The sequence below is a fragment of the Callithrix jacchus genome, chromosome 3 (genome assembly GCF_049354715.1).
Source record: "Callithrix jacchus isolate 240 chromosome 3, calJac240_pri, whole genome shotgun sequence".
In the NCBI taxonomy this organism is placed as follows: Eukaryota; Metazoa; Chordata; class Mammalia; order Primates; family Cebidae; genus Callithrix; species Callithrix jacchus.
The window spans coordinates 26281095-26402990 of record NC_133504.1 but is presented as its reverse complement, the minus strand read 5'-3'; the positions used below and the strand labels follow the sequence as shown (position 1 = coordinate 26402990).

The 121896-nt window shown below is 47.4% G+C and overlaps 2 pseudogenes; one reads left to right on the top strand and one right to left on the bottom strand.

The window, feature by feature from the left end:
* The first annotated feature begins 4619 nt into the window (after positions 1-4619).
* On the top strand, positions 4620-4905 carry LOC118152051 (U6 snRNA-associated Sm-like protein LSm1 pseudogene; annotated as a pseudogene).
* Positions 4906-17035: 12130 nt separating this feature from the next.
* LOC100410221 (protein dispatched homolog 3-like) lies at positions 17036-66882 on the bottom strand (annotated as a pseudogene).
* Positions 66883-121896: the final 55014 nt, after the last annotated feature.

Below are 121896 nucleotides of genomic sequence, written 5' to 3'. Positions count from 1 at the left end.
CCCATCAGTGTGAGCCCAGACTTCCCTGGCTGTGGTGAGGTTTTTTCTTAGATAATAAGGGTAGATCAAGCACTCTGCAAGCCCTCCCTCCCCAACTGGTAGCCCATGAATTAAAAGGGTTTGAGAAGAGCAAGCATAGAAGTGATAATAGATTCTATTTCTAGATGAGCCAGGAGGTTCCAAACCTACTATTCATTCATTCTTTCAAAATAAATACATACACTATCTATGTGACCCTGCTCACCTTCTCTCACCACATCTCACATACTATTATATCTTGTGTCACGAGAGACACCAGAGGAAAGGAGCATGGTTGACTTGGGAAAGTGCATTTTTAATTTTGGAGATAAAATCCCTGCTGGTGGGAGACAAGCAGAGGTTATCATTACCATAATCTCAGCGGAGCACTGTAAGAGCCTAAACTGGTCTCCCAGGCTCCCCTCTCACCTCCCAGTCTCTTCTCCACAGAGAAGTTGTATTAGTCAGGGTTCTCCAGAGAAATGGAACAAATAGGATATGTACACACCTATCTTTGATTTCTGTGTGTGTGTGTATTTTTTTATTTATTATAAGGAATTCATCCATGTGATTATGGAGGCTGACTAGTTCCAAGATTTACAGTTAGCAAGCTGGAGATCCAGGAAAGCTGATGGTGTAGTTCCAGTTAAAGTCCAAAGACCTGAGAACCAGGAGAGCCAATGGTATAGTTCCGACCTGAGGGCTGGTAGGCTCTACACCTAGAAGGAGCCATTTCAGTTCAAATCCAAAGGTAAGAAAGAACTTAGGTTCCAGCTGGTAGGCAGTCAGGCAGGAGAAACTTCCTCCTATTTGTGGGAAGGGCAGCCTTTTCGTTCTATTTAGATCTTTTTTTTTTTTTTTTTTTTTTGCCAACCCAGTCTATTTCCATATTTATTTAATGTTTGAGTCTCTGTCCCTGGTGCTGAACACAATAGATTCAGCCAGGCACCTGGGCTTTGGGAGGGGGACACCTCTGGGTTCATCAGCATTAAGGAGGGCCATCTGTTGTACCCAGTCTACTGATTCAAATATTAATCTCATTCAGAAGCACCAAGACTAATGTTTGACCAAATTCCTCAGCATCCCATGGCCCAATCAAAGCTTTTTATAATTTCCAGGATGGTTTATTTTCATTTTAAACATAAATCAGGTCATATCGCCCCCCATACTTAAGATCCAAACACCTTATATGACCTACAAGGTCCCCTCCCACATCTCCAACTTTATTCCCCCATCTTCCTTTCACTCACTATATTTCATCCATACTGCCCTCCTTCCCATCTTTTTTTAAAATTTTTTTTGACAAGGTCTTGCTCTGTTGCCCAGGCTGGAGTGCAGTGTCACAATCAGAGCTCACTGGAGCCTCAACCTTCCAGGCTCAAGCAACCCTCCCACCTCAGCCTTCAGAGTAGCTAAAACTGCACTTGTGCACCACCACACCCAGATAATTTTGTTTGTTTTTGGTGGAGATGTGGCCTCCCTGTATTGCTCAGGCTGATCTCAATCTCCTGGGCTCAAACGATTCTCTCACCGTGGCTTCCTAAAGTGCTGAGATTACAGGTTTGAGCCACTATGCCTGACCCTTCCTATCTTCTGACGCCACATTTCTTTCCATCTCAGCACCTCTGCAGTTCTGTGCCTTTTGAAAGATGCATTCATGCTAGATCTTCACAAGTCCAACTTCTTCTTCTTGTTCAAGTCAAGGCAAATATCATCTCCTCAGAGACGTCTTCCCCTATCATCCTAGCTAAAGTAATTCTCACTCAATCACTATAGAGCCCATCACTCTGCTTATTTTTTTCATAGCACGTAGAACAAACTGAAACTTCTCTAGTCATGGATATGTTCATTGTTCATTGTCTTCCCCTCTCACTAGAATGTAAACTCTCTTAGAGCAGAGGATTTATTGGGTTCATTTTTATAATTCCAGATTTTACTGCACAGTAGGCTTTAAGCAAATAGTAGTTGAATGAATTAATTAATTGATGGTGGCACCTATTTTAAAGGAAAGATTTTAAAGTAGGTTTTCTTCACCCCCTTAGGAAAGACTTTTCATGTCTATGTTTCAGAAAACAAGGTGGGTCACAGTGGTTCTGTTCTTTTATGCATGTGATGCACTGGCAACTCTAGCTGTGAGAAACCCCATTTACCTGGGCATTCAGTTAAGTGCAGGTCCCTTGGGAAGCACCTGGATTGGAAGAAGGTGGCAGTAGAAGGGAGGTAAATGCTGGGTGTTTTCTAAACCAATCTTCTCATCACACATACATTTTTAATGCTGTCAGAATTTAATTTGTTATACAAAGCTGGAAGCAGTAGCGTTGTGTGTGAATAGCAAACCGTGGGAAGACTGCTCTCCTCAAATACGTTTTTTTTCCGTCTCCCCCACCCAGTCTATTTCCACCTCAATTTAATGTGTGGGTCTCTGTCCCTGGGGCTGAAACAATAGAATCAGCCGGGTACCTGCGCTTTGGGAGGGGGTCACCTCTGTCCGAGGTGCTGGAACTCCCTCCCCTCTACCTCTCATGGAGCTGTCCAGCAGTGTGTTGTCACGGTGCCCTGCCATTTCTGAATCACGCTGCAATGATAGCTGTGGGAAATCACAAGGCTCGTCTGCAATCTCTTGAAGCTCCTCCAGGTGCTGCTGCTGCAGCCATCCTCTTCTGCTTTAGGGAGAGGGACTATGGGATTCTAAGCCCTTTTGGCAGCTCCACAGGGTGTGTCCAGCCTCAGGTGTTGTGAACCCATCAATAATGCCATGAGAAAAGGCAGAGGGGCCACAGATCTAGGTTCACCACATCCACTTAGCATGACACCTGCCAGTCCAGCCTTAGGTTGCCTAGTCTGTGGTGGCACCTCGGCAGAAATCCATGTGTCCAATGGGCAGATATGTTTCCATTTGCCTCAAGATGGAAAATAAGGAATAATCTCTGTAAATCTTCTGTCCCACAAGAAGTAAATGACAGATAATAACTTTGATTTTAGAATGACAGGGTGACCATTTAAAAATATTTATTGACCAGTCATGGTGGGTGGCTCACGCCTGTAATCCCAGCACTTTGGAAGGCTGAGATGGGTTGGACCACCTGAAACCAGGATTTCAAGACCAGCCTGGTCAACATGGTGAAACCCTGTATTCACTAAGAGTACAAATGTATCTGGGCCTGGTGGTGCACACCTGTAGTCCAAGCTACTCGGGAGGGAGGCTGAGGTAGGAGAATCCCTTGAAATTGAGAGGTGGAGGTTGCAGTGAGCTGAGATTGTGCCACTGCACTCCAGCCTGGGTTGCAGAGTGAGACTCCCCTTAAGAAACATTGCTAAACTTTTGAGATATAACATATAAAGGACACAAACCTTAAGTGCACAACTTAAAGAATGTGTGTATGTGTGTGTGTGTAACCACCACCCAGATTCAAACACATAACATTTCCAGCCTGCTCCTGCCCTGTGCCACCTAACAGGCAGCAGTTTCCACCAAAGGCAACTACTTTTCTCTTATCTGTCACCATAGATCAGTTTTTCTGTTCTCAAACTTCATGTAAATGGGATTATTCCATAGGCAGTCTTCTATGTTTGACTTCTTTCACTCAACATCATGTATTCAGATTCATCCATGTTGCTATGTATAAAGCAGCTCATTCTTTCATTCTTTTTCATTACTGTTTAATACTCTTTTGTGTGAATAAACCACATTTTTATCTATCCATTCTACTGTTGATAAATATTTGGGTTGTTCCCAGTTTGAGTCTATTATGAATAAAGCTTTGAATACTTTTGTGCATGTCTTTTGATGAACAAAGCACTCAGTATTGTTGAATACATACCCAGGAGTGAAATTGCTGGGTCGTGGCATATACCTATGTTTTCAAAGTGGTTGTATTAGTTTACAACCATTGCTTGAAAAAAAAATCAATTTCTCCTTCCTGATTTTACCTCTTCTGTGTTCTCTTGATCAATGGAGATATTCTAGCGAGAGGCTCTGTTTAAATAGTTGTGGCTTTAGAATTTTCTAGGGCACTCTATTGATCAATATTGATTAGATGACCATTCCGTACTAATCTCTCCCTAGAAACCATTCTTTTCACACATATTTCTTCTCTTTGGCCATCACCATGAGTGACTCCTGTAATGGAATCTGAATAAGATGGTGCAGAGTTAAGAAAAAAATCACCTTTTTTTCTTCCCTCACACATCAGGCTATGAGCCTGAGAGAAGACTCCAGCCAAGGAGAATCAGGAGTGTGGTCTTCACCACAAGTACCCTGGATGAGTCCTAGAGTTCCAGATAGGCAAAGGCCAATTAAAAATATGCAAGGAGCCTAGGTGCAATGGCTCATGCCTGTAATTCCAGAACTTTCACAGGCTGGAGGATTGCTTGAGCCCAGGAGTTCAAGACCAGCCTAAGCAACATAGGGAGACTTCCATCTCTACAATAGATAAAAAAAAAATTGTGGGGAAGCCCTGGTGGCTGAAAGCCAGGGCAGAAGTGCTGGTCCCACTCGGAATTCTGGGCTTGGTCCCACCAAGGCAGTGACTTCAGTAGGAGGAGGTTTGGGACACGCTGGTCCCCCACTGCTGTGTATTGCAGCGTTATTTCAGTTCCAAATGAACTATATGCCTGGCACTGCCAACCTCATCGAGGACATTGACAAGAAACATTTGGTCCTGCTTTGAGATGGAAGGACACTTACAGGCTTTTAAAGCAGCATTGATTAATTTAGACTTGGAAAAGAAGAGTGACACACACTTCCAGCAAGTATCCATAGAAGAAATTCCAGAAAAGCAAAGGATGGAACAGCACACCAAGCTGGAAGCAGAGAAGCTGAAAGTGCAGGCCCTGATGGACCGAGGTCTTTCTATTCCTCGAGCAGATACTCTGGATGATTATTAAGTCTTTTGCCCAGGGCCTGGTGCTCTTGAAGAGTAGGGGCTGTCACTTAGTGAAAGTCACATCCTGGCCACCCCACACAGTTGATCACAGACTGTAGAGTTTTGAAAAGTCACTTTTATTTCTAATTCTTTTACACATGCAGCATGAAGAAATAATGTAGGTGGGGTTTTTTAAATAATAAAATCATTGTTTAAAGAAACAGTGACATAGACTCCTTCACATGTCACTGTGGTGCCAGCAATTACTTCTTTATATTGTTCTTCATATCCTAAAATAGAGTTTATAGGGACAGTCTTCATTTACTTGTAAATAAAATATGAATCTTAAAAATAAAAGACTAGTGGAATGTGGTCCTAGCTACAAAGGAGACTGAGGTGGGAGAATCACTTGAGCTGGGGAGGGCAAGACTGTAGTGAGCCAGGATCATGCCACTGCACTCCAGCCTGGACAACAGAGTGAGACCCTGTCTCAGAAATAAATTTTGAAAGGAGCTCTCTGCTTCAAGAACAGGAGTGGGCAATTAGAGAAAAAGAGCAAGCTCCTCCTTTGTTCTTGCTCCTCAACTTTTCCTTTAATTCTATGAGATTTGGGGGCAACATATCTACTGCCAGTGTATGTATAGTGTTTATATAACTTTAGGATCAAACTGTGACTCTTTCATAGACAGCTCAACAATCTCAGGAGCATACATGGAGTACTTTATGGACTGACCTAAACATTGATTCATTCGTTAGAGCACCCAGTGCTGAGTTCAACTTATCCTGCTGCTGTCCTCTCTGATGCTGGGGTCATGAGATTTCTAATCACACCCTGACTCCTCTGTAAAATCAACTTCTCTGTGTGTGTTTCTGTTTCTCTGTCTGTATCTTTGCCTGTCTGTTTCTTCCTTTCTGTCTCTCTGTCTTTGTCTCTCTCTCTCTCTGCTATTTCTGTCTCTATTTCTTTGTCTCTTTCTCTGCATGTCTCTGTCTCTGTCCTGTTTTTTTTTAATGTCTGTTTGTTCTTTAGATGGAATCTTTCTCTGTTACCCAGGCTAGAGTGCAGGTATGCAATGGTATCTCACTGCAGCCTTCACCTCCTGGGCACAAATCGTCCTCCTGCTTCAGCTTCTTAAAGTGCCGGGATTACAGGTATGAGCCATCCTGCCCAGCCACTCTCTGTCCTTTTAAACAATAAGTCTCTGTCATTTTTTTGCTTCTTATCTCTGGACCGCTCTTTCTGTCTTCTTCTCCTTCCACTTCCTCTTCTCTGCTATACTCTTTGGATAAAAGAGCTCTTCATTCAGAACAGCCCAAGTGGCTGATGCAGAATAAAATGGACCTCCTGTGTCCTCCTCAGATGGAGCCAAAGATTTTTGTAGCCCGCCTGTAGAGGCAGCAGTAGAGATGGGTCATGTTTTATGTTTTGAGAGATGGGAGCAATCAGGGCTACGCCAACAGGACCATAGAACATTCACCTTGCCTTTCTGAGTTGGAGTCAGGAGAGCTTTTGGCTGGGCTGAGGGTTAAAGGACTCCAAACTTAGGATGAGGAAGGTACGTAGTACACATTCCTGGTGGACTTTTGCTTGGATTTTCTTGTCTTAGAGACTTAAAGACCAGGCAGGCATGGTGAGCAAAGGGAAGGTACAGAGCGTTCTTTCTAGGGCCCTGGGAATATTAGAGGATCACGTAGATCTTTGACATGCTTTTAGGGCAGTTCTGAGTACAATCTGCAGGACAGGAATCAGAGCTCTGCCTGTCTCAAAGTTATTTATTTGCCTGTTAGCTATCCAGGCCACCTGCAGGTCACACAGGAAATGAGCTCAAAATGCAGCACAGCTTCTGGGGCCTCCCTGGGCCCACCAGCCCCTCTGGCCTAGTGATGGTCACTGTCAGCACTTTCCCTCTCTATGCAGATCAATAGAACCCTTGGCTATTACCTCGGGTTCAATTATGGCTTCAATTATGAAATAAAGAGGCTGCTACAGTACAACTACCTCTTATTAAAAACACTGTACTGGGGGCTGTGGAGACTGGACCTGGGGGGAATCTTTAGCCCACTAATTTGAAATAAATTTAAGTGCATTTGCTTAATGGTATGAGCATTGTGAATTATCTACAGATTGTTAATTTAGTTGAACGTGACACCAGATTTTTTTCTTAAATTGCATTTTGGGGTTGGCAAATGTGAGCATGTGTGTCCTTCCTCTCCCCTAAACCCCTGCCTTCTTTCTTTTTGTTAAAAAAAAAGGTTTGATAATCTGTCTTGTAGTCTGAGCTTGGGATCTTTCACTACTCAAAAGTCTTTGGTATTTGGAGTAATTAGGGCAAGAAGGATGCTGCCGAGAGCTTGCACACCTGTGACCGGCCCATGCATCAGTGACAGCTCAGGGAGGAGGGAAGAGCAGAGGAGGGAGCCTGGAGGAGTCGACCTGTCTCCCAGCTGGCTCTGCCTGGCTCAGAGTGGGAGGTGGCCATGCTCTCTTCTCTGTGGATCACTGCCTCTGTCTGAACCAGGAGACAGGAACACGTGCCCAAGAGGCATCCTTCCAGGATGAGTGAGCTCAGAGTGGTTAACAGGACTGTATGTTCTTTGCAGTCACTGCCATGGAACAAGTTTGTTGCCTTCAGTGGCAGCTTTTACAGGGTGAAGTGGGCACCTTCAGATATGAGGTGGCCCTGGGTGGGCCCTTGCATGCAGGCAGGGACTCTTAGTACCAAACTGGCTGGAATTCATAAGACTCTTCCTAAGCCACTGTTCCACAGCAGGCACTGTGCCAACACTGGAAGTCAAATGTGAACAAGGACCCTGACCTCGAAAATAGCTATGCTGCCAAATCATCACTTGCTTTCATGAAACCTTTGCTTTGAGCCAACCGCTTTCTGCACTGCTGTATTGAATCCTCACTGTGACACTGAGTTACGTGCATCCATGGTCCCTTCTGATGGATGAAGTAATGTTGAATGGTTTATTGTTTGCACAAATTCCCCTGCCTGTCTCCCCATGCCTTTGCACCATCATTTAAAATTTCCTCCCATTAAAAGGTAGGGTCTATTCCTCCACCATCTGAACCTGGAGTGATCCAGGACTTACCTTGACAGCCGAAGGTGGCTGAAGTGATGTTGTGGCAGTGCTGATGCCAGGCCTGGGGAGGGTGCTAGTTTCCGAAGGCTGCCATAACTATAGAGCATAACCAGGTGGCTTAAACAACAGAAATGTCTTGTCTCATAGTCCTGGATGCCAGACTCTGGAATCAAGGAATAGGTAAGTTCCAGGTCCCTCTGAAACCTGGCCAGGCAGGATTCCCTCCATGCTTCTTTGTATCTCCTGACCCTCTGCTGGCCCTCCCTGGTTTGTGGGCACACTGACCTATTCTCCATCCTCACATGGCATTTTTGTCCCAGTGTCATCACCTCATCTCCCCTTGGCCACGTCTGTGTCTAAATTCCCTATTTTTATCAGGATACCAGCTGTGTTAGTTTGCTGGGGCTGCCAAAACACGTGCCACAAACTGGGGTCTTAACCAAGAAAAGTTTTCTCCCAGAGTTACGGGGTCTGTTAATTTAGATCAAGGTGTGGGCAGTCTTGGTATCTCCTGGGCTTCTCTCCTGGGCTTGCACACAGCCGCCCTCTTGCCACCTCTGCACGTGGCTTTCAGTTCATTCTTTCATGTCCCTAGTGTCTCTCTGGGTGTCCTAATCCTCTCTTCTTAGAAGGCCAGCAGTTGATTGGATTGTGGCCCATCTGAAGGGTTTAATTTTAACTTCATCACCGCTTTAAGGATCTTATTCTAAATATAGTCATATTCTGATGTTCTGGGGATACAAATTTTGCAGTGCTGTGACATGATACAGTGGATAACTCTAGTCTTGTTGGGATTAAGGCCCACCCTAATGGGCTCATCTTAACTTGGTTCAACTTTTAAACACCCTGTTTCCAAATAAGGTCACATTCTGAGATACTGGGTCTTAGGACTTCAACATGTTTTTTTTTTTGAGATGTAGTCTCACTCTGTGGTCCAGGCCAGAGTGCAACAGCATTATCTCCGCTCACTGCAACCTCCACCTCTTGGGTTCAAGAAATTCTCCTGCCTCAGCCTCCCAAGAAGCTGGGATTACAGGCATGTGCCACCACATCTGGCTAATTTTTAAAAATTATTTTTAGTAGAGACAGGGTTTCACCATGTTGGTCAGACTGGTCTTGAACTCCTGATCTCAAGCAATCCACCCACTTTGGCCTCCCAAAATGCTGAGATTACAGGTATGAGCCACTGCGCCCAGCACAACATGCTTTTTTGGGAAAATAAAATTCAGCCCATAACAGAAGGCCATGGGCGCTTCTCCTCACCCTCCAGGAACCCTGCTATTGCCCTGTGAACAAGCCCAAGCTAATTTGCTGGGTGGTGAGTGGCATATGACCCTGAGACCCCTGCCCCCCTCCCCGACAGCCAGCTAAGCCCCCAAAGCAAAACCACCCAGTGAACCTACAGCTGACAGTGGAAACATGAGGAAGCCCTGCCAGGGCCAGAACCCCCCAGTGAGCCCTGCTTATTTAGTGGCAGAATCATGAGCTAAATACATGGCTCTCTTAAGCCACTAGATGTTGACGTGGTTTGTTAGGCAGCAAGAGATAATTGATACCTGGGGGCACAGAGAGATCAGGAGGTTTGCACAGGTCACACAGCTACAGATGGAACCTAGTTGTGTCTCATCGCCACACCAAGGGGGGCAGAATATGTCCCAAGGTAACAGGTCCTGCCAAAGTGTCCCTGGGACAAGGGCTACCCTGGGTAGGAACTCTGGAATTCAGTGATCTAGGGACAAGATGGGAAGAGTCTTACCTTAGCCTCATCATTTGTTGTGAGCCCCTGGGAGAAGTCACTCCACCTTGCTAAGCCTCAGTTTTCTCATCTGTAAGATGGGGTGGTAACATGCCTGCCTTGCAAAGTCGTGAGGAGCTGGTGAGATTCTGAATGAGACAGCCTCCTGTGAGGTGCACAGCCTCTCTTCTTATTGTAGCAGTGCAACATATGCCCTCTGTCTCCTCTGATGCTGACCACATAACTGAGACCCTCTGAGCCATTGCTCCCTGGGAAGCATTCACACATGGTGCAAACTGTCCTTAGAGTCAGCTGGCCTGGGTTTTGATCCCACCACTCGGTGAATGTGGGTGAGTGATTTTTCTGTCTGAGAAATGGGGTGTGCCTTCTTCGGGGGTGGGTGTTTGGGAGGAATTGAGCTTTTGGAGAGGAGGCCTGTGGAAGGGACTAGGTTACAGCTCAGTTTTCCTCCCTCACTCCCTCTTGCTCTGGATTCTGCCTGCTTTCACTGAGGAAAGGCAAATCAGCCCTGAAGGATTCCCAGCACGCAGAGTGGAGTGGCCAGGGACGGCCCTGTAGGAAGCTCTTCTCATCTCCCCGTGCAAACCAGGTAAGTACAAGCAGCATACCGTCAGGTAGACATGGGCATTCATCTTCTGCTGACAAACTGCATTTTCACCTGGGGTTCCTTGAAGAAGAGGCAGGAGGAGGATGAGAAGCAGGGAAGGGCAGGAAGAGGTGGCTGGAGAGTGACAGGTGTGGTGCCAGCTCCTCCTGCTGCAGCCAGGCCACGCCAGTTCTGATGAGATTGTTCCCGTGGTACAGAAAGGCAGATGGAGGCTTGAAGGGATAGAAAATGTATACAATCAATAGATTTTTATGATGAATAGACTATATGTGGGGAGAGAGCCAAGTAACAGGTCATTAACAACACAAGGCAGGGAAAGTGAAGTGCTGTGTGGTCATATCCCAACATGACTAACCCAGACTTGGGACCAATGAAGGCTTCCTGAAAGTAGCTGCATCCTGAAGGAGAAGGAGAGGCTATGAAGGTGTAGCAGGTGCGGGAGGAGTGTTTAGGCAGTGCGGGAGCCACAGCTTGGCATGACTAAGGAACTGAAAAGTGGGTTCCCCTGAGGCCTGAGGTGCAACATGGAGGCAGTGGCATGAGATAAAAATGCAGAAGTCAGTGAGACCCTAAAGGACCTGGAAAGCTGGATGAAATAACCTCAACTTAATTCTGGAGGCAACAGGCAATGCTTCAGGCAGCTATTGCTGCAGTAAGGCTGTGTAACAAATCCCTCAAACTCCACGGCTTTGCATGACAGTTACTTATAGGCATCAGCTGGGAGTCAGTTGACCTACACAAGGACCAGCACAACTTAGCTCCAGGCCACACGTTGGGTCAAGCCAGTTTCATGTGTCTTTCAACCTGCTGGATCCAGTGGGCTCTCTGGGGCCTGCTCTTCCCAGGGAGGCATAGACAAACAGGGAAGTCCCATTGGACAGAAATTACAAGCCTGCCCTGGCCTGGCTCTTGACAACATCCCCAGAGATGACAAAAATCACATGGTTGGGCCTGACATCATTAGGACAAGAAAACCTATCCCACCAGCAGCTGGACAGGGACCAGCCAGGGACAGATTAGTGCCTGTTTATTGAAGTGCTGTGCAATTCCAAGTGTATAAATGCTGTCTTGAGTTGGGGCAAATAACAACAATGGTGGGGTGATGGCGTTAGAGGTATTGTTGTGGCCAAGCCCTTAGCAAACATCATCTTATTGAAACACTAACATGCACGATAGGTATTATTGTACTGAATGGATGGGCGAACAGGTTAAGATGGGGCATGTGACTTGCCCACATCCACAGTTAATGGAGGTGCAGTATAGGATATAATGAATTCCTCTTAAAAGGTTTTAGCCTGTAAATTGTTAAGTACAGTGAGTTCTAAGATCCTCTCCAAAGAACCAATGTATCAGCATGTGCAGATCCCCTGTTCTTTGTTCTCAATTTCAAAGTTTAACTTCCTGGTTTTCTTTGCCCCATTACCCATAGTTTTAGTAAACAACTTTCCCGCCAGTTCTAATCAGTAGTTCATATCTGTTCCCCTGGTAACCTGCTTTGATCTGAGTCAACTTTAGTTACCTTTTCTGTAACTGTCCTTCCCAATAAACTGCTCATCCCACCACTCTGGCTCATACACTTGCTCCATTTAAAATAGCCAGTCAGAATTAGCTTAGACTGTGCAGTCCAACCCTAGCCACTAGGGGAACGACATAGCAGTAGGGGCTACCTGCGTCAGGGATAAAAACCCCTCCCCTCCCTTGTTTGGGTGTGTGCTCGCCATTGCTCCATCTGTGAGATATAGCTTTCTGTAGAAGTAAACTGCCTTGCTGAAAAAATTTTTATTTGAGTGTTACCTCTTTTGCAGCACCAAAAATTTACATATTACACAGGGTAAGGAAGGGTTCTGTGACTGCACCCCAGGATGGCTGCATCCAAACTCTGACCTCTTTCTGTTACCCTGTGTGGCCCCCTCTCAAGCACCTGCTCTGCTCAACTACAATGGTGGGCAAGGAAGCAGCATCAGACAATGTCATGCTACTGATTACTCCAAAGCCTCTGACTGGGACTCTGTCTCTGGAGCAGAGCAGGGAGGTCCCACCTCATTCCTGCTCAGGGAAGGCGGGGAGGGTGCCTGGTGCCCATCCCAGCATCTCCTGGAAATGCCTCCAGGGCAGAGCAAGTCAGTTGACATTTGCTGATGACTTCTGAGCAGGGGGTATGCTCCTTTTCTTCTTCCTCACTGCTTTCTCTCTCCTCCATCCTCAGTCCTGCAGCCAGAGAGAGCTTTCTAAGGAGCAAACGACAGCCATGTCTCTCCCCTGCTTACAAAATATCATCTCGATAATACATTTCTGTAGTAAAAAAAAATCCAAGAGTATAGGAAGATTTATAAAACCGTCCTCCCGTCACGTTCTGCCATCTGCCAAACACCACTCTCCCGGCACATGCAGGTAAGCACTGTTTTTGTTTTTCTTGTTTTCTTCAGAATTTCTTTATGCATATGCAAGCAAAAGTGAGTACATGTTTTCTCATCCAGCCATTTTTTTTACACATAAGCTAGCATATTTCACACAGTGTTCTGCAAGATTCCCCCCCCCATTTAATGTATCTTGGCAATTTTTTCATGTTGTTACACAGAGCACTTCCTCGTTCTTAATACAGCAACAGAATGCTCCACTGTTCCTGTGCCAATGGATATGTGGGGGCTCACAGCCCTTTGCTGTACCAGACAAGCCTCTAGTGAGTCACTTTGCACTTGGCCAGTGTAGTAAGTTTAGCTTCAGGATAGATTCTCAGAAGCAGCATTGCTGTATCAAAAGAATGTGAGAATGTAATTTTGATAGTTACTGCCAAATTACTCTCCACTCCGGGCACCACCAATGCGTGACAGACCGTGTCCCCTTAGCCCAGGCAGTAGTGTGTTATCAACCCTGTAGATCTTTACTGAGTAGTTAAACATAAAATGGTCTTCTGTTGTTAAAAGCCTTTCACTGTAATCTTGATTCCCTCCAGGATGAAGTCCAGCTTTCTTGGGTAGACATGGGCGTGAGCACAGCTTTGTCCTTTCTCAAGGCTCCTTGTCAGCTCAGGAGGTGAGGGGGTGGACCTGGGCCCAGCTCTAGTCTCTGGGCTTTAGTTGCTTAGCAGTGAAATAGGGCAAAAGCATTCTCTCTGATGAATGCTCTCAAGAGTCCTGAGAATGCACAGATTCTTGCCTAGGCAAAGCAGGCACGCCACACACATGGGCACCCATTGATACCTCCTGGTCTCCAAGGGGAGGGAGAAAGAAGCAGGGTATCAGGAAACATTGGCAGGGGGTAGAGGTCCCTCTGCCCTATCTCTCCTCATGCCTTCGGCCCCTCCTCTGTGCCACATGCTGCCACCATGTCATGCTAATTGCCTGCACATTCTCACAGACCTCGGGCTACCTGCTGTGCCTGAGCTAGAAAACAGCATCACATTAACACTCAGCAAAGCTCATGAAGACCATGAACTGTGCATCAGTGGCAAAGGAAGATCAAGGTTCTTTACATGGGAATTAGTGAATCTGGGTCCCTGTGGCGCCAGTATTCACAAACAAGATGAAGGGGCATCTATTTGGAGGTAAGTAGGTGACCGGTTGTATGGCCAGAGTTCTGGAAACTCCCACTCATGACCTTCCTCAAGCCTGATTTGGCCCCACTCCTGGAAGAAGAACACACACAGGGCCAGACAGGTCAGCTTTGATGAGGAGATGCAGATCTGAAGTTGAGAATGCCATCCCCAGGGGTGAGCCTGGCCGGAGGCTGGCAGGGAGGGAAGCTGCCAGGCAGCCTGCTGGGTGTGCACTCTCCCCTCTGGACCTCTGAGTGCTCATCTGTGAAACGGGAACTCCACTTGCAGAAGTCATGAGGGAGGCATCAGAGGTGTACAGGTGCCATGGAGCCCTTGCCACCCTGGAGGAGATGACAGTGACACAGGGCCTGCCTCCTCCACCTTGGACCTGCCTGCCCAGCACCCCCACAACACCCTGAAAAGGTAGAGGCCAGGGGAAGGAAGAGGAGCTGTACCACAAAAGGAGAGAGGTGAGGTGAGGGTTTCTTTACAAATGGGCATTATTTGTTTTCGTTTGAGACAGTCTCACTCTGTCTCCTAGGCCAAATCTTGGCTCACTGCAATCTTCACCTCCAAGGTTCAAGTGATTCTTCTGCCTCAACCTCCCAAGTGGCTGGGACTGCAAATGTGCACCAACATACCTGGCTAATTTTTGTATTTTTAGTAGAGACATAGGCCAGGCTGGTCTTGGACTCCTGGCCTTATGTAATCCACCTGCATCGGCCTCCCAGGGTGCTGGGATTATAGGGTCAAGCCTCTGTACCCAGCAAAATGGGCATTATTTGAATGACATGCAAATAATATGCAAATGATTACATCTCCATATTAAAACCAACTTTTGGGGAAGTTCTCAGGACAAGTACTTGGAGATGTAGATCTTTTTCTAAGCACCTCCTGAGGCATCCTATTTGCCAGCCCCCTCCCCTCACCACTGCTACTACCAGGCCTCCTCCCCCAGCCTGTCCCATATTCCCTGCATAGGTGGTCATCTGGAATAGGATCGATTTTGCAGATGTGGCCTCATGCACATCTGGGGACTGCTGCCAGCGCATCCCAGGTCAGAGCCCGGCCTGTGCCCTGATCAGGCCCTTCAGGGCTGTGTGCTTCAGGGCATGGTCCTTCCCCTCAGCCACTGCGTTTTGGGCCTCTCAGCATTCAGATGTTGGATGGGAAGATGCCCAGGTATGAAGCATTGTACAAACACAAGGGTTCTCACTCTGGATTTTCTAAGAACGGGCCTCTTGATCTGACCACCAACCTCAGACAACCCTGTAACCATCATCAGCCTTTGTTAGACTGTACTGAGAGGCTGTGAATCTTAATGGCTGAGGATACACCAGGGGACAGGCTGGTGGGGCTCAATGCCTGGCTCCACCATTGTGTGGCTGCGTGATCCCCACAAGTCAATCTCAGATCCTTGGCTGCCCCATGTGGAAAATGGGTGTGACTGCATCTACTCCTCATGGTTAACAAGTGAGCTCAACAACAAGGTCTAACAACATGAGAACCCTTCTGTGTCCCTGGAGAGAGATCTTGAAGTTCTAACTCCTGGTACCTGTGAATGTGAGATTACTTGAAAATAGGGTCTTTGTAGATGATCATGTTAAGATAAAGTCACTAGGGTGGGGCCTAATCCAATATGCCTGGTGCCCCTCTTAGAAAGAAAGAAGGTGCCATAGATAGAGCAACAGACTAAGAAGGTCACTTGAGGATAGAGGCAGAGGTTAGAGTGACACAGAGACAAGGAACAGCAAGGCTTGTTTGCTACCAACAAGCAGAAGCCAGAAGAGCAGGCAACAGACTGTCCATGAAAGCCTGCAGGAGGAACCAACGCTGCCAATATCTTGCTTTTGGACTTCCAGCCTCCAGAGCAGTGAGAAGAAACTCTTTTTGTGGAAGTCACATAGTGTGTGCAGCTTTTTTATGGCAGCCCTGGGACATGTACACAAACCCTGAGGAGAGCCTCTGGCGTAGTTAATGCCATCTGCTAAGCTCACTCACTGTTTGCTTGATGTCGTTCTTCACCATGCATGGTGGGCCCAAGGTCTAACAGTCCCTCAACAAACACTTGCTAAATGGAGGACGCCACAGTGAATGTCTGCCTTGCATCCTCAGGCCCCCAGTTAGTATTTACAAAAGGCCAGGAGGGCTGGCCTGGAGACCACCTTTGATGTGTTTCCCACCCTCAGGGATTCATTCTAGCTCAGTCCGAGTCCACAGTCATCAAGCCCAGTGGCAATGTTTGTTCCCAGGGAAAAAGCTCAGTACTCAGCACCATACTTGGCATGCCAAAGGCAGCCTCAAAACGCCCCTCTGTGGAGCCAGTTGGACCCTTTAAAGAGAAGTATCTCTTGAACCCCACCTCCCCCAGAGCATCCTGTTACCTTTCCCAAGAGGGTCAGCACCCTCCAGCCCATGCCCCTCTCCCTCCAGCGTGAGCCCCAGCCTTTGTGCCAGATTCAGGATGGGCAGCATGCACAGTCACACTTCAACTTGAGATATGTGGTGGAGCCAGCAGTGCTTAAAGCGCTCATGTTAACAGCAGCATCTACAATCCCATGTCATTTTAATAGGAAACCTCTGCCATGAGCAGGTGGCAGGCATGGAAGCTCCTCCCCACAGCAACCACTCCCCAAAACATCCACTTGGAGTAGGTGGGAAATATAGGGGCTTGGATCTGTGAGGAAAGCTGTGCTGAGCCCCACAGCTCCCAGAGAGGGCCTTTGAAGAGACCCTTGAGACTGGAGCCAGGGGTAGGACATGCAGAAGCCCAAGCCAGGTCCCTCTGTCTTCTCTGGCCAGGACCAAAATGCCCAGGGAGGGCCGCAGGGCCATTCAGCACTGGCTGCCGTAAAGCTGAAGGGAGGGTTGTGAGGGGCAGGGGGTGTGAGGCCCCCCTGAATCCACTATGCTCTTCCTTCAAAACCCCGAGGGCAGCATGGGACTCAGAGGCAGCTCTGGCTCTGCCACTGATCCAGCGACAGGGCAGTCACTGTGTCCTGGTGCTTCAGTTTTCACATCAGTAGAATGGGGACCACCCTGTAACATCGACACCAGAAGGCTGTGAGCACTGAGGCACTGTGAGAGCGAGATCCCCTAAAAAAATTACCTGACCCCCATGGTGACAAGACATGGGAGGAGGAGGGCTTGTTTCTTCTGCCACTGGGCAAAAAGCCTAGTGTAGCTGCCAGCAGCCCGGCCTGTGGGGTGGCGGCCATCTCCAACTCCCAGCTCCAAAAAGGCAGCATGATCCACACCATTTGTATGGATGTCAGCCTCCACGCCAGCCCACAGCGTGCCTCAGGCCCAGGCTTGGGGACACAGCTAGCCGGAGCCCAGCTGGGAAGCAGCTCCTGTCCTCCACCCATGGGACCAAAGGTGCAAGTGTCCAGAGCCTGGCCCAGGCTATAGGGAGGCCCCTGCAGGCAGGGGTATTTTATAGCCTCTCTGCAGGAGCACGAGGCAGGTGCCCAGCCCCAGGGCTCCTGTCAGCAGCACAGCACCCAGGGCCTTGAGGAAGAAAGTCTGGGTCCGGGTGAAGGAGCCAGGCACCATGATGTTCAGCAGGGCGGTGCTGATGGTTAGCGTGTAGAGGATGGACATGCCCATGTTGAGTGCCACGATCTTGCTGAACTTGGCAAATGGGACGATGAGGCAGAAGAAGAGGGGCACTGTGGCAATGACCGTGGTGACGGCACTGGAGACGATGGCCATGTCCACACATTGCACGGCATCCAGCGTACGCCACTGGTGCTGTGATCGGGTGTCCTGGGGGTGAGAAGAGAGCTGGGGGCCCGGCCTGCACATGGGACCCTTCTGGCCAGTGCCTGGGGAATCATGCACCCCCACCCCAGGCTGGGTTCCTGCTCTGTAACTGGGATGAAAACTGCAAGTGGCCTCACAGGGTTGGGAGGGTAGGCACACGGTGGGTATTGCTATGGCAACAGGATGCTAGGGTCTGCACAGTAGGTCCTCATAAATGGGAGCCCTGCTTGGAACTCATTTTGTTCCTTTGACCACAGGCAGTTAAATGTGTAACTGATTTGATTTTTACATATTTGTGAATGTTTTCACACCAGTGCAATTCCTAACTAAGGAAAAAAATTGTCACTAGGCCCAAATCCTTTGGCACCGAGTACGTAAATACGTCCTCACGAAGCCAGCAGGGGCTGGAGCAGAGTTGCAGCTTCTGGGTCATGGCTGGAAGAAGAATGTGCCATGGACTTGGGGCAATTAAAAGAAGGAAGGGCCCTTAGAATCCTGTGTCTGGTCCAATCCTCTCATTGATCACTTGGGGAGACTGAGGCTGGGGGGGAGTGGACCTTAGAACGTGATTCCCTGAGGCTTGGGGATCAGCTTTGGGAAACCTTTGTTCCTAGAACACAGCCAGAGTGAGGGTCCTGGTACTGGGGTGTCCAGCTGCCTTTGAGGGTCCCTCAGATGCACGGACCTGAGAGAAGACCCAATGTGGGTGGTAGGGGGTTAAGGCAGGCAGGAGGCTCAACTTGGCCTGGTGGGGGGGGGCAGGTTCTCTTTGGCCAGCAGGTAGCCTTCAACCAGGTGGATGCAGTAATCCACAGAGGAGCCAACGATGGACAGGGAGTTGGCTTCCACAGTGCCCATCTCCCAGCCACTTCAGTACATGATGATGACCACCAGGCACATGAGGCCTGCCAGGGGACAGCAAGAAAGGCAGCTTGGACTCCTGCCCTGGAGGCCTTAGGGGAACAGGGACGTTTGGAGTCCAGCCCCACCCTGAGGTGACAGGAGAGACAAGGCACACTGAGGGGGCACCCAAGGGAGGGGACAAGTGTAACAACACATCACTGAGCAGAGGGCTACTACCTGGGTACCCTGGCTCTGCTTGGGAGCACAGACTTATAAGCTAGTGTCCCAGATGGCACAAGCAGGTCCTGTGACATGGAGCATGGGAGAAAAAGCCTCCAGCGACAGTGAAGGGTTCAGAGAAACCTGCTACCTGGAGGCCACCAGGGAGACCCTGCCTGTTGCAATCCTCACCAGCTGTATGCCTGCCAGACCTCATACACATACCCAAGATGCTCAGGAGCACAGGCAGCAGGAGAAGGATATGGGTGGTGAACATGGCCACCACAGCTATGCAGATGAGCAGGGACAGCACCAGGCCACACAGGGCACTCTGCAACTCTGCAAGGGAGAACAGGGCCTCAGTGCACTGCTCTGTGGGTGGCTGCAGTCAGCTGTGCTGCTGGGGTGAATTCTTGACCTCTCTGAGACTCCAAATCATCACCTGTAAAATGGGGTCATAATGAGACCTAGCCCACAGGCCTTGTTTGGAGTTGAGGAGAACACAGGTCAGGCCCTCAGTCCAGAGCCTGGAACCTAGGGTGTGCTGGTAACTGGCAGCTGCCATCATGGTCATGATGGTTTTTTCTTTTTTTGAGATGGAGTCTTGCTCTGTTGGAGGCTGGAGTACAGTGGTGTAATCTCGGCTCACTGCAACCTCAGCCTCCCGGGTTCAAGCAATTCTCTTGCCTCAACTGCCTGAGCAGCTGGGACTACAGGCATGTGTCACTGTGCTCAGCTAATTTTTATATTTTTAGTAGAAGGGTGGTTTCACCATGTTGGCCAGGATGGTTTGATCTCTTGACCTTGTGATCCACCTGCCTCAGCCTCCCAAAGTGCTGGGATTACAGGCATGAGCCACCGCACCTGGCCTGTTACTTTTTAGGTGGCCAAAGTCCAGATCAGAGAACATGGTCAGATGCCCCCAATACAAGAGGACCCAAACTCCAGCCTCTAATCAGTGTTCTGGCCATTGTGTCACTTGGTTTCCCCAGGGCTCTTGGTCAGGACAGAGAGTGTGACTCAGAAAGGCCACTTTGCACTCTCCTTGCCCCAGGTCCCTCTGCCTCAGCCCCTGCCTGTTCAGGGTGGAGAGATGGGGCTGCCACTTGCCTACGATTTCCATGAAGATCTGCTTCCAGTGCTCACAGGTTTGGAATCCCCTGTGCAGGGCTGAGCCCTCAGGGAAGGCCCGCAGCTGCTGCTGGAGGAAGCTTTCCTAGCACAGGTAGTCTGAGTACATCTGGAAGGAGGATTTGCCTTTGTACATGGTCTGTGGGGAGAGACAGGAGCTGGCAAGACAGGCAGGAGCTGTGTGGCCCACCCACCCTTCCCAGGACATGGCTGGTCTGTTCTTTGGCCACTAGTGGAGTGTTGTGTGTGTCGGGGAGGGTGTGAATGATGATTCAATTGAAAGCGAGTCCTGACCAGCTTCTGGAGGAATCATGTGATTGTTATAGCAGTGCTGGTTTAGATGCAACCACGGTCCTGGGCCACCAGAACCCCCTTCGGCTCTCAGGGCCCCCCATGCTCTCGTGTCCATGTAGAGCACAGGCTGTTCCTTCTGCCTACTAAGCCAGTTCTTGTTCATCCTTCAAGGTTTTCTGGGGTCCTGTCTCCTCCAGGAAGCCTTACTTGATGCCCCAAGGTGGGCCTTATTTGGGGTCTCCAAACCCTCAGTGCTTCCCCAGCTCTTGTCACTGCCTGGCAACCTGACTGGCCCTGGAGTGTGAGACTGGGAATTACAAGAGCAGGAGAAGTCTGGCTGGCCCACAGTGCCCAGCGCCAAGGGGTGCTCATGGATGATGAATGAGAGAAACAGGCACTTGCCCTGCTCCAGAAGGTTCTTAAGGTATCTGCTTATCAATTCTCTCTTGCTGTGCATAAGCCAGTTCACAGGAGTCCATGTGTTTGTGTGTGCACCTGCATGTGTGTCTGAGGGCTGGTGGGGTCAGCCTGGAAGGGGGTGTCCTGCACTGTGGTAAGCCTGAGTGGGGACTTCTCTCCTCCCTGGAATTGCCTGGGGCTTCAGCCTCCAGAGGGAGGTGAGTTCAGATATATGGTGCAACATGGATGAACCTGATACCAAATAAAATGAACCAGTCACCAGCTGGGAGCATCGGCTCACACCTGCAATCCCAGCACTTTGGGAGGCTGAGGTGGGTGGATCACCAAGGTCAGGAGTTCGAGACCAGCCTGGTCAACATGGTGAAACCTCATGTCTACTAAAAATACAAAAAATTAGCCAGGCATGGTGGTGTGTGCCTGTAATCCCAGCTACCTGGGAAGCTGAGGTATGAGAATCACTTGAACCTGGAAGGTGGAGGTTGCAGTGAGCTGAGATGACTCCATTGTTCTCCAGACTGGGCGACAGAGCGAAGCTCCAGTTCAAGAAAAAAAAAAAAGAAAATGAACTAGTTACCAAAGGACAAATGCCATATGATTCCACTCACATGAGGCTCCCTAGAGTTGTCAAATTCATGGAGAAAGTAGAATGGTGGGTACCAGTGGCTGTGAGAAGGGGAGGGGAGAGTTGGTTTTTAACAGGGACTGAGCTTCACTTTGGAAAGATGAAAAACTTTCTGGAAGTCGATGGTGTTAATTGTTGGATAACAGTGTGAACATACTTAATGTCACTGAATTGTATGCTTAAAATGGTTCAGGCTGGTTTATTTTACATCACGGGTGTAATCCCAGCATTTTGGGAGGCTGAGGTGGGTGAATCACAAGGCCAGGAGTTATAGACCAGCTTGGCCAACATGGTGAAATCCCATCTCTACCAAAAAATAAAAAATAAAAGACAATTAGCCAGGAGTAATGGTATGTGCCTGTAGTCACAGCTACCGGGGAGGCTGAGGTGAAATAATCACTTGAACCCAGGAGGCAGAGGTTGCAGTGAGCCAAGATGGTGCTGCTGCACTCCAGCCTGGGTGAGAGTGAGTGGCTAAAAAAAAAAACGGTTAAGATGGACAATTCTATATTATGTATAGTTTACCACAGTACAATAAAAAAAGCAAACAATCTTTAAAAACCCATCTGGGGCTTTGAACTGGTGTCTGCATTTGCCTGGGGTCTTGCTGAGGGCTCTGAGGCTCTCCTGCAATGAGTCACACAAACAGTAGGAAGGAATTCAGGGTGGGGGCCAGAGAAGTCACCTCCCCCTGTAACCTGTCACATTTGTTCTCACTCCCCAGGCTTTCCCATGTGTTCTTATCTCCACACCTGCCAGAGGGCAGCAGGGACCTTTAACCCTCTTCTCTAGAGGAGGCCAGAGGTGATGCGTAACTTGCTTAAGGACACAGAGCACACCAGGATCCCAGTGAGGACTGAGCCCAGGTCTCTGCATGAAGGCAGCAGGAATGGTCTTGCTAAGCCTGGGAGAGCCACATGCCTGGGCAGAAAGGGTCCACAGTGCCCATGAACCTGGCACTAAGTAAAATAAACCAGCCACCAGTGTGTGTGTGTGTTGTGTGCATGTGTGTGTATGTGCACAGGTGTGTGCCCATGCCTCCTTGGGCAGAGCCCAGGGAGCATCCAGGAGTGACAGAGGCAGCAGGGAGGTAAAAGGGATGGAAGGCCCCCTGGTTACCCTGAGAGAGGCTGCCAGGGCCTGGGGCCCTGACCTGGCCTCCCACAGTGGCAGCAGGGGGCATCCTGGACTTCTACTGGCCCGTACAGACTAGAGACTAAAAAATACCATGGATACCTGGCTAGTGGAGGGACGGGAGGAGAAGAGTGGGTGGAAGGGAACTGGCAGGCTGCCCAAGGGGAAGGAAGGGCAGAGCTCAGTCAGGTGGCCTGGTTTAGTACTTGACACTGACATCCACTAACTGTGTGACCACAGGTAAGTCACTCCACCTCTCTGGGCCTCAGCATCTCCCCCTGATCTGGGATCAGAGGTGGCACACATGGGGCAAGTATGCAGCATGGTGCCCAGAGAGGCTGCCCAGGCTCACCGACTCAAAAGCCATGGAGATCCACTGCATGCGGCCCTCCCTGATGCCCACTGCCCCATGGGACAGCTGCCCTGGGAGCAGGTTGCACTCAGGCAGCTCCTTCCACTGAGAGTGCAGCATCTGCAGGAAGGAGGAGATGCTGTAGCCTATGGGAGAGACAAGAAAAGGAGTGGGTGGTGTCCTTGGAAGAGGCAGTTCACCCCTGTCAAACCTGTGCCCATGCACTCACCTACCTCGGAGGCTTAAAGTGTGTGTAATTAGTGGCAATGCTATTGGGAAACCTACAACATAATTTTGCCATCGAGGTGGAACCTGACATGTGGGGCCCTCCCAGGGATACCCCTCAAGTGGCCTCATCCAGGTTGGCTGTGGACCAGCCCCTGGCCCCAACTCCAATTTTGGAAAAGCTACCCCTGCAGGTGTGCCCCACATTCCACATATGTGCATCTCTGCACTAGTCCCGTTCATACACAAGCCTGCTCCCATCTGAAAACCCTTGACTGCTGGCACCCACCCCACCCTGGTGTGGACACACACAGCACAGATACACACCTGCAAAGACACCTACACACCAGGCACTGTGTCCTTCAGGCTGTCTTCCTTCTCCTATGGCCTCTATGCCTCCCGGGTCAGTCCATCCTCCCTCAGAGGAACCAGCTCCCCCAACCCCCACACACCTGAGGGCAGGCACTGTGCCCCGCCAGGCTTCACCAGCTCAGAGTTGGCTGCCATGGCCTTGTAGAGATGACACAGGTGCCCAATTACCTTGAAGAGGTCAAAGCTGCTGTTGTAGACAATGCTGCCCTTTCCCAAGGAGACACAAGCCGGCCCAAGCTGCTCAGTAGATGGGGACTCAGTCCTGGGTGCTCACCCTCAGCCCCAGAGATGCCACACAGGCCCCTATGGCTCCCCTTCTCCCGTCCCCCCTCCACTTCACCTGGACTTTTTTCTTTTCTCCCCACCCTCCCAGACAGCCACATCCTCACTATCCCACAGCACCTGCCTGGTCTCCTGGCCCTGCTCTGATTGCCTGCAGATACACAGTGTAAACTAAACACACACATTTTCTTCGACTCCACCTTGCTCCTGACTTACTCCATGGCTGCCATTCCTTTATACCCCACTGCACTGTGACTACTAAAGGCAGGGGATACCCAGCTGTCCTTCCTCCCAGGAATCCCCAGCACCCACTATGCCCAGTTCAAAATGGGACAGGAGTGCCTGTGAGGGAGGGGCATCTCAGAGAGGAGAAAGCCACAGCTGAGCTCAGAGCAAGGGGGAGGGTCCGGGGAGAGCAAGGAGGTATCCACACCTGTATCACCCTCTCTCCATTCTAGTCCCTCACAGGCAGGCAGCCCCCTTGGGCCCTAGACCCAGATTCCCAGGTGAGTCTAAGAGGTGGACGCTGCTGAGTCCTCAAGAAGAACAGGGCCCCCAGGAGCCCAAGAAGGTTCTGTCTGGACTGGAGGAGCTATCGAGGAACCAAGAGGGGGTGGGAGGTGCTGGACATGGTTCCCTAGGCAGGTGCTTATTTGCAAGTCTGTTGCAGCTGGGCCCTTGGCATCTGCTCAATACAAGCTCCGTGCCTGGTCTCCAATGACGTGGTTGTCCACCTGCTGGGTGCGGTTGATGACAATAATGCTCAAGACCATGGCCCCGGTGTCCACAAGCGGCCACACCACTGGCTTCTTGCAGCCTGTGTTCACGCAGGAGTTGAAGCCAAAGGTGGCTGAGAGACGGGTCTTGGGCACTGGGAACAGGAAGGCAGAGCTGTAAGGGCAGGTGGGGCCCAGCTCCCTAGGTCCCTACCCATGTGCCCCTGCCATACCTTTCTCGCTAGGCATGAAGAAGAAGCCTTTGGTTTGCCAATCAGGGCTGAAGCTGAGCAGGCAGCCAGGGGGAGTCAAGCACACACACCCATGGAAGGCGGGCTTGTGGGACTGGGCGAAGTACAGCTTCCTGTGGAGGCAACGGAGGCTGGGCTGAGGCCAGAAAAACCAGGAGGAATCAGGGGAGGCGAGGCCAGTGGGCCGGGACTGGGGCTGGTGGGTAGTGGGGTCTGGAATGGGTTTTGCCCTTGTATGGGGATTTGTTTTTGGGCTGGGGGAAGTGCTCTGGGCCAGGGGTCTGAAGGCTTTTTTAGCACCACCTCTGCCAAGGCTGATTGCGGAACCTAGTCAAGGTCTTGCCCCTCTGGGCCTCAGTATCCCCATAGAAGGCATGAAGGGTGGAGAAGACCAAAAGCTTTCAAACTGTCCCCCAGTTGTATGAGGGTTCAGGAAGGACTCCAGGGCCAACCTTACCAGTCCCTGCTCAGAAGCCCGCAGCCTCACCTCAACCCCAACAGTGAGGAAGTCTCTAGATTCTGCAGGGAGGAAGGGCTGTAGGGTCAACAGCTGGCTAAACACTGGACCTACTGCAGCTCAAAGTTCTTTCTAGAATGTTTTCAGCTCATCTAGGCAGGCTGCCTGAACCCTGGTCACTGATGTGTCCGTGCAGACTGAGGCCAGCCTGGGCTCAGGGAAGGACAAGCAGAGGGACCCCTACTCCTGAGTCAGGATGCTAGGCTGGAAAGGACCCCGTGGGTGCTGTCCTGCCATTTTCCAGCCTCCCAGCTGCACCCTCAGCCCCATGCAGAGTTTGGTATTCTGTGGCTGCTTGACAATCCAAAGCCAGCCCTGTCAGAGACCCTGGAAAGGACCCAGCAAGAGATGTCCTACCATTTCCCAGCCTCTAAGCTGCATCCTCAGCTTCATGCAGAGTTCAGCCTCTTGTCAAACAGAATCTGGCGTTTGATACTCTAAAGCCAGCCCCATCAGAGCCCACAGTCACCGCATGTCACCCAGCCCCATCAGAGGCCACAGTCCCCGTGTCACCCAGCCCTATCAGAGCCCACAGTCCCTGAGTGTCACCCAGCCCCCTCAGAGGCTACAGTCCCTGCGTGTCACGCAGCCCCGTCAAAGGCCACAGTCCCTGTGTCACCAAGCATGGCCTCACACCACTGTTCTCTACAACAATGAAAGTGGGGCTATTTCTTTCAGAGCATGTATCATAGTTTATAATGACACTGCTGTTTACTTGTTTGTTGCCTGTCTCCTGATGGATGGCCCGAGGGCAGGAGTCAAATCTGTCTTTGTCACTACCATGTCCCCAGCACAGTGCCGGCACAGTTGAAGCCCATGGTTTGTTAAATCAATGAACAGCAGAGAGAGACCTTCAGCTAAGACCTCCACGGATAAATGGATGCAGGGCCATGTTTACAACACAGGGAATGAAACCCCAGAAAATGTGCCCCTGGCTGGCATGGAGATCCCAAGAGCACAGAATTTGGCCTCTCACTCAGCATGCAGTGGGGGCCGATTTCACACTAACAGGGACTGGGCCAGTGGCAGGTGAATACAACAGAGGCTCTCCCCTCACTCTCCTCCCAGTGTAAGGGGCAGGGGCATTCAATAAATATTTTCTGAATTAATGATGGATTTAGAGTGTGGGTGAGTACCTGGTCAAGGAGGAGTGGTGTGTACTCATTCATTTATTCATTCAGCAAGTACTTATCTGCACCTGCTACGCCAGACACCATGACGGCTGCTGGGAGGCAACACCAAGTTAGATGGTCAAGGTGTCAACATGAGATGCCCATGTGCTCCCGTGGGAAGACAGGTAACACCGCCGGTCAGCATAGTGGCAGGTGGCAGTGGGGCAAGGAGTGCAGTGGGCGATGTATGGAAAGAGGTTGGACATGGTGCTTGGGGAGGCACAGCCTCTCCTGGGAGATATTTGGACAGTGGCTTGAATCTTGAGAAATTGTCTTGCATGTGAGGAGCTGGAGAAAAGCATTCTAGGCAGAGGGTGTGCTAGAGGGACAGCAGGTGGCCACTGTAACCCCCGAGGAGCTATCAAGAGGGGGAGCAGCTCCCGGGCCCACCATCTTTCTAATGTTCTCCACTACCCAGCCTTGAGCAGAGACCCATCTGAGCAGGTGTGTGGAAATGGGTGGCAGTTTCTAAAAGGGGACTGCTGGTTTCCCTCAGGGCTGGGTGCAGTGGCTCATGCCTATAATCCCAGCACTTGGGGAGGCCAAGGCAGGTGAATCACCTGAGTTCAGGAGTTTGAGATCAGCCTGGCCAATATGGCAAAATCGCATCTCTACTAAAAATACAAAAAATTAGGTAGATGTGGTGGTGCATGCCTGTGATCCCAGCTACTCAGGAGGCTGAGGCAGGAGAATCACTTGAACCTGGGAGGCAGAGGTTATACAGTGAGCCAAGATTGCACCACAGCACTCCAGCCAGGGCAACAGAGTCAGACTCCATCTCAGAAAAAAAAAGTTGGGGTGCCTGCTGGCATGCCTCATGTGAAGAGAGAGAAAAATGAGAAAAGGGCAAAGAAGCAGTGGGCTGGTGGGCACCAGCTTGTCTGCCAGGCTCTGTTACTGGGTGTGCTGCTGCTCCTTGGTGGCCATGTAGAAGCTGAAATCAAACTTACAGCCTCGCTTGGCATCAGAGGCCGAGGTCATCAGCATCTACTTGCAGGAGGGACTCGCTGCCTGGAGCAGCCCTACTGTAGACATACAAGCAGTCAGCTTCCTGGTGAAGTTACCAAAAGGTGCTCTATACACCTAAGCAGTGGGTTGACAGAGACAAGACACATGACTCGGTGGGGCTGCCTCGGCCTGGGCCTGGCCTCGGGCTCCATCTCCTCCTATCTCAGCATAGTTCACCCAGTCCCCACCCTCGGAGTCAGGGACAGAGACCTGGGTAAAGGCTTGTGAGGCCTGGGTTTGAATTTGGCACTTGGGCAAATCCCTTCCTTCCTCTCTGAGTCTCATGTCTTCCTTCAACAATTGCTCACTGTCTGTCCCATGCCAGGAAATGTGCCAGGCTCTGATGGGCATGGCCTCTGCCCTCGTGGAGCTGGCAATGATGATGGCTTCCAAGAACAAAGAAGATAAGATGGGACAAATGGCAGGGAGAGGAGGACAAGGTGAGAACAGTGCTGGGGCAGGACTGTGTGGGGCCCGACAGGCATGCTGAGACCTCAGTGAGCACCAAAGAGTCAGCCACATACGAAGCCAAAGGAAAAGCTTTTCAGGCAGTAGGAACAGCATGTGCAAAGGCTCAGAGGCAGAAAATGCCTTAGAGACCTAATCTTTCAAATGAAAATATAAACCCTGAACAAAGGAATTGGCATGTGTGCTTGTCATAATGGAGGGTGTACCATGTTAAAGAAACACAGAGTCGCCTGGGCAACACAGAGAGACCCTGTCTCTACAAAAAATAAAAAACACAATTAGCTGGCATGGTGGTGTGTCCCAGTGGTTGTAGCTACCCAGGAGGCTAAGAGAGGATCCCTTGAGCCCAGGTGGTCGAGCCTGCAGTGAGCTGTGATCATGCCACCGCACTTCAGTCTGGTGATGGAGCAAGCCCCTGTTTTCCCCACTCCAAAAAAAAAAAGGAACATAAATGACCCCCATGAAGAGGAAGACTCAAGTCTGTGCTTGGGGACTCCTTTCTGCCATGCTGGAGCAGCTACCAAGGACAGCAAGATTCCTGGCTGCCACTGCCCAAGCAGGGACTGCACCCAGGCGTTCTGCACTGCACACGTGTCACCTCACACACCTGCAACAATGCTGGCTGGTGCTTGTCACATCCCCATGTCACAGATGAAGAAACTGAGGCTCAGAGAGAGTAAGTAATCTGCTCAAAGACACACAGTTAATAAATGGCAGGGCCAGGATTTGAATCCAGGCCTGGCTGACTCAGAAGTTCACGCTGCTACCACTCAGCAGGTCCCTGTCACAGACATAACTCGTGTGGGGGAGAAGTCCTCATCCTCAAAGCTGTGTCTCCCTCCCTATGTGGCCAGTGCCCACAGTGTGTTTCTCAGGGCCCCTCACCCCCAGTGGTGGTGGCTTGCCTCACAGCAGCCCAGGCTCACCTGGAAGGAGGGCACCTCTCCATCCGCAGGCAAACAGTTTGCCAAGGAGCAGGCAGGCTGGCATTGAGGGAGAGCCTGTAGACAGCAGGATGGCCTTTACTCTTCACTTTAGAGATGTACACAGTGCCCAGGAAATCTACTGACAAACGAGGGATGACAGAGGGGCAGACTTGACCTTGACTGACTTATCCTGACCCTGAAGCAGGACACCCTCAGCTCTATTGACTAAAGAGCTGAGTCCTGGCCTTGGGCTTATCTCCAATGCTGACTGTGCCCCTTTCTACTGGACCAGGTCCATGGCAATGATAGTGGAGGAGGTGATGGGCACATGGATGGGGTGGGAGGGATGGTCAGGAAGGTGATGGGCATACAGATGGGGTGGGAGAAATGGTGGGGGAGGTGAACACTAGAATGGGGTGGGAGGATGGTGGAGGAGGTGGTGGGTGCTGGGATGGGGTGGAAGGGATAGTAGGGGAGGTGGTGGGCACTGGGATCAGGTAAAAGGGACAATGGGGTAGGTGGTGGGCACTGGGATCGGGTGGGAGGGATGGTGGGGGAGGTGGTGGGCACTGGGATGGGGTGGGAGATAGTGAGGGAGGTGGTGGGTACAGGGATCAGGTGGGAGGGATGGTGAGAGAGCTGGTGGGCACTGGGGTGGGAGGGATGATGTGGAAGGTGGTGGGTTCTGGGATTGGGTGGGAGGGACAGTGGGGGAGGTAGTGGGCCCTGGGATGGGGTGGGAGGGATGGTGGGGGAGGTGGTGGGTACAAGGACGGGTGGCCCAGGTGACAGTGATGGAGGGTTCCATGGTGAGGTGTGCCAGTGATGGTACAGGGCTGGCACTGGGAATGACAGTGGTCAGGCAGAGGTGGTGACAGTGCCACAGGGTGATAGGGATAGAGAGAGTTTCCTCCATTCCTCCAGTACCCTTGTCCCAGCACCCACCTCTGAGGGAGACTCCAGTGGGGATAAGCCAGTGTTCAGGGCCCGGGATGCCTTCCACTCCCCCACCCCCCAACACTCAGGAGATGTCTCTCGTGCACAGGGAGGGCTTGGGGAGCACCGCAGACCAGAGTGTCAGGGGAACCTACCATCCTGGCAGGATGGTGGGTGAGGGCCCCAAATTCACCCCCTTTCCCCAGCTCCTCTGCAGTGACCGGGAACACATTCTTCTTACTGGAGAATCCAGAAGGAATTTTACCTGCTCTTCTCACAGGGCCCCCAACCCTAGAACCAGGGAGGATTTCCCCACAGTCCCACCCCTAGTGCTCACACTGCAGGGTAGCCTCAGGCCAGCTGGCCCAGGGGACCCCTGAGCCTTGTCTCTTCTTCTCCATGGATGCCCAGATGTTGTTCTGCAGTATGTGAAGCTTCTCCTGGAACAGACCTGCCCCCCCAATGCCATATCAATGACAGCAGGGCATCCCGGGTTGGGCCCGGTGGGCAGAGAAAAGAAGCTGGTATCTGAGACAGTCTCAGGAACTGGGGCCCAGGGACTGGAGGGGTTGGGGGGGTCAGGGGTCAGAAAAAAACTAGAAAGAACTTTTAAAAAATCAAATACTGAATTTATAAAAATTTTAGGCCCAGAGAAAGGCACCATCAGCCTGCCCAGAGAAAAACATTGAACCGCCCCTGCTCTCCTTCTCTGTGCCACTCTGCCCTCTGTTGGGTAGAGATGATGCCACACTTCTGTCAGGGGTGGGATGTCACATCCTCTGCACCCAATTGACAGGCATGACTGAAAAGCCAAGGTCATCAGCTGGTGGACATGATGGGAGACATATATACCTGTTTTGCCTCAAGTGTTGTACGTTAGCCTTTTGAGTTTTTTAAATTAGAAATGAGAGAAACTCCACCTTCAAAGTTCTAATCTTCACAGCCATTCTGTGGCAGTTCTGTAAACCCCACTTGATGGAGTGGAAAGCAGTGGTGGAGGGACCTGCCCAGGGAGTGACCTCAGCCCTGTTTGGGTCTGGTCTCACCTGCCCTTTGTAAAGCTGAAGCACTCTGCTATACTCTGGAGCGGTCTCTTTAAGAGGCAGTTCCAGAGGAAGAGGTACAGGGGGCAGGGGCTGTGCTTTGGGTGGGATTCTGGCCCCATATGTTGTTGGGGAGTTTGGGGTTTATCCATCTGCAGAAGGGGAGCAGGCCCTTTGAGCAGACAGGAAGCCTTTGGTGGCAGTGATGGAGTGCAAGGCCATGCCCTGGCAGCGGGGAGAGGAGCTGGGCCATGGCTGAGGCTGGCTCTGAGGTTCGAGGGGCTGCCCCAGTGCCTCTTGGAGCTGCAGTGGATGATCATGCATTTGGCTGCCATTACCAACGGGGAAGGCCATGTTAATCTGAACACCACCCTAATTAAACGAAGGCAGTTACAGCAGCCAGCAGACCTGCTTCCGGGAGCTGGAAGGGCTCACCCAGGCATCTTCTCCTTTGGTTTCTAACGGCCCTGGCAAAGCTGGATGACCTTGGGTTGATTTCACCTGTCCCCACTCCACTGCTCCTCTGTAAAATTCGGCCTGGACCAGCTACCTCAGAATCAGGGAGCCATCTCTATCTCCCTTCCTTGCTCATTCCTGGCTCCCACGCCATCACCAAGCCCTGTGGAAACCACCTCCTAAAAACCTCTGGACTCCACCACGTCTGCCATCATCATCCTGGTCCCAGCGCCACTGTTTCTCATCTAGAATTCCCCATTAGCCTCCTACCCAGCCTCCACCCAGTGCCCCAATCCACTCCACACAGCACCTGGGAGACTCCATCACTTCTCTACTTGAACCCCATGACTAGTCTCCAGTGATGATCAGAATAAAATCCAGAACCCTCACTTTTACCCCCCTGCCCTGGCCCAGCCCACCAGCTCACAACCTTAGCTCCTGCCACTGCCTGTCTCAATCATGGTCTTGGTTTTCCCACCTCTGTGGCCCTTCTCTTTTTAGACTCCTCCCTCCTCTCCCCTCCCTGCCTGGCTAACCCCACCCCTTTCACTTCTCCCCCTCACTGCCTGGCTCACCTCACCTCTTTCCTCCTCTCCCCCCACTTCCTGGCTAACCACACCACTTCCCCCCTCTCCCCTCCCTGTCTGACTAACCCTTCCTTTTCCATCCTCCCTCCTCCCAGCCTAGCTAACCCCACCCCTTTCCTCCTCTCCCCTCCTAGCCTGGTTAACCCTTCCTCTTTCCTTCTCTCCCCTCCCAGCCTGGCTAACCCCAACTCTTTCCTTCTCTCCCCACTGGGCCTGGCTAACTCCAACTATTTCCTTCTCTCCCCTCTTGGCCTGGCTAACTCCTTCCTGTTATTGTGAGTTTTGGCTTAGATGTTACTTTCTCCAGGAAGCCTTCCATGATGTGGGCCTCTAAGACTCCCTATTCTTCCTCCACAAAAGCTCAGATCTACTATTACAGTGACCAGTCCCTCGAGCTGGAATGTGGACTTCCTGAGCTTGGGAAGCCTGTGCCTCCCACCCACCACACTCCCCAGAGCCAGCACAGAGCAGGTACCCCACAAGCATCTATGGAATGAACTGTGGGAACATGGGGGCTCAGAGGTGAGTGGGACTTGCCTGAGGTCAGGCATGAATGGGGGGCCCAGATCCTGCATCTCTCAGACCAGCAGCCTTCGAGACCTGGACACCCAAGGGGGCAGGTAATGCCTCACCTGAACAGGTGATGCAGGAGATGCCCTCAGCACTCAGGTTGTACTTGAGGTCCAGCAGCACCTGGATGTTGGTATCGGGACAGAAGAGCAGCGGGGCCTGGCTGATTGGGTGGAGTCGGCTGGCAAACACCAGGGACAGGATGAGGATGGAGACAAACAGCCCTGTGAGGAAAGGGCACTACACCAGACGGGGCTGGGTTCAGATGGTGCATTCCCAGCAGGCTCTCGAGCACTGGGAGACAGCTGCTATGGCTGTGGGGGCCGGGGTGTCCTAAGGGAGTGGGGGAAGGCCCTGCATGCCAGTCTGTGGGCAAAGCTTCCTGGGGATGGTCCTCCAGGGCCAGATACCAGATGTTTTGTGGTGTCCCCTGGGGTTTGACTATAAGCTATATAATCTGACACTCCTGGACAATAAGCAGCCACCACCTCGGAGCACCTCATAGTTTATGAAGAGCTGGTGCACCACTTGATCTCACAACTCTGAAATACTGTTGAAGACGACGGTGATAACAGAACTTCACATTCACTGAGCACTCACTGCATGCACGTGCTGGGCTGAGGTCTCTACATACTCTTAAATCACAGCTGCCTTCCTATCCAGGCTTCTCATCCTCAGTTACAGAACTGAGCACTACACGGACTGGAATAGAAAAAAGTCACACAGCTAGAATGCGGCCAAACTGGGACACAGGCTCAAATGGATCTAACTCCAGGGCTCGAATGCTCTGTGCTGCTGCCCAGTGTGAGGCTGGCACACAGCAGGGGCCAATGAGCAACCGCTGCAGTGGGACCAGCTTCATTCTACACAGGAAGGAGGGGGGTTAGAGAAGGAAAGACCCCAGCCCAGGCCTCTGACCCTGGCAGATCTGTGAGAGGGGGTGGGCTCCCAGTGCCTGTGTTTTGGGGGTGGAACTGCAGGATGGGGGCAGGGGTGGAGGGCCCACTTACACATGATCACCCAGCAGCTCTTCAAGGCTGACCACAATGAGCTGGCTGCGGCTGCTCATGTTGGAGGCTGGCTGCAGACCCTCGGGGGACATGGATACCAGGGACACATCTCCCAGTTCCAGTGACATTGCCAGGGCAGAGCAGAGGCCCACCAAAGCCCACTGTGGTCCACGCTCGCTTCCAGGGAAGCCCAGATGCTTGGTGAGGAACCTCCCAGACCATCCTGTCCAGCACACTGCCTCAGGACCAACTTGTCAAGCGTTACTCCCCTGGCAGAGGCAGCGCTGGGTCTGGCTGGGGTGAGCCAGGCAGGCCCATGCCAGCTCTCACCTGGCTCATCCTCGACTTCCAGCAAGGGGTGTCATCATCCAGGTAGGGCATGGGGCCCTGGGCGGGGCTGCTGCCAGCCTGCTCAGGAGCTACAAACATGGCTCCAGGAAAGTGCAGGGAGCTCTTACCACCACAATTCTGGTGGCAGCTGTGGAGAGAGTAGGGGACAAGTGTGAGCCAGAGGAGGTGAGGCAGGGCCCTGGTGATCAGATGAACCCAAGTATCTGGGTGCTGCTGACATCACACACTGGATGCACAACCCAGACTTTTGGGAGCTGGTCACTTAGTTTCTTTCTAGTACCATCTACCCCAGGGCCCTCAGGTGCCAGTCTTCCTCCAGAGAGACAAATGGTAACAGCAGACATTACCCCGGATGATGACACACAGTGGCCAGGGCACTAAGGTGATCAAATCAGGGCCTCGTTCTTCTGCTGCTGTGTGGCCCAGGGCCTCTGCCACCAACTAAATACTCAGGGGAGCAAGGAGGAGGAGGGCCGAGCTAAGGGTGTAGCTGCGTGGCGGAGGTCTCAGCTAAATTAATGCATGAGAGACAAAGCTCACCCTAGGGACCTAGGACAAGAGTAATCTTCATGGTTGATATGAGCACTGTGTGTGTGGTTAATACCACTGCCACATGCCAGCAGCAAGCCAGGAGCCCTGCGTGGATGATCTCAATTAATTCTCATGGGACTCACACACAGGGATCACAACTGCTTCAAAGAAAAAGAAACGGATGCAGAGAAGTGAAGTCACTTGCCCAGGATTTCACGGTTGTGAGGAAGGCTGGACTTGGAGCCCATGTCTGACTGACTGCAAAGACGACTGTGCCCAGTAGGACTATTGGGGGACAGTCCCAGACTGGGGGGCAGGGGCTGTAGGCTTATCTGGCATCTCTATAAAGATTAGAAGAAGGTGCCCTTTCCCCACAACGCTGGTTCTATGTCATGAAACTGTCATGGAAAACAGTCAAATCTGAACGCCAATGGTACAGAGAACAGAGCTTAGCCAGGGCAACCATGGGCAGTGCCCAACCTCAGGTGCCAGTCTTCCTCCAGAGAGACAAATGGTAACAGCAGGGTCCTAAAGGGTCCCCACCATAGCAGGGTCCTAAAGGGATAGGGTGTGAGTGGGAGAGCTCAGGGGTCCATCTCAGGCCCAAGTCTGAGCTACTTTCTGGGCCCTTCTCTCCCTGCAGACCCTCCAGGGCTCACCATGTGCAAGTGGACATAGTCATGGGTCCCTGAACACCACTGACCAAGGCTTTTCTTTTTTTTTTAATCTAGAAAAACCAAGGCCTTTTTTTTTTTTTTACAGTGAGTGGTCCTTTTCCAATCCCAGAGACTCTCCATCATCTCTCCATTCTCTCAACATCAGGCAGCCACCCAGGCCTGACTCAGCTCCACCACCATCCCCCTCCATTTTTCCCAACCACCAGGCCGACAAGACCTTTCCCCCTAAATCTCCAGCAGCAACTCTGAACTGACCCATTCAGCTCTGCACATGGCATACTACATCTAAAGATGAGAACCAGAGGACATTGAACATGGTACCTAAGAGCATGGGATCTGGAGGCAGATATTCTTGGGTTTAAATCCAGGCTCTACTGCCTACTAAATGGGTGACCCTGAAAAAGGTGTCCAACCTCCCTGAGCCATTCTTTTCTCATCTATAAAATGGGCACAGCAAGAGAACCCAGCTGCCAGAGTACTTTGGGGAGTGAATAGTGATGTCATAAGATCTTGGACAAAAGTGTTTGCTCACTTCCTGGTAACACTGGTGATCACAAATTGCAATTATTGGACAGAATTATCTTCTCCTCCCTGTTCCCTGCCTAGCACAGGACTGGGAACATAGAAGGCTTTTGGAGGAGTGGGTGGTGCACCAAGCAGCTCATAGAGCCCTGTTGTGGATACCCTGCTGTGGAAAGAAGCCCCACCTGACTTACCTGGTATGGCAGGAGCTCTCTAGCAGTGCCAGGAAGAGGCTCCAGAGGCCCAAAGCTGCAGGCATGGTGACAAGCATGGCCAGCCGGCAGCAGGACATGATGAGAGACATGAATAGGCCGAAGTCATGGATGGCTGGGATCTGGTGATGGAAAGGAAAAGTGATGTGGATCTGGTTGAACCTGGAGTAAGGGGGCCTGGGTGCTCCTACAGTGGGAGAGACACACAGGACCACAAATCCCTCCCAGACTGAGGCAGGAGGAGGAGGAAGCCCAGGCTGCTAGAATGCCAGCCACCAGCCTCACAGGATACCAGAAGCCAAGGGCTAATGTCAGCGGATGCAGCAGCACAGGAAGGGCCCCATCTCGAGTGGAGGCTCTTGGCTAGCTGTAGCCCACTGCCTAGAACAGTGCCTGGCACAGAGCAGGGCTCAGTAACTGTCATTACAGGAATGAATGGAGGACAGCAAAAGACACATCCCATGAGACCAGGCCATGTGCTAGTGGGGGAGGGAGGGAGAGAATGTTGCCACATGATGGAAGCAGGGACCCTGGGAACTGGGAGCAATGGGTATGTTCCAGAAGTACCACAGGGACCGCAGGGAGGTGCCAGTTGGAAGGAAGTTCTAACCAACATCACAGCAGCCTGCACTCTGTGAAACACTTTCACAGCCATCCTAACCTATTAGTCTCCAGATAATCCACACAGGAGGAAAGCGAGGCTCAGAGAGGTCACACAGCCTGCTCCAGGACACAGCAGAAGCTGAACCCAGCTCTGCCTACCTTCTGGAAGTGATTCTCTAGAAGGATCCAGATAATTCTAAAGCATCTACTGGTTTCCAGATAGACTGCTCAGCTCAGGTCATAAAGTATCTCAAAGACTTGGGCCAATTCACTCTTTCCAAACCAAGGACCCAGCCTGGGTTCAAGGCCTTCTCCTAAGCCCCACTCAGAGGCAGTGAGAGAAAGTCAGTGTGAGGGAGGAAAATGCAGCTGAAAGCAGGCAGGGGTTGGGGCAGGGGTGGGAATCCTTGTGGACTTGGTCAGGCTTCTCACTTATCTGCTGTGTGACCCCAAAAAATTCACTTTACCTCTCAGGGGCCAAGTTTCTTTTTGGAAAAATGGATGGTTATTTTACCTTTGACAATTAGCAAGGGTGAGAAGGAGCTTTGGAAACCACCAAATGTCCTGAAGGGTGGAGGCTGGGCTAGGGCTACTAAGTATCCCTGATTCACACTGTCCAGGTGATTATAATATTCCTAATTGTTAAGTTTGGGTAATGGGTGATTTGCGACAAAAATGAACTGTAGAGATGGAGCAAATACCTTGAGGTGAAGGCTATGCAGGCACTTATGTGGTGGTGGAAAGGGCAGAGACCAGGGGCTGGGTGTGGGCACAGGGAGCAGGGGGAGGCCAGGACAGGAACGGAGGGCAGGTCCGCACCTGGAAGAAGACATTCGCTGCATAGGTGGCAGCTGTGGTCAGGGAGGTGAAGAAGGTGGCCTTGCCTGCAGTTTGGATGTGTGAATCATGTACAGCTGTGGGTCTTCCAGATGGGTGGCCTGGCGGTAGGTGTTGATGAACACAAACATATCGTCTACACCTGTGGGAGGGAGTCCCTGGCCAGGAGGGCAGAATCAGGATCATTCTGCTGTCTCCAGGATCGGGCCCAACTTGGGCCTGGACCAAGTTTGAGTGGCCTCCTGGGAGGTCAGGCTGCAACCGAGTCCTGCTTCTCAGCTTTGAGTTCGGAGAAACCCCTCCGACGGGCTCCTCCAACCAAGAGTTCAATCCCCATCCCAACACACCACACTTTTTGGCCCCAAGCTCACCCAGGGGTAGGTGCCTTCTGCCACATCATGGCCTTCTTCCCACACTTCCTGGGCTTTTCCCACCATCCTAACCTCCACCCAGAAAATATTCCTGTTCTCTCCACTCACCCTATTCCAAGGATCCTCCCACCACCCATATTCTAACCCCGCACTCCAAGACTCTATGCCTCCGTAGGACTGTGTAGAGCCCCAATGGACACCAGGCTTTGTATCCAGGGAGAAAGGGGGTGGGGCAGCGTTCCCATGTGGGAGGCGTACTGCCATGACAACAGCAGCAACTCAACAATGTCCATGATCACGAAGGCGGCCACCCCATTGAGAATGCCCAAGTACTGAATACCAGAGACAACATGGTACAGGAAGCGGGCCACCAGGCAGCTAAAACCAATGCTGGCAATCCCGAAAAAGGACAGGAACACTGGGCAAGGTAACAGACACAAGGGGGAAGGTAGAGGGACCCTCATGGAACATAAGCCCCATTAGAGTCCCTGATATCGGCTGGGTCCCACCTCTTTCCCACAACTCTGGACACTATTCACCACCCTCTCTGTTCCCAGCACAGGCAGAGGGCCAATTCTCAGTTCTCCATGCCCAAAGCGGGCAGCAGCAGGAGGCCCAAGTGGCAAATGAAGCCATCTTTGAGTAAGTCAGGTCATCCTCCTCTTGCGGACCTTACCTCAAGAGCCTTATGGACCTTATATATTACATGGGGGTAGGACCTGTGTCTGGATCCCTGGTACCTTACAGCATCTGGCATATAGTTTGGTGCCCAGCAAATATTCGTTGCATGGATGAATAAACGTCTTTTCCATTTTTGAAAGTATTACCATTCTCTTGTCTGCTTGGGCAATAGAGTGTGTCTACTATATACAGATAGAAGTAAGCAGCAGCTGGTGTCCATAGGCAGGTGGAGGTGAAAAATTGATCAGTGGGGGGCAGAGGGCAGCTGACTTGGACCCCAAAATAGGCTACAAAGTAATCCACAAAGGAGTGCAATACCCCAGGCTACCAAACACAAGGCTATCAACAGGAGAAAGATGGTCAACAGACAAAAAGTCCAGTCATGCAGGCGCCCAGGGTAGAGGGTGTGACCCGGTCTAGCACAGCTCAACCCGTCTCTAGGCCTCAGTCTGCCTGCCCAAGGTTAGAAGATTTTTGGACACACTCCTGTGTCCTCAGCTCTGAGGTGCTGGGTTCAAGAGTATTCTGGAACTCTTGAGAAGGCAGGCTCTGGGCAGACAGGAGCACCCTGGGAGGGGAGGAGGTGGCAGGCTTGAGAGAAGCCCTACCTGAGCAGAAGGTGAGGACATAGACCAGGGCAGTGATGCAGTGGCTGCTGATGAAGGCCAGGAGCATGTCATTGTTTAACGTCCTGCACTCTTCATAGTCAAACAGGTGTATCAGCCCATAGAGAACCTGGACTTTGCTGGGGGAAGGGAGGACGTCGAGAGAGGAAAGACAGGAAGAGGATTAGAGCCAGCTGTGAACACGGAGGAGGATCTGGAGCTGTCCGTTTTACCTGTAACTTTGTATTTTGGATGGACATCGAAATCACCTGGGGGCTTCCAATCATCCTGATGGAAGGCCAGACTCCAGAAAAATTCTATCAGAACTGCTAGGGTGAGGCTGAATCATCAGGGCTCCCTAACTCTTCCAGGTGATTCAAATGTAGGGTCAAAGTTGAGAACCACTGCTCTATGCAGATCATGATCAATTATAATCAGCTTCTACATTATCTTCCAATTCTCCGTATCTATGGCCAAGTTCTCAATTCAAACTGGCTGCTAGATATTCAGTTTTTCACTGCTATTCAGTGTGTGCTTAACACAGTTATTTTTAATTAAAAAAAACATAACCAGGATGGTCAAAATGTGTCTTAAAATACAAACATGAGTGACATCAGCTTCTGGCCAAGATGGAGTAAGAAGATGGAGTCCATATTTGTCTTCCCCATGGAACCAACAAAAATGTGCGAAAATACAAGAAACAAGGCAACCAAGGATGATGATCCCTGAGAACTGAGAAACAAAATGAGTCCTATGCATATCCTGGCTTATTGCTTTGAGCGAGTTTCCAGTCCTCTGTGCAGTCTAAGATATGGGTTATTAGACTCCCTGAAGGAGGCTGAAAAATTTCCAAACTTGATGAAAGCTATAAACCTACTGATACAAAAAGCTTCAAAAATAATCCCCAAGCACAAAAAAGCTATGGTGCACATCATAACCAAATTGCTCAAAAATAGTGACCAAAAGAAAATCTTAAAAAGCAGCATGAGGAAAAGACACAGAGAAACAAAGACAAGGATGGCAGCAGCATTCTCATCAAAAACAGGGCACACGAGAAGGCAGGGGAGCAACATCCTTTGAAGGTAGTGGAAAAAAAGTCAACCCAGGATTCTATACCCAGCAAAAATACATTTCAAAAAACAAAGACACAACGAAAAACTTTTTTAGATAGACAAAAACTGAAATAATTAATTTCCAGTATGCCTGCACTAAAAGATATAATTTTTTTGCATAAGGGTCTCACTTTGTCACCCAGGATGGAGTGCAATGTCATGATTATAGCTCACTATAGCCTCTAATTCCTGGGCTCAAGCAGTCCTCCCACATCAGCCTCCTGAGTAGCTAGACTATAGGTGTGTGCCCCCATGCCTGGCCAATTTTTTTTTCAGTACAGATAGTGATATGGTTTGGTGGTGTCCCCACCCAAATCTCAACTTGAATTGTATCTCCCAGAATTCCCAGATGTTGTGGGAGAGATGCAGGGGGAAGTGACTGAATTACGAGGCTGGTCTTTCCCATGCTTGTCTCGTGATAGTGAATAAGTCTCATGAGATCTGTTTATCGGGAGTTTCCGCTTTTTCTTTTTCCTCATTTTCTCTTGCCATCACCATGTAAAAAGTGCCTTTTGCTTCCTGCCATGATTCTGAGTCCTCCCCAGTCATGTGTAACTGTAAGTCCAATAAAATCTCTTTTAGTTACCAGTTTCAGGTATGTCTTCATCAGCACTGTTAAACTAGACTAATATAGTAACTGGTACCAGTAGAGTGGGGTGTTGCTGAACAGATACCTGAAAATGTGAAGAAACTTTGGAACTGGGTAACAGGCAGAGATTGAAACAGTTTGAAGGACTCAGAAGAAGAGAGAAAAATGTGGGAATGTTTCAAACTTTCTAGAGACTTGTTGAATGGCTTTGCCCAAAATGCTGATAGAATTATGGACAACAAAATTCAGACTGAGATGGTCTCAGATGGAGATGAGGAATTTGTTGGAAACTAGAGCGAAGGTGACTCTTGTTATATTTTAGCAAACAGACTGATAGCATTTTGCCCCTGCCCTAGAGATTTTTGGAATTTTGAATATGAGAGAGATGATTTAGGGTATCTGGTAGGAGAAATTTCTAAGCAGCAAAGCATTCAACACGTGACTTGGGTGCTGTTAAAGGCATTCAGTTTTATAAGGGAAGCAGAGCATAAAAGTTTTAAAAATTTGCAGTCTGACTATGTAATGAAAAAGAAAAATCCATTTTCTGGGGGAGAAACACAAGCCAGCTATAGAAATGTGCATAAGTAGCAAGGAGCCTGATGTTAACCCTCAAGACCATGAAGATTAACATTCTCTGACGTGGAAAATTTCAGAGAATTTCATGGCAGCCACTCCCATCACAGGCCTGGAAACCCAGGAGGAAAAAATGGTTTTGTGGACCAGGCCCAGGGTCCCCATGCTGTGTGTAGCCTAGGGACTTGGTGCCCTGTGTCTCAACCACTGTGGTTGTGGCTGAAAGGGGCCAATGTACAGCTCAGGCTGTGGCTTCAGAGAGTGGATGCCCCAAGCTTTGACAGCTTCTACATGGTGTTGAGCCTGCGGGTGCAAAAAAGTCAAGAATTGAGATTTGGGAACCTCCACCTACATTTCAGAAGCTATATGTAAACACCTGGATGCCCAGAAAGAAGTTTGCTGTGGGGATGGGGCCCTCATGTAGAACCTCTGCTAGGGCAGTGCAGAAGGGGAATGTGTGTTGAAGTCACCACACAGATTCCCTACTGGGGCGCCACCTAGTGGAGCTGTGAGAAGAGGACCACCATCCTCCAGACCCCAGAATTGTAGATTCACTGACAGCTTGCACTGTGCACCTGGAAAAACCGCAGACACTCAATGCCAGCCCATGAAAGCAGCTGGGAGGGAGGCCATGAAAGCCACAGGGGTGGAGCTGCCCAAGACCATGGAAACCCACCTTGCAACAGTATGACCTGGATTTGAGACCTGGAGTCAAAGGAGATCATTTTGAAGCTATAAAAGTTGACTGCCCCACTGAATTTCAGACTTGCATGGGTTCTGTAACCTCTTTGTTTTGGCTAATTTCTCCCACTTGGAACGGTTGTATTAACCCAATACCTGTACCCCCATTGTATCTAGGAAGTAACTTGCTTGCTTTTCATTTCACAGGCTCATAGGCAGAAGGGACTTGCCTTGTCTCAGATGAGACTTCAGACTGTAGACTTTTGGGTTAATGCTGAAATGAGTTAAGACTTTGGGGAAACTGCTGAGAAGGCATGGATTTTTTTGAAATGTGAAGACATGCCATTTGGAGGGGCCAGGGTCAAATAATATGGCTTGGCTGTGTCCCCACTCAAATCTCAACTTGAATTGTATCTCCCAGAATTCCCATGTGTTATGGGAGGAACCCAGGGGGAAGTAATTGAATCAAAGGGGCCCATCTTTCCCATGCTACTCTTGTGATAGTAAGTCTCATAAGATCTGATAGGTTTATCAGAGGGTTCTGCTTTTGCTTTTTCCTCATTTTCTCTTGCCATCACCATGTAGGCAGCACATTTTGCCTTTTGCCATGATTCTGAGGCCTCCCCAGCCATGTGGAACTGTAAGTTCAATTAAGCCTCTTTTTGTTCCCAGTTTCAGGTATGTCTTTATCAGCAGTATGAAAATGAACTAATACAGATGGGGTCTCATTATGTTGCCCAGGCTGGTCTTGAACCCCTTGCCTCAAGCAATTCTCCTGCTTTGGCTTCTCAAAGTGGGATTACAGGCATTAGCCACTGTGCTCAGCCTATGAGAGATGTTAAAGGAAATCCTCAGGCAAAAGGAAAATGGTAACAGATGGAAATATGGATCTATATAAAGAAACAAAAAGCACTCATAATGGTAATGACATCAATAGATACATACAATTTTCTTGTTTATTTAAATCTCTTTAAAAGATAATTGACCATTTAAACAAAAACAATGTAACATGAGGCTTACAATATACATTAAAATAAAATATATAACCACATAACATAAAGGTCAGGAGGGAAAAAATGGAAGTATATGAGTGTAAAGCTCTTATACTATATATGAAATGATATAATATCACTGTGATAATTTAAAGATGTATACCACAAACTCTAAAGCAACCACTAAAAGAGTTATAGCATAAAAGCCAACAAAGGCGATACAATAGAATTATTAAAAAAATCAATTAGTTCAAAAGAAGGCAAAACAGAGAAAAAGAGAAACAAAGAGCATATGAGACAAACAGAATAAAATATAGTTAAGTCTAACCATATTAATAATTGCATTAACTGTAAATGGCTTAAATACTCCAAGTAAGTCAGAGAGTATCAGAGACCTTTAAAAAAGTCAAGACCTAGCTGACTACCAAAAACCCACTTTAAATATAAAGACACAAATAGGATAAAAGCAAAAGGATAGAAAATGATATACCATGCTAACATGGATCAAAAGGAAGCTGGATTGGTTATATTACTAAAAAGTGAAGAAAATTTCAGAGCAAAGGATATAACTAGAGGCAAAGAAGATAACTTCAAAATGATAAAGGGATCAACTCATCAACCAAACTACAATTTTAAATGTTTTTATAGCTAATAACAGAGGTTTAAAATACACCAAGTAAAAACTAACAGAACTGAAAAAAGAAATAGAGAACTCCCGATTGTAGGTAGATGTTTCAATTTCTCTCTCTCTCAATATTGCTAGAAAAATCAGACAGAAAATCAGTAAGAATATAGAAGACCATGAACAACACAATCAATGAACTTGATCTAATCAACACCCACAGAACATTTCATGTAAAAACAGAACTTTTTTTTTTCATGTATATAGAGAACATTCAGCAAAAAGACCACGTACTGGACCATAAAACAAGACTCAATAAATGTAAAAGAACTTATATCACACAAAGCATGTTCTCTAACCACCATGAAATTAAATTAAAAATCAGCAACAAAAACCCTGAAAAATTCCCAAATATTTGAAAACTAAATAACACACTTTTAAGTTATACATGGGTCAAAGAAGCGATCAAAAGAAAAACAGAAAGTATTTTTAACTGAATGAAAAGAAAAATAACATATTAAAATTTTGAGATATGCTAAAATAGTCATACTTAAGGGGAATTTTATAGCACTAAACACCTCTATTAAGAAAGAAAGGTTTAAATCAATGGCCTTAGCTTCTACTTTAAGAAAGTAGTACAAGAGAAAATGAAATGTAACATGAACCAAAGAAAGAAAATAACAAAGATCAGAGCAAAATCAAAGAAGTAGAAAATAGAAAAGCAATGGAGAAAAATCAATGAAACAGGTAGCATGATAGAGTGACTATAGTCAATAATAAGTTAATTGTACATTTTAAAATAAGAGTGTAATTGGATTGTTTATAACTCAAATGTTTGAGGGGATGGATACCCCATTCCCTATTGATGTGCTTACCTCCCCTTGAATGCCTCTATCAAAACATCTCATGTACCCCATAAATGTATACACCTACTATGTGCTCATAACAATTAAAAATTAAAATAAATAAATCTAGTTCTCAAACAAGTAAATCAATGAAACCAAAAGCTAGTTCTGTGAGATTAATAAAACAGATAAGCTTCTAGCCAGACTAACCATAGAAAAATGAAAGAAGTCACAGGGAAGGAGATATCACCACAACTTCTACAAATATTAAAAAGATAATAGAGAAATATTATAAATCATTTTATATCAACAAATTTGACTTTTTTTAAGAGACAGCATCTCGCTCTGCCACCCATGCTGCAGTGCAGTGGCACAATCATAGATGACTGCAACCTCAAACTCCTTGGCTCAAGGGATCCTCCCACTTCAGCCACCACAGTATTGGGGACTACAGGCATGTGTCACCAAGTCTACTTTTTGTGTGTGTTTTAGAGACAAAATTTTGCTGTTTTCCGGGCTGGTCTTAAACTCCTGGTCTCAAGGATCCTCTTGCCTCAACCTTCCAAGTAGCTGGGAATATAGGCATGAACTATAGTACCCTACCAGTGTTCACTGTGTTGATGATGGTAAGGGCTTCACAGTGTATACACATGTCAAAATCAATTAAATGGTAAAGTATGTGCAGTTGGTTTTATGTCAACTATACCTCAATAAAGCTGTTAAACATATAAACAGGACTTTAAAAAGCCAAGTTGAAAGAATCTCTGGATTATCTACTTTGTTGAATTAAATAGGTTACCTATCATTTTGTTAGACTAGAAATCAATCATTTATTCATTCACACGTTATTTTGGATAGCTTTTATAAAGTAACTTCTAGGTTCTGGGTCCTGTGCTAGATGCTGGTTACAAAAAGTCATACACCCATACTTTTATTCTAAAGTTGAAAGAAATAGTTTATGGAAGACCACTATCTTACCTAAAACTACTAAAATATCTGCTAAAATTCAGAAAATATTTTTGATGACAGCAGAGAGTTGCTGAAGTAATCAGAACTAGAGTAGAGAGCTAAGACTCCAGAAAGAAGAGAACCTAGGGAAGGCAAGCTACCCTTTTACAGCCATTTTGACCCTGGAGGCATTTTCTGATTCTAAACTTGGGCAGAAAAATAAAAAACCTGGCTGGGAGTCAGATAAGCCAGCAGAGCTTTGGGCAGACAGTTGCAGACCAGCAGAGCACATGGCTAGGTTTTTCCTCATTCCTTCTGCTGAAGACGGGGGCTGCGTGGGGCTTGAAGCCAAAACCTAAGAAGAAACCCTCTTAGAAAGCATGGTGGAGTTTTTGTTTTTATTTCTTTAGTAGCTTTAAGAGATAAAATATTAGAGTTTAGAACCTATCAGAGAAAAAAACGCTGCAGAATATACCAAGTTCTCAGTTGAAAATCCTAGAGTATCTAGGGCAAACTAGAGGTAGACTGAGACTTTTCAGGATTGCAAACCATCCTCAACTCTCAGTGCAGTCATTGCCTCTTTAAGGTGATTAGTCACGACTCTATGTGCCTTCTGAGGTGAAGGAGAAAATTTCTCTGGAGGAAATAACATAATTTGGACCTCTGTGTGTTTTTTTTTCCACATAATGTTCATCACTTAATAAAAGTTGCAATTTGAGAGGCTGAGGTGAGAGGACCCCTTGAGGCCAGGAATTTGAGACCAGTCTGTTCAACATAGTGAAACCTTGTCTCGAACAAAACCAAAAAACTAGCAGGGCATGGTGGCACATGCCTGTAGACCTAGCTACTCAGGAGGCTGAGATGAGAGGATTACCTGAGCCCAGGAGTTTGAGGCTGCAGTGAGCTATGATCATGACACTGCACTCCAGCCTTAATAACAGAGTAAGACCTTGTCACAAAGAGATAAAAATAAAAAAATAAAAATTACCAGGTATACCCATAGGCAGGACCACATGATCCCAAACCAAGTGAAAGAACAGACTACAAAACAAATCTTCAGGCTATCCATATACTAAAAGTTGGTAAAATCTTTAAAAAAACTATAATTAACATGTTTAAGAACAGAGAGGAGAATGTGAACAAAATAAATTAAATGATGAATAAAATAACTGCACCAGTGATTTAGATCTACAACAGATTCAAATAGAAATTCTCAAAATGGAAAAACAAAACAATAACATTAAAAACTCAATAGGCATTAAATGGCAGACTAGAGACAATATATAGAAAGCAGGATCAGTGAACTAGAATATCTAAACCAAAGCACAGAAAGAAAAATAAAAAAATAAAACCCAGAATAAAGCACTGAAAACATATGGGGCTCTTTTCTGTTAAATCAGAAAAGATTTAACATCTGCGTAATCAGAGTGCAAAAATAGAGGGCACAGAGAACAAGGTAGAAGCAATATTTGAAGAAATAATAGCTAGGACATTCTTAAAACTGATTATAGTCACCAACCTACAGCTTCAAGAAACTCTGCGTCCTCAAACAGAACAAACACAAAGAAAACGCACCAAGATACCTCACAGTAAGACTGCTGAAAACAAAGACAGAGAAATCTTAAAGGCAGAAAAAAGAGAATTTTTAATAGAACAACAACAAAGATTTACAGCGTACTTTTCTACAGAAATGATAGAAGTCAGAAGACAATGGAGTGACATCTTCAGGTAAAGCATTAAAAGAAATTAACTGCCAATTTATAATACTTCTATATCAGCAAAAATATAATTTAAAAATGAAAGTAAAATAAAGATGTCTACTAGGCAAACAAAACAAAGAATCTGTCACAAGCAAATTTCTTGCACTGTAAAAAATGCAAGAGTTTCTTAGACACAAGGAAAATGATCCCAGTGGGAAACATGACATAGTACAAAGTAATAAACACCAACAGAACAAGCAATTATGTGAATAAATATAATAAACACAGACTCTGTAAAATAATGCTGCAATGTCTTATGGGTCTTAAATGTAGTAAGAATTAAAATGCATGCAACATAAAGGCCAAAAACTGAAGCTCAATAAATGTAGTGAATGTATTCTAAGATTCCAGTATTAAAAGCAGTAAAAGTGATCATTTATATTATACTGTTATAACTCAAGGTAAATGTTGCCATCTCTTGGGTAACAAATAATAGAGTAATTTTAAGAATTTTGTTCAATTAAAAGAAGGCATTAATGGTCACCACTGCTCTGACACTCTAATGGGAGGAAACAGAAAAGGGTGACTTTTCCCTAAGGGTGGGGGTTTTGCCTTAGCAGCTAAACTTCTGGGCAGAGATAACACTGGTGTCTAAAACCATAAAGGTTCTTTCAGTTTCCCAATTCAGCCAAGTACCGTTCCTTGAGGCATCTCCATTCATTTATTCATTCACTCCCCAGACAAAACCTTACTAAGGGGTACCTGGTACTGTGCTGTGGCATGGCCCATAGAAACAGATCCAGAAACAAACCCAGTCTTCAACAAACTCACATGCTATAGAGACAGACAGTTACACCAGACCTCTCTCAACCTCAAAGGTGCAAACAAATCACCTGGTAATACTGCAGGTCTGGGAGAGAACTTGAGATTCTGCATTTCTAACAAGCCCCTAGGTGATGCTGATGTTGTTGACTGGAGAAATGCACTGAGTTACAACTAAAAGACAGAGTGAGAAGCAATATGATAAAACTAGCTCAGAGAGGTGAAATAGCTCACTAAGATTCACAATAACTTGAATAACTGGATGGGACCCAAGATACATCTGACTCCAAAATCTGTGTATGCTCTTTCCTGCCTCCCTTAAGAAAAAGAAAGGGGACTGTGGAAACAGGGGAAGTTTCTCAGTCCGATTTGTTCTGTTATGACAGAACACCTGAGACTGGGTAATTTACAAAGAAAAGAGGTTTTATTTAGTTCATGGTTCTGCAGGCTGGGAAGTTCAATGGCATGGCACTGGCTTCTGGTGAAGGCTTTGGTGCTGCATCATAACACAGAGGAAGGTCAAAGTGGGAACAGAAAAAGGGACCAAACAAGAGGAAGAAACTCACTTTACAACAACCTGTTCTCTTGGAAACTAATCCATTCCTGCAAGAGTAATAACTAGCTCACTCCTACAATATGGCATTAATCGATTCATAAGAAATCCATCTCCATGACCCAAACCTCTTCAGCTAGGCCCCACCTCTCAATACTGCTGCAATGGAAATTAAATTTCAACATGAGTTTTGACAGGGACAAAACATATAACATATCCAAACCATAGCAGGTTGAGTGGGCATTTAGTCCAACCTTTGGGCAAAGTTGCCCAAGTTGGATCTTAATAGATGAATAGGAGCTTGCCTGGCAAAGAAGTAGGGATGGAACAGGGCTCCCAGTGCAGTAACTGGCACAAAATCACAAAGGGCGAGCATCTGGATTTCAATCTCATTCCACCACCGATAAGCTTTAAAATGAAGGACAACTTACCTAATTGCCATTTCTCAGTTTCCTCAACTAAAAAGTGGAGATAATCATAACAGCACCCACATCATTGGGCTGGTGTGAGAAATGAGTTGGTATGTATAAAGGGTTTTGAAGAGTGTGTGGCACAGAGTAAGTGCTCATTAAACATTAGCTCTTATTATTCCAGCAGTTATTCAATATAAGGGGTGAGCAATGGAAGAAATGAGGGTACTTCACGCAGAATGATTCCTCCTTTGTCTGGGACTGGCCTGTCAGGGCGGAGACTGGAAAAGCACTGCAATTACTGCCCAGAAGGATTTATTCCCTGTTCTGCTGGTGAGGGATCCTGTTGTATTCCCAAGGACACCATCCCAAAGCAGCTTCCACCCCAAAACACTTTCACATCTGTTAGCTCATCTCTTAGTGACTCCAGAGGGCAGCCAGAATCACATTCTCCATTCTAACAAAGGAACACTGATACCCAGAGAAGTAAAGTGACTTGCCCATTACCTCCCTGGGTATTAGAGACATGCCTATGTAAGTGCCTCCTACAACTGTGGGGTCAAAGCGGAAGTACTCTGCAGTCTGTGTAGTACGTTAGTTATTATCTTTCACATAAGCAGATTTCTTTGCTCCCTGCTGGGGACTGTAACATGCTCAGCCATTGCTGAGGAACTGTGCCAAATCTAGGTGCCTGTCACAGCTCTCCTGGAGAATCCTCAGTAGCTTCCCACCCCCTCTTTGGGATACTGCAGCTGCAGCCACTGCTTCTCAGGCTCAGGCCACTTAATATGCAGCCCCACCAACATCAAATCTTTGGGCATGGGCAGGGGCCGGGCATCTGCCTCCTAGAGACTTGAGCAAAGCAGCAGGAGGGCCTGGCAGGAGAGGAAGGGCTGGGCAACCAGAGGACTCCAGCAGGGTGGTCCAAAGAGAAGAGGCTTTCTGACATCCCCAGCATGGCCTGACCCCTTGTCCTGCCTGCCCTCTGGACAGAGAGAGACTCATTACCCAGTTAGATACTAGGCAGCGAGAGGAGGAAGCTAATAATTCTAGCACTAGCTAATTAATGCTGCCTTTTCTATTAACATTCTCTGGAGTGCTCCACTTCAATCATATGATCTGTCCAGGAAGAGAGGCTGCTGTCAGTCCAGAGAAAGTAAGCAAGAGGAAGTGAAGGAAGGAGGGAAACAGAGATAGAGGAAAAGAGGAGAGAGACAGAGGGGAGAGTGGAATGATGGGGGATAAAGGAGAGACTGAGATGCAAACAGGGAGACAGGAAGACACAGAAAGAGTGACTAAGGATGTGGGGGAGTGGATGGGTACGCAGCAGACGACTTGCAAGAGAGGCCTGTCAGGGGCGGGAATTGCTCCTGTAATATGCAAGATTCCTATCAATAAGATAATTAAATTTTGCAATGCCCTAACACGAGCCTGCCAGCTTGCCTAGGGGATAGTAACTGCTCTGAAGCCCAATTTGTATTTCCACTGGAGGCAGCTCTGACTGACCCCATCTCCAAAGGGAAAAACCAAGTCTGCACATGGAGGTGAGGAGTGTGGGAGCCTCTGCCCCATTCTTGGCCTCAGAAGAAGAAAGCTGTTGGGAATAAGGTGGAGAGGTGAGGGGCCACTTGCAGTTTTCTGGGAACTACATCCATTCATCCTGCCATGCCTCAGCCTGCCGTCGGTGGCGTATGGTTTAGTGCGTTGGTGTTGTAGGTGGCCAAAGGCCAGGATTCTGGGTCAAAGCAACAGTCCCTGAGTGATCTGAAGGCCCCTTGATTCCATTGCTATTCCACCAGGAATGTTACCCCCTTCCCCCTGGGTTCCACACTAAATTCATCATTCAAGTCCTTGTTCAAATATCATCTCTGCCAAGAAGCCTTTATAGATCTGAACGCCCACCCCCCACCAGCTGCTAAGCTTCTCACCATCCTTACTAGATTTGGCCTGGAGGTAAAAATTACTGCAGGGAAGGGAGGGAGAGGCAGCGAAGCAGAGTATTAAGAGCTACAGCTTCGGAGGCAGACAGACTTGGGTGCAAATCAAGATTTAGGGCAGGTAATTTAACTTTGCTGAGCGTCAGTCTTCCCATCTGCAGAATGGGTGTAACAGTGCTCACCACCAAAATTGTCGGAAGAATGGCATACACAACAGACCCAGCACAGTGCCTGGTGGGTATAAATGCCTGGAAAATGGCAGCTTCTATTCTTTTACTTGCTCCTTCCCTCCAAAGGCTGGAAGCCCTAACAGATACATGGAGCAGGCAGTGTTTTCCAAAGATGGCTGCAACAACATCTGCCATCTCAGGTCCTTATCTCAAGATGTGACATTGACACTCCTCCCATCAAGCAGGGAAGGCTGCCAAAGGCCCACCTGGATTCAAGAGGAAGGAATGCAGACATTAGGAAATAAAGAGGCGGCTTCCTCCCGGCACTCTTTGGATGCTCATCCTTGGTATTAGCCACCATGCTAGCAGAATGCCCAAACTAGCCCATACAGACAAATCACACGTAGGACTTCCTGCCGACAACCAAGCTGACAGCCAGCATCAAACACCATGTGCTGTGAGCATGTAAGTGACATTGCTGCAGATAATCCTAGCCCCCAGTCATTGAGTAACCCCTAGCCTTTCAGTCTTTCTAGCCAAGGCCCAGACACCATGGAGTGGAGCTCAGCCATCCTCACCTGTGCCCTGTCCTGACCCGCAGAATGCTCGAAAGTTATACATCTCTGCACTCTGGGATGCTTCGATACATAGCTTGGGAGGACACAAGTGTCCAGGAATTTATCCATTTCTTCCAGGTTTACTAGTTTATGTGCATAGAGTTGTTTGTAATATTCTCTGATGATGGTTTGAATTTCTGTGGGTTCTGTGGTGATTTCCCCTTTATCATTTTTTATTGCATCTATTTGGTTATTCTCTCTTTTCTTTTTGATTAATCTGGCTAGTGGTCTATTTTGTTAATCTTTTCAAAAAACCAGCTCTTGGATTTATTGATTTTTTGAAGGGTTTTTCATGTCTCTATCTCCTTCAGTTCTGCTATGATCTTAGTTATTTCTTGTCTTCTGCTAGGTTTTAAGTTTATCTTGCTCCTCTAGCTGTTTCAATTTTAATGATAGGGTGTCAATTTTGGATCTCTCCACTCTTCTCATGTGGGCACTTATTGCTATATATTTTCCTCTAGAGACTGCTTTAAATGTGTCCCAGACATTCTGATATGTTGTGTCTTCATTCTCACTGGTTTCGAAGAACTTCTTTATTTCGACCTTCATTTCATTGTTTATCCAGTCAACGTTCAAGAGTCAATTGTTCAGTTTCCATGAAGCTGTGCGGTTCTGAGTTAATTTCTGAATTCTGAGTTCTAACTTGATTGCACTGTGGTCTGAGAGACTGTTATGATTTTTGTTCTTTCACATTTGCTAAGGAGTGATTTACTTCCAATTTTATGGTCAATTTTAGAGTAGGTGTGATGTGATGCTGAGAAGAATGTATATTCTGTGGATTTGGGGTGGAGAGTTCTGTAAATGTGTATCAGGTTTGCTTGTTCCAGGTCTGAGTTCAAGTCCTGGATATTCTTGTTCATTTGCTGTCTGGTTGATCTGTCTAATATTGACAGTGGAGTGTTAAATTCTCCCAATATTATTGTGGGGGAGTCTAAGTCTCATTGTAAGTCATTAAGAATTTGCCTTATATATCTGGGTGCTTCTGTATTGGGTGCATATATATTTAGGATTGTTAGCTCTTATTCTTGTATCAATCCTTTAACCATTATGTAATGTTCTTCTTTGTCTCTCTCTCTCTTTTTTGGAGAGAAGGAAAGAAAAAAAGTGAAGGAGAGGAAGAAAGAGGAAGAAAAAAGGGAGAGAGAAAGGAAATGTTGCTTTATTCTAAAAAATGGGTATTAATAATGGCTGATCAATACTTCATTTAAACCTATGAGTAGGTATGATGTGGTATTGACAAGAATGTATATTTTGTATATTTAAAGTGAAGAGCTCTATATATATTTATTAAGTGTACTTGTTCCGGATCTGAGTTTGAGTCCTGGATATCCTTATTAATTTTCTGTCTCATTGAGTCTAAGTCTCTATGTATCTGGGTGTTAGGATCATTTGCTCTTGTTGTTGCATTTATCCTTTTACCACTATATCTTTGTTGCTTTAAAATCTATTTTATCAGATGCGAGAATTCCAACTCCTGCTTTTTATATATTTTTGCTCTCCATTTGGTTGGTAAATCTTTCTTCATCCCTTTGTTTTGAGTCTTTGCATATCCTTGCATGTGGAATGGGTCTGGATGTAGCATACTGTTGAGTTTTGGCTTTATCTTTTGATTGGGGGATTTAGTCGATTTAAATTTAAGATTACTATTATTTGATGTTAACTGGCTGTTTTGTCCATTCATTGATGTAAATTCTTCATTATGTTGATGCTTTTTACTTTTTAATATATTTTTAGAAAGGCTAATACTGGTTGTTTCTTTCTATGTGTAATGCTTCTTTCAAAAGCTCTTGTAAAGCAGGCCTGGTGATAATAAAATCTCTGAGTACTTGCTTGTTCATAAAAGATTTTATTTTTCCTTCAGTTGTGAAGCTTAGTTTGGCTCAATATAAAATTCTGGGCTGAAAGTTCTGTTCTTTAAGGATGTTGAATATTGGACCCCACTCTGTTCTGGCTTGTAGGGTTTCTGCTGAGAGATCTGCTGTAAGTCTCATAGGCTTCCCTTTGTGGGTAATCTGACCTTTCTCTCTGGCTGCCCTTAGTATTTTCTTTTTCGTTTCAATCCTCGTGAATCTAACAATTATGTGCCTTGGGGTTGCTCTTCTTGAGGAATATCTTTGTGGTGTTCTCTCTATTACGTGGGGTTGAATATTGTCCTGCTTTGCTAGGTTCGAAAAATGTTCCTGAATAATATCCTGAAGAATATTTTCCAGCTTGGATTTATTCTCTTTGTTGCATTCAGATACGCCTATCAAACATAAATTAGGTCTTTTCACACAGTCGCATATTTCTTGGAGGCTTTGCTTATTCCTTTTTATCCTTTTTTCTCTATTCTTCTCTTCTTGTTTTATTTCATTAAGTTGGTCTTTGACCTCTGATATCCCTTCTTCTGCTTGATCAATTTGAGTGTTTAAACCTGTGCATACTTCTCGGAGTTCCCATATTATATTCTTCAGTTCCATTAATTCACTTATATTCCTCTCGAAATTGTCTGTTCTCATGATTTCATCAAACCTTTTTTCAAAGTTCTTAGTTTATTTACATTGAGCCACAACATGTTCTTTTAACTCACAGAAATTTCTTATTATCCATCTTCTGAAGCCTGATTCTGTTAATGGGATGCACTCGTTCTCCATCAAGCCTTGTTCCCTTGTTGGTTAGGAACTGTGATCCTCTTTAGAGGAAGAGGCATTCTGATTTTGAGTATTCTCAGCCTTTTAACGCTGTTTTCTTCACATCATTGTAAATTTATCCACCTGTCGTTTTTGTAATTACCAACTTTCAAATTAGGTCTCTGAGTGGACGTCCAAGTTGTTAATTCCCAGCGCTGGAATCTGAGCAATACACTGTGCCAGCCACAACAGCGGCGTTAAGACTGATGGTGCTTTTCTGCCCGGGAATCACCAGTCTGGCTTCCTTCTTGAGTCCGTAATAGGCGACTCTGCCTTCCCGGAGCTCCAAACGCCAGTCAGAAGAAAAACCAGTCCCGTTTACTCTGCACCAAGAACTGCTGCACCGAGGTGCCAGCAAAACCGCTGCAAAAAAGTCACGCTGGTGACCAATGGGGCTCCTCCACTGGGAATCTTCTGCTGCATGAGTGACAAAAATTTGTCTGAAAGTGTGGCATTCTCTCTTTCTCTGTGCTTTCACTGGGAGCTGCAATCTCGAGATGTTAGTGATCAGCCATCTTGGATTGTTCCCCTTTGTCTCTTTTGATCTTTGTTGCTTTAAAGTCTATTTTATCTGAGATGAGAATTGCAACTCCTGCTTTTTTTTTTTTTTTTTGCTCTCCATTTGCTTGGTAAATCTTCCTCCATCCCTTTATTTTGAGCCTTTGTGTATGTTTGCATGTGAGATGGGTTTCCTGGATACAGCACACCGATGGGTTTTGGCTTTTTATCCAATTTGCCATTCTGTGTCTTTTGATTGGTGTATATAGCCCATTTACATATAGGGTTAATATTGTTATGTGTGAATTTGATACTGCCATTTTGATTCTAGCTGGCTGTTTTGCTCGTTAGTTGATGCAGATTCTTTAGCATTTGGTATGTTTTTGGAGTGGCTGGTACTGGTTGTTGCTTTCTATGTGTAGTGCCTCTTTCAGGTGCTCTTGTAAAGCAAGCCTGGTGGTGACAAAATCTCTGAGTACTTGCTTCTTCATGAAGGATTTTATTTTCCCTTCACTTATGAAGCTTAGTTTGGCTGGATATGAAATTCCGGGTTGAAAGTTCTTTTCTTTAAGGATGTTGAATACTGGCCCCCATTCTCTTCTTGCTTGTAGGGTTTCTGCTGAGAGATCTGCTGTGAGTCTAATGGGCTTCCCTTTGTGGGTAACTCTACCTTTCTCTCTGGCTGCCCATGGCATTTTCTCCTTCATTTCAACCCTGGTGAATCTGATGATTATGTGCCTTGGGGTTGTGCTTCTTGAGGATTATTGTTGTGGTGTTCTCTGTATTTCCTGGATTTGAATATTGGCCTGCCTTTCTATGTTGGGGAAGCTTTCCTGGATAATATCCTGAAGAGTGTTTTCCAGCTTGGATTCATTCTCTTCATCACATTCAGGTACACCTATCAAACGTAGATTAGGTCTCTTCACATAGTCCCACATTTCTTGGAGACTTTGTTCATTCCTTTTTGTGCTTTTTTCTCTAATCCTGCCTTCTCATTTTATTTCATTGAGTTGATCTTCAACTTCTGATATCCTTTCTTCTGCTTGGTCAATTCGGCTGTTGAAACTTGTGCATGCTTTGCAAGTTCTCGTGTTGTGTTTTTCAGCTCCATCAATTCACTCATATTCCTTTCTAAGTTGTCCATTCTTGTTATCATTTCATCAAATCTTTTTCCAAGGTTCTTAGTTTCTTTGCTTTGATTTAGAAGATGTTCTTTTAGCTCATAGAAGTTTCTCATTACCCACCTTCTGAAGTCTGATTCCATCATTTCATCACACTCCTTCTCCATCCAGCTTTGTTCCCTTGCTGGTGAAGAGTTGTGATCCCTTGTAGGAGGTGAGGTGTTCTGCTTTGGGTGTTTTCCTCCTTTTTGCGCTGGTTTCTTCCCATCTTTATAAATGTATCCACCTGTCATCTGTGTAGTTGCTGATTTTCAAATTCGATCTCTGAATGGACGTCCAGATTGTTGATGATGAAGTTATTTCTGCTTCTTAGTTTTCCTTGTAACAGTCTGGCCCCTCTCCTTTAGGATGGCTGAGGTCCACTCCAGGCCCTGCTTGCCCTGGGGGGGGTCACGTGTAGCAGCTACAGAACAGTAAGGGTTGCTACCAGTTTCTTCTTCTGCTTTGTCCCAGAATGATGCCCACCAAATGTCAGTCTGATCAGTCCTTTGTGAGGTGACTCTTTGGATATACAAGGGTCAGGGAGCTGCTTGAGGAGACAGTCTGAGCTGCTAGGGAGGTACGTTTAAGTCTGCTGCAGCAGAACTCATAAACCCCCCCTTTTTCCCTAGGTGCTCTGTCCTGGGGAGTTAGGGCTTTATTTATGAGTATACATTGCATTGTTGCCTTTTTTTTCTTTTCAGGGCTTTCCTGCCCAGCAAGGAGGCAGCCTAGGCACTGCTTGCAGAGGCTTTGCTTAGCTGCTGTGGGTTCTGCCCTGCTGCTGGCTCTGTCCTGCTCCTGTGCATATTTCCCTGCAGTCCTGTTTATATGGATGTGGTTAGAACTGCCTCAGCAGTGTTGGCCCCCTCTGTAATGACAGACTCTCTTTGTTATTGTGGGTTGCCTTGGCAATGGCAGGCTGCATCAGCAATGGAAGACTACCTCCATAGGGGTGGAGTGCCTCGGCAATGGCAGATGCCCCTCCCCCATAGAGCTGGGCCGTCCCAGTTTTAGCTGTGCTTGCCATGAAACTCTCAACCCTGAGCGTTTCCAATTTTTTTTTGTTTGGTTTTGTGGGCATGGGACCTGCCGAGCCTGATCACCTGGCTCCCTGCCTCAGAGCCCCCCATTTTTTTTAAGTTGAACAGTTGACTCTCTCCCAGGTGTTCTAGTTGCCTGCTGAAAGGGCACTGGGATCTGTGTGATTTCCCGTGTGGTGTCCCACTGCACCGGGTGAAACAACGTGGCTGTCCAGGAATCTCCTGGCCTGGCTTTATGTTTCAGTACTGTTTAAACAGATAAATGGGCTAATCTGCCTTCACAGATCTCCAACTGACAATCTGCCTTCCCAGATCTCCCTGTTTAACAGGGCAAACAGACGAGTGTATTTTGTACGGTGAGCCACTATGCTGCGGCACTGGCTGAAACAGCTGCACCAGCTGAAACAGCTGCGCTGGCCAAAACAGCCATGCTGGCAACCCGTGAGGCTCCTTCATCTGGGCAACTCTTGGTCTGCGGGCAATAAAGATCCATCTGGAAATGCGGCATCCACTCACTTTCTTCTCTATCACTGGTAGCTTCAATCCTGAGCTGCTCCTACAGTGCCATCTTACCCCAAATCCTCTCCAACAATGCTTGGGAGAGCTGTTTTTGAAGCTGAAGGGAAAAGGCAATCTTCAAGTCACAGGTCAGATGGACTTCCCCATTTGGACAGAACGGGGCTTTGGTGGGAGGCGGTGTTGCCTCAAAAACATCCTCAGCCCCCTGCTAGGCCTCACTCTTCTCCAGAGCAAGTGGGGTTCCCAGGGATGTAAACCCATGTCAGAACCTTCCTGTGCTCTTGTTTATAACTTTCCTCCTCTGTCAGAGGATGACAAAACGCTTCCTTCTCCATTCCCCCATCCCAGCCAGACTAAAAAAATGTAATCAAAAAATCATATTAGACATGCAGATCTCACTTAAAATACATATATGTATATAAAATTTAATGTTGATTAGCAGCTAATCAGCTTTTTCTTGCTGGATCGGGGTGTTTTGCCATCCCTAGTTCAGCTCTGGTACTTGAACATCTCGAGGTGTTTGATTCTCTTACCCTTGGGTTGAGAGATTTGGGCAGAGGTGCAAAATGAGTTATTTTGAGTTGAATAGTTTCAGAGAAGGGAGGAAGGAAAAGAGGAGGCCTTGGTGCCACCCAGGCAAGGCATCACTGTCCTAAGTACAGATACTCCATCTTCTGAGAATCTGTCAATCTCTGGATGCCCCAGGTATGTACCTGACTGTCATCAGAATTCCAAACCTTTCTCCGAGACCTGGATACTGCACCTAGGCCAGGAGGCTGGAGAGGGACTGGAGATGTGGTGGTGAAACTGGGGCAAAATCATGCACATGGAGTGAAGTCAAAAGCCCAGCTTGTTCATTGCAGAAACTGATGCCCATTAAGATCATCATAATTAACTCTGCATCTGCCACGTGCTCAGTACTCCTTAGCCATCCTCTGTCATCCTCACATCAGCCCTGCAAGGACACTAGAGAAGGTATTATTAGCATCCACTTTTTACAGAAGCAAAATCAGAATTAGAAAGGTCACACAGCTACTAAGGGGCAGAACTGGAGTTTGAACTTCAGGTCTATTGATTCTAAAGCCCAGGCTCTTTTGGGCCATACCATGCAGCCTATGAGCTCTCTGATAGCTGAGATGTCAGCACTCATTGGAGAAACCCATTGTCTTTTAGCAAGTTTGCACCATCCCCATAAGATCAGAAATCACTCAGAGCCTAGCAATTCTGCTTTCAGTAGGCGGCAATTCAGGGCATGATAGAAAGGAAGTCTCCCACCAATCTCAGAAACTTGGCCTTCCCTTCAATGGGTCATGCGTGTGATGGATAATTCTATATGTCAAGTTGACTTAGCTATGGGGTGCCCAGACATTAGGCCAAACATGATTCTGTGTGTGTGTGTGTGTGTGTGTGTGTGTGTGTGTGTGACGAGAGAGAGAGAGAGAGAGAGAGAGAGAGTTTCCAGATAAGTTTGGGTTTTTTTTTTGAGATGGAGTCTTGCTCTGTTGCCCAGGCTGGAGTGCAGTGGCACAGTCTTGGCTCACTGCAACCTCCACCTCCCAGGTTCAAGTGATTCTCCTGTCTCAGCCTCCTGAGTAGCTGGGATTACAGGTGCATGCCACCATGCCTGGCTAATGTTTGTATTTTTAGTAGAGACGGGGTTTCACCATGTTAGCCAGACTGGTCTTGAACTCCTGCCTCAAGTGAGCTGCCCGTTTCAGTCCCCCAAAGTGCTGCGATTGCAGGAGTGAGTCACCAAACCCAGCCTACAGATAAGATTAGTTTCAGTACACAGAGTAGAGCAGATGGTGCTCACTAACAAGGGTTGGCCTCAACCAATCAGTTGAAGATCTGAATAAAACAAAAAGGCTGAGTAAGAGGGAATTCTTTTTGCTGAGTGCTAGAGCTTGGATATTGGTCTTGTCTTCTCTCTCTCTCTCTCGAGACAGAGTCTCACTCTGTTGTCCAGGATGGAGTGTAGTGGCATGATCTTGACTCACTGCAACTCTGCCTCCGAGATTCAAGCAATTCTCCTGCCCCAGCCTCCTGAACAGCTGGAACTATAGGTGTGCACCACCACACTCAGCTAATTTTTTTTTTTGTATTTTTAGTACAAACAGGATTTCACCACATTGACCAGGCTGGTCTCAAACTCCTGGCCTCATGACCCACTTGCCTCAGCCCCCCAAAGTGCTGGAGCTACTGCACCTGGCCGACATTAGTCTTTTCTGGCCTTTGGACTCAAACTGAAATATCAGCTCTTCTTGGATCTTCAGCCTGCCAACTTTCAGACTAGAACTTACACCATCGTCCCTCCTGGTCCTCAGGCCTTCAGTCTCCAACAGCAGCTATACCGTCAGCTCTCCTTGGTCTCCACCTTGCTGCCTGTAGATCTTGGGGCTTCTCAGCCTCCATCATCACATAAGCCAATTCCTTCTAATAAATCTCTCTCTGACATGTATAAATCTCCTGTCGTTTCTTTTTCTCTGGAAAACCCTAATACAATGGTGCCATGAAGCATCCCAGGGAGAAAGTAGGGGTGAAGCAGGCAGCCCCATCCTAGCAGCTGGATCCTAGGGCCCTCCCAGAGTCTTCTCTGAGGAAGTCCCAAGTACTACCTAGAATCTCAAATAAAAATGGCAACAGAGCCAGGGAATGCCTTCTAGATCCATAGAGGAAGGAGTGTGGCTGAGTGACTTTCCACACTTGTCTAAGCTCTTTCTCCAGCAAGAAAACCCAAAATCTATCATCCCATGTCCCCTGCTCCAGCCCTAGGGAAACCTGGCTTTGTGGCTGTGACTGAAACAGGCACCTACCCCCACTCCCCACTATGCCTGCAGCCTCCTAAGAAACACATCTTTATTGACTCAATTTGCCAGCAGACAATTCAGAGGTGTACAAACGACCACTCCTCTCTGAAAAGAAAATCTGGGCTTATTATTAGAAACCCAGGTTGGGGATGGGAGGGGAGTTGGGTGGGGCTCTGTGATGAGCCTGTCCAAGCCCCCTGTTTCTCAGAGAAGGTCAGGCTGCACAGATGGAGTGGATGAAGGATGACTGGCCTCCTGGGGCTGATAGCTGGTGAGGAAACTGTGGGCGCTGACTCATAAACTGAACGGCTCAATATTTATCAGGCAAACAAGCTTTGCCTGGGTCCATATGACACAAGGAAACATTCCAGCCAACACCAGAGGGATCCAAGGTTGACAGGCACAACAGCCACTGTCACTTTCCCTGTTCTGTATTCCCTCTCTAGTGGGCTCAGTGGGACAGAACTGGACCCCTGAGTGTTAGACCAAGAGGGAAATATGGAATGGGGATGGTGACACTGCTCCCCTGCTGAACCACAGCAGCTGGTATGATTATTATGAACTTCTTAGTTTGTAATAAGGTCTGGCCCCTGCTGCAGGTAGGACCACAAGTAGACTGGAGCGGACTCCTTTATTCTCTGCTGCAAACATCCTTGGACTGCAGTGTGAATTGGAGTGACCAGGCATATTGTTAAAGGGCAAATTCTAGGGTGATACTAGGTCAGATTCTGAGGAGCTGGGGCCCAGGAACCTGGGCTATGTTTCCTTTGGTTTGTTTTGAGATGAGGTCTCACTCTACTTCCCAGGCTGGACTCCAGTGACACTCACAGCTCAATGCAGCCTCGACCTCCGAAGCTCAAGTGGTCCTCCCACCTCAGCCTCCCGAGTAGCTCAGACTACAGGCGCATGCCACCACACCTGGCTGTCTTTTGAAAAAAAATTTTTTTGTAGTGATGGGGTTTTGCTAGGTTGCCTAGACTGATCTCAAATTCAAGCAATCTTTCTGCCCCGGTCTTCCAAAGTGCTGGGAATACAGGTGTCAGCCAACATGCCCAACCTGGAATCGGTATTTAAACACCTCCTCAGGTGATTCTGATACAGGTGGTCCAGGAGCATTCTTGAAACACCCTTGGTGCCCTGGTCCTCCTCCCCTCTTCCCAGTGGCTCCCTCCAGCAACTGATCCAGCCTTTGGCCTCCCTGCCCTCACCCAACATGGCTCACATATGCCCCTGAGGGTTCGGGGAATGGACTCAGGCTGTTGGATCACTTGCCAAGGCTCACTCCTCAGCAGAGTACTTTTTCCTGCAGCCATGGGGAGGGAAGAAATGACGGCATTTGGGCCAGCCTGACAGGGGAACACACACAGAACACCCAGATCAGCCAAACAGCTCTTCTTGGTAGAGCCAGATAGAAGAAGGAAATAGAGGTCCAAGGGCTTACTATCTGCCAGGCCCCTTACAAGGGGACTGGGTGGGGAGCTCACCATTCACTGATTACTACCGTGTGTCTGGCACATGGAAGGTGCTTTATTTATTTATATCATGTCTGATCCAACCCCTGCCCTGCAAGGCTGCCTGCAGAGCTGGGCTGGATTGGAGCCTCTGGAGGCAATGTCACAGCCCACCCTTCTGGCCACAGTGCTTTGCTGTCAAAAGTAATTCCATTGACTGACCCTCTCGGCCTCTTTTCCCCACCTGCTGCCCCTGCCTGCACAACTCAGGCCTCACCATCAAAACCCATCAGCTCTAGATCCTGAAGCCCACAAAGCAGCCTTGGCATCACTGGGAAAAGACAAAGGAAAGCTTAATAAAAGTGGCAACACTTACAGAACCTGTGAAATCTGACCAGGCTCCCAGATGCCCTGGCCTGAAAGGTCAGGCAGTTCCTGGAAACCCTCACTGCAGGCCTTAGCCAACCCATCCAGACCATCCCCTCTCACTGTATGGCTCCCATCCTCAGTCCCAAGTCCTGGGTGTGTGACACTGGACCACAGCTGCCAAATGCAGAGGAACCTCTGGGCCCAGCAGCCGGTCCAGGAGCCCAGCCCCTAGACCGCTGAGTTAATACAAAATAAAAAGATTCCAACTATATAAGACCAATAACTATGGCCATAAAAGCCAAATTGTATTTCTTCCTGGCTGATGAGCTCAGGGCCCTTTTCATTCTGAGCCTCGATTAACAAATATATAAAACAATTTCCCCAGCATCTCATCTTGGGATCTTGCTGCAAGTTCAAGCGTGGGGGCAAAGTAGGTGGAGGAAGCAGGCGATCTGTGCCTGGGGCAGCACAAGTGGCCCCAGGGACTTGAACCTGCCTGGACACTGGCATGCTGTGTGACCTAGAACAAGTCACTTCACATCTCTGGATAAGTAGTTTCTTTATCTGCCAGATGGGAAGCAGGAAGAGATGCTCTCTAAATCCTCTAATTCTCAGTCACCAACCATTTGGGGGAGGTAGAGCAAAGGAAGCTGAATGCTGAGAGGCTCCCCTTCATCTCTCTACAGGATAACTGGCACTGGCAGCATGCAGGGATCCTGCTGTCTTTGGAGGGGGCATGCACAGAGTCAAGGCCAAGTGGCAAGAGCAGCTGAATAGCCAATAGCCATGTGCTGGGTGCCATCAGCTTTGCTGGGACCCAGCAGGTGGTCACTGGCCAGTTCCTAGCTCTGGGGAAGGCTTGGGAGACTACAATCCCTTCCACAGCTCCAGCATGCCCAGACCACAATCCATGGGTCCAGGAATGTTGCAAAAACTCTTCTTTGCCTCATACCACCCAAAGAGAAGCTGGAGGATGCATCAGAAACTAAACGTGCTCAAACCTGTTGGGAGGCTGGGATGGAGCTCGGGATGGAGCTCTGGGAGAGGACTGTACCCACAGCCTCACTGCCTGGGAAGGAAGAGAGAACCTTAGGGCAAATCTCTCTCTGAGAACTTGGGGCTCCCTGATCCCCTGCTGCCTGGGCTTGTGATGGGCCGAGGAGACCAGCAGCAGAGGAAAGTGGGGAGGAGACAGTGGAGGCTGCCCTTGTGATCCTGAGCCAGAGCCTTTTCTTTTCTCATCTTCAATCCTCTCGTGGGGGTGGGGAGCAGTGGGGACAAATTGTGTTGCATTCATGCAGCAACTTCCAGCTTGTGGATCATTTTTGTGTAGGTTTCTCCTCCTAGGAATTATTTCCAATTTGCAGACATGAAAACTGAGACTAAGGAAGTGGAGGGACTTATTTAAACCTGATTTCTGATGAGCTCAGTACCCTTTTCACTGTGGTAGATTTTATTTGAGTCCTTTATATTTGAATATCTCAGGGTCCTAGATCAGTCCTTCCAACCCCCACTTGGGTGTGTGTGCATGCACGCACCTGCATGTACACACACACACACACATACACACACATGCATGCACACACACACACACACACAGAGCATCCACCCTTCTGGTCACAGCTTAGTTATAGCACTGGCCGGACTGTGGGTTCCAGGGAAGGGAGAAGGGTAGAACTGGACTGACCTTCCAGTTCCCCATCACAGGTGCCAGGTGAGATCTCACCTTTGGTGCCCACACAGGTCAGTGGCTCCAGGGAAGGCTTTTTGGCTCTCCTGCTGAGTGACAGCTCAGGCATGGATAGTGGGAAGCAGGTGTCTGTCCAGGAGGTGGGCTCAGTACCCCTCAGTCCCTGGGGCCAGCACAGAGGCCCTTGCTCTGGGGTGGGGCAAGTCTGACACTGGCCTCAGCCTCAGCACACCCTCCACAATGATGCAACTGCCTACAGAGATAGGAGTTGAGGATTGGTGCTCAGCCACTGGGGCAGAGGACCCTCAAACACTGCCCTCCCCCAACTCTGCTGCATTCCTCATAAAATGCTTGGGAGGCTCACGGCCCCAGGAACTAGGAATTGTTGCTCCCAGCCCCACAAGCCAAGAAAGACCCAGCAAAGCTACCTGGACTCAAAAATCCCAGAACCCTTCCCTCACACCTCAACCCTGCTCAATGGTGGAGTGTTACCAAAGTCTCATGGGAATGCCTCTCCCCACGCACCAGTTCTTCCATGATAATGAAGCTCTGTCTCCTATTTGAATTTGGGCAAGTCTTTCCTTCTCCTGGGCCTCAGTATACCCTTCTGTCAAATGGAGGGCTGGACTCAAGCTTTCAGATGCCTCCCAGTTCTATCATTTGGAGTCCCTAGAGGGCAGGACACTGCAGTGTGACACAGGAGAGAGGATGGGGTAATTTAGGGCTGGGGAGCCAGTTGAGGTCAAAAGGGTTGTAGATTCCCTGGGTCCTGAGGCAGCAGCCTCCATCTTCTTTCAGCAGGTTTCAATCCATGCCACAGTCAGAAGCCAGAGACACCCCAGGACCAGAGGGTTCTGCAGAATGGGATGAGGGTGGGGCAGGCAGTGAGAAGGCAACATTCAGGGAGTCAGTCTCTCTACCCAACCTGAGCCAAGAGTGTTCTGGGCCCCTCATTACTCTAGGACCGGGGGGAACCAGCTGGAGGAGGTGAAGGCTGGGAATGCTTTGAGAGTAGTTCTGCAGAGGGAGAAATAAGCTACTTAAGCTACTCAGTCTTTTAGGCGGGTGACAGCCTAAAATTGATTTCTATTCAAGTGCTGTCCCAGGCAAGGTGGTGGCAGAGAAGGCAGAAGCCTCCTTCCCAGAAGCAAACACCTCCATGCACACCCCTTGAGCATCAGAGCAACTTCTGAGCAGGGTAGCAGCACAGCCACCCCATTCCCCCAGACCTGGGCTCAGCTGCCAATTCTCCATGCTGGAGAATCCTCCCTCAGGATGGGAGGACGTCTAGGACTCTCCAGTCCAGTGCTGTTGAGCTGCTGAGCAGGGCAGCTCCTCAGCTTTTCCTGGGGTGGGGGACATTCTTTCAAGTTTGGGGGGTGAGAACAAGAAAAGGATTCTTCCTTTTGCCCATATTTGGGGTCAGGCCCTGCCAAATCAAAGCCCTGACTATCAAAGTCCCTCAGCCCCCTCCCCAATTCCTACATTTACCAATTCATTCACTCATTCACTTGTTGGTGCTTGCTATATAAAATAAGGATGTTCTGCTAAATCATATATTTATATTATATTTATAATATAAATAGCCTGCCACTGCCCATCAGCTCCTCTGCCCCTTGGCATCAGTTCCAAACCGTCCCCTTCCTCACTCCCAGAGTAAACCAGCCAGCAGGGGCTCTGCTGGGCTCCATCTGCCTCCTCACCAGCACTGTGACCTCAGAGGGTGACTTGACCTCTCTAACCTCAGGCCCCTCCATTGTGAAAATGAAATCAGAGCACCTCCCTCTTGGGAGGCCAGGGGAATCACATCAGTTAAGGTCCATGAAGCATTCAGCCCACTGCCTGGCATGTGGCTGATGTCAGAGGGGTGCAGGGGAGAGGACTAGAGCAATGACAGCAAGCAGCATTTCACCTCTGCTCTTGGAAGGAACCTGTTGGGTTTACCAGCTGCATCAGTTCAGTGCCCTTCCCTGGCGTGGTTTGGACACTTCCCACTCACCCAAGGAATCCAGCCTGGCTGCCTGGGAAGATCCCTGGCCTGGGATTTGAGACTCAGGCTCTGCTACCAACACACTATGTGATGCTGGGCAACTCACTTGCCCTCTCTTAAGTAACTCCCCCATCTGCAGAGGCCTCTCATATCCTTGACCTTTTACAGAGTTAAGTTGTCTTCAATAGTCCAAGCTTCACAGCTTCAGCCCCATTCCAGTCTCTCCCGGGGACTCAGCCCAAGCCCAGCCACAGCTCAGAAGCCTTGAGTATCCAGTCCAGGCCACTGATTGATAAGCAAAGGTGATGGTACTGCCCTTCACCTCTGGCCTATCTGGCAGAGAAATTTACATCCTTTTGAAACCCATCACATAAACACGTTTCTTGACAAGAAAATATTTATTGAGTGACAGTAACCAAAACAATATAGGGTACTGGGCAAAATGGGTTTTTTTGCTTCATTCACATCAAAATCTGATCCCAGTCTGGCCTCTTCTCACTGTGTGACCGTGGGCAAGTCTTTTCACTTCTCTGAACTTTGCTTTTCCCATATGTTAAATGAGGACGACAATTTATGTGCCATGAGATGGTGGCAAGGCATAAGTGAGACAGTCCACGTAAATGCTTAGCACCTGGCACATAGTAGATACTCTACACATGGAAGCTGAGTGTTGGTATTGTTAGCGCCAGCGTCACATCATAAGGCGGAGGCCCTGAGGCCACCAGCCATTTCTGGTGCCTGTTTCTAAAGAGCTTGACAAGACAGACACATTCCTCGCAATCCTCCCGTCCGTGTACCTTCCAGCTGGTGCAGAGAGGAGTGCGGCTGTCTGGTCTCCCAGCAGCCAGGCAGAGAGTGAGCTCACTGGGGGAGACTCTGCCACCATCCCTGGACTGGTCCTGCAACATCCATGCCTCCAGCCTTTGTTGAGCAGCTGCAGCATGAGCCACACTGTCTGCCCGTGAAATGCGACTTTTGGAAAACATGCATATTTGTGAGTTGGTGCATGTTTCTATTTTGGGCTGCCATGGCTCTCTTTATTTATTTTCCCCAGGCTTCGATGCTTTGGGATCCAGCTTGGAAGGGTGTTTTCACAGACTCTGACACCTCTCCTGGCTCCTTTGGCAAGACACATGCTCAGGGTAGGGGGAGGGCGGCAGAGAACAAGATTTCAGCTGACAAGCCCTCCTCCTTGGCTAGGACTGAAGGACAATTCCACACCCCTGCCTCACTGTCCCAGCCCTCAGTTTTTCCACATTTGGGTGTGGGGAGGAGTATGAGAAGGGTTCAGATGGGGAAACCATTTCAAAGAGGGGAAGGGAACCAAAAACGCTAATCACTGAGCTCCCGATTTTAACAATGTTAGCATCATTATCAATACTGATAGTATTGTTACTGTCAACCGTTACTACTGCCACCCCTACCATTTTGGGGTGCCTACTTTCATTGCTGGCAGTGGGCTGGCTGCTGGCCCTTAGGGACACTACCTCCTTGCTCAATATCTCACCTGGCTCATCTGTGGGGGCTATTTCTGTCATCCTCAGCTCATGGGGTTATAAAAAGAGGCTGCTTAGCCACATGGTGGTCATGGCTGTCTTCCCTCTTGGCATCAGAGCCTGGCCAGTAACCAACTGCCCATGGGCAGTCTACAGTTGGGTCTAAGTTCATGAGGCTGATTGCGAAGTGCTACTGACTGGGCAGGACCTCTAAAGCTGCTCTCAGCTGGTCCCTTCTCTTTGGCCATTTACAACCAGCCCAGCGTCTGCCACTTGGGAGGAAGGACCTTAACTGGGGCAATTCCATTTGCCTTTGATTACTAGGGGATTAGGGGGTGGGGAGGATGGGGAGACAAGGGAAGTATGTCTATACTAGCAGAGAAATGGATTTAAAACATTCAAGGACCAGGAGATCAGGAGATCCAGGTTTAAGTCTTCTATTCATTCGATTATTCACTGATTCATTCACCACATATCTACCAGCAGAACTGGTGGTGTATGCAGATGATATACAGATAGTAGCAGTAATGCCCGCCCCAACAAAGACTGCATGTCTGCAGTACGTCCTCAAGAAAATTAATTGGCATCTCTGGTCCTATGAAAGAAATCATCTGAACATCCCTCACTCAGGGAACAGCAACACTTTACTAGTGGTGGGTGCTCTAAGGAAATGGAAAGGCAGGATCATCTTTGGGGTTAGAATCACAATTTTCAATCCCACCCACACTGAAGAGACTCACTAGAGAGTCAATGTTCCAGATCATTAGGACCCTACAGTTCACCTCAGCCCGTCCTTTAATAGATGGGAAGCCTGAAGCACAGAGAAGGGCAGTAGTTTTCCCAAGGGCAAATTGGGAGTCTATGGTCAAGCTTGGACTAGGATCCAGGTCCCTTCACTTCCAGTCTGGTGCTCCTGCTGCCACACCATGCTGGGACTGTTCTTCTTTCAACCTAGTTTCTGAAGGACAACAGCAGGAGAGGTGTCAAAGGGCAAGCCACGTCATGGCTACCAGATCCCACGGCTAGCCAAATCTCCATGGGGGGGTTCCAGAACGATTCACCCAAAGTTCTCGGCCCCTTGGAAACACCTCTCCTGGCTCCCTTGGCAAGACACATGCTTGGGTAGTGGGAGGGCACAGGGGCTCTTCCTGGAGAGGGGAACAGAAGCTTCTGAGGCCACGTTGGAGGGCCGTCAGATTTCCAAAGAGAGAATAACGGGGACATGGAACCTACAGTGGAGAAAGCAAATCTGAGAGAATGGAGTCAGCTCCCCCTATGGGTCAGCCGTGCCCACATCCCAGCAAAGACTTGGTCAGACCCAGCCTAAGGAAAGTTGGGGAGAGAAGTGAAGAAGTGGGTGGGGAAGGATGACTGAAAAGACCAAAAAAAAGGTGTGTGTGTGTGTGTGTGTGTGATAAACCTAGGGGAGGGAACAGAGAAGGGAAACAGATAATACAATCAAAGAATGAGGACCCTGATTGCACATGTGTCTGGACTAAGGTTAGAGGAAGAGGAGTGACTATTGGGGTAGAGAGCCAAGCAAAATGGACCCTGGGCTGAAAATGGAGATTCTGTAAGGCATCTGCCCAGGTTGGGCTTCTGCCCAGAGCTTCCACCGAGCCACAGTCTCCTCCCTCCCCCACTCCCTCTGTCAAATGCCCTGGTCCCCTGGGAGGTATGTATTAGGAGGTGGGGTGGGGGTGTTTGCTCTGAATCTCCACGCTTTGCCCATAGGAGAAGGACAGTGTGTGTATGTGTGTTTATGTGTATGTGAGTGTGTATGTGCGTGTGCACTGGGGGTGGGAGTGTGTCTGTGCTTTGGAGCATGAGTGGCTTTGTGAGTCATGGTGTCAGTGGGAACACCAGGTGGTGGGCTCTGGAGTCTGGGGCTTAGTCATTGAGTCCGGAGACAGCAGCCTCCAGTGTGGAGCGGGAACAAAGATGCTGCCCAGGTACAGAAATGTGTGTGCTTGTGAGATCTGTCCACCCACGTGTGTGTGAACTGTGGGTCTGTGTGTGGATTGAGTGCACCTGAGGATTGTGGGTGGGTGTGTATTTGTGCGAGTAGACTACGAATATGTGTGTGGACTGTTTTCCAGTGGTCTGTAGATATGTGTGCTCCTGGATGGGTGTGAGTGTGCACATGTACCGTGGGTGTATGCGGGTTTCTGAGTTTCCAGGGTGGCCGCGAGGCACTGTCTGCGATGCTGACCCGGGACGTGCGTCCACGAAGACCCGCGGCCAGTCTCGGAATGCGGGCGGAATCACGGGCAGCTAATGCCGGCCGTGGAGCAGAGAGGGGCTGCGAAGAGGAAGCCCCCAAGAAGGCGCCTTCCCACCCCTGCTGCCGGCCTCCCCAGGGAGTTGGGAAAAGTTCTCCCGGCGGTGGGGTTGGCTCCTGGGACTCGGCACCCCTTGCGTTAGGAATCTTCCCAGACCCTCAGCGCCACCACTGCCCGGCTGCCCCCTCTACCTCCACTCTCGTTCGTGTTCTTGGCAGAGCCTGGGGAGCCTCTCAAGTGCAGATTCCATAGCCGGCCCAGCCCACCCCAAAGCCCCATGCGCCCTCCCCGCCGGACCTGCAGCCAGGTTATTCCGGCGAAATGTCCCTCCGAGGTAGGGGGTGGGTGGAGGGGGTCATTAACCTGACTCTGTCCCCTCCCTCCGCTTTAGCGAGAGCCCGATCCTGGGGCGGCTTCAGACTGATGCTCAACTTTTGTAGCCCCAGATATCCGCCAGTGGGGACGAGCAGGGGGCAGAGGTCAGATGCCTCACCGTTCCTGGACATCCAACATCCAACTCGTCTAGGCCGACGGAGGCTGCTGCAGCCCCGCGGGCAGCTGGTGCGGAGCTGGGGCCGGGCCGCGGAGGGCCAGCCAGAGCTCTGTCCACCCCTGACCGGCTTCTCCCTGGGGGCCCCCAAGGCCCTCATCCCGGGCTGGCTGGAGAGCTAGAGAATGTCGCGCGCCACGCCACGCAGGCCAGGGTTCAAATGGCGTGGAGGACTTCCCCTCCTCCTAACAATGCAACCCCTAGCCCTGAGACCGAGGCCCAATGACTTGCGGCCGTGCACTCACCTCGGCCAGCGGAACGGGGCTGGGCTGAGCCGCCTGCCCTAGAGGGAGTGCGCGGAGGGTCGGGGTCGGGGGCCACCGCGCCGCGCAGACTCGTCTCCTCGCGGGAGATGCAGGGGGAAGCTCCTCGGAGCCCCCAGAAGGCCAGGGCTCCCCGTTCCGCTCCTGGGCAAGCAGACCGCGGGAACCTGCGCGCAGATCCCGGTCTCCAACGTGCAACACGAACACTCCGCGCCGCCACCGCCTTTTATTCGCCGCCCTCCTTTGTTTGGGTCCTGGCTCCTACCATGGGGCGCGGGGGTGTCCGAGTCAGGCACCGGAGCCGCGCCGCCGCCCAGCCCCTGGCGCCTCCTCGACCTTTACGCCACCGCGCTTTGAGTAGTGGCGGACGAGAACCAGAGCCACGCCGCGCGCTGCGGTCTCCGGGGCCCGCTGCCTGGCGCTGCCTTGGCCGCTGCTCCCCCTGCCCAGCCGCGCTGTGGTTCAGCTAGGCTCCGGCGCCTGCGGGCGGGGAAGGAGGGCTGCGCAGCGATCCCTGGAGGTCGGTCCCCGCCCCTGCAGACTGCCCAGGCCAGGCCCCTCGCCCCACCTCCGAGTTGCCTGGTTCCCAAGTCTCTTACCCCGCCACGCCCTCCCTCCTCTCCAGCCGGCCCACCCAGCCTTGGCAAGTCACCAGCCTCCTGAACACTCGCGGGCATCCCTGGGTGTCCTCCGGAAGGAGCTGCCAAGCCCAGGCTCCTGGCGCAGTCCTTTCCTCGTTTGTTCTTCAGTTACTCCTCTGGCACCAGAGCCTGGAGCCATGCCAGCCCCTGGGACTGGGCATCCCTCCAGGTCTAGCACATAGCCTGCCTGACACCCCTGGCGAAAGGGCCACAAGGAGAAAGAACCTGGGGGGCCGTGGCAAGACCAGTACCCTGGCCCATTTCTCTCCATCCAGGCTCAGAGAGCATTGACACTGGTATTGCCCAGGGAGAGCTAAGGGGGACCCCTCAAAATGGGGCCAGCTGACAGCCCCCAGCTGCAGGGTGGAGGGGTGTCAGTGATGGAACCCAGAAAGGAGGAAGGCCATTGCCACACTGTGTGAGTCATCAGCTTGTCATTTGTCCTCTGAGTGTGTGCTGACCAAGGACCTGGGAAGATAGTACGATGGTGAGATACAATGCTTGCCTTCAGGAGGTTTCTGGCTTATGAGAGAGAGAATAATGTGAGAGAGTTATGAATGAAACATGACAAGCCCCACCAGCCAATACACACAGATGCTCATCCCACGTCAGCCCCTCCCCACCCCCAGCCCTTATTTGTAAAAAAGGAGAACCGGAGGGACACACCTCAAACACCAGGGTGCTGAGTGGAACTCCTGTGCTGTTCCACTGCTGCTCCTGCTCTGTCTCTCTGCTGTGCAGTCCCTGGAAACTGTGCTCATAGACTGGCCATTAATGGGACACATTGGTGTTTATGACCTAGGTGCCCTGAGAGCTCATCTACGCAGAAGCAAATGGCCCTAGCCAGTGTCCTTGCCCTGGCACTCACCCCCCATGTGCTCAGGGTCTCAAGAGTGTCATTGCCAGGCTGGCAGAGTCTGTCAGAAGACTCCCAATGGCTCCATCTGGTCTTGAAGACATCAGGGGTTGGGGCAGTTCCTGGGGTGAAGGGTGCCACTCTGAGCTGTGAAGGGGAGAAAGAGACAGGAGATCTCTCACAGGCAGTAGAGGGTGTGCAAATTGCTGTTCCAGGACCAGAGGCCAAATCTGACATGAGTGCAGAGGACCAAACCTGGCACCACCCTGCAAATGTCCAGTCCCATTTGCTGTATCCTAGAGGGAGGGCAGAGAATGAGGAGCCATGGAAGAGGGTGGAAGGAAGGAATACAAGGAAAAGATTTGTTTTTAAAGGAGCAATAGAGAGAGACAAACTGTGTTCCCAAGCCCAGCTGAGAGCAAAGTGTTTTCTTGGCTGGATGAATGCCTTTATTCTTTTCAGTTTGTTTTAAGGCTGCTTCTAGGAGCCTCCTCAAAGCTCTCCAAGGCTCCAGCACTTTTCCTCTCAATCTGACAAATCCACAGGCCATCCCATTGGTGTGTCCCATGGTGCTGTGCCACCTCCAGCCCATGCCTGGGGATACAGAGTCCACACCCCTGGGAAATAGATTTAGTGGGTTTCATAGGTCCCTGATGAAATTCTTACCACCTTCAAAGGGGTCCTGCTTCATGTTCCCTAGCATGCCATAGCTGTGGGCGCCTTGGCCATACCCTCCTCCAAACCCTCCCTGGCCTCTTGAGACCTCCAGAGGATCTCCAGCGGGGCTAGGCTTACTCTGCTTTTGGTGCAGGGTCTCCTGTGAAGGGAGGGTGCAGAGGTTGAGGCCCGTGGAGCAGGGACAGGAGGTGCAGAGTGTGGTAGCCAGGAACACTGGAACGGTGCAATTTTCCCAGGCCATCAGTGAGGTTTTAAAAATGCAAATGGAACCAGGCCTTTGAAATATGCCTGCCATAAAGGGGAACCAGTGGTGGCATCGGAGCTGGTGCGGGCATGAAAAGTCATGAGAATCCTCCTCCTGGGGTTCATCCCGAGGTTTCCTCCCCCTCCCCTGCTGGCTGCCACTTGCTGGAAACCTGTTTACTATGGGGGCTTTGGGAAGCTGGCCTCAGACATCCCTGAGCTGCAGGGTACTTTCCTGAAGCCTCCTGTACATCCAGGTGAGTAACAAAGATGACTCTGGTGAACGGATGATCTGTCCAGATGAAAGGCTGCAGAGAATGAGATTCTGTGTCCCCTCTGGCTCCTTGTTCCAGTGCTGTCTGGTGGAAGTTCTTCCTGGGTCTGATTTAAATGCCTCGTGGTGCCAATAAGCTGCTTCCCTTATAGTCTGTCTTCATGACTAATTGAAAAGCCTTCTTTGCAAGGGATATGAGCTATAAAGGGCTGCTTTATCCTCTCCTCCTATCCCTTTATTTCTACTTCTATTTTCTCTCCAACTAGGTCTGAAGCAGAGCCTGTGAGCTGAACCTCTGATTCTACCCCTGTCAGTAAAGGCATTTTTCTGTTCCATCCCTCACCAGCTGCATGACCTTGTGAAAGTCACTTCACCTTGCTGAGCCCCAGTTGTCTCATCTATAAAATGGGGATGGTAAGAATATCTGTCTCATTGCAGCAGTTATAGTTATGAGATCATCCCTGTGCAAAAATTGCATTCAGCACTGTTTATGGCACACATTAAGCACTAAATAAACATTAGCAGTTTATTCACTGCCCCAGCCCGCCCACGTGAAGGGGTTGTATGCAAATCAAGTCCTCACACCAGTTGGGTGAGCAGCTGAGGGCTGAGCATATGGGGAGGGTTGGGAGTGTTTACCTTTTAAAATGTGGTATTAATACATTGTCCCAGCACCAGAGAATAGAATGAATGGATTTATAAGTAATCCCCTCTTCGACCTGCTAAGGCATTGACTTTGACGCTCTTGGCCCCCAGCCCCAATCTCACCTTCTCCAAGAAGCCACTGGGCAGAGTCAGGTAGGCTGGGCTATGCTGGAAAGAACCTTAGGTTTAGGAAACTGGGTTTGATTTTTATGTGTGTCTTTTATCAGTACGATCTTGGGCAAATCACTTCATTTCTCTGAGACTTAGTTTCCTCATCTGCAAAGTGGAAGTCATAATGATTACTGCCAATAATCTTTTCAGCTAAAGTAGAACACAGATTTATTATAAGTAACAATGTGATGGTTAGCTCTAGATATAGTTATAGCTATAATGTAGAGAGATAATAGGATGATCAATTCCTGTTTCCATGAGTTTCAAGGTTGATTGTGCTTCATGTGACATAATAGATGCAAAAGAGCTCAGGGAACTTGCTCAAGTTCATGGTGAGTGAACTTCCGACTCCAAATCACATAGAAAGTTAGTGGAAGAGCTTGGATTGGACTCCAGTTATCCCAGCTTCCCATCCTGCACTTCTCTGAAACACTATCCTTCTTCTCCCAAGCCCCTTCCTTTCTAAAGCTCTGTTCAGGAGGTGAGCATAAGCTTATGGGAGCAAGAAACATTAGAGGATCTCATAATTAAAGAGAAAACAGAGAGCTCTGAAGAAGGGCCTGAGGAAGGCCAACAGGGCTAGGCTTAGGGCAGGGGTACTGCAGACAGAACCTAAAGGAGGCTAGAGAGATGGCAGCTCTCCCCTTCTGCCTCCCCCAGAATTCTGCAAACAGCCAGGCCTAGCATGCTCTTCCCAGCCTTCCCTACCTCCTTCAAGGGAGCAGGCATCCTGTGCCAGAGTGAACACGGTTCAAGTTATTAATTGCCTGCAACAATTAGCCCCAATGCCTGGGTCCGCAGACACCCAGGATCTGAGAGAGAGAGCCAATTACAGCTTCATCAATATTCACTCTGCCACACAATCCTCTTCCAACAAGATGGCCCCTTTGTCCCCCATCCACATTTCTAGGGGCCTTTGCTTTGACCTCAACATCTGGAGAAGACTAAATATTGCTGATTTCTTCAAGAGGGGAAGTCAACAGAGGGGTTAGACCCAATGGGTGTTTTGCATAGCAGAGCCAAGACATTGGCAGGGAAGAGCAGGATACTGCCAAAAATCTGGACAGTATAGCATTAGCCAAAGACAGTCCCTTTGTTGGGAAGAGATTGTAACCTCCAGGCTGAGGGTTTTACATAGATACCCTGAGGGCTCTCATTGATAGAACTGGCTTGAAAGGAGGAGATCATCAATACCCAAAAGGTTACAGTTTTAATCCCAGCTCAGTCACACACTAGCTTTGTGGTTTCTGGAAAAGCCCTTTGCATCTCGAGCTCATGTCCTGAACTTTAAACCAGGGGCACTTCTTCCCATGGAGGAGAATTACAGGAGATGCTCTGTGGAAGCCCACAGCCGTACAGCGAGTGGCACCCAGTTAGCTGTGAGTAAATGGCTGTGCTTATGTTCTATCCAGAAAAAGTTTCAGAAGGCTATTTATTGACCCCCAGAGAAGCATGGGGTGATGGGGAACAAGGCAGATGGGCAGTTAGGAGGCCAGGATGCTGACCCCAGATTTGCTGTAATGTGCTCTGTGGTCTTGGTGCCCTTCCATCTTTGGCCTCTTGTTTCTATTTGACAGACAAGTATCTGAGCTAGATGTGCTCCAGAGCCCCTCTGACCATAACCTTTCAGAAGAATATAAGGAGACAGAATAAGTTCAGACTGGATAGGAGGCCACAGGGAATATGCAATCCCCAATTTTTCAAGGGGGTAAATGGTAGCTATGGTCAATGTGATGGAACTGACAAAATAATGTGAAGGCAGCCACAGGAATAATTAAGCCAAAGCCACAAATTTGTTGGTTCTGCAGTGGTTAAAAAGAAACCATATGTCTTTGGTCAGGACGGAAAATAAAAATCATCATCTTGTTCAGAACTCCTGGGAAAGGCTGAGTAGAAGTCCCCAGCACAGGTCTTACCCCTGGTGTGTTTCAGAACCATGGACAGTTGCTGCTGCCAGCTTTGGTGGTGATGAGGCGAAGGGATGAGGGGCATGAACTCAGCCACCGAGTTGAGCATTTGGAGGTAGTATGATGCTCAGGGTGAGTGATGGTGAGCAGGTCCATGTTCAAAAATAACAGTTACAACTGGCTTTTTTAAAATATGGGATCTCTGTCACCCAGGCTGTGGTGTAGTGGTGTGATCATGACTCGATCTCCCTGGGCTCAGGTGACTTTCCCATCTTAGCCTCCAGAGTCGCTAGGACTACAGGCATATGCCACCATGCCCAGCTAATTTTTTTTCTGTAGAGATGGGGTTTCACCATGTTGCCCAGGCTGGTCTCAGACTCCTGGGCTCAAGCAATGCTTCACTTTGGCCTCCCAAATTGCTAGGAGTACAGGTATGAGCCACCACACCAGGCCACACCTGACTTTTGAGTGCCCAGTGGGACTGCTTAAATCTTTAGAGGGTAGGGTCTTCCCCTGTGCCCCCTCCCAGGAATACCTAAGGTTCCTGGTGCACCTACCTGTGTATGGGCTCTTTGTGACTCAGCACAGAGTCCCAGCTCCATTTCCACACTCTGCCCTGCTCCTCTGTCTCTCTGAATTTGGTTTCATGGCGCAAGTTGACCATGAAGTGGTCCACCACCCCAGTTAGCCTGGCTGGCCCACTGGTGGCAGGAGCCAGGTCAGCTTTAACCCTGGCCAGCAGATCCCATCTGGGCCTCGACAGTGACAGCAAGAACTAGCTTTTCTGGCATCATCATAGTCAGGAATCTGTGCAGCTCTGATGAGCTGCCCCAGTGCCAGCTCCTATTCAGGCACTTTCAGTATGGGCAGGGGTGGAGCACATTCAGTGCCAGGACCCCTGAACTGACATGCAGGGCTCGTAGGCAGATCATCAGGGTCCCAGCAGTTAAAATACTTTCTATTTAGCAAGAAATGCTACTAACAACATCAGCGACAATAATAATTAATGGCTGCCATTTTTGGATTGTCAGACCCTACGTATGCATTATTTCATCCAAACTCACAACCACCCCATGAAGCAAGTCCTCTTATCACCCTCATTTCCAGATGAGAAAATTGGGGCACAGAGAATAGTAAGTTGCTAAAGCTGGTAGAAACCCAGTCAAACCCACCCAGGCAGTTTGACTCTATAGCCCAAGTTCTGTATAAGATTATTCTCCCCACTTTACAGATGGGAAAACTGAACATCAGAGAGGTTTAGAGACTTGGTAAGGGTCACAGTAATGGAGAGGATTTGAATCTAGCATTTTCTGATGCAGTAGATACCGTTTATCTGCTCTACTCTACTGCTCTGCATGGAACTAAGTCCCCATTGGAGGCCCACTCTTAGTGCTCCCTACTGTGGTACTGAGGTCTCACCGTAAGTCTAATCACAGCTAAACTAATCTCCCTGTTCATACTTAGGGAAGTCGCAGCCTGTCTCTGAGCCCAATCTACCAAGGGAAACTTTCTAAAGCAGAGCTCACATTCCAATTTGAGAATGGCTTTGTTTGATGAGATCCTTCCCTGGAAACCAGAGGAGCCATGCCATCCTGCAAACTGACAGGGTAGTTCCCAGGACCCAGGAGGGCTGAGTCATGCCAATACCTCCAGGAGAAGATGCAGGGACCAGGGCCACGAGCTGCAAACACACCATGGGATCGGCATCACCTGGCACAAAATGCCAAGTCATCTCCTAGCCTATCATTTCAAAAATGGGGAAATAAAGGCCCAGGGCGGGTGAGCATGGTGGTGGCTGTCCTTTTGGTTATCCCTCCAAGCTCTGTGTCCTTCCCAACATCCCTGTGTTCTCATTTTGGAGCTGGGCACGTCAAAGGACAGCTGTACTTGTGGGCATCCAGGGCCACATCTTGCAGCAGGCACAGAAAGAATGTACGAGTGGTCTAAATGGCCACATGGGGAGTGGCCCAGGCCCGACCAGCACATCTGGCTGTGCTTGGGTTGCTGGGCTGGCGGCAAGGCCTCCTAACCCCTCCTCCTCCTCCTTTTCCTTTTTCTCATCCTCCACCCCTTCTCCTCTTCCTTCTCTTGTCTTCCTTCCTGTCTCTCTCCCACACTCCCAAACTCCCTGGCTTCCTTCCTTTACAATCATTCCTTGCCTTGATAATGATGACAGAAAACATTTACTGAATACTTACTGTGTGACAAGCCCTGTACCATCTTCTTTAATCTTTGAAACAACCCATGGAGAATAATAATCTCTCTTTCACAGATGAGGAAAATATAGGTCAGAGAGGCCAGGGTTTGTATGGCCCAGCTGACTTTGATCCCACACCTTCCTGCTCCTTTGCTTTTTGGGAGACAGTAGCACTTTATCACACAAGGGGCAAAAAGACCAGAGATGGAGCCATCCATTCATTTTTGATCTAGGATGTGTTCTTTAGCAGGTACTTTGTTTCTTTTGATTTTTCTTTAAAACTCTAAGCAGATTTCATCCCCACCCCAAGTCTGTTTCATTTTCTGTTCCTTCTGAACCTCTACTTCCCAATGCATGTATGCACAGCCAGGAGTGAGCCGATGGTCATTATTATACTGACTCTAAAAAGTGGAACCAGACTGTCACATGTGGCACCTAAGTGCAGAGAACTTCCCCTGTCCCGAGGATGTCATGGTTGTCACCATTTTTAATACAATCAAAGGGGCATGTAGAGCATGTGGCTCAGAATGTGGAGTTTGAGATCAGACAGATTTTGGTCTATTCATAGCTGCATCACTTACTGGCTGGGTGATGTTGGCCAAGTCGCTTCAACTCTCTGAGTCTCAATTTTCTTATCTGTAAAATGGAGACAACATCTGCCTCAAAAAGCAGTTGTGAGGTGTCTGTGTGACTGGCACATAGCTATCCCCAGGTAATGTCATTGCCCTGCTCTATCTCATTGTGGGTCTAAAAAACCTGGAAAAACATAATCCCTCCAGCCCATGAAGGCCCCTGAGGACTCATTTCCCAGTAGTTCTTTGCTCTGCCAGATATATTTGGTAGGATTTAGGTAACAAGGTAATAGTTGACATTTTTCTTTTTTTCCTTTCCTTTCCTTTCCTTTCTTTTCCTTTCCTTTCCTTTCCTTTCCTTTCCTTTCCTTTCCTTTCCTTTCCTTTCCTTTCCTTTCCTTTCCTTTCCCTTCCCTTCCCTTCCCTTCCCTTCCCTTCCCTTCCCTTCACTTCCTTTCCTTTCCTTTCCTTTTCTTTCCTTTCTTTTCTGTTCTTTTTCTTTTTTTCCTTTTCTTTCCTTTCCCCTTTCCTTTCCTTCTTTCCTTTTCTTTCTTTTCCTTTCCTTTCCTTTTTTCTTTCCTTTTCTTTTCCTTTTGTTTCCTTTTCTTTCTTTTACTTCTTTCATTTCCTTTTTTCTTTCTCCTTTCCTTTTCCTTCTTTCCTTTTTTCCCTTTTCTCCTTCCTTTCCTGCTTTCTTGCATTCCTCCTTTCTTGCTTTCTCTCTTTTTCTTTGATGGAGTCTCACTCTGTTGTCAGGCTTGAGTGGTGCAGTGGCACGATCTTGGCTTACTGCAACCTCCACCTTCCGGGTGCAAGCAATTCTCTTGCCACAGCTTCCTGAGTAGCTGGGATTACAGGCATGCACCACGACGCCCAGCTAATTTTTTATTTTTAGTAGAGACGCGGTTTCACCATGTTGACTAGGATGGGCTTGATCTCCTGACCTTGTGATCCACCCACCTTGGCCTCCCAAAGTGCTGGGATTACAGGCATAAGCCATTGCACCTGACCTTTTTTATATGTGCACCTTATGTGATGTGCAATTTGTTCACATCATATATAGGGTATGTAAGTTCAGAGCAAAAGCCCTGGAAACCAGATGATCTGGGTTTAATCCCAGCTCTGCTGCTTACTAGCTGTGTGACTTTGGGCAAGTCACCTAACCTTTCTGTGCATCAATTTCCTCATTGTAAAAGGGGTTAGTAGAAGTGCCTACATCTTGATGCTCTGCTAAGAAGTTAGAGGGTGCATGGAAAGTTGTGAGATTGATGCCCAGACATAAGAAATGCTCAGTGAATGTCAGCCATTATCATTACATTTTTAGAGACAGTCTGACTCTTTGGTCCAGGGTGGAGTACAGTGGTGCCATCATAGGTCACTGAAACCTCGAATTCCTGGGCTCAAGCAATCCTCCCACCTCAGCTTTCCAAAACACTGGGATTACAGGTATGAGCCAACACACTTGGCCTCAGCTCTATTACTATTATTATTATTATTATTTTGAGATGGAGTCTCACTCTGTCACCCAGGCTGGAGTGCAGTGACACAATCTCAGCTCACTGCAACCTCCATCTCCTGGGTTCAAGCGATTCTCCTGCCTCAGCCTCCCAAGTAGCTGGGATTATAGGTGCCCACCACCACACCCAGCTAATATTTGTAATTTTAGTAACAATGCAGTTTCACCATGTTGTCTAGGCTCGTCTTGAACTCCTGACCTCAAGTGATCTGTCTGCCTGGGTTTCCAAATTACTGGGGTTACAGACATGAGCCACTGCCCCCCATTCAGCCATACTATTGTTTCATCTTCACATTAATCTCAGAAAGTGAGGCTAAGTCACGAGTCCAAGGTCACACAGATAGTAAATGGCAAAACCCTTTGAACCAGGATCTGACTGATTGCCAGGCTTAAAGGATTTTTACTGCAGCCTCATGTCTTTAAGGTAATAAAAGGAGAGGGTTTGTGGGTCAGCCTGTGGCTCGGCCAGTTTCCTCTGATGCCACAACCCAGGTGAGCTCATCTTCCCACTCTCATGCTTTCTCTTGCACCTGTCTCAGCTGGATCTTGCCCTTTCCCACTGAATCGTTTATTTCAAAAACAAACTCCTCCTTAACTCCAGCTGAGCCCCTGGGGCTTCCCACCCTTGAAACTTGCTTACTTTGCAGGGCATGGGTGCCTGTAGAAACCCCAAATCCAACTCTTGCTCCCTGCCGGGCCTGGCTTATAGGACACCCAAGACACACCAGTCACTCCAGTCAGTCGCTGGGGAGGGTGTATCACCCCAAGCACTGTGTGGCTCCACTCCACTGCCTGCGGGACACAGCCCTGACACTGAAAATGGCACTCAAGGTTTGTTCCTCCTCAATGACATCTCTCTGGCCCCATTAATTGACAGTTTCTGTCTACACGCCCAGCAGACCTGACTCACCTGGCTTGTTCATTGCTCAAAAATTGGGATGGCCTTTTCTTCCCTCTCTGCCCTTCCCTTCACCATTCCCTCTGCCTAAAGTGCTCCTTCCCTTTTTCCCTACAGGTGGGAATATTATTCATCCTTAGGGTCCAGTGCCTCCCCTTTGTCGGGAAGTCACCCCGAGCCCTACCCCACTCTTTCCCTCAAAGAGCCTTCAACTCTCTCTCCTCTTTGCTCCTGGAACAGTTTCACACATCTATTTCTGCATTTATCGCAGGCTGATGTGTTTTTTATATAGAGTCTGTTGTCTAAGTGTGAGGGTGCATGATGACTCTCTAGGGGGGTGACTTTCCAGGCCAGGGCTGGGGTGGGAGGAAGACAGTCCATAAGTAGCAGAGCTGGGACCCTCTACTCCAGGGCCTGGCTCACAGGTCTGAAGCTGGAGTCAGAATAAACTCTTCGCAGTTTAGAGATGAGACAATGGAGGAATGACTTTCTAATGAAAACATGATGCTTCATGGGGGACAGCTGAACCTGAACTCCACACTCCTAATCCTACAGGGCTCCCAAAGTTCCACTTTTGGGGCTGAGCTAAAGCATAGCAGAACCTCTAATTCTCCTCATAAGCTATTGCCACAACAGGCTGTGTTCTAAACCTCAGGGGCATTTAACAAAAACCAATATGTTGCTCACAGATACACACCAATAACCACACGTAAACCACATAGCGCACATACCACGCACCACACACACACCACACACACACTGTATAATTTACTCACCTCATACAGAACCACACCATTCAACACACACACACACACTCCACATTGCACAAAACTATCAAAGTCACACACCACTCACACACACACTCTACAGTGCACACACCACACAGACAACATGCAACACACACTCCACACACACTCCACAGTGAACACAACTCAGACACACACCACACACACTAACCAGTGCCTACATCTTTCACACACTCTCCACTAACCACACACGCTTCACACACACACTCCACAGTGCACACACCACATGAGACACACATCACTCACCACACACACTCACTACCCAGTGCACACAATTCTCAAAGACAGCACTGAATGCACACACACATTTTAAAGTGCACACAACTCACACAGGCACACACCACTCACCATGCACACACACACACCACAGTGCACACACATCACACAAACACACTCCACAGTGCACACACCTCACACAGACACACACCACACACCACACACACTCTACACATCTACACAGCTTTGTACATGCTTAAAACAGATGAACACCACTCACCACACATTTACTTCATAGTGCACATACCTAACACAGACACACACCATGCAACACACACACTCTACAGTTTACACACATACAGAAACACACCACTGAACACACACACTCCACAGTTCACAAACCTATCAAAGTCAAACACCACTCACCACACACACTCTACAGTGCAGAAAACTCACAGACACCACGCAACACACTCCACACACACACTCCACAATGAACACAACTCACACACACCACACAACACACACACTAACCAGTGCTCACACCTTTCACACACTCTCCATCTACCATGCACACTTTACACACACACTCCACAGTGCACACAACTCACACAGACACACACCACTCACCACACATATACCACATAGTGCACAAACCTCACACAGAAACACACCATGAAACACACACACTCCATACACACTCTACAGGTTACACACCTTATAAAAAAAACACTACCCAACACACACACACACTCCACAGTGAACCAACCTATCAAAGTCACACACCACTCACCACACACACTCTAGAGTGCACAAACCTCACAGACACCACACAACACACACACTCCACACACATACTCCACAGTGAACACAATTCAGAAACACACCATACAAAACACACACTAATCATTGCTCACACCTATCACACACTCTCGACACACCACACACACATCACACACACACTCCACAGTGCACACACTACAAGACACACACCACTAACCAAACACACATACTCTACAGTGCACGCCCCTCACACAGACACACACCACTTATCACACATACACTGCACAGTGCACAGAACTCTCAAAGGTACACACAACTGAATGAACACAGTGCAGACACCTCAAACAAGCACAGACCACTCACCATGCAGACACACACCACAATGCACACAACTTACACAGAAACTCACCACGCATTACACACACTTCACAGCCACACTCCACATACACACCCATCACAGAGACACTCCACAGCACGCACACTTCACACAGGCACACACCACTCACCACACACACTCCACAGTGCACACACCTCACACAGACACACAAAATTATAGCACAGACACACTGCACAGTGCACACAACTCTAAAAGACACACACCACTTAATGCACACACACATCACTCACTATATAAGGACACATCACAGCACATGCATCTCACACAGAAACTCACCACACACTACACAGCTTTCACAGCCACACGCCACAATACACACCTCTCACATAGACACACTCCACAGTGCACACACCTTACACAGCACACACCACTCACCACACACACACTCTGCAGGTCACACACCTCACACTGAAACACACCACACACCACACACTCTACACACCTACATTGCTCTGCACACACCTCAAGCAGACACACACCACTCAGCACACATATATCCCATAATTTGCACACCTGACACAGACACACAACACTCAACACACACACTCCACACACACACTCTACAGTTTACACACCACATGCAGAAACACAGCACTCAACACACTCCACAGTGCACAAACCTATCGAAGTTGCACACCACTCTCAACACACACTTTACAGTGCACACACCTCACACATACTACACAACACACACACTCCACAGTGAACACAACACAGACACACACCACACACCGCACTCACTAACCAGGGATCACACCTTTCACACACTCTCCACTCACCACACACACTTCAAACACCCACATTCTTTAGTGCCCACACCACACAGAAACACACCACTCACCACAGACACATACTCCCCAGTACACACCCCTCAGACACACTCCACTCCCCAAACACACATACTTCACAGTGCACACACTTCACACAGACACACAACACTAACCACACACACATTCCACAGTGCAGATGCCTCACACAGGCAGACGCCTCACACAGACACACACCAACCACAACGAACACACTACACACACACAAACCCTTCAAACCCTCCAAACAGCAAACACCACTCATCACACACACACTGCGAAGTGCACACAACTCTCAAAGACACACATACACAGACTCCACAATGCACGCAACTCACACAGGCACACACCACTCACAACACGCACAGACACAACACTGCACACACTGCACACAGAAACTCACCACGCACCACACACTTCACAGCCACACTCCACAATACACACTTCTCACACAGACACACTCCACACTTTACACACTTCACACACACACCACTCAACACACACACAATCCATAGTGCCCAAACCTATCAAAGTCACAAACCACTCACCACACCCACTCTACAGAGCACACACCTCACAGACACCATGCAACACACACACTCCACACACACATTCCAAAGTGAAAACAACTCAGACACACACAACACACAGTAACCAGTGCTCACACCTTTCACACACTCTTCACTCACCACACACACTTCAGACACAAACTCCACAGTGTACACACCACAGAGACACATACCACTCTCACACACACATACTCCACAGTGCACACTCCTCACACAGACACACACCACTCATCACACACATACTGCAAAGTGCACACAACTCTGAAAGACACACCAATGAATGCACATACACACTTCACAGTGCATACACGCCACACAGGCACACCACTCACCAGGCACACACAAACCACACTGCACGCAGCTCACACAGAAACTCAACACACACCACACACACTTCACAGCCATACTCCACAGCCATAACAAAGACACACTCCACAGCGAACACAGCTCAAAAAGACACACACCACTCACCACACACACAATCCACAGGGCACACACCTCACACAGAAACACACCACACACTACACACACAAACCACAGGGCACACACCTCACGCAGAAACACACCGCACACCACAAACACTCTATACACCTACACTGCTGTGCTGACACCTAAAGCAGACACACACCATAAACCACACATATACCCCAGAGTGCACACACCTCCCACAGACACACATCACACAAGACACACACTCCACACACATTCTACAGTTTACACACCTCATGCAGAAATACACCACTCACCACACACACACATTGCACAGTGGAGTATGTGTGTGTGCAGTGTGGGTGGTGTATGCTGTGTTTCTGTTTGGTACGTTCACTGTGGGGGTGTGTGTGTGGTGAGTGGTGTGTGTCTGTGTGAAATGTGTGAACAGAGTGTTGAGTGTGTGTGGTGACTTGGGTGTGACACTGTGAAGTGTCTGCACTTTGGATTGTGTATGCAGTGAGTGGTGTGTGTCTGTGTGAGGTGAGTTCACTGTGTAGGATGTGTGGCATGTGGCATGTCTGTGTTTGGTGTCTACACTGTGGATTGTGTGTTTCGTGAGTGGTGTGTGTCTGTATGAGGTATGTGCACTGGGTAGTGTGTATATATGGTGAGTGGTGTGTGTTTGTGTGAGGTGTTTGTACTGTGCAGTTTGTGTGTGTTTGTGTTGAGTGGTGTGTGTCTGTGTGAGGTGTGTTCACTGTGGAGTGTGTGTGGTTAGTGGTGTGTGCTTTGTGAAGTGTGTTCACTATACAGTCTGTTTGTGGTGAGTGGTGGGCCTGTGTGAGGTGTCTGCACTGTGGAATGTGTGTGTGGTGAGTGTTGTGTGTCTGTGTGTGATGTATTTACTCTATAGTGTATGTGGTCAGTCGTGTGTCTGTATGAGGTTTCTTCAATATGGAGTGTGTGTGTCGAGAATGGTGTGTGTGAGATGTGTGCATTATGGAGTGTGTGTGTGGTGACTGCTGTGTGTCTTTGTGAGCTGTGTGAACTGTGGAGTGTGTGTTTGGTGAATGGTGTTTGTCTGTGTAAAATGTGTGCACCGTGGAGTGTTCTGGGTGTGGTGAGTGGTGTGTCTGTGTGAGTTGTGTGTACTCTTTAATGTGTGAGTAGTGCATGTCTGTTTAAGGTGTATGCACTGTGGCGTATGTGTGTGGAGTGTGTGTGGTGACTGGTGTGTGTCTGTGTGAGGTGGCTGCACTGTATAGTATGGGTGTGATGAATGGTGTGTGCCTGTGTAAGAGATACCCAAAGTGGAGTGTGAGTGTGTACTGTGTGTGGTAATTGGTGTGTGTCTGTGCCAGGTGTCTGGATTCTAGAATGTGTGTGTTGCATGGTATGTGACTTTCTGAGGTGTGTAAACTGTGGAGAATGTGTGGGTGGTAAGTGGTGTCAATCTGCATGGGGTGTGTTCACAGTGGAGTATGTGTGTGCTGATTGGTGTGTGTCCATGTGCTGTGTGTGTACTGTGGAGTATATGTGTGCGGTGAGTAATGTGTATCTGTGTGTGGTGGCACTGTGAAGAGTGTGTGTGGTGAGTGGTGTGTGTCTGTGTGAGGTTTGTGCATTGTGGAGTGGGTGTGTGGTGAATCTTGTGTGTCTGTGTGAGTTGTGTGCACTATGTAGTGTGTGAATGGTTAGTGGTGTGTGTTTGGGTTAGGTGTGTGCACAGTGCCATGTGTTTGTGTGGTGTGTGGTGTGTGCATTTTGGAGTGTGTGTGGTCAGAAGTGTGTGTCTGTGTCAGGTGTGTGCACTGTGAAGTGTGTGTTTGTGGTGAATGGTGTGACTGTGTGAGGTGTGTGCACTGTGGAATGTGTGTGTGGTGAGTGTTCTGTGTCTATTTTAGGTGTGTTTACTGTGTAGTGTGTGTGGTCAGTAGTGTTTCTGGATGAGGTGTCTTCTCTGTGGAGTGTGTGTGTCATGAGTGGTGTGTGTCTGTGTGAGGTGTGTGCATTGTGTAGTATGTGAGTCTGGAGAGATTTGTGTGTCTTTGTGAGGTTTGTGCACTGTGTAGTATGTTTCTGGAGAGATTTGTGTGTCTGCATGAGGTGTGTGCACTGTGGAGTGTGTGTGTGTAATGAGTGGTGTGTGTCTGTGTGAGGTGTGTGAACTGTGGAGTGTGTGTGGTGAGTTTTGTGTCTGTTTGATGTGTGTGATATGTGGAGTGTGTGCTATGTGGAGTGTGTTCGTTAAGCGTGTTTATTGAGTGGTGTCGGTCTGCATGAGGTGTGTGCACAGTGTAGTGTGTCTGGAATGTGTGTGGTGAGTGATGTGTGTCTGTATGGAGTGTCTGCACTTTGGATTGTGTGTGTGGTGAGTAGTGTGTGTCTGTGTGAGGTGAGTGCACTGTGTAGTGTGTGTGATGAGTGGTATATCTGTGTTAGGTGTCTGCAGTGTGGAGTGCGCTTTTGGTGAGTATTGTCTGTCTGTGTGTGGTGTTTGCACTGTGTAGTGTGTATGCATGGTGAGTGGTGCGTTTCTGTGTGAGGTGTGTGCACTGAGAAGTGTTTGTGGTCACTGGTGTGTGTTTTTGTGAGGTGTGAGCACTGTGCAGTGTGATTATGGTGAGTCGTGTGCCTGTGTGAGGTGTCTGAACTGCAGAATGTGTGTGTAGTGACTGTTGTGTGTCTTTGTGAGGTGTGTTTACTGTGTAGTGTGTGTTGTCACTTTTGTTTCTGTGTGAGGTGTCTTCATTGTAAAGTGTGTGTCATGAGTAGTGTGTGTCTGTTTGAGGTGTGTGCACTGTGGAGTCTGTGTGTATAGTGAAGTGCTGTGTGTGTGAGGTATGTGTTCTGTGGAGGCTCTGTGCATGGTATGTAATGTGTGTTTGTGTGAGGTGTGTGCACTGTGGAGTGTGTATGCTTAGTGCTGTGTGTCTGTGTGAAATGTGGGCACTGAGTGTGTGTGTTGAGTGTGTGGGGTGAGTGTTGTTTGACAGTGCGAGGTGTCTGCATTGTGGGTAAGGTGTCAGGTGATTGGTGTTTCTTTGTGTGATGTATGTGCATTTTTGTGTGTGTTTGTAAAGTTTGTGTGGTGCGTGCTGTGTGTCTCTGTGAAGTGTGTACTCGAGTGTGTTAGTGAGGTGAGGGATGTATGTTTGAGGTATGTGCACTGTGGATTTTGTGTGGAGTGTGTGGAGTACATGGTGTTTCTCTGTGAAAGGTGTGTGCACTGTAGAGGGTGTGTGATGAGTGGTGTGTGTCTGTGTGAGGTGTGTGCACTGTGAAGGGTGTGTGTGTGTTGAATTTTGTTTCTGTGGAAGTTTTGTGTATTGTGGAGTGTGTGCGTGAATTGTGTGTATTAAGTGGTGTGTGTCTGTGTGAGGTGTATGCCCACTGGAGTGTGTGTGGTGAGTGGTGTATGTCTGTGTAGAATGTCTGCACTTTGGATTGTCTGTGCTGTGGGTGGTGTGTATCTGTGTCTGGTGAGTGCACTGTTTAGTGTGTGTGGTAAGTGGTATGTCTGTGTTTGGTGTCTGCACTATGGATTGTGTGTTTGGTGAGTGGTGTGTGTCTGTGTGACCTGTGTGCACTGTGTAGTGTGTGTGTGGTGAGTGGTGTGTGTCTGTGTGAGGTGCATGCACTATCGAGAGTGTGTGTGGTCAGTGGTATGTGACTTTGTGAGGTGTGTTGACTGTGTAGTGTGGGTTTGTCATCAGTGGTGTACCTGTGTGAGGTGTCTGAACTGTGGAATGTGTGTTTGGAGAGTGTTGTGTGTCTGTGTGAAATGTATTTACTGTGTAGTGTATGTGGTAAGTCGTGTGTCTGTATGCGGTTTCTTCAATGAGTACTGTGTGTGTTGTGAATGGTGTGTGTGGTGTTTGCCCTATGGAATGTATGTGTGTGGTGACTGATGTGTGTCTGTGTGAGTTGTGTGCACTGTGGAGTGTGTGTTTGGTGAGTGGTGTGTGCCTGTGTGAGGTGTGTGCACTGCAGAATGTGTGTGTGGTGAGTGTTTTGTGCTCTATAGTGACTGTGGTGGAGTAGAAAGCTCCACAGTGACTGTTGGGTAGGTGCTGTGCAGTGACTTGCTAAGTAGAGTGCTCTATAGTGCCTGTTGTTTGGTAGTGTGCTCTATACTGACTATTCTTAAGTAGGATGTTCTATAGTGACTGCTGTTGTGTAGAGTGCTCTATAGTAACTGTTTTTGGGTAGAGGGTTCTACAGTGACTGTTGTTTGGTAGGGTGCTCTACAGTGACTGTTGTTGGGTAGAGTGCTCTATACTGACTGTTCCTGAATAGTGTGCTCTACAGTGACTGTTGTTGGGTAGAGTGTTCTATAGTGACTGTTTTGGGTAGAGGGCTCTATAGTGACTGTTGTTGGGTAGGTGCTCAATAATGACTTGTTGAATAGTGTGCACTATAGTAACCGTTGTTGGGTATGGAGTCTATAGTGATTGTTATTGGGTAGAGTACTCTGTAGTGACAGTTGTTGGGTAGGTGCTTTATAGTGAATTTTGTTGAGTATGTGCTCTATAATGACTGTTGTTGGGTAGGTGATCAACAGTAACTATTGTTGGGTAAGGTGCTCTATAATGACTGTTGTTGGGTACGGTGCTCCATAGTGACTGTTAAGTAGAGTGCTCTGCAGTAACTGCTTTTTGGTAGGTGCTTTATAATAACTTTTGCTGGGTGGATTGCTCTAGTGACTGTTGTTGGGTAGGTGCACTATAGTAATTGTTGTTGGGTACCGTGCTCTATAATGACTATTGGGTATGGTACTCTATATTGACTGTTGCTGGGAAAATGCTCTCTAGTGACTGTTTTTGAGTATGGCTCTTGAGGGAAACTGTTGTTGGGTACAGTGCTTTATACTGACTGTTGTTTGGTAGAGTGCTCTGCAGTAACTGTTTTTGGTAGGTGCTCTATAGAGACTGTTGTTGGTTGGATTGCTCTAAATAGTGACTGTTGTTGGGTAGGTGCTCTATAGTGACTGTTGTTGGCTATGGAGCTACATAGTGACAGTTGGGTAGAGTGCTCTGCAGTAACTGTTTATTGGTAGGTGCTCTAAAGAGACTGTTATTGGGTGGATTGCTCTAAATAGTGACTGTTGTTGGGTAGGTGCTCTATAATGACTCTTGTTGGGTACAGTGCTCTATAATTACTGTCGTTGGGTATGGTGCTCCATAATAACTGTTGTAAAGTAGAGTGTTCTGCAGTAACTGTTTTTTGGTAGGTGCTCTATAGAGACTGCTGTTGGGTGGATTGCTCTAAATAGTGACTGTTGTTGGGTATGTGCTCTATACAGACTGTTGTTGGGTAGGGTGCTCTAGATAGTGACTGCTGTTGGGTAGGGTGCTCTACAGTGACTATTGCAGAGTAGAGTGCTCTATAGAAACTGTTATTGCATAGAGGGCTCTACAGTGACTGTTGTTAGGTAGGTGCTCTACAGTGACTGTTGTTGAGTAGGGTGCTCTATAGTGACTGTTGTTTGTAGAGTGCTCTGTACTGACTGTCCTTGGGTAGGGTGCTCTATAGTGACTGTTGTTGGATAGAGTACCCTATAGTGACATTTTTTTTGGGTAGAGTGCCCTAGATAGTGACTGTTGTGGTTTCAGAGCCCTATAGTGATTGTTGTATGGTATAGTGCTCTATTGTGACTGTTGTTGGGTAGGGTTCCCTATAGTGACTGTAGTTGGGTAGAGTGCTCTAGATAGTGACTGCTGTTGCGTAGGGTGCTAGATAGTGATTGTTATTGGTAGGGTGCTCCATAGTGCCTGTTGTTAAGAAGGGTGCTCTATACTGACTGTTGCTCAGTAGGGTGCTTTATAGTGACTGTTGCTGATTGAAGTGCTCTATAATGACTGTTGCTGGGTAGAGTGCTTTATAGTGACAGATTTTGGGTAGGTACTCTATAGTGACTGTTACTGGGTGAAGTGTACTATAGTCACTTTGTTGAGTAGGGTGCCCTATTATCATTGTTGTTGGGTATAATGCTCTATAGTGACTGTTCTTGCACAGGGTTTTCTATAGTGACTGTTGTTGACTAGAGTGGTTTACAGTGACTGTTGTTAGGTAGAGGGCTCTTTAGTGACTATTGGTGGGTAGATGCTCTGTAGTGACTGTCGTTCACTAGGGTGCTCTATAGTGACTGCTGTTGGGTAGGGTGCTTTATACTGACTATTGTTGGGTAGGTGCTCTATAGTGACTGCTGTTGGGTAGGGTGCTCTATAGTGACTGTTGCTGAATACGGTGCTAAATAGTGACTGTTGCTGGGTACGTGCTCTATCATGACAGATGTTTGGTGGGATGCTTATAGTGACTGTTGTTTAATAGGTGCTCTATAGTGACTGTTGTTGGGTAGGGTGCTCTATAGTGACTCTTGCTGGGTAGAGTGCTCTAATATGCCTGTTGCTGGGTAGTGTACTCGAAAGTGATGGTTGCTCAGTAGGGTGCTCTATAGTGATAGTTGTTGGGTGGTGTGATCTATAATGAATGTTGCTGGGTAGAGTGCTCTATAGTGACTGTTGTTGGGTGCAGTGCTCTATAGTGACTGTTGTTTGGTAGAGTGATCTATAGTGATGGGTCTTGGGTAGGGTCCTCTATAGTGACTGTTTTTGGTAGGGTGCTCTATAGTCACTGCTGTTTGATTAGGTGCTCTATAGTGACTGTTGCAGGGTAGGGTGCTGTATAGTGACAGTTGTTGGGTAGGTGCTCTACAGTGATGTTGTTGAGTGGCGTGCTCTATAGTCATTGTTGTTGTCTAGAGTGCTCTATAGGGGATTGTTGTTGGATAAAGTTCTCTATAGTGACTGTTGTTGTGTATAGTGGTCTACACTGCCTGTTGTTGGGTATAGTGCTCCATAGTGACTGTTGTTGAGTAGGGTGCTCTATCCTGACTGTTGTTGTGTAGGTGCTCTATAATGACTGTTGTTGGGTAGGGTGCTAATAGTGACTGTTTTGTGGTACACTGCTCTATAGTAATTGTTGTTCAGTAGAGTGCTCTATAGTGACTGTTTGTTGAGTAGGAGCTCTATAGTGACTGTTGTTGGGTAGGTTGTCTATAGTGACTGTTGTTGGGTAGGTGCTGTATAGTGACTGTCATTGGGTAGGGTGCTATATAGTGACTGTTTGTGGTAGGGTTCTCTATACTGAGTGTTGTTAAGTAGGTTGCTCTATAGTGATGGTTTATGTATAGGGTGCTCTATAGTGACTGTTGTTGTTTAGGTTGCTCTATAGTGACTGTTGCAGGGTATAGTGCTTTATAGTGATGGTTGTTAAGTAGTCTCTCAATAGTGACTGTTGTTGGGTAGGTGCTCTATAGTGCCTTGTTGGGTAGGTTGCTCTATGGTGACTCTTGTTGGGTAGGTGGCCCTATAGTGACTGTTGTTTAGTAGGGTGCTGTATAGTGACTGTTCTTGAGTGGGGTGCTCTATAATGACTGTTGTTGCGTAGGGTGTTCTATAGTAACTGTTGGTGGATAGAGTTCTCTGTAGTGACTGTTGTTGGGTAGGGTGCTTTTCAGTCACTATTTTTGGGTAGAGTGCTTCATAGTGACTGTTGCTGGATAGGGTGCTCTATAGAGACTCTTGCTGGGTAGGGTGCTCTTTAGTAACTCTTATTGGGTATGGGGCTCTATAGTGAGAGTTGTATGGTAGGGTGCTCTATAGTGAGTGTTGTTGGGTAGGTGCTCTGTCATGACAGTTGCTGGGTAGGGTGCTTAATAATGACTTTTGTTTGGTGGGGTACTCTATAGTGAGTGTTGCTGGATATGGTGCTCTATAGCAACTGTTGTTGGGTAGGTGCTCTGTAGTGACTGTGGCTGGGTAGGGTGCTCTATAGTGACTATTGTTGGGTAGCATGCTCTATAGGGATTGCTCTTGGGTAAGGCGCTGTTTAGTGACTCTTGTTGGGTAGAGTTCTCTATAGTAAATGGTGCTGAGTAGAGGGCTCTACAGTGACTGTTTGTGGGTAGGTGCTTTATAGCGACTGTTGTTGGGTAGGGTGCTCTAGTGGTAACTGTTGTTTGTTAGGTGCTTTACAGTAACTGTTTATGGGTATGTAATCTATAGTGACTGCTGTTTTGTAGGGTCCACTATAGTGACTGTTGCTGGGTATGTGCTCAATAGAGACTGTTGTTGGATAGGATGCTCTATTGTTACTGTTTTTGGGTGCAGTGCTCTGTAGTGACTGTTGCTGGGTAGGGTGCTCTATACTGATTATTGGTGGGTAGGGTGCTTTATAGTGACTGTTGTTGGATAGAATCTTTTATAGTGATTGTTGTTATATAGTGGCTCAATGGTGCCTGTTGCTGGGTACTGTGTTCTATACTGACTGTTTTGGGGTAGGTGCTCTATAGTGACTGTTGTTGGGTTGGGTGCCTAATAGTGACTGTTGTTGTGTGGGTGCTTCATAGTGAATGCTGTTGGGTAGTGTACTCTATAGTGACTGTTGTTGGGTGGAGTGCTCAATAATGACTGTTGCTGCATAGGGTGCTCTATAGTGATTGATATTGGGTAGAGTGCTCTATAGTGACTGTTGCTGGGTATGGTGCTCTATTAAGACTGTGGTGCATTCGTGATATCAAGTGACTGTTGCTGGGTAGGGTGCTCTATATTGACTGTTGCTGGATAGTGTGCTCTCTAGTGATTGTTGTTGGGTGGATTGCTCTATACTGACTTTGTTTGGAAGGTCCTCTGCAGTGACTGTTGTTGGGTGGGGTGCTCTATACTGACTGTTGTTCTGTAGGGTGCTCTATAGTGACTGTTGTTTAGTAGGTGCTCTATAGTTACTATTTTGGGGAAGGTGCTCTATAGTGACTGTTGTTGGGTAGGTGCTCTATAGTGACTGTTGTTGAGTAGGGTGCTCTATCGTGACTATTGTCTGGTACGACGCTTCATAGTGACTGTTGTTGGGTAGAGTGCTCTATAGTGTATGTTGTTGGGAAGGTTCTCTACAGTGACAGTTGTTCTTTAGGTTCTCTATAGTGAATGTTGTTGGGTAGGGAGCAGTACACTGATGGTTGTAGAATAGGTGCTCTATAGTGATTGTTGTTGGGTAGGGTGCTCTATACTGACTGCTGTTGGGTTGCATGCTCAATAATGACTGTTCTTGGGTAAGTTGCTCTATAGTGACTGTTTGGTAAGGTGCCCTATAGTGACTGCTATTGGTTAGGGTGCTCTATATTTACTGTTGTAGGGTGCAGTGCTGTATAGTGACTCTTGTTGCGTGGGGTGCACTATAATGACTGTTGCTGGGTAGGGGACTCTGTACTTACTGTTCTTGGGTAGAGTGCTCTATAGTGAGTGTTGCTGTATAGGGTGCTCTATAGTAACTGTTGTTGGGTAGTTGCTCTATGCTGACTGTTGTTGGGAAGGGTGCTTTATACTGACTGTTGTGTGGGTGCTTTATAGTGACTGCTGTTAAATACGTAATCTATAGTGACTGTATTTGGGTAGTGTACTCTATAGTGACTGCTGTTGCGTGAAGTTCTCCACAGTGACTGTTGTTATGTAGGGTTCTCTGGAGTGATTGTGGCTGGGTAGGGTGATCAACAGTGACTGATGTTAGGTAGAGTGCTCTATAGTGACTGCTGCTGCATAGGGTGCTCTATTGTGATTGTTGGTGGGTAGGGTTCTCTATAGTGACTGTTGTTTGTTGGATGCTTTATGGTGACTCTTGCTTTTTACAGTGCTCTATAGTGACTGTTGCAGGGTTGAGTGCTCTATAGTGGCTGTTGTTGAGAAGGTACTCTATAGTGACTGTTGCTTAGTATGGTGCTCTATAGTGACTGTTTTGGGGCAGGTGCTGTATAGTGACTCTTGTTTTTTAGAGTGCTCTCTAGTGATTGTTCGTGGGTAGGGTGCTCTATACTGACTGTTGATGGTTAGGTGCTCTACAGTGACTGTTGATGAGAGGATATTCTATATTGTCTGTTGTTAATAGAGTGCTCGATAGAGACTCTCGCTGGGTAGGGTGCTCTATAGTGACTGTTGTTGACAAGAGTTCTCTACAGTGATAGTTTTTCGGTAGGGTGCTCTATCATGAATTTTGTATGGTAGATAGTCTATAGTAACTCTTGTTGGATGGGGTGCTCCAGAGTGACGGGTTTGTGTAGGGTGCTCTACAGTGACTATTGTTGTGTAGGGAGCTCTATAGTGACAGTTGTTGAGTAGGTGTTCTATAGTTACTGTTTTTAAGTATGTGCTCTATAGTGACTGTTGTTGGGTAGATGTTGCATAGCGACTGTTGTTGGATAGAGTGCTTTATCGTGACTTTTGTTTGGTACGGTGCTCTATAGTGACTGTTGTTGAATCAAGTGCTCTTTAGCGAACGTTGTTTGCTAGGTGATCTATAGTGACTATTGGGTAGGTTCTCTATAGTGACTGTTGTTGGGTACAGTGCTCTGTAGTGACTATTGTTGGGTAGGGTGCTCTATAGTGTCTGTTTTTGGGTAGCGTGCTCTATAGCGACTGTTCTTGGGTAAGGTGCTCTATAATGACTCTTGTTGGGTAGAGTGCACTATGGTGACTGTTTTTGGGTAGGGTACTCTATACTGACTGTTGTTGGTAAGGTGCCCTACAGTGGCTGTTGTTGGGTAGGGTGCTCTGTAGTGACAGTTGTTGGGTGCAGTGCTCTATATTGACTTCTGTTGCATAGAGTGCACTATAGTGACTGTTAATAGGTAGAGTGCTCTATTGTGACTGATGTTGGTTAGACTATTCTATAGTGACTGTTGCTGGGTTACGTTCTCTATAGTCACTGTTGCTGGGTAGGGTGCTCTATAGTGACTGTTGGTTGAGCAGAATCCTCTATAGTGACTGTTGTTGGGTAGGGTGCTTTATGGTGACTGTTGTTGGATAGAGTGCTCTATAGTAGCTGTTGCTAAGTAGGGTGCTATATAGTCACTGTTGCTGGGTAGGGTGCTCTATAGTGACTGTTTTTGGTTAGAATCCTCTATAGTAACTGTTGATGGGTAGTTGCTCCAGAGTCACTGTTTCTGGGTAGTGTACTGTATAGTGACTGTTGTTGATTATGTGCTCTATACTGATTGTTGTTGGGTAAGGTGCTTTATAGTGACTGTTTTGGGTGGGTGCTTCATAGTGACTGTTTTTGGGTGGGTGCTTTATAGAGACTGTTGTTGAATAGGTGCTCTATAGTTACTGTTTTCGGGTAGTGTACTCTATAATGACTGTTGTTGGGTGATGTACTCCATAGTGACTGTTGTTGTGTCGGGTGCTCTGTAGTGACTGTTGCTTGGTACGGTGATCTATATTGACTGATTTTGAATAGAGTGCTCTATAGTGATTGTTGTTGCATAGGGTGTTCTATTGTGACTGTTGCTGAGTAGGGTGCTGTATAGTGACTGTTGTTGGGTAGGGTCCTGTATAATGACTCTCGTTGGGTAGGGTGCTTTATAATGACTGTTGTTGGGTAGGTTCTCTACAGTGACTGTTGTTGGGTGTTTGCTTTATAGTGACTGTTGTTAGTTAGGGTTCTCATAGTGACTATAGGTGGGTACAGTGCTCTATAGTAACTGTTGTTGGGTAGAGTGCATTACAGTGACTGCTGATGGGTACAGTGCTCTATAGCTGATTGCTATTGGGTAGAGTTCTCTATAGTGACTGTTGTTTAGGGTGCTCAATAGTGACTGATGTTGGGTAGAGTGCTCCATAGTGACTGTTGTTGGGTAATGTGCTCTAAACTGACTGTTGTTAGGTAGGTGTTCTATAGATACTGTTGTTAAGTAGGGTGCTCATAGTGAGTGTTGTTGGGCATGGTGCTCCATAGTAACTGTTCTTGGTTTGAGCGCACTATAGTGTTTGTTGCTGGGTAGGTGCTCTATAGTGACTGTTTGTTAGGTGCTCTATAGTGACTGTTGCTGTGTAGGGTGCTCTATAGTGACTGTTGGGGGTGGGATGCTATATAGTGACGCTTTTGGGGTAGAGTACTCTAAAGTGACTGATGTTGGATACGTTCAGTGACTGTGGCTGATTAGGGTGCTCTATAGTGACTGTTGTTGGGTAGGTGCTCTATAGTGACTGTTGATGGGTGGAGTGCTGTATAGGTGACTATTGTTGGGTGGAGTGCTCTGTAGTGGCTGTTGCTGTGTAGAGTGCTCTATAGTGACTGTTGTGTAGATGCTCTATAATGACTGTTGTTAGGTGGGGTGCTCAATAGTGACTGTTGTTGGGTAGAGTGCTCTATAGGTGACTGTTTTTAGGTGGAGTGCTTTATAGTGACTGTTGTTTGATAGAGTTCTCTATAGTGATTGCTGTTGGGTATGGTGCTCTATAATGACTGTTGCTGGATGCGTGCTCTATAGTGACTTTTGTTCGTAGGGTGCACTATAGTGACTGCTGTTGGGTAGTGTACTCTATAGTTACTGTTGCTGGGTGGGATGCTCTAGAGTGACTGTTGCTGGATACTGTGCTCTATGGTGACCGTTGTTGGGTTGAGGGCTTTATAGAGACTGTTGAATGTTAGTTGCTCTATAGTGACCATTGCTGAATAGTGTGCACTATAGTGACTGTTGTTGGGTGGAGTTTCCTCTAGTAACTGTTGTTGCATAGAGGGCTCTACAGTGACTCTTGTTGGTAGGCACACAGCAGTCACTGTTGTTGAGCAGGTTACTTTAAAATACCTCCCCAATAACAGACAGTATGGAGCACCCAACCCAACAACAATCACTATAAAGCACCTATATAACAACAGTCACTATAGAGCACTCTGCACAACAACAGTCACAATTGAGCACTCCACCCAATTAGTTACTTATTTAGTATTGCACCCAAAAACAGTCCACATATAGCACCCTTCCCAGCAATAGTCACTATAGAGCACCTACCAAACAATAGTCACTATAGAACACCCTACCCAAAAGCAGTCATATAAAGCATTTTTCCAAAAAACAGTCACTATAGAGCACCCTACACAGCAAGAGTCAGTATAGAGCACCCTATCCAGCAACAGTCACTATAGAACACCTTACCCAACTACAGTCACTACAGAGTACTCCACCCAACAACAGTCACTGCAGAGCACTCCACTTAACAGTCCCTATAGAGCACCCTACCCAACAACAGTCATTGTAGAGCACCCTACAAAACAACAGGCACTATAGAGCACCTAGCCAACAAAAATCACTATAAAGCACTCCACCAAACAAGATTCACTATACAGTACCTACTCGACAACAGTCACTGTAGAGCACTCTACCCAACAACAGTCTTTATAAAGCACTTTACTTAACAACAGTCACTATGGAGCAGGTACCCAATAACAGTAACTAAAGGGCACCCTACCGAACAAAAGTCAATATAGAGCCCTTTATGCAACAACAGTCACTATAGAACACCTACTCAACAAGAGTCACCTTAAGCATTTTATTCAACACCAGTCACTATAGAGCACCCTACCCATCAACAGTCACTATAGATAACCCTACCCAGCAACAGTCACTATAGAGCACTCTACCAAACAACAGTGTCTATAAAGCACCCTACTTAACAACAGTCATTATAGAGCAGGTACCCAATAACAGTCACTACAGGGCACTTTACCAAACAACTGTCACTATAGAGCATACTACCCAATAACAGTCACTATAGAACACCTACCAACAACAGTCACCATAGAGCACCCTACCCAACAACAGTCACTATAGAGCACCCTACCCAAAACCAGTCACTACAGAGGACTCTACCCAAAAACAGTCACTGTAGAACAACTTACACAACAACAGTCACTATAGAGAATACCATTTCACAACAGTATTTTATAGCTCAATCCAACCAACAACAGTCATTACAGAACACCCCAACCAACAACAGTGTCTATAGGCCTCCTATTTAACAATAGTCACTATAAAGCCTTGTACCGAGCAACCATCACTATACAATATCTACCCAACAATCGTCATTATAGAGTAATCTACCCAGGAACAGTCACAATAGAGCACCCCACTCAACAACGGTCACAATAAGGAATGCTACTAAGCTACAGTTACTGTTGAGCACCCGCCCAACAAAAGTCACTATAATGTGCCCTATGAAACAATTGTCATTATAGAGCACCGTAGCCAGCAACAGTCACTACAGAGCATCTTCTCAATAACAGTCACTATAGAGCACCCTATCATGCAACAGTCACGATAGAACACCCCACCCAACAACAGTCGCCATAGAGTACCTACCGAACAACAGTCATGATAGAACACCCTACCCAACATCAGTCAGTATAGAGCACCTCACCCAACAAGAGTCACTCTAGAGTACTTACCCAACAACAGTCACTATAGGGCATTCTACCCAGCCACAGTCAGTATAGATCACTTCACCCAGCAACAGTCAGTATAGAGCACCTTACAGAGTAAGAGTCAGTATAGAGCACCCTACTTAACAGCAGTCACTGCAGAGCACCCTACCAGTAACAGTCACTATAGAGCATTCTACCCAACAACAGTCACTATAGAGCACTCTACCAATAACTGTCACTATAGAGCACCCTATCCAACAACAGTAACTAGAGAACACTCCATCCAGCAACAGTCACCATGTAGCACCCTACCCAGCAACAGTCCCTATAAAGCACTCTACCCAACCACAGTCATTTTAGAGCAGCCCACACAGCAAGGGTCACTATAGAGAACCCTACCCAACAACAGTCACTACACAGAACTCCACACAACAGTAACAACAATGCACCCTACTCAACAGTCACTATCTAGAACACTCTATCTGCCAACAATCACTATAGAGCACCCAATCGGACAACAGTCACTATAGAGCACCCTACTGAACAGTAGTCACTATAGAGCACTCCACCCAACAATCACTATAGAGCACATTACCCAACTACAGTCACTATAAAGCACTCTACCCAACAACACTCACTGTTTAGAGAACTGTATGCAAAATCAGTCAGTATACAGCAGTCCACGCAGCAACAGTCAGTATTCTAGAGCACTTTACATAACAACAGTCACTATAGAGAACTGCACCCAGCAACAGTAAGTATAGAGCACCCCACCCAACCAATGTCACTATACAGCACTGTATTTAACAACAGTCACTATAGAGCAGCCTACCGAACAACAGTCACTATAGAGCACCCTGCCCAATAACAGTCACTATAGAGCTCTCTATACAGCAACCCTATGGAGAACCCTACCCAAAAACAGTCACAATAGAGTACTCCACCATACAACAGTAACTATAAAGCACCCAAACCAACAAATGTCAGTATAGAGCACCTAAACAACAATCACTATAGAGCCCTCTATGCTACAACAGTCACTATGCAGCACTCTACTTAACAACAGTCACTATAGAACACCCTTTCCAAAAACAGTCACTATAAAGGACCTACTCAACAAAGTCACTATAGAGAGGTTAATCAAAAACAGTCATTATAGAGCGCTCTACCCAGCAACAGTCACTAAAGACCACAATAGCTAACAACAGTCACTATAGAATTCTCTACCCAACAACAGTCACTATAGAGCACCCTACCCTAAATAAGCCACTAGAGAGCACCCTACACATCAACAGTCATTAGTGAGCACCAACCCAACAACAATCATTATAGAGCTTTTAACCCATCAGGAGACACTATGGAGCAGTCTATGCAACAACAGTCATTATAGACCACCCTACTCAACAACTGTCACTATAGATCACTCTTCCAAACAACAGTAATTGAAGAGCACCTTACACAACAACAGTCACTATAGATCAATTACCCAAGAAGAGTCACTTTAGAGCTCTTTATTCAACAAGAATCACCATAGAGCACTCTACCCAGCAACAGTCACTATGTGGCATCAAACCCAGCAACAGTCACTATAGAGCCCCCTACCCAAGAACATTCACTATGGATTATACTATCATCAACAGTCGCTATAGAGGACCCTACCAAACAACAGTCACTATAGAGCATCTACCCAACAACAGTCACTATAAAACACCTACCTAACAACAGTCACTATAGAGCAATCTACTTAGAAACATTTACTTTAAAGCACCATACCCAACAACAGTCACTATAGAGAACCCTTTCCAAAATCAGTCACTATAGAGAACCCTTCAAAACAACAGTCACTATAGAGCACTCTTCATAAAAACAGTCACTATCTAGAGCACTCTGTGCTACAACAGTCTATATATTGCACCCTACTCAGCAAGAGTCATTATAGAGCACCCTACCCACCAAAAGTCAGTATACAGAATTCTGCCCACATTCGTCACTATAGAGCATCCTACCCAACAACAGTCACTATAGGGCACCCTACCAACACAGTCACTAAAGAGCACACTACCCAACAACAGTCACTGTAGAGGAATCTACCAACTACCATCACTCTAGAGCACCCTACCCATCAGTCACTATAAAACACGTTACCCAACAAGAGTCATTATAGAGCACCCTACCAAACAACAGTTACTATTTAGAGCACTGTACAAAATAACAGTCACTATAGAGAACCACACCAGCAACAGTCTCTATATATAGCACTCTACACAATAATACCCACAATAGAGGAGCCCAACCAGCAACTTTCAGTGTAAAGCACCCCACACAACAAAAGTAACCATAGAGTATGCTGCCCAACAAAAGTCAGTATAGAGCACATTACCCAACCACAGTCACCATGGAGCACCCCAACCAACAACAGTCACTATAGAGCCCTCTGCTCAACATCTGTCACTATGGAGCCCCCTACCCAAAAACAGTCACTATAGAGCATCTACGCAACAACAGTCACTATAAATTTCTTTATCCAACAATAGTCATTATAGAGTACTCTTCCCAACAACACTCAGTATAAAACACCTTACCGAAGAACAGTCACTACATAGCACTCTACACAACAGTCATTATAAAGCACCCTAACCAACAACAGTCACTATAGAGCACTCAACCCAGCAACAGTCATGATAGAGTACTCTACCTGACAACAGTCACTATAGAGCACCCTACCCAACAACAGTCAGTATAGAGCACTCCACCAAACAAAAGTCACTATAGAGCACACTACCCAACAACAGTCACCATAGAGTACGCTACCCAACAACAGTTACGATTTAGAGCACTGTACAAAATAACAGTAACTATAGAGCACCCCACCCAGCAACAGTTTCTATGTAGAGCACTCTACCCAACAACAGTCACTACAGAGCACTGCACACAGCAACAGTCAGTATAGAGCACCCCACAAAACAGCAGTCACTATACAGCACCATATCCAACAACAGTCACTATTAAGCACTCCACTCAACAGCAGTCAGTATAGAGCACCCTACCCAATAACAGTGACCATAGAGCCCTCTACACAACAACAGTCACTATGGAGAACCCTACCCAACAACAGTCACTATAGAGCCCTCCACCCAACAACAGTCACTATAGAGCAACTATGCAACATCAGTCACTATAGAGCACTCTACCCAACAACAGTCACTATAGGGCACCTATGCCACAACAGTTACTATAGAGCACTCTACCGAACAACAGCCACTATAAAGCACCCTACCCATCAACAGTCACTATAGAGCACCTACCCAATAACTGTCACTATAGAGAACCCTACCCACCAACAGTCACTACAGAGGACTTTACCAAGCAACAATCAATATAGAACGCTCTAGACAACAGTCAGTATAGAGAACTCCACCCCACAACTGTCACTTGTAGAGAACTCTATCCAACAATCATTAGAGAGCACCCCAGCCAACAACAGTCAGTAGAGACCATTGATTCAACCATAGTCACTATTGAGCCCCCTACCAAGGAACCGTCACTATAGAGCACCTACTTAACAATCGTCACTATAGAGTACTCTACCCAATAAGAGTCATTATAGAGAACCCCATGCAACAATAGTCACTATAGAGCATGCTACCCAGCAACAGTCACTATAGCGCACTTACCGAACAAGTCAGTATAAAATTCCCTATGCAACAACAGTCACTATAAAGCACCCTACCCAGCAAAAGTTACTATAGAGCACCCTACCAAACAACAGTCACTAAAGAGCACTCTACACTATTGTGTAGGGTCCTCTACAGTGTCTGTTCCTCGATAGGGTTCTCTATAGTGACTGTTGTTGGGTACGATGTTCTATAGTGACTGTTGTTGGGTAGAGTGTTCTATAGTGACTCTTGTTGGGTAATGTGCTCTCTAGAGACCGTTCTTAAGTAGGGTGCTATATAGTTACTAATGTTGGGTAAAGTGCTATATAGTGACAGTTGTTGGGTAGGGTGCTCTATACTGATTGTTGCTAGGTAGGATGCTCTATAATGACTGTTGTTGGGAAGGTGCTCTATAGTGGCCCTTATTGGGTAGAATAATGTATAGTGACTGAAGCTGTTTAGAGTGCTATATAGCGACTGTTGCTGCATAGGGTTCTCTATATTGACTGTTGTTGCGTAGGTGCTCTATAGTGTTTGTTGATGGGTAGGTGCCCTATACTGACTGTTCACGTGTGGAGTGCTCTATAGTGACTGTTGTTGCATATGGTAATTTATAGTGATTGTTGTTTCATACAGTGCTCTATAGTGTCTGTTGTTGGGTTGGTACTCTATAGTGTCCGTTGTTGGGTAGGTACTCTATAGTGAATGTTGCTAGGTGGAGTGCTCTATAGTGACTATTGTTGGGCAGGCAGCTCTATGGTGACAGTTTTTGGGTAGGGTGCTCTATAGTGACTGTTGCTTGGTATGGTGTTTTTTACTGACTGTTGTTGGGTAGAGTGCTCTATAGTGAATGTTGCTGGTTGGGGGCTCTATAGTGACTGTTGTTGAGTAGCGTGCTCTATAGTTACTGTTGCTTAGTAGAGTGCTCTATACTCACCGTTATTTTGTGTGCTGTTCTATGGAGACTGTTGTTGGGTAGGGTGCTCTATAGTGACTGTTGTGTAGGTGCTCTATAGGGACTGTTGTTGGGTAGGTGCTCTATAGTGACTGTTGTTGGGTAGGGTGCTCTATAATGACTGTTGTGTAAAATGCTCTATGATGACTATTGTTTGGTGGGGTGCTCTGTACTGACTGTTTTTTAGTGGATTGCTCTATAGGGCCTATTGTTGAATAGAGTGCTCTAGATAGTGACTGTTGTTATGTAGGGTGCTCTATAGTGACTGTTGTTGGGTAGAATGCTTTATAGTGAGTGTTGTTTGCAGGAGTGCTCTATACTGACTGTTGCTTAGTGGGGTGCTCTACAAAGACTGTTGTTCCTTAGAGTGCGTTAGTGACTGTTGTTATGTAGCATGCTCTATAATGACTGTTGTAGGGTAGGTGCTCTATAGTGACTGTTGTGTAGGGTGTTTTTTGGCGACTGTTTTGGTAGGGTGGTCTAAAGTAAATTTGTGAGGTGTGTTCACTCTGCTGTGTCAGTTTGTGGTGAGCGTTGTGCCAGTGTGATGTGTCTGCACTGCGAAAAGTGTTTGTTGTGTGTCTGTGTGAAAAGTACTTACTGTGTAGTGTGTGTGGTAATTCGTGTGTTTCTATAAGGTTTTTTTCAACATAACGTGTGTGTGTCGTGAGTGGTGTGTGTGCGAGGTGTGTGCACTATGCAGTGTGTGTGTGGTAACTGCTGTGTATCTGTGGGAGGTGTGTGAACTATGATGTGTGTGTGTGCTGAATGGTGTGTGCCTGTGTAAGGTTTGTGCACTTTGAGAGTGTGTGTGTGTTGATTTTTGTGTCTGTGTGAGGTTTGTGCTAGGTAAAGTGTGTGTGTGAAGTGTGTGTATTAAGTGGTGTGTGTCTCTGTGGGGTGTACGCACAGTAGAGTGTGTGGGTCATGTGTGTGGTGAGTGGTGTGTGTCTGTGTGCAGTGTCTGCACTCTGAACTGTGTGTGTTCGTTGTGTGTGACAGCGTGAGGTGTGTGTACTGTGGAGAGTGTGTGCATGGTAAGTGGTGTATGTCTGCATGAGGTGAGTGCACTCTGCAGTGTGTGAGGTGAGCAGTGTGCCTGTGTGAGGTGTCTGCACTGAGGAATATGTGTGTTGTGAGTGGTCTGTGTCTCTGTTAGGTGTGTTCACTGTGTAGAGTGTGTGGTCAGTAGTGTTTCCATATGAGATGTCTTCATTCTGGAGTGTGTGTGCCGTGAGTGGTGTGTGCCTGTGTCAGGTGTGTGCACTGTTTAGTGTGTGTCTGGTAAATGGTGTGTGTTTGTGTGAGGTGTGTGCACTTTGGAGTGTGTTTCTGTGGTGAGTGGTGTGTGTTAGTGTAAGGTGTGTGCACTGTGCAGTTTTTGTGTGTTTGTGTGGTGAGTGGTGTCTGTCTCTGTGAGGTGTGTGCACTGTGGAAACTGTGTGTTGAGTTTCTGTCTGTGTGAGGTTTGGGCTATGTGGGGTGTGTGTGTGAATTGCGTGTATTTAGTGGTGTTTGTCTGTGTGAGGTGTATGCACAGTGAAGTGTGTGGAGTCTGTGTGGTAAGTGGTGTGTGTCTGTGTGGAGTGTCTGCACTTTGGATTGTGTGTGCAGTCGGTGGTGTGTGTTTCTGTGAGGTGAGTGCACTGTGTACTGTGTGCAGTAAATAATATGTCTGTGTTTGGTGTCTGCACTGTGGATTGTATGTTTGGGGAGTGGTGTGTGTCTGTGTGAGGTGTGTGCACTGTGTAGTCTGTGTGTATGATGAGTGATGTGTGTTTGTGTGAGGGGTGTGCAATGTGCAGTTTCTGTGTGTCTGTGTTGTAAGTGGTATGTGTCTGTGTGAGGTGTGTGTACTGTGGGGTTTGTGTGATAAGTTGTGTGTGAGGTGAGTTCACTGTACAGTGTGAGTTTCTGGTGCATGGTGTGCCTGTGTGAGGTTTCTGCAATACGAAATGTGTGTGTGGTGTTGTGTGCCTTTGTGTCTGTTTTTGGGTGAAGTGCTCTACAGTGACGGTTGTTGGGTAGGGTTCTGCATACTGACTGTTGTTGGGTAGGGTGCGCTATAGTGACTGTTGTTGGGTATGTGCCCTATAGTAACTGCTTTTGGCTAGGTGCTCTATAGAGACTATCGTTGGGTGGGGTGCTATATAGTGACTGTTTTTGGGTAAGGTGCTCTATAGTGACTGTAGATGAGAAGGGTGCTCTTGAGTAACAGTTGCTGGGTGGAGTGCTCTATGATGACTGTTGTTTGGTAGGTATTCAATACTGACTGCCATTGGGTGGGGTGCTTTATAGTGACTTTAGTTCAGTAGTTGGCCCTATAGTGACTGTTGTTAAGTAGAGTGCTCCACAGTGAGTCTTCTTGGGTAAGCTGTTTGATAGTGACAGTTGTTGAGTAGAGGGCTCTATAGTGACTGTTTATGGGTAGGTGATCTATAGTGACTTGTTGGCTGGAGTGGTCTATATTGACTGTTGCTGGGTAGGGTGCTCTATAGTGACTGTTTATGGGTAGGTGATCTATAGTGACTTGTTGGCTGGAGTGGTCTATATTGACTGTTGCTGGGTAGGGTGCTCCATAGTGACTGTTGCTGGGTAGGGTGCTCTGTACTGACTGTTCTTGGGTAGAGTGCTCTGTAGTGACTTTTGTTGGGTAGGAAACTTTATAGCGACTGTTGTTAATAGGGTGCTCTATAGTGACTGTTGTTGGGTTGGGTGCTCTATAGTGACTGTTGCTTGGTAGAGTGCTCTATAGTTACTGTTCTTTGGTAGGGTGCTCTATAGTGAATGATGTTCGGTAGGTGCTGCATAGTGATTGTTGCTTAGTTGGGTTCTCTATAATGACTGTTGTTGGTACCGTGCTCTATATTAACTGTTGTTGGGCAGAGTACTTTATAGTGACTGCTGTTGTGTATTTTCTCTACAGTGACTGTGGTTGGGTAGCAGCCCTATAGTGACTATATTTGGCAGGTTCTCTATAGTGGTTGTTGTTGGGTAGGTGCTTTATGGTGACTGTTGTTTGGTAGGTTGCTCTGTAATGACTATTGTGTAGAGAGTTATAAAGTGACTGTTGTTGTGTAGGTGCTCTATAGTGACTCTTGTTGGGAAAAGTGCACTAGAGTGACTCTTGCTTTCTAGGGTGCTCTGTAGTGACACTTGCTGGGTAGAATGCTCTATATTGCCTGTTATTAGGTAGGGTGCAGTATAGTGACTATTGTTGCGTAGTTGCTCTATAGTGACTGTTGTTGGGTATGGTGCTCAATACTGACTGTGGTTGGGTAGGGAGCTTTATAGTGACTATCATTGTATAGGTGCTTTTTAGTGACCGTTGCTGTGTAGGGTGCCCTATAGTGATTTTTGCTGGGTAGAGTGCTCTATAGTGACTCTTCTTGGGTAGAGGGCAGTATAGTGACTGCCGATGGGTAGGTGCTCTAAAGTGACAATTGTTTAATAGTGTGCTCTACAGCGACTGTTTTTGGGTACAGTGTTTCATAGTGATTGTTGCTGGGTAGAGTGCTGTATGACTGTTGTTGGGTAAATGCACTATGGTGATTGTTTTTGGGTAGATGCTCTATGGTATCTGTTGTTTGGTATGTTCCTCTGTAGTGACTATTGTTGGGTACGGTGCGCTATAGTGACTGTTGTTGGGTAGAGTTCTCTATAGAGATTGTTGTTGAATGGGTGCTCTATAGTGCCTGTTGTTGGGTAGGTGCTTTATAGTGTCCCTTGTTGGGTAGGTGCTTTATAGTGACTGTTGTTAGGTAGGGTGCTCTATAGTGACTGTTGTTAGTAGGGTGCCCTATAGTGACTGCTGTTGGCAGGTTGCTCTATAGTGACTATTGTGGGGTAGAATTCTCTATAGTGACTGTTGTAGAATAGGGTGCTCTATAGTGAATGTTGTTTGGTAGAATGCTCCATAATGATTCTTGTTTGTTAGGGTGCTATAAAGTGACTGTTTTTGGGTAGGCTGTTCCATGGTGAATGTTGTTGTGTAGAGTTCTGTGTAGTGACTTGATGGGTGGAGAGCTCCATAGCGACTGTTGTTGGGAAGGTGCTCTATACAGAATTGTTGGGTAGGGTGCTCCATACTAACTGTTGTTTGGTAGGGGCTCTATAGTCACTCTTGTTGGGGAGGTGCTCTATAGTGACTGTTGTTCAGTAGGTGCTCTAAACTGACTGTTGTTAGGTAGGGTGCTCTATAGTGACTGTTGCTCGGTGGGGTGCTCTGTAGTGACTCTTGCTAGGTAGAGTGCACTATAATGACTTTTCTTGAGTAGGTACTTTATAGTGACTGTTGTTGGGTGGCATGATTTATAGTGACTGTTTTTGGGAAGGTACTCTATTGTGACTATTGGGTACAGTGCTCTATAGTGACAGTTGTTGGATATGTGCTCTATAGTGATTGATGTTGGTTAAGGTGCTCTATATTAACCATTTTCCGGTAGTGTGCATTATAGTGACTGTTTTTGGGTGGAGTGCTCTATAGTGTCTGTTGTTGCATAAAGTGCTCAATACTGACTGTTTCTGGGTAGGGTGCTCTATAGTGACTGCTTTTGGGTAGAGTGCTCTATATAGTGACTTTTGTTTGGTAGGTGCTCTGTCGTGAATGTTGATTGGTAGGGTGCTTAATAGCGACCGGTGTTGAGTAGGGTGGTCTATTGTGACTGCTGTTTTGTGGGGTTCTCTATAGTGACTGTTGTTGGGTATAGTGCTCTATAAGTGACTGTTGTTCGGTGGTGTGTTCTATACTGACTATTTTGTAAAGTGCTCTATAGCTACTGTTTTGTGGAGTGCTCTGTAGTGACTGTTTTTGGGTAGGGTGCTCTATAGTGACTGTTTTTGGGTAGGGGCTCCAGATACTGACTATTATTGTGTAGGGTGGTCAATAATGACTCTTGTCTGGTAGAGGGCTCTATAGTGACTGTTGCTGGGTAGGTGCTCTATAGTGACTGTTGTTAAGTAGATGCTCTAGAGCGATTTTGCTTGGTAGGGTGCTCTACAGAGACTGATGTTGGGTAGAGTCCTCTATAGTGACTGTGGCTGCATAGGGTGCTCTATAGTGATTGTTGCTGGGTAGCATGCTCTATAGTGATTGTTTTAGGGTAGGGATTTTTTTAGTGACTGTAGTTGTGTAGAGTGCTCTACAGTGACTATTGTTGAATAGGTACTCTTCACTGACTGTAGTTGGGTAGGGTGCTCTATAGTGATTGTTGTTTGTTGGGGTGCTCTATGGTGACTGTTGTTGGATAGAGTGCTTCATAAGTGACTGTTGTTGGGTGGAGTGCCCTATAAAAACTGTTGTTGTGTCGAGTGCTCTATAGAGACGTTGCTGTGTAGAGTGAACTACAGTGACTTGTTGGGTAGCTTGCTCTATACTGACTGTTGTTCAGAAGGTGATAAATAGTGACTATTGTTGGGTATGGTGCTCTATAGTGACTGTTGGTTATGGTGCTGTATCGTGACTGTTGTTGGGTAGAGTGCTCCAAAGAACACTGTTGTTTTGTAGGTGCCCTATACTGACATTTGTTATGAAAGTGCTCTATTATGACTTATGTTGGGTATGTGCTTTATAGTGACTCTTGTTTGTTAGGGTGCTCTATAGTAACTGCTGTTGAGTAGGGGCATTATAATAAAAGTTGTTGGGTGGAGTGCTCTATAGTGCCTGTTGTTGGGTGGTGTGTTTATTAGTGACTGTGGTGGTGTGGAGTGCTCCATAGTGACTCTTGTTGGGTATGTGCCCTATACTGACTGCTGTTTTGTAGGAGCTCTATAGTGACTGTTTTTGGGTAAAATGCTCTATAATGACTATTATGTGTTCGGTGTTCTATAGTGGGTGTTGTTAAGTAGGGTGCTCCATAGTGAGTGTTACTGGGTGAAGTGCTCTATACTGACTGTTGCTCAATAAAGTGCTCTATAGTGACAGTTTTTTGGTAGGTACTCTATAGTGACTAATATTGGGTGAGGTGGTCTATAGTGACTTTTGTTTGGTAGGGTGCTCTATAGTGACTGTTATTGGGTAGAGTGCTCCATAGTGACTGTTTTTGCATAGTGTGTTCTATAGTGACTGTTGTTGAATAGTGTGCTGTATACTGACTGTGGTTGGGCACAGTGTTTAATAGTGATTGTTGTTAGGTAGAGTGCTCTATAGTGACTATTTTTGGGTAGATGTTCTATAGAGATTTTTGTTGGGAAGGTGCTCTATAGTGACTGTAGTTGGGTAGAACTCTCTATAGCGATTGCTGTTGGGTAGTTGTGACTGTTAATGGGAGGTGCTCTATAGTGACAATTGTTGGATAGGAGCTCTATAGTGTCTTTTGTTTGGCAGGTGCTCTACAGTGACTGTTAGGTAGGGTGGTCTATAGTGACTGTTGTCAGGGTGCTCAATAGTAAGTGTTGTTGGTTAGGGTGCTCAATAGTGACTTTTCTTGGGTAGACTGCTCTATAGTGACTGTTCTTTGGTAGGGTATTCTAGAGTGACTGTTGTTGGGTAGCATGCTCTTTAGTGACTTATGTTTGGTGGAGGTCTCTATAGTGATTGTTGTTGGATAGAGGTCTCTAAAGTGACTGTTTTTGTGTAGGTGATCTATAGTGACTTTTGTCGTGTAGGCGCTCTATACTGACTGGTGTTGGGTAAAATGCTGTATAGTGACTGTTGTTCTGTATGGTGCTCTATACTGATTGTTGCTTGGTAGGGTGCTCTAGAGTGACTATTGTTGGGTAAAGTGTTCTAAAGTGACCGTTTCAGCATAGGGTGCTCTATACTGACTGTTGCTGTGTAACATTTATTATAGTGACTGTTGTTGGGTAGTGTGCTCTATACTGACTGTTGTTGGATAGGGCGCTCTGTAGTGACTATTGTTGAATAAATGCTCTTTAGTGACTGTTGCTGTGTACGGTGCTCTATAATAACTGTTGTTGGGTTGGGTGCTCTATACTGACTGTTGCTGAATAGAGTGCTTTGTAGTAACTGTTTTTGGGTGGAGGGCTCTATAGTGACTGTTGTGGGATAGAGTTCTTTATAGTGACTGTTGTTGGGTTGGTGCTATATAGTGACTGTTGTTTAGTAGGTGCTCCATAGTGACTGTTGCTGCATAGGGTGCTTTATAGTGACTGTTGCTGGGTAGCGTGCTCTGTAGTGACTGTTGTTGCATGTGGTGCTCTATGGTGACTGTTGTTGAATAGAGTGCTCTGTAGAAATTGTTGTTGTGTAGAGCGCTCTATAGTGCCTGTTGTGAAGGAGAGTGCTCTACAATGACTTGTTTGGTAGCTTGCTCTATACTGACTGTTGTTGGGTAGGTGATCTATAGTGACTCTTGTTGAGTACGGTGCTCTATTGTGACTTTTGTTGGGTAGAGTGCTCTATAGCTGCTGTTGTTGGTTAGAGTGCTCTATATGGTGACTGTAGATGGGTAGGTGCACTATAGTGCCTTTTGTTGGGTAGGGTGCTCTATAGTGACTGTCGTTGGGTAGGGTGCTCTACAGGGACTCTCCTTAAGTGGAGTGTTCTATATTGACTGTTGCTGGATGGGGTGCTCTGAAGTCACTGCTTTTGAGTAAGGTGCTCTATAGTTACTGTTCACACTCCACATAGCACAAACCTCACACAGAGACAAACTCAACACACACACTTTTCACAGTGCACACACCTCACATAGACACACACCACTCATTGCACCCAAAATCCACAGTGCACAGACCTCACACATACACACAACTCACCACACACACCCTGAACAGTGCACACATCTTACACAGACACATCATGCATTCCATACACTCCAAACATAATCCAAATTGCACACACCTCAGACATACACCACTCACCACTGTCACACACACACCAGAGTACACACACCTCACAGAGACACACAGCACGCACTGAACAAACTTCACAAACACACACCGCAATGCACACACTCACACAAACAAGTACCAATTACCTAACACCTTATCCACAATGCAGACCTTATACACTGTCAAACACGAGTCACCACACACTCAATACACACACTCAGTACACACATTTCACACAGAAACATGCCACTCAGTACACACACTCCACAATGCACACACCTCACACAAACACACACTGTAGAACACACCCACACTCCACAGTGCACACACATCACACAGAAACACACCACATACCATGCACAGAGACTCCACAGTGCACACACCTCACAGTCATACCCAACTCATGCCACACAGTTTACAGTGAAGACACCTCACACAGATACAAGACTGCCCACACACACTACTCAGTAAACACACCTCACAGAGACACACAACACTCACCACAAACACATTCCACATTGCAGACACCTCACACGAGCACACAACTCATCAGAAACTCACACTGCCCAGTGCAGACACCTCACAAAGACACACATCACTGAACAAACACACAGTCTTCAGTTCTCACACCTCACACAGAAACATACGACTCACCACACAAACAAACACAAACTGCACAGTGCACACACCTCACACAAACACACATTAGTCACCATACACACACACTACACAGAGCACACACTACATACAGACAGAAAATACTCACCAAACACACACTCCCCAGTGCAGACACCTAACACAGACATGGCACTCACCACACACACTACGCTGTACTCACCTCACACAAACAGACACCAGTCACGCACACACAATCCAAAGTGCAGGTACTCCACCCACACACCACTCACCACACACACTCCACACACACTGCACTGTGCACACACCCCACACAGACACACACCACTGAATACACACACTAAAGGCACACACTCCACATAGCACACATATCACACAGACACAAAACTCATCACACACACTCTTCACTGTGCACGTACCTTACACAAACACAAGCCACTCATCACACACAAACTCCACAGTACACACACCTCAAAAATACACACACCACTCACCACACTCACACCCTTTACAGTGCACACACCACGCAGTTTATGGACTCCACATATAATCCAGAGTGTATGTGCATCAAACACACACCACTCATCATACAGAAACTGCTCAACACACAACTTACAGGGACACACAGCATTCACCACACAAATTCTGGACACACATCACAATACACACACATCAACAGATACACACCAATCGCCTCACATTCTATCTACAAAGCAGGCAACTCACACTGTCACACACCAGTCACCACACACACTCAACCCACACACTCAGTGCACACATTTTACACAGACACACACCACTTACAACACAAACACAAACTGCATAGTCAACACACATCACAATGGCACACACCATTTTCCAAACTCACACTCTACAGTTCTCACAGCTCACACAGACACAAAGAAGTCACTACCCACTCTCCATAGTGCACACACCTCACACACACATTCACGACACACACACTCCACATTGAAGAAACCTCATACAGACACACGACTGACCACACACACTGCACAGTAACTACATTTTACACAGACACAAAACACTCACCACACACACATTCTGCAGTGCAGACACCTCACACAGGCACACCACTAACCACAAACGCACACTGCACGGTGAACACACCTCACAAAGACGCACAGCACTGACCACACAAACACACACATAACACAAACACACACCACTCACCAAACCCACAATCCACAGTGCAGACACCAGACATACCACTTACCACAAACACTACAGAGTGCACTCACCTCACACAGACACCCACCACCCACTGTACACACAATCCAAAGTGCAGACACTCCACAAAGACAAACATTACTCACCACAAACACTCCACTGTGCATACATCTTACACAGACACACACCACTTAATACACACACTCCACAAAGCACAAATTTCACACAGAAACAAACTCAACACACACACTCTCCACGGTGCACACACCTGACACAGGCACACATGAAACACACACACTCCAGAGTGCAGACACCTAGCATAGACACAAACCACTTACCACACACAATGCACACTCACACTCCACATTGCATATATCTCACGCAGACACACACCACTCATCACTCATACTACACAGTGCACACACCTCACATAGGCACACCCCACTCTCCAGACACACACTCCACAGTGCAGACATTTTACACAGTCACGCACCAGTTACCACAAACACTCCGCACCCATACTCCACAGTGAAAACACCTTAAACAGACATGTACCACTCACACATCAAAGATTGCACAGAATCACACAGACACACCAGTCACCACACACGTAACACTATATAGTGCACACATTTCACACAGATACACACCACTTAACAAACATACACTTCACAGTGCACACACCTCGCACAGACACACACAACTCACCTCAAAAACACACACAAACTGCACAGTGCACACAACTCACGAAACACACACCAGTCATTGTAGACACACACTACACAGTGCACACACCACACACAGACAGACAATACTCACCAAACACACACTTCACATTGCAGAAACCTAACACAGACCTGCCACTCCACACACACACTACACAGTGCACTCACCTGAGAGACACACACCATTAACCACACACACAATCAACAGTGCAGACACTCTAGACACACCGCTCACCACACACACTCCACCACTCCACACACTCTGAACTGTGCACAAACCACACACAGACTCACACCACTGAATACACACACAAAGTGCACACACTTCACATAGCACACACAGTACACAAACACAAATCTCATCACACACAGTCTCCACAGTGCACACACCTTACACAGACACACACCACGCAGTCCACGGACTCCACACATAATCCAGAGTGCACATATCTCAGACACACACCACTCATCACAGAGAAACTCCACAACACACACCTCACAGAGACACACATCAGACATCACACAAATTCCACACACACACACCAGAAGGCACACACATTACATAGACAAACACCAATCACCTGACACGTTATCCACGATGTAGAAGCCTCACACTGTCACACACTAGCACACACAATGCACATATTTCACACATACACACACCACTCACCACACACACCCTTCACAGTGCACACACCTCACACAGACACACATGCTACACAGTGCAATCTCCTCACCAAGACACACATTACTCACCACACACACTCCACACTGTACACACCTTACACAGACACACGCTACTCAGGACACAGACACTCCACAGTGAAAACATCTCATACAGAAACACTACTCACCACACATACTACACAGTGAACACACCTAACAGAGACAAAAACACTCACCACACACACATTTCACTTTTCAGGCACCTCACACAGGTGCACCACTCACCACACAAACACTTCACAGTGCACAAACAGCACACAGAAACACACCAAACAGCACACACTCACACTGCACTGTGCACACACCTAACCCAAAAACACCATTCACCATACACACACAGAACACAGTGCACAAACCTCATGCAGACACACAAGATTAATTAAACCCACAAACTCGAAACTGCACACACCTTACAGAGAAACACACCACTCACTACACACACCTCACATAGACACACACCTCATATAGACACACACCACTCACCAAACACATTATCCAGAGTGCAGACAGCAAACACAAAAATACCACTTACCACACACACTACACAGTGCACTCACATCACACAGACACACACCATTTACCACACACACTCCACACATATTCCACTTGGCATACTCATCACACAGACATGCACCACTTAATACACAAATTTCACACATAAACTACACATAGCAGAAATCTCACACAGACACAAAACTCAACACAGACACTCTCCACAGTGCACAAGCCTGAAACAGACACATACCACAAATTACACTCACACTTCGCAGTGCACATACCTCACACATACACACAACTCACAACACACACAACCTTTATGGTGAACACACTTTACACAGAAACACACCATGCACTTCACACACTCCACACGTAATACACAGTGCACATTTTTCAGACATACACCATCACCACACTCACACACAACCCAGAGTACACACACCTCACAGAGACACACAGCACACAAAACACAAACTTTACACACAACACAATGCACAGACATCAGTCAAACACCAATCACCTGAAACCTTATCCACAATGCAGACACCTCACACTGTCACACTCCAGGCACCACACACACTCAGTGCACACATCTTACACAGGCACACACCTCTCATCACACACACTCCACAGTGCACACACCTCACACAAACACACACTGTAGATTACACACGCACTCCACAGTGCACACACCTCACACAGACACAAAGCACTTACCATTCAAACACACTCCACAGTACACACACCTCAAGCAGAAACACACTACTCATGACACACACGCTTTATTGTGAAGACACCTCACACAGACACAACAATCACCACACACATATTCAGCAGTGCAGACACCTCACACAGGCACACAACTCATGAGAAGCACATGCTGCACAGTGCACACACCACAAAGAGACACCCAACAGTGACCACACACACTTTTCAGTGCACACACCTCACACAGAAACACACCACTCACCACAAAAACACACACAAACTGCACAGTGCAAACACCTAAAACAAAGACACAACACTCAACATAGAAACACACTACACAGTGCACACACCATGCACAGACAATACTCAAAAACCACACACTCCACAGTGCAGACACCAGACACAGAGATATGAATCCCCACACACACTACACGGTGCACATACCTCACATAGGCACACACCACTCATTGCACACACAATTTAAAGTGCAGACTATCCACACACAATCCACTGTGCACACACCTCACACAGACACACATCACTCACTACACACATTTAATGCACACACTCCACATAGCTCACACATCACACAAATAACTCACCACACACATTCACCACAAAAACACAGACCAACTGCACAATGCACACACCTCACAAAGACACACACCACTCACCAAACACACAATTTACAGTGCAGACACCAAAGACAGACATACTACTCACCACACACACTGCACAGTGCACTCACCTTTCACAAATACACACCACCCACTGCAAAGAGAATCCAAAGTGCAGACACTTCACACAAACACCCACCACTCACCACACACACTCCACACACACTATGTGCACACACCTCACACAAACATACACCACTCAATAAACACACTAATCACACACACGCAATATAGTACACAAATCACACAAACACAAAACTCACCACACACTCTCCAGAGTGCACATACTTTACACAGACACACACCACTCGTCACACACAAACTTCACAGTGCACACACCTCACACAGACACACAACACTCACCACACACAAGCAAACAGTGGTCACCTGTTTGTGCACAGTGCACACACCTTATACAGAAACACACCATGCAGTCCACGGACTCCACACATTATCCACAGTGCACATACCTCAGACACACACAACTCATCACACAGAAACTTCACAACACACACCTCACAGAGACACAAAGCACGCAACACACAAATTTCACAAACACACCACACTGCACAAACATCACACAGATGCAAACCAATCACTTCACAACCTAACCACAATGCAGGCAACTCAGACGGTCACACACCAGTTACCACACACACTCAACATACACCCTCAGTGCACACACTTTACACAGATATACAACACTCTGCACACACACACTCCACGGTGTACAGACATTATGCAAACCCACACTGCAGTACACACACAAACTCCACAGTGCACACTCCTCACACAGACACAGACAACACTCCAGACACAGATACTACACAGTGCACACACCTCACAAAGACACACACCACTCACCACATACACACACTCCAAACTGCACACACCTCAAACAAACACACACCACTCACAACACACACACTCCACAGTGAAGACATAAAAAACACTACTGACCACACACACTACACAGTGAACACACCTAACAGACACAGAACACTCAACACACACACATTCCACAGTGCAGACACCTCACACAGGCACACCACTCTCCACAAACACACACTCCACAGTGAACACACCTTACACAGACACAAACTTCTGACCACACACACACTCCACCTTGCAGACACCACACACAGACTCACACCAAACACCAGACAAATGCAAACACTGTACAGTGAACACACCAAATCAAAACACACACCACTCATCATACACACACACTACACAGTGCAGACACCTCACACTGACACAGAAGATCAACCACACAAACACTCTGTAGTGCAGCAACATCACACAGACACACACCACTCAGCACACACAAACTCTGCACATTGCAAAATTTCAGACACCTGTCACTCAACACACACAGTCTTCACAGTGAACACACCGCACAGACACACACTACTCACTGCACACACACACTCCACAGTTCACACACCTGACAGAAACACACACCAATCTTCACACACACACTCCACCATGCACACACATCACACAGACACACACCACTTAGCATGCACACACTCTTCACAGTGCACACACCTCACAAAGACACACACAACACAACACACATACTCCAGAGTTCAGACACCTAGCACAGACACAGACCACTTACCACACACCCTGCACACTCACACTAAACTGTGCATATATCTCACACAGAAACACCCCTCTTATCGCACACATTCTACACAGAGCACAAACCTCACACAGGCACACAGTAATCACCAAGGAAACACTTCACAGGGCAGACACCTTACAAAGGCACACACCAGTCACCACATATTCCATGCACAAAATCCACAGTGGACACACCTTAAACAGACACACACCAATCACACATTAAAGAGTGCACACAACTCACACAGACAAAAAATCGCACACACAACAATTCACAGTGCACACCTTTCACACAGACACATATCACTCATGAAACACACACTCTACAGTTCACACAACTCACACAGACACAGCAGTCACTACACACACACTCCATAGTGCACAGAACTCACACACTCCACTCATTACATACAAACTCCACGTTGAAGAAAGCTAATAAAGACACACGAATGACCACACACATTACACAGTAAATACATTTAACACAGTCGGACAACATGCACCACACACACATTCCGCAGTGCAGACAGCTCACACAGGCACACAACTCATCAGAAACACACACAGCACAGTGAACACACCTTACAAAGTCACTATAAAGAACACGACCACTAACAGTCACTAAAGAGCACACCACCCAACAATAGTTACAATAGAGCACCTACCCAACAGCAGTCACTATAGAGCACCCTATGGAGTAACAGTCATTATAGAGCATTCCACCAGACAACAGTCACTATAAAGCTCCCAACCCAAAAACAGTCTCTATACTGCACCTACTCAACAACAGTTATTATAGAGCACCCCACACAATAACAGTCAATATAGAGCACCTACCCAGCAACAGTCACTATGAAGCACTCCACCCAACAGCAGCCACTATATAGACCTTGACCCAACCACAGTCACTATGGAGCATTCTAAGTAACAGTCATTACAGATCACTGTACTTAACAACAGTCACTATAGAGCCCTTTCCCCAAAAACAAACACTATACAGCACCTACATTACAAGAGTCACCATAAAGCATCTACCCCACAAGAGTCACTATAGAGATTTTTACCCAACAACAGTCACTATAGAGCACTCCACACAACAACAGTCACTATAGAGCACCCCACCTAGCCACAGTCACTATGGAGCACCCTACCCAGCAAGTCAGTATAGAGCACCCTACTCAACAACATTGACTATAGATCACCCTGCTATCAAAAGTGGCTATTGAGCAACCTACTGAACAACAGTCACTATAGAGCACCTACCCAACAACAGTCACTGTAGAGCACTCTACCCGAAAACTGTCACTATAGAATACCTACCCCACAACAGTAATTATTGAGCATTCTACCCAACAACAGCAATTATAGAGCCCTCTACCCAAAAAAAGTTACTATAGAGAATGCTACTGAACAACAGTCACTATAGAGCACCTTACATAACAGCAGTCTCTATCTAGAGCACTCTATGCAACAACAGTCCCTATAGAGCACCATACTCAGCAACAGTCAGTATAGAGCACATTAACCAACAAGTCACTATACAACATTCTACCAAACAACAGTCACTATAGAGCATCCTATCCAACAACAGTCACTATAGAGTACCCTACCAAACAACAGTCACTGTAGAGCATGCTAGCCAACAAAAGTCACTATACAACACCTACCCAACAACTGTCACTATAAAGCACCCCACCCGAAATTAGTCACTATAGAGCCCCTACCCAGCAACAGTAACTATAGTGTACCCTACCCAAAAAGAGTCGCTATAGAGCACTCCACTAACAACAGTCACTACATAGCACCCTACTTAGCAACAGTCACAATAAAGCATGCTACTCAAAAACAGTCAGTATGGAGCATTCTACTTAGCAATATTCACTATAGAGCAGGCTACTCAACAACAGTCACTATAGAGCACCCTACCCAACAAAAGTCACTATAGAGCACTCTACCCAACATCAGTCATTATAGAGCACCACACCCAACAAAAGTAACTATAGAGCACAATATCGAAAACAGTCACTATAAAGCACCCTACACTATAGTTGGGTTGTTGGGTAGGGTGCTCTATAGTGACTTTTCTTGGGTAGGGTGCTCTTTACTGACTGCTGTTGCATAGGTTCCTTTATGGTGGCTTTTGTTGGGTAGGTGCTCCATAGTGACTGCTTCTGTGCAGCGTGCACTATAGTGACTACTGTTAGGTGGGGTGTTCTATGGTGACTGTTGCTGGGTAGAGTACTCTATAGTAATGGTTGTTGGGTAGGTGCTCTATAGTGATGGTTGCTCAATAGCGGGATTTATAATGAAAGTTGTTTTAAGGTGGTCTATAGTGACTGTTGTTGTTTGGGTTGCTCTATACTGACTGTTGTTGGTTAGAGTGTTGTATAGGTGACTGTTGTGGGGTGGAGATCTCTATAGTGACTATTGTTGTGTAGAGGGTTGTATAGTGACTATTGTTGGGTAGAGGTCTTTGTAGTGACTTTTGATGCCTAAGGTGCTCTATAGTGACTGTTGTTGGGTAGGTGCCCTATAATGACTATGACTGTTGTTAAGTATAATGCTCTATAGGAACTGTTGATGTGTAGAGTTCTCTATAGTGACTGTTTTTTAAGTAGAAGCTCTGTAGTAACTGTTATTGGTTTGGGTGCTTTATAGTGACTCTTGATAAGTAGAGTGCTCCATATGTGACTGCTGATTGGTGGTGTTCTTTATAGTGACTGTTGTGTAGAGTGCTCTATATTGACTGTTGTTGGGTAGAATGCTCTATATTGACTGTTGTTGGGTTGGATGCTATATAGTGACTGTTGTTAGGTATGGTGCTCTGCAGTAACTGTTGTTGTGTAGAGTGCTCTATAGTGACTGTTGTTGGGTAGGGTGTTTATAGTGACTGTTGTTGCATATAAAGGTTCTTGTTGGATAGAGTTCTCTATAGTGATTGATGTTACATTGTTGCTCTATAGTGACTGTTGTTGGGTGGAGTGCTCTACAGTGACTGTTGTTGCATAGGGTGCTGCAAAGTGACTGTTGTTGTGTAGAGGGCTCTGTAGTAACTGTTATTAAAAAGGGTGCTCTATGGTGACTGTTGTTGTGTACGGTGCTCTATATTTACTGTTGTTGGATATGTGCTCTATATTTAGTGATGTTAGGTTGGTGCTCTGTTGTGAATGTTGTTTGTTAGGTACTATATAGTGACTCTTATTGGGCAGGTGCTCTATAGTGACTATTGTTCTGTAGGGTGCTCTACATTAACTGTTTCTGTGTGGAGTGCTTTATAGTAAGTGTGGTTGGGTAGAGTTCTCTATAGGTGACTGTTGTTGGGTGGCGTGCTTTATAGTGACTGTTGCTGGGTAGGGTGTCCTATAGTGACTGTTGCTGGGTAGGTACTCTATAGTGACTATATTTGGGTGGAGTGCTCTATAGTGACTGTTGTTGGGTAGGGTGCTCTATAGTGACTGTAGGGTTGTCTATAGTGAATGTTATTGGGTGGAGTGCTCTATAGTGACTGTTTGTTGGGTAGGGAGCCCTACAGTCACTGTTTTTGGGTAGAGTGCTCTATAGTTACTGCTTTTTATTATAGTGCTCTATAGTAACTGTTTTCGGGTAGAGTGCTTTATACTGACTGCTGTTGGTTAGATGGCACTATAGCGACTGTTGTTGGGTAGGTGCTCTATATTTACTCTTGTTGTGTAGGGAGCTATATAATGATTGTTGTTTGTTTGGGTGCTCTATAGTGACTGTTGTTGAATAGGGTGCTATGTAGTGACTGTTGGTTGTTGGGGTGCTCTATAGTGACTGTTGTTGGGTAGAGTGCTCTATAGGTGACTGTTGTGAGGTGGAGTTTTCCATAGTGACTGTTGTGTAGTGTTCTATACTGACTGTTGTTGGGTACAGTGCTCTACAGAGACT